This window comes from Lampetra planeri, chromosome 16 (genome assembly GCF_965212315.1).
Source record: "Lampetra planeri chromosome 16, kcLamPlan1.2.h2, whole genome shotgun sequence".
In the NCBI taxonomy this organism is placed as follows: Eukaryota; Metazoa; Chordata; class Hyperoartia; order Petromyzontiformes; family Petromyzontidae; genus Lampetra; species Lampetra planeri.
The window spans coordinates 12,198,565-12,321,057 of NC_136122.1; the positions used below are offsets into that span (position 1 = coordinate 12,198,565).

The following is a 122,493-nucleotide window of genomic DNA, read 5'->3' on the forward strand; positions in this document are numbered from 1 at the left end:
CGTGATAATCACATCTGTAAATGTATGTATGTTTCGATTTAAAGCTTTCTTGACTGCAGGGATCCATCTGCTTGGTTCTTTCGGTAAAGTCACATAGAAGGGAAATAATAAAATAATAAAAATAAAACATAATAAAATAAAAAAAATTCTCACGACGTTTCGGCCACAACACAAGCAGCCGTCCTCAGGTGAAGAAACATATTTAAGCTGTGTCGGAGGAGGAGAGCTTAAATATACGCCGCCAAGCTTGGCGGTGTTCATTGGGACGCTGTCTTTCCGACAGCTCTGTTTCTTCACCTGAGGACGGCTGCTTGTGTTGTGGCCGAAACGTCGTGAGAATTTATTTTATTATGTTTTATGTTCATTATTTTATTATTTCCCTTCTACGTGACTTTACCGAAAGAACCAAGAAGATGTATGTAAGTTGAACTTATTTCGCACCGTACGTAGGTGCGGGGGAAGGACAACAAAGTGAACACAAAAGCAAGATGTACGTACGGTTCGAGAAACCTCATCATGACCGAAACACAAAGAATCCAGAAATGTAGAGAGACGGCGACGATACGGTGGGGGCCTTCATCCAGCAGTGGATTGTTCATGACCGACGTTGAGCATGATGACCCACCACCCTACCGCTCCCCACATTCATCTATACCCCGGACACACACACACAATATACATTGCAGTATAAGGTGGGACAAACCATCTTCTCAATTGCACGTGGCCCCATTATTAGCAGCCTGCAGCTGCCCAATAGCGGGGGCATTACAAACCATACCTCCTACCTCGCCTTACCCTGCACGAGTGCCCTGTCCCCACGGACTCACGCCGGGAGCACACATTACGAGAGAATAACGCTCACAACTCCGCACAGATAGATTCACGAATCCATCTCCTGGCCACCTCGCAGCCCAAACACACACAACCCATGATGTCCCCACCGCCTCCCCCCTCCCAGACGGCACTGGAAGGTAGTCAGAGTTAAAGGGGTGGCCCCGCAATTGCCTCTCTCACGCCACTGCAGGCGGAAGGGCATCAGATTGAGCGAATGACTCGTGAGAGATGTTGCGGCCTCTTTTGGCTACATGGGTCGCGTGATCCCATGATATACAGACATTTCTCCAAGGTGTTTTCACAAACGCCAACGTCGATCTACATACCCCGGACAGCTACACACACACACTAATAAACATTGCACTTTTGGACAAAACCATCTTCTCAATTGCACGTGGCCCCATTATTAGCAACGTGCAGCTGCCGATAGTTAGGGACATTACAAACCCACCTCGCGTTACCCTGCTCATGTGCTCGTCCCCAATGACTGTCTCCCTTCGCACGCAAGAATCCTGATATTTGCTGCCAGGATATACTTGCTTGTGGCGGTGTTGGTGCTGACGAAGATCGCATCCGCGGTCTCGTTTTACACGAGCGGCCCCACGTGGCGGTGAGACACAGGTGCGTGGCTTTCACATTCACAGGGCCAACCCCCAGAGCGGCCTCTCTCTGTGTGCTATGTGGGGATGATGGCTTTGGTTGTCGGTGCAACCCACTGTCCGTTCCGATCATTCGCAGGCAGAATGTCAGATATTCAGAAAGAGGCCACGACTCCTGGCTCACTCACACCAACCTCTCTGCAAGAACGTACAATCGTTGCTGGCGCCCATCTACGGGTCTCTGGGCTAGCATCAGTGGTGATTCATCTGAACCGGTCCTGGGCCTCTCCTAGGTCGACTCGGCCTTAAATGAGTACCATGTGTAAGGTTCTGTTTAGACGCGTATTGCAGAACTGCGAGAGATGGTGACAACTTGAAAATGACTTATACGCTTTGGTTTTATCGGTAAAGTCACGTAGGTAAAAATAAATAAATAAATAAACAACTAAATTAAATCACGACGTTTCGGAGGCAACACAAGCTTCCGTCTTCAGGTGGAACCGTTACAGCCAAATTCACTGTAATAAGTGAGTAACACCGTATAAAAAACTTGTGTTGCCTCCGAAACGTCGTGATTTAATTTAGTTGTTTTTTCACTTATTTATTTTTACCTACGTGACTTTACCGAAAAAACCAAAAAGTATGAATCCATCTTCTTGATTCTTTCGGTAAAGTCACGTAGAAGGTAAATAATAAAATAATACAAATACAACATACAAACACATTTCTCACGACGTTTCGACCACAACACAAGCAGCCGTCCTCAGGTGAAGAAACAGAGCTGTCGGAAAGACAGCGTCCGGTTAGGGTTAGGGGTGTCCTGGACGCTGTCTTTCCAACAGCTCTGTTGCTTCACCTGAGGACGGCTGCTTGTGTTGGACTGCCAACTATGGCTGCAAAGTTTGGCCCTCAATGTTATGTATATCGTTTATTGTTAAATTTGAATCACAGTTCCTATGATCACTGTTACATTGTTTTTATAGCGTTATTTGGGTGATATTCGAAAACGTATGGTGAAGCCATGTTTGTTTGTTGAAGTACGGAGTTAGACTGAAAACGTTATCTAAATTGTCTTATGGTTGTTATTGTTCGACTTGCATCCCATTAGGATTTTTGCACACAGCGTTGACATACGGTGCTTTTTTCTGGAAGATTTTTCTGGTTTATCCTGGATGTTTCTGTTGTGCGTCGTCACATTAAGATGTTACTTGTTCATGTTTTTTTTGTTGCGGTTGCACCCGAGTCAAGAGCCGCATGGCTCACAGGGTTTTACCTAATAAATGAAAACTGAATTAAAAATATTTTCGTTTGCCGACCCCTGTTCTACAAAAAAAAAATTAGCGGGCGAAGTTGGGGGCGGGGTGGGAGAGTGAATGTGACACCCATACCACGCTCGTAACCATAGAGGCGGAATGGAATTGTATATTTTTTTGCCTGGATTTGAGGTGCCTGTCACGGAAGGTCAAGTTGTTGAGTTTCACGGCAACAGGTGCGCGGGCGATGCTACTGTTGCTTCTGCTACTGTTACTGCTGCTGCTACTGTTGCTGCTGCTGCCACTGTTGCTGCACCAGGTGTGAGCGAACGGAGAAGATGGGGTAACCCCCGCGCCTCTGCTTTAAAGTCGATACCCCCGATGGCTCCCGGTCACCTGCTCCGGGTCGCTCATCAGGTATCGGAAGCGCTCAACGCGGGCAGGAAGCAGCCACGTGTGACGTTCAGTTAATTAAAAAAAACTAATTATACACAAAACACACGCGTGCATACAATCCGATCGGTTTTGGTTATTGGCGCGTAAACTTTTAAGCGTGATTTCTTGTTTTAAAACGCGTCCATATATGGCGATTGTTTGACCATACTTCGCCACGTTGGTTGAGTGCAGGTTGTTGAAGCGGTGAGCTCAGGACTGGCTGCTGAATATCACGAAGATGCTGACATTAGCCGTGGCCGCCACTTGAACTTCACGTTGTTGAATTCATAGCACGGTGCGCCAATTACTGCGCCACCGTTCCACCACGCCACGGCCCTCTGCCAATTTACTACTGCTGAATGAAGACATTCCCCACACCGCGAGCCACGCGGGGTTGCTTGACGCTATGGCACCGACCACCGTAATCGCCCAAAAAGAGGGTCCCATCTTTGCGTGAGCCACCAACCCCCGCTCCTGAATTCTTGCATTCTTGACGCGGTATCATCATTGCCAACGCAGTGAACAGAGAGCCAACGTATCCGCCCGGCGCTCGCGAGCATGTGACACCACGAGGTGCGATGCCGACTCGTATAACTTACAACAACATTATCGCTGCTGGTTCCCGGGTTGGCGCAGAGGTTCATTTTGGCTGTGTCAGAGATATTGAGCTGGTAGTGCTGACATCCTGGGTTTATGGTTCAAGCTCGGAGTCTGTGCGCGTCTCAGGAGAATGGTCATGTTAGAGACACTGGGCCAGCAGTGATGAAATGTTGGATTCAAGGTTGAAGTCCTGGACCTGTGTGTGTGTCTCAGGGGCTCATACTGGCTGTGTCAGAGACATTAAACTGACACCACTGAGATCCTTGGTGCACGTTTCGAGCCCTTGGTCCAATTCTCTCTCTCAAGGGGTTCAAAAATTGGCCGTGTCAGACAATGCGCTGGCGCCAATTCAAGGTCCAAGCCGTGCTTGGTCTGGGCCCCTTTCGCTCAGGAGTTCATCATGGACGTTTGAGAAATACCGAGCCAGCACCGCTGAGATGCTGCTGGATTCGAATCTGGATTTCAGCCACCAGTGATAAAAACCAGGTTTTCAAGACGTGAACCTTATGGCGGGACCCCAGGGTCCCATAAGCCCACCCCGGCTCTCGCATAAACTGCGTTGCGACGTCATTTTATGTCTGTTGAAGGGGAATGATACGGCGATCTATTCCTCTCGACGAGCCCTACACGATGCGCTAATTAAAGTTTAAAAGTTTTGCTTATGACTACGGCAATTTTGGCAACGACGGGTGCTTGGTGAAGAACTAGAGGATTGATTTCTGGTGGTTTGCGGCGTTTATGTGCGCGGTGGGACGGAGTCGCCAAAATAAATTAATTGCGATTTTGACTTCCGTTTATTCGAGACCCCGGGGTCCCGCCATAAGGTTCATTAGTGTAGTGAGTTGATGGTCTCAGCCTTGTCACCAGTGACAGTGCACGCAAAAAAACCCATCAGAATTTGGTTTCCAAATGTCCATATGCTACGAGAACTAACAAAGTCGTGACAGATACAGATAAATACAGGAAGACATGTGGGTATGTACTCTGCAGTCCTACACGTGGATATTTGTGGGCAGTGCAGCAAGTGACACCCAGAGGGGGAGATGGGGGGTCACTTTGAGGCCCCCCCCCCCCCCACAAAATGATTTTATGACCCCTTACACCAGGGGTCGGCAACGAAAATAACAAGGGACATGTTTTCCAATTCGGTTAAAAAACAACCTCAATATTTCAAGAGCCACAATGCACGTGAATACGATACGGTGTTGGTGGGGGGGGGTCCTTAATAAACGACGTCACGAAGCGGTTCTTAAAGAGCCACAGGTTGATGACCCCTGGCATTGTAAACATTGTTAAAAAAAGAGAGAAACATGTAATAGATGACGTTTTGGGGAATGGCCCTTCTACATGGCAGAGACGAACAAAAGACACGGCCTTTTGTATTTCCGTTTGACTATTATTGACGAATGTGTTGACTATTTGAATCCCAAAACATCAGTTTTAATGAACTGGCTTAACCCGGAGACGAATGGACTCATCAGCAGGGGGCACTATACATCCCTGTTGCGTACCGTATATGGCACGCATGTTTTCAGTCGCCTGTGGGATTTTTTGTCCGTTGACACTGCACGTGAGCTAACTCAAATTGGATTGGATTGAGACGTGAGTGAGTGTTGGGAGCGAGTGTTGTGAGTGAGTGGTGGGTGTGTGAGCTGGGCAAGTGCGGATGGTGTGTGTCTGTGTTCAGTGCCGGATTATTCTCGCAGCAAGAGTAGCTACGGGCCCCGCACTTTCAAGGGCCCCGCGCTAAATGCTTTCAAGCTATCAATTCCGGTTCAGTGATTATGCACTTGCTCTAATACCATAGCACTATGCCGCCTTCAACTTTTACGAACGACCGGGTGTTTAAGGTTAGCGCGTTGTCGCATTATCTGGCTGTATAGCAAATGAAAAAATACAATTGTACTTTACTATGCGAGTAAAATAATGTGGATTTGAAGTTTTCGTGATTTGAAGTTTCCGGTAAAGTCACGTAGGTAGAAAAATACCGACGTGACTTAAAGAATGTGTTTTAATGTTTTTTTTTTATTTAGGGCCCCTTTATAACATTTGCTACAGTCCCCGCACGAACTTACTCCGGGAACTGTCCGTGTTGTGTGGTGAGTGACGACTTGCGGGGCTTGTTCCTGGCCAGGATAACACGCTGCGCCGTGTCTCCCCCCCATCCACCCCAGCCACGTGTAAACTCCCCTGCAAGCCGCGAGCTCCTGCCGGGTCTCGGCTGCGTCCCTACGTGGCGCTGCTTGCGCGTCTAGCGTTGCGCCCTTCGTGTTCAGTGTGTTGATGTACGTTTCGAACTTCCTTCGCACCGTACGTAGCCGACCGTGCAGCTTTGTAGCCCGCATGGGCCACGAATCCGGCGACCCGAGTTCGATTCCCGCTCACGGCCAACGGCAGTGACGATTATTTGAACCGGTCATGGGCATCGCCTAGGTCGACTCAGCCTCAAATGAGGTGCGATGTATAAACGTCGCCACGAGGGAGACAAAGGTGGCCGGGCGTGGTGCTGACCACCCACCCCCTCGTGCGCCGTGCCCGCCTTCATAGGTGCTCGCTAACAGCACTTGCCCCAGCAGTCTGTTAAGGCTACACGGGGGATCTTTGTTGCAGTGTGGGTGGTGTGGTGGTGTGGGTTTGTGTGTTACTGAGACCACTCATCTCAGTCAACCCATGGCGCCTGGGTCTGATCCCTCACCTCCTGCCAGCGAGACCTCGACACTACACGTGGCCTCCAAGTGCACCTAGCCTGGCACGAGCGCCGTGGTGACGTCACCGTGGCGAACGGCGGTTGCTGTTTGTTGAGCACAGGCACAGAACGTGCTGCGGTCAGCAACAAACAGGACTACGTATTATCGAAGTGTGTGTGTTGGTTTGTGTGTCAGTGTGTGTGTGCGTGTGTGTGAGTGTGTTGGTTGGTGTGTGTATGTGTTGGGTTGTGTGTGTGTTGGTTTGTGTTTGTGTTGGTTTGTGTGTGTGTTGGGTTATATTATGGATGGGTTGAGTGTGTGTCGATGCGTGTGTGTTGTCCAGTTGTGTGTACAGTATCATCTGGAGTGTGTTGCTTGATGTGTATAACTGTGTAGTGGTTTGTGTGGGTTTGAGTGTGCCTGTGTTTGAGTGTGTTTGTATGTATGCGTTGTCAATGCGTGTGAATTGTTAATGTATCATCCAGCAGCATTTGTTTGAGGAAGCAAACTCTGGACAGGGTTTCGACATTTTCGGTTTCATCAGCAGAGGCAGGCCGACTAAGCCCGCTGCCGGATGACCATCTCTTATTGGCAAGGGCACTCCAAAGAGAACAAGCTACATTGGCAGTGATGCACCAGCATAAATCATAACAACACAAACTCAACACATTCGTCAATAACACCGTGGCCTTGATGAGACAATGTCCTGTAATGGGGCGACGTTTCGGCCAACGTCCCTTCTTCATAAGCAAACCGAGCGCGGTGACGACCCCGTTCAACGCGAAACAGAAACGCACTCGAACACGATGTGGAATCTACCCGGATTCACAAACCACTCCACCACCCCCATCCGCTCTCTCTTCCTCTGCCCCCCCCAACCTCCACCCCGCACTCACACACACACACCACCTCCATCTCCCCCCACCAACCATCTCCCCCCCCCTCCCATCCCTCCCTCGACCATTTAGGTTTTTCTTCCCGGAAAGGCTGAACGTCAGTTTATGCAAATCCTTTCCGGAAAGTAAAGCCGCTCTCTGCAGCTCTCTCTCTCTCGCTTCTTCTTCTTTCTACCCTCGTATCCGACAATCATCCCTCCTCCTCGCCTCTCTTTCACCTCCCTCTCCGTCCCCTCTCTCTCTCGTCGCTCGGAAGAAGGAGTTAAAGGAAGATCAGAGTAACGATTTGGGAAGGCGACTGTGGTCGAGGAGGAAACTCGACAGTGGACGTCCGCACGCTGCACAGGCTCGTGATCGTGGCGATAGCGAGCGTCTCCTGGGTTTACATCGTCTTCAAGTTGTCTTCATCATCATCAAACTCATGATCGTCAACTAAAGTTATCATCGTCTTGATCATCATCCTTGCTCAAGATCATCTTTGAACTTACCAATCGCAACTCATCAAACGCATCCATCACCAAACGCAACAATCATCAAATCATCATACCAGTAATTAATCACCAATTAATCGTGACAGCCATCGCCCGTCAATAACATTTCCGTATCATCATCACCATCATCACCGCCGTGGTTGGTGTCTTGTAACGAGAAGACGAAGAAGACGAAGAAGACCCACTCCTCTTCTTGTGCGAAGACTTCCCGTGTTTGTGTTCATGTCCTCGTCCCACTAACGTCACCTGCACAGCCATGAGCGAGATCTCACCTGCCCAGCACATCATCAAGGTGAGCCGCCACTGTGTGTGGTGTGTGTGTGTGGAATGTGTGGTGTGTGTGTGTGTGGTGTGGGGTGTGTGGTGTGTGGTGTGTGATGTGTGTGATGTGAGTGGTGTGTGATGTGTGTGGTGCGTGGTGTGTTTGATGTGTGTGTGGTGTGGTGTGTGTGATGTGTGTGGTGTGGTGGTGTGTGTGTGGTGTGTGTGGTGTGTGTGATGTGTGTGGTGTGTGTGATGTGTGCGTGATGTGTGGGGTGTGTGCGTGATGTGTGGTGTGTGTGATGTGTGTGATGTGTGGGGTGTGTGCGTGATGTGTGGTGTGTGTGATGTGTGTGGTGCATGTGTGGTGCGTGTGTGGTGCGTGTGATGCGTGTGTGGTGTGTGTAATGTGTGTGTGGGTGTGTGATGTGAGATGTGTGTGGTGTGGTGTGTGTGATGTGTATAGTGTGTGTGTGTGTGATGTGTGTGGTGTGCGATGTGTGCGATGTGTGCGGTGTGTGTGGTGGTGTGTGATGTGTGTGTGGTGTGTGTGTGGTGTGTGTGATGTGAGTGGAGTGTGGTGTGTGTGATGTGTGTGGTGTGTGATGTGAGTGGTGTGTGATGTGCGTGGTGTGTGTGATGTGTGTGTTGTGTGTGATGTGTGTGGTGTGTTATGTGTGTGGTGTGTCATGTGTATGTGGTGTGTGTGATGTGTGTGTGATGTGAGTTGTGTGTGTGATGTGCGTGGTGCCTGCCGGTGTGTGTTAGTGGGGAGCGGTGGCGCAGCGGTTAGCGCCGCGAACCCCAGGCCACCCGAGTTCGATTCCACTTCGATTATATCCGAACCGTTTCAGATTCCAAAGAACACAGGATGAGATGTTACTATCCTTTGTGCAAGCACTTCCAAGAGTTCATGAACAGTGAGCCTGGTGAAATTTGGGGAGCGCATCGTCAGTAGTGAACCTTTGGGTCCTAGGGTGTTTCGGCCTTTCATACTATACACCCTCCCCAAAGGCGGCCAGCGACAGGGTGATCAATCCTACGCTTGCGTCCCATTCCCAATTAGTCATAGGAGTTGCCTTGTTGTTGATAGCCAACATCCCATGGGACTATGCATGGCAGGGGCGTCCTCCTCCCTGAGTCAAGCATTGTTGACTGCATACCTCCTGGCCCTCTCACTTTGGGGCCCAGCTGGGGTCTTTCCTCTTCATCCAGAGCCACTGACTGCTGCCTTCTGTCGCCTCCGATACAGCTCTGATTGCCGAACGCTGGCTCTGGCCCTTAATTCCCAGGTCTCTAAGCAGTCTGGTTGTAGATGTTGCCACAAAACCTCTGCAGCCCACCTCCACTGGTCGGACTTCTGTGTTCCAGCCATGATGCCGTGCTTCGGCAGCTAGATCGGCATAGCGCAGATGTTTTCGCTCATAAGCCTCATCTACTGAGTCCTCCCAGGGTACTGTGAGCTCAATGATGAAGACCTTCTTGAGCGAACGGGACCAGAGCACCATGTCAGGTCTTAGGGTGGTGGTTGCGATCTCCGGAGGAAACACAAGTTGCCGGCCAATGTCAGCTAGCATTTTCCAGTCGCGGGTCAAGCGCAAATGGTCTCGCTCTATTGGTGTAGAGCCGCTCTTCGGTGGTTTAGCCCCTTCGCGGACAAAGGTCGTCCGTAAGGGGTGTGATGCTGCTGGGAGTGGTAGGGAGTTGGTGGCAGCTCGCTTGTCCTCCAGGGCGGACGCAAGGTTTTTAAGGACTTGGTTGTGACGCCAAGTGTAGCGTCCTTGGGTGAGGCTTGTTTTACACCCTGTGAGGATGTGCCTGAGGTTGGCTGGCATGGAACAGAGGGCACAGTCCGGATCTTCACCATACCATTGGTGAAGATTAACTGGTGTTGGAAGGACGTCACATGTTGCTCTGATGGAAAAGCTCAAGCGCCTCGCTTCCATGGCCCACAGATCCTTCCAGCTGATCTTCCTCTTCTCCACACTGTCCCATCGAGTCCACTGTCCCTGTTTGGCAAGAGAGACTGCCTTGGCCCACCTTGCAACTTCCTCCTGATGGCGTACTTCCTGCACTACCATCTTCCGCCGCTCTGGTGCAGTGGCCTTACTCCAAGCAGCACGGCTAGTTAGCCCAAGGCCTCCTCTCCCTTGCTGAACATGACCCACAATGTCAGCATGTCTGAGGGCTGCTGTTGCCTCCTGGACTGCTTTTCCTGGCCTCCATTTGCGCCCAGTTGCCAAGGTCGGCGCGTTGTTGCTCACCACTGGGTCTCGAGATTCAATCAGTGTCATCTGGAGCCTGGTTTTTGCACACTTGAATTCCTCGGTTAGACTGGTGAGGGGCAGCTTGAGGACACCATCTCCATAGAGGCCTATGGTGGTAAGGCATCGTGGAACTCCGAGCCACTTCTTTAAGTAGCTCGTGACTCCTCTTCCCATCTTCTCCACTGTTGAGATTGGAACCTCATACACTGCTAGGGGCCACAACACCCGGGGTAGGAGACCAAACTGCAGACACCAGGCCTTTAACTTTCCAGGTAGCTGGGTGTTGTCGATGGACTGTAGGCTACTACTGATGTCTTTGCGCAGCTGTTGCACCTGGTCTTTGTCCTTCAGGCTTGCATCATACCACCTTCCAAGGCTTTTTACCGGCTGCTCAGACACTGTTGGGATTTGGGCCTCCCCGAGGTTGACTCAGCCTCGAGTGAGTACCTGGTGCGGTGTGTGTAGTAAACATCGCCACTCGGGGGGGGGGAGACAAAGGCGGCCGGGCGTGGTTGCTGTCCACCCACACGCCCTCGTGTTGTTGGGGCAAGTTGCTATCGGCGAGCACGTGGTAACAGGCCGAAACGGTGGCCAACACCACACCGGTTATTGCCTTCGTCTCCCTGGTGGCGACGTTTGCACATCGCACCACGGTACGCGTTTGAGGCCGAGTCCACCTAGGGGAGGACTGGATTCGATTACAGTACTGCCTAGGCGCCGGCGCGCTAACCACTGCGCCACCGCTCCACCGCATCTTCTCACAACAACCGACACATGCCACACGCAACTTAGTTCAACACGCACACGCATGTGACACACGCGCACACGCATGTAACACACGTGCAGCCTACACAGTTCTGTCGGGGAAAATGCTGTTGGCGTGCGCCTATGAAGGCCGGAAACGGTGTGGCTGGTGATGTGGTCAACACCACCCCAGCCCCTGTACCCCCCCACCCAATACCCAGGTACACACACATCCACAGGTACACACAGAGACAGACACAGGTACACACAGCCACAGGTACACACACAGCCACAGGTACACACAGAGACAGACACAGGTACAACACAGCCACAGGTACACACACAGCCACAGGTACACACAGAGACACACACAGACACAGGTACAGACACAGACACAGGTACAACACAGCCACAAGTACACACACAGCCACAGGTACACACACACACAGGTACACACACACAGGTACACACACAGCCACAGGTACACACACACAGCCACAGGTACACACACACAGGGTACACACACATAGGTACACACACACAGAGTACACACACAGGTACACACACACACAGGTACACACACAGCCACAGGTACACACACACACAGGTACACACACACACACAGGTACACACACACAGGTACACACACAGGTACACACACACAGGTACACACACAGCCACAGGTACACACAGCCACAGGTACACACACTGTACCTGTACTCTTGGTTCATTCGGTAAAGTCACGTAGAAGGGAAATAATGAAATAAATGTGTTACACTGTACCCATTTGAGGCCGAGTCTACCTATGGGTGAGACTACGACATACGACACGGGCAGCCACTTTCCTGCGTGCTGTGCTGGGCAAGAGGCTGTGATAACAACGCAATGCTGAGAGCAACTCGGATTCAATTTGATATAATCACAACAGTGTACCTATAAGCACACACACAGTCACACACTCGACCACATGTAGCTGAATGCGTGTGCTCTCACGTCCTTCCAGATGCACAAGTGGCGAGCGAGACACACGTCCTGGACGTGACATTATGTTGTACGCGCTGTGTGTATTGCATCCTATTGAAGCGCGCCGGTCGTATAGGTCACGCCGATGTCAACGCCGTGCTGTGGCTATGATCGTCGTATTCCTGGTTCTTCCGGTAAAGTCACGTAGAAGGGAAATAATAGAATAATAAAAATAAGACAATACAATTATTATTATTATTTTAGTATTTCCCTTCTACGTGACTTTACCGAAAGAACCAAGAATATGAATCCCTGCAGTCACTAAAGCTTTAAATCGAAATATAATCGTCGTGTTTAGCATTACGTATCATGGGCTCGCACTGGTGAAGTATCCCGCGACCTGGCACGCAGACGACCCTCATCCGGCAGTGGGCTGTTGCGTCTACTGTACGTGTACATCACATGTATATAACAGGACAACGTTTCGGGCAACATCCCTTCGTAGCATGGAAAGTAGCACAAATGGTGTGCATGTGCTATGAAGAAGGGCTATTGCCCGAAACGTCGTTTATTACAGCACACCTGTCAACAACCCCTTATCGGTGCTCTACCTTATCACGGATCAATTCAGACCGGATTGATCATCCCGTGCCCCTTGAACATCTCAGCGTTCACCCCACAAAGTCCCATCATAAGGGGAGACAAAAACAAATAAGACACAAATATGACACGTTTTGTTGCCCGCATTGAAACGGCTGTACGCCGTATGGACCTGAAAACTCAATTTCCCTGCACAAAAAACACGGGGTGATGAACCGTGTCGGATGTTTGTGGTTCATGCAAACTTGATTTGAAGCTTTCGTGACTGCAGGAATTACTCTGTGGTTCTGTCGGTAAAGTCACGTAGAAAATTTCATGCAGTACTTGATTATTTGCAAAAGGTTCCTGTTTAAACATCTTAACATATTGGCAGAAAGGGTAAAACCTACGCTTATTTTTTTGTCATACTTTGATATTGTCCCATTTTGATTTCACCAGCTCACAACTTTCATTCTTGAGTCAGAACCAGTGCGCGCAGACACTCCATCCCTAGCCCTGCTCTGCTGTGAATAAGGCCCATTGCCCAAAACGTTGGCCAATCCACTACTGTACGAGAGCCTGCCCACTGCGTTGCGAGTCGCCTCTCGTGTCAGTGCGGGTTGGTGATATGAGAAATTGTTAATTGGTAACGACAGGGAGCATAGATAGACCTGTGGGTACTCTACAACAACTGATGTCGCTGCACTGCGCTGTTGCGAGCAGCCTACTGCGTCTGTTATCAGCCCTATCCAGCAGCAGAGAGTGGTGGACGTGGGGCCCTGGTCAGTGGTGTAGTGACTACATTATCAGTGGTGTAGTAACTAAATTATCAGTGGTGTAGTAACTACATTATCAGTGGTGTAGTGACTACACTATCAATGGCGTAGTAATTACATTATCAGTGGTGTAGTAGCTACATTATCAGTGGCTTAGTGACTACATTATCAGTGGTATAGTGACTACATTATCAGTGGTGTAGTAACTACATTATCAGTGGTATAGTAACTACATTATCAGTGGTGTAGTCACTACATTATCAGTGGTATAGTGACTACATTATCAGCTCAGGGGTGCGGCGATCGGTCACGTGGGGGCCCTCAATATTTGATGTGAATTAAAATAAAACGTGGAACGTAAATTAAAGCATCTTCCAAAAAAGAAAATTGAACCGCGTTTTGAATTTTTTTTTGTTCTTTTTACACTTCTTGAAAACAAATCTCAAGGGAGGCCTAACTCGTAGCTTTGGCTACGAGGGGGTGGGGGGGGCAAGGCACCTCCTGCCCGCCCCCTCGCTCGCTCCGCGACTGCTGCCCTGGTGCACGGAGTGCAATGGGGGGTCCACCCCCCTCTCTCTCTCTCCGGCCCCCAATCTGTCACCTCTCGGTAGCACGGCCACCCTCCGGCTCACGCGCCTCCTGCGGTCCATTTGCAGCGCCTGAGCACTCGGCAGCTATCGCACGGCTCCCATCACGGGCAGCATTATTTATTTATTTATTCGTAATCAGGTGACGGCTCTTTCCCTCCCCTCTCATCCCCGGAATCCTCATTCCTTCTCCCCCCACCTCCTCCTCCTCCACTTCCTGCCCTGCGCTCCACCTCCTACTCATCCCGCTGCTCATCTCGAGCCAAGCCCTCCCCTCTGTCCGTCTTGGGGCACTTCCGTCCCGGCATTACCTTCCCTCTGCAGTGCCTTTCTCTTTCTACATTCCCATGCGGCGTGTCACGGGTACGCAGTTTTGCGCGCGTGAAGCATCTTCGCGTGCTTGCCAAATGCCCAACATCACGCTGTTATCCACAAATGCACAACACAATGATAATAAAGGAATAATAATTTCCAGCCCAGTCAGCCCACTGCTGCATGAAGGCTTCTCCTTGCAACTTCGGTCACGGGGCATGTGTTGACCATACCTCACCTCACTGGTCAGTTCAGGACGGTTAAGTTGACAGAGGGGGGGGGTGGCAAGACCGGTTCAGATACCACTGATGTTAGTCTTGGCCGTGGATCGAACTCGGGTCGTCGGGTTCGTAGCAGTGCGCGAACCAATGCGTCACCTCTCCACGAACACACAGAACACGTCGTAAATATGTAACCAGTTTCGGAAAACATAATCACGCTTGAAGTGAATGTTCTAACAACGCCGAGGAACGTGAGCCCTGTGGTGGTGGCGCACAGAGCCACATCCGCTAGAGAAATATGACCACACACCGAGACGTGGGTCACACCTTGCCACGGCGTGGAGAGATAGGTCACTCGTGCAAACGAGTTCTCATCCCGTGAAAAAAAATGCTTGGAAGGTGTGGCACGATAAATTGTCACGATTATGGGGGTTGGCATTAAATTCGAGATCCGATTAGACTTCATTTTTTTGACATTACGGTACAAAAAGTAGTGTGGCTTAAGGTACCACGGGAACTTACGTGCCAGATTTAGGAATCGCAAATAATGAAATCTTACGCGTGCAATTGAAGGTGAGCATCGTGAGCATGAGAATCGATATGAATTAATGAACTGACTTGATGAATCAATACATCGTGATACCGCTAATAAAGACATAGGTGGGCAGGCAGACAATTTAAATGAATATATAAATTGTTGCAATTGTCTGGTATTGTGTGGCTGTTTCCCGGTCACGTAATTAACATTCGTGGCCACGTGAGGAGTGTCTCCGATCTGTATCCTTGCATCTAATTTCATTCATTCCTCTATTTAACCAGCTTACTGTACACTGTCACTGTGTACATCTATCAGGAGGAAAATCTGGCTAATACATTTACGAGGCCCTAAATGCAACTACATCTCGAGGCGCTGCATAGAAACGGTGAGCACGTTTATTTTCACAGAGATGAGCAGAGTACGGAAGGAACACCACGAGAGCCGATACTTGAAACAGGGGCAGGGAGCCACCGGCACGGATGGCTGGAGAAAGAGGGTTTCGGACTACAGAGGAGACACGGTGATCTACCACTGAGCCACACGCGCCCCTCGTGCATGTGTGCGTGCCTGCGTAGTGCTGGCCACCCCGCGAAAGGATGACACGCACATTCGTGAAGCGCTCCATCGTTCGTTTTCGTGGGGGCAGTATAGCAGTTCGTGCGCTGCGCAACGAACTCGGAGACTCAAGTTCGGCCAACGCCAGTGACGATTATCTGAACCAGTCCTGGGCCTCCCCTAGGTCGACTCAGCCTTGAATGAGTACCTGTTGCGGTGCGTAAACATCGCCACTAGGGAGACAAAGGCGGCCGGGCGTGGTGTTGGCCACCTCACCCCCCTTGTGTGCCGTTCCGGCCTTCATAGGTGCTCGCAAACAGCACTTGCCCCAACAGTCTGTTAAGGCTACACGGGGGATCTTTGTGCGTGTGCGAACCCTGTCGGTGAACGCCGTGCTCGCCGGCCGTGCCGAACACGCGGTCCCAACCACAAGCAGCTCCCAGCTCGGAGTCACCAACAAGCGCGCGCTCACCCCGGAACCTCTCGTTGTGCGTTTAGAGAGCGTGCAGTGGGAAGTGAGGCTGGCTGGGTGAATGGCCAGGTGGCTCGCTGCGTGGCTGCATGGGTGAGTGGCTGGATTGCTGGCTGTGTATATTGGCTGTCCAGGTAGGCAATGGTTTGGTGTTCTATGAGGCGGTGGCCATGTGGCTGGCTGGGTGGATGGATTACTTAATGTCTGGCTGGGAAGCTGGGTCAGTGGCTAACTGAAGGGCTGGTTGTCTGGCTGGGTGCCTGGCTGGGTGGCTGGGTGTTTCGCTTGGATGTCTGGCTGGATGTCTGGCCGGGTGTCTGGCTGGGTGTTTGGCTGGATGTCTGGCCGGGTGCCTAGCTGCATGGCTGGGTGTATGCCTGTGTGTCTGTCTGGGTTTCTGGCAGGGGTGTCTGCCTGGGGTGTCTGGCTGGGGTGTCTGGCTGGGTGTCTGCCTGGGTGGTGGGGTGCAGTATTTCAGTCCAAAGTGCAAGAGCAGAGTCCCCCGTGAGCCACGGGCGCAAAAAAAACTGTTCTGCCGTTTCCCGTAATGCATCAGGAAGCTGTGGCCCCGAGCCGTGCGTGATAAACGTGCATGTGAATGTGCGCGTGTGCGTGTGTGTGAGCGAATGTATGTGTGCGTGTGAGCGAGTGTGTATGTGTGCGTGTGAGCGAGTGTATGTGTGCGTGTGAGTGAGTGTGTATGTGTGCGTGTGAGTGAGTGTGTATGTGTGCGTGTGAGCGAGTGTGTATGTGCGCGTGTGAGTGAGTGTGTATGTGTGCGTGTGAGCGAGTGTATGTGTGCGTGTGAGTGAGTGTGTATGTGTGCGTGTGAGCGAGTGTGTATGTGCGCGTGTGAGTGAGTGTGTATGTGTGCGTGTGAGCGAGTGTGTATGTGCGCGTGCGTGCGTGCGCGCGCCTAAGGGAGCGCTGTCGGTGTGGTTTGCTCTCTGGGCTATGATCCCAGTGACCGAGCTTCAATTCCCGGCCAGTGACAACACCGGTGTGGGAAATCGGAATTCGAACCCTGCGGTTGGTCTCCCACTAGGGTAGACTCGGCCTAAATTTATATCGACATTTTTTCACGACGGCAGTGCGCGGTCATGAAAAGTACGACACAAAGGCGGACAGATTTATGCGATGAAGGCCCATCCCACCTGCTTGTGCCACGCCGACCTCAACAATACTAGGCACTAGTGAAGAGTAACCGGCCCCCCATGATGTGCAAGCGGATAAGGTGGCATGTTTGTCGTCAGCTTTGCATGCGGGTCACTTTCCGGCGATGTTTATAACGCTCCGTCAAGAAACAACAACCACCACCACCAGCCCCCACCCCGTGCTGTGACTTATCCGACGTGCCCACATTCCCGGTATCCGCGGGGCATTTTGACATTTTTCAGGAAGCGGAATCTCTCTCCGCCGCTGGCACCCCAGGGGCGGGCGAGACGCCCGTCGCTGTTGTTAGGGGCAGGGGAGGGGCAGGCCGCGGGGGGGGGGGGGAATTGACCCCGACATGAACTCCGATGACAGTGCGCTGCCTATAAATAAACATGTGCCAGTCAGGTGCGCGATCTGGCCCGCCACATTTGAGGCTAAGTCGACCTACGCGAGTTGTACAACAGCAGCAGCCCCCTTTTACCAATAAGTGGCGATTGCTTGTGTCGAGCGGGATTCTCTTTGAGGCCTCATCAAGCGGTGAACGTTCGCTGGGCAAGAGGTCAGGGCACAGACTCAGGTGTTATGAGTTGACCGACTGAGATGACTGGCACCGCCTGTGCCCCCTGCCGTGCCACCTCGCTGTATTTTAGGCGCTCCGCTCGTTGTTGTGAGCGTCGCTCCTCTGCCCTTCATTGTTGCTGGAGGGCGACTGCCTCCAACTGCCCAGTAGCAGCAGCGTCCTTCACGAGCCTCCTCCGCAGAGGCCGATCTTGACACCGCTGATACAGGTCATCGGCAAGGCCAATCAGCTCCACAATTTCCTGTACCGCATCGGCTCCATCTCTTCCTTAGCCCGTGCCGTGCCCCTGTAACCCCCTCTATCAGGCCAAACAGGCTACTTGAGTAAGCGGTGGCCGGGCAGGCAGGCTACATGACCCAGCCAACGCAGCCTTCCTTGCCGGAGGAGCTCACCGATGATGGGATCGTGCCCAAATGTGGACACAGAGACACACACACGCGCGCACACAAATACGTACATACGCATGTGTGCCGCATGCATTACCCAGGTTGTATTTGAACCCCCACCGCTGCTGTTACCTGGGCGTCTTCGCTAAGCAAACCTCGCTCTGCCAACAGCATCAGGTGTGGGTGGCGATACCCAGGCCTGGATAGTTTAGGCTGAGCCATGGTCAGGTGACATTGACCTCAGGTTTACGATGGTTATTGTGCATGCGCGTGTGTTTGTGTGTGAGGAGCAGTTAGCCAACAACAGTGACGATTATCTGAACCGGTCCTGAGCCTCCCCTAGGTCGACTCAGCCTCAAATGAGTACCTGGTGCGGTGTGTAAACATTGCCACTGGGGAGACGAAGGCGGTCGGGCGTGCTGCTGGCCACCCACCCCCTCGTGTACCGTTCCGGCCTTCATAGGTGATCGCTAACAGCACTTGCCCCTATAGTCTGTTAAGGCTATACAGGGGATCTTTGTCTTTTGTGTGTGTGTGTACGAGTGATCAAGGTCACCCCCACACTATCACTAACCCTCACTGCCCTTGGATGCCACAATCAAACCCAAAGCTGTAGCCGGGTGTGGTGGCAAGTGTTGGTGGATCACGCAGAGATTTGCGAAACTCCCAAACCCATTCGGCTGCGAGGTGGTGGCCGCCAGGATGTTGACAGAACGTCAGGAAAGTCCGGGAGCCCGGTCCACGTGGAACTTTGATGGTTATCTGCTTGTACGTGTGCTCACTTCTCTCCGAGTACTCCCATATAATGCACTTGTCATGTCTGCGTTTCCCTGCCTTCAACCCACGCTAACCAGCGTGGCGAAGTATGGTCGCACAACCGCCACGGCACCTGCGCAGACGCGGAGAGACCCTCGCATTTTCACCGACTTCCTCCCGCCCCAAACACGGCTCTCGCTCGATAAAATAACTTGGCCAAAAAATCCCACTGTGGCAGGACCCTCCCGAGAGCGAGTCTTGAGACTCGTTGAAGCTTTCCTGGGTAAATAAATTACATTCCTCAGGATTAAGTAGGAACTGAAGCTCGCACTGTTGGTAACTTATCGGCCAGTGACTCTGTGTGAGAGCTACGGGGCAATAGAGGGCATTGGCTAAACGCGTATCGACGATAACTTTGCGTTGCTAAGCCATTGATCGGTGCCTGTGATCGCGGAGGCGATGATGGTGTCACGTTTTCGGGGCGAATGCTTCGCTCAGACGTGCGCTATTGTATGTACGTTGAACTTTTTTCGCATCGTACGTAGCCAACCGTGCTAATCGGAGGTGTGTGGGAAGGACAACAAACTAAACACATGAAGCAGTTCTAAAGGAGTGATTTTAAATCTAGATTTAAAAGTGCATAGCTCCTGTGCCTTCCAAATATCGGAAGAAAGAGCATTCCAGATGGCCGCAGAAGCGCATCCGAAAACGCGCGATGCAGTGACCATCTTAATTCGATGATGACCAGAGTTCGCGTGATGGCTATTGACCGGCCGGCGAGCAACAAGGCCATAAGTTCGACTCCCGATGGTAATTCCCGCAGAGGGAGCCGGGGGGGGGGAAGTGGTCGAATTTTCCATAGTTCTCATCTACTGGTGTACGTAGCTGCGTCAAAGTGTCCGGGCCTCCTGTCAACGGGCGCTCGCAGAAGAAACGAGAGAGGCCCGTGCACATTGGCGGCGCGTGTCGTTCTGGTCGCAGGCCACACGCCGGCTTTTACCGAGTGCAAACTCATCGCGGCAATGATTGACGAAACCAGAAACTGACGTTGACCGCGGTAGGGGGTGGACGGCGTGGCGGGGACAGAACGTTGGCTCGGCAGAAATGCTGTACGTCCGAAACATTAGGGGGAATAGTTTCTCGGGATGCGGCAGAATTTGGCTGGTTGTTGGGGTCGCGGCGAATACTGTGGTGACCGTCGTGGTGATCGTGGCGGCAGCGTGGTGGTGGACATGATGGTGGAGGTGATGATAGTGTGATGGTGGTCATTAGGGTAGTTGGTGGAGGTGATGGGCAGTAGGGAGGATGATGTTGATTATCGTGGTCATATATAATGTCGTTGTGGTGTTGGCAATGGTAAGAGGCTGGTGATGACGATAGCGATTATGATGGTGGTGTTGGTGACAGCAGAGAATGGTGGTACATTGGTTAGCACACTCCATTATGACCCCAGTGACCCGAGTTCAGTCTCCATCCATGACTAACATTCGTGGAAAGTGGCATTAGAACTCATCCTGAGCCGCCACTTATGTTGACCTGGCCTTACATGAATACCTGGAATGTTCTGTGAACGTGAGCACGAGCAAGACAAAGTCACGTGGGCATGGTGCTAACGACACCACCCATTCGTGTCCTACGCCAGCCTTAATAGGCGCTCACGAACAGCAGTCGGCCCAACACTATGGATACACGGGCAGGGATCTTTGCCTGTGATATTGGTGATATTATTGACAACGATGTTGTATGTATGTTGAACTTCTTTTGGGGGGGAAGGACAGCAAACTAAACACAAAAAGCAGTTCTATGGAATTTCCTTTTCAGTCGTTATGTTAAAGTGCACAGCTCTGGCGGCTTCCTAATACCGGAAGGAAGAGCGTTCCAAACAGCCGCAGGTGCACATCTGAAAGCGCGCGATGCAAGTGACCGGCGGCCAGCCAAAATCCGGTGCTGCGACGATGCCGATTGACAAAGGGCCGTTACATTGCCAACGATTTGCTCATTTTACACGCAAAGTGAACTGTGCAAGCAAGCAATGGGAATTGCAACAATACAAACGGGGTGGTAAAAACTAAACCCAAATATATTTTGTCTTCAATTGTAACCATGAAGTGTAACAATTCATATACCATGGTAGATGTGTGTGTGTGCCAACTAGTCCACTGTCCTATGTGTGCACCAACTAATCAACCATGATATACTGCGGTGTGCAGGCCGAGGGCATCAGCTACACGCCGCCACTGAGTCCGCTGCCGGCGCCGGGCAGCGCACGGACACAGCCCAGCCCCCGGCTCAGCATGGCGCCCAAGGAGGCCGGCCGCATCCCACTCAACCTTGGTGGGGCTCTCTCTCCCTCTCTCCCTCTCTGTGTTGGGCACTCTCTCGTTATCAGCATCACCTCGGGCTCGTGTCAGCTAACGTTCGACCTTGTTCGACCTTGTTCGACCTTGTTCGTTGGTTTGTTTTTAAAACGCGGTCGTCGCTTCCCTCCCACCTCCAAGTGACAGGGAGGAGGACGGGGGCAGGTGGGGAAGTGTCGCTGCAGGGGCACGGCGCTCGTGGTGTCGGGCTATTCCAGGAACTGCCTGGCACGGCTTGCCTCTGTTTGCAGGGGTCGTGGAAAGGCACCATTTTTCTCTCCTCCGGTCGTACTTTTGGTTGAGAAGCCGCTAAGCTACGCGGCAAACGCAACCGCGCGCAACTCGGCTGTCCATCCGGCCCAATTAGTGCCAATTAGATGAGCAAGGGGATGATGGGCGAGTGACATCGCGTGGGGTGGACCCCATGTGACCTTTCGTGCCTTGTTCGTCATTTGCCCACGCTGCGACAAAGCGAAGTGAAGCGCGGAGGTCAGGTTGATCTGTTGACCTATCCCAGGGCTTCCAAAAGAGCTCCGGCCCTGGTTCCCATCAGAGGCCGCCCCTCCGTGCGTACAAATCTCCCGCGTTCCATTGCACAAAGAACCGTTGCTTGAACGACCGCATGCTACGCTCATTAATTGATCAGGCAAGCTAGTTGAGGTCATCATCGACTGCAAACAGAGACCCGGATTCAGCGTGGACCCTACGGCTGTGACTATTTACTCACCCCCGGCGGATTGGTGAATTGTCGCGTTCCAGGACCGCGATTCAATTGACATAATTGAGACTTTTTGTTTGTTTGTCTCATACATTTTGCTGTGGCATTTGTTCAGCTTCGTTGGGTACAACACGTGGGATCTGTGTGGTGTGATAGTGCATAAAACTGGCACAGTATACGGAAATGGCAGTGAAGTCAACGATATAATGTGTGGGGGGGAAAAAAATAGTAAGTGGAATTGAAAGAGAGAAGAATTGTAAATAAGAAGAAACAGTTGGAAAGGGGAACGGAGAAGCGGGACTAAAGGGTCAGGATTGCGCAAAAGGGTAGGGAGGCCGGGACGGAAGTCCCAGAGACGGACAAAGATGAGGGCACGGAATATTTCGATTTAAAGCTTCCGTGACTGCAGGGATTCATCTTCTTGGTTCTTTCGGTGAAGTCACGTAGAAGGGGAAAAAAAAGATAGGAAAAAATCTAAATATTCATTTTATTATGTTTTTTTGCTATTATTTTATTATTTCCCTTCTACGTGACATTACTGAAAGAACCCAGAAGAGGAGGGCACGGCTCAAGATGAGCAGCAAAAAGAGAGGAGCACTGGGCAAGTATCTGCCGGGAAAATAAAACTCTGGTACAAGCGATGACACAAACGCCCGCTGCGTTCCCATGACAGCCGCCCACCCGTTCATGTGGAGCAAAGTGGACGTGGCTCAGTGGCTGCGCTGGGCCGAGGAGGAGTTCTCTCTGCGAGCGGTCGACTCGGGGCAGTTCGAGATGAACGGCAAGGCGTTGTGCCTGCTCACCAAGGACGACTTCCGCTACCGCTCCGCCAGCGCTGGTAAATTGTCGGCGGGGTGAGGGACACGCCGGTGAGCGGGTGGGGTGGGAAGGGCGGCGGCGAGCAACCAGGCGAGCAACGCGACCGCGCGGGTTCTTGCCGTCGAGCTGTACGGCTCTGGGACGGATGCGACTTTGGGGCGTAGCGTGCGTCGTTCGGCACGACGTAAGTCCGACGTTCCGCTTACCCGCGTCCCGGGAGCGACTTTGGGGACTTGTCGTCAAGCCGCTCACGTTCTCCGTCAATCTTGCCGCGGTGTTGCCGGATGCCGAATTCGGTCAAACGTTTCTCTCTTCCCCTTTCTTAACTCGCGCTGCTCCGCTTTGGGAATTCCGCCCCCCTCCTCCCACCCACCGTCTGCTTTCCCACGGTTCTTGGAACAGCTCTCGCTCGACTCGAGAAACGTACCAACTCGTATCGATTGCACCTTCAACAGCCTCGCTGTTTGTTGCCGGCCGCTTGGCGTTTGGGCCCCCGAGGCCGGCGTCCGTGATTCGAAACGATCGGTTCGGCCACTCTGGTCGCAGGCAAAAACGTGATGTACGCAACGTACCTTAAACTTCTTTCGCACCGTACGTGGCGCACCGTACGCGGCGCGCCGCGCTAATCAGAGGTGCGGGGAAAGGGCAACGCGTGGGGCAGCGTTGCAAAAAGTTCGGTCAGCGGGGGAGCGAACGGGGGCCGAACCTTGGCCCCAGGCGGCCGAACGTCCGAGCAGACAGCGCCGTTTTCCCCCGCCTGGGTGAGTGACACCGTGTGGTGCCCTGCAGGTGACGTCCTGTACGAGCTGCTGCAGAGAATACTGACCAAGTCCAAGTGTCAGCCGTGGAGCACCCTGCAGCTCTGCTTTACAGGTGACAAAAAAAAAACAAAGATCCGCCTTCCACCACTCCCGCTTGTAGCCTTTAACAGACACGTGACATTTCAAAGGAATGATCCAGTATTAAACCGTGAACCGATCGCTTTCTGCCAAACGGCATCTTGGCCGGAACGCAGATTCTTCGCCGCAGCCCTCGCAGCGCTTCATCGTCCTCAAGGACTCTCCCGTGGGCACGCCGCGACCTTCTCCGCAGCACCGGGCGGCTTCCAACGGCACCGGCGGCGGAGGAGACGCCGCCGCCGCCACGGGCGCCGGCGGGACGCCGCGCACCAGCCCCGACGACGCCGTCACGCGTGCCCCCCCACAGCCGTCGTCGCACCGAGACGGCAACTGCCGCCCCGTTGCGTTTTCATTGCCGCGGCCCGACCCCCATCCCCTCCAGCTCCACATCCACCAAAACCACCACCAGCAGCAGCTGTACCAGCAGCAGCATCATTACCAGCAGCAACAGCAGCAGCAGCTGCAGCAGCAACGCCTGCTGGGCCCCGTGCACACCGTGCGCTTCGCGGGAGCAGACAGCGAGGAACAGCCGCTCAACCTGTCCCACCAGCCACAGGAGGCCTCCTCGTCCGACCAGCCGATAGGCCGCATTGCAGGTATCGTCTCGACAGCAACGTCACAGCAACGCCACAGCAACGCCACTGAAAGCCCCGTTTAAAACGTGTACACACAGCGCACACACCACAGATACCACAGACAGACCCCCCCACCCCTTCCCGAATCGCCCTCGAAAAACTGTTGGGCAAGTGTTCATGACTTGGTGTCGCCAGGTCGATGGTCCCCTTACCGCTCTACGCCGGCACACACACACGCACGGCGCACACACACACGCACGGCACGCACACACGCACGGCGCACACACACAGCGCACACGTGGCACTACCTTTCAAACGCTCCGCTGACCTCCTCCTCCTCCGCGGCGCGCCAGACTGCCGCCTGCTGTGGGACTACGTGTACCACCTGCTGTCGGACTACCGCTACGAGAGCTACATCCGCTGGGAGGACCGCGAGCTGCGCGTCTTCCGCATTGTGGAGCCCAACGGGCTGGCGAAGCTGTGGGGGATGCACAAGGCAAGAGGGTGGTCCTCGTGCCCGCCGTGGCTTCGGATGAACGCGGGGGGGGGGGAGGGCGGTTTAGGGGGTCTGCGGCCTTGGAGGCCCTCGGATTTTGAGGGCCCCCGAAGGACGGGTACTCCGCCACCACGCAGAACCGCTTTTGTGTTTAGTTTGTTGTCTTCCCCCCCCCACCCCGCACCGCACCTCCGATTATCACGGTTGCCTACGTACGGTGCGAAGGAAGATCAACGTACACACACACACACAAAGCACCGTTGGATAAATGCCTCTCCATGCCGTTGGTCACGGAGGTTTGTCGGACCAGGGCTTTGAAGCGCTCAGTGCGGGTCCGTGCAGGAAGGCCCACGACCAGTTCAGGTATCGCTCACTCGCCGCCGCAGTTAGCCGGGGCTGGATATTGAACTCAGGTCGCTGGGTTCGCAGTGTAGCGCTAACCACTGCGCCATCGCTCCTCCCCATTTAGCATATATATTCCAAAAACATATTAAATGTGTATATATGAACCTTATGGCGGGACCCCGGGGACCCATAAGCCCCCAGCTCTCGCATAAACTGCGTTGCGACGTCATTTTATGTCTGTTGATGGCGAACGACACGGCAGTCTATTCCTCTCGACGAGCACTACACGATGCGCTCATCAAAGTTTCAAAGTTTTGTTTATGACGACGGCATTCGTCCTCGCGCTGCGCTTGGACGACACGACAACAGAACGATCCGCGCCAGGTGGGTCACGGCGTTTATGTGCGCGGTGGGACAGTCACCAAAAACAAATAAATGAATTGCGATTTTGACTCGGGGTCCCACCATAAGGTTCATATCCAACTTTATAGGAGTTGAGCGCCATATTTTTTGCGTGGTAAATCCTAAAGTGCCATTGGGTAATGGATTCCTTCGCGTCGCTTACGTGTTTTACTTCCAGTTAGGTGCCGACATCAAAATAGGTGCGCGATGATAGATCGTATTTAAAAACTGAAGTAACCAAGGTGAATAACAGAGGTGGCGTTTTGGCATTGGGCGTAGATGGTGGTGAAACGGCCGTCACCACCGTCATCACAACTCCGGCTGTCGCCTGATGAGACTGGTTGTTGTAATTACCGCGAAACCGGCGAAACCTCACGGTACTGGAATTGTAAATGTTGTCGTGGGTTTATTCTCCAACACACAAGCGGTGTGCTGAACTCGTCACGAATTTGCACGTTTTGTTTACGTGACAAAGCTCACTGATTGTCTGTGTCGGGTGGTGGCGGGGTTGAACAACACATTGATATTTACGAAAAAAACCTCTTATGGATATTGGTCGTGAAAGCCGACTACGTGTTAAACTGAAAGTCGTCGTCGTCATCATCATCAGCCACGGTCAATCCAACGCACTGCCAAATGCGCGGGTTGGCGACGGGAGAGGCCAGGTAGCACCCGCCACTCACGGCAGCGGACGTCGCCGGGTTCATCGCGCAATTCACGAGCCGCTGAGCCACCACCGCCGCCATCTCCTGCGCTCCGTAATATTAGTTACACTGCACGTACACCGTGCGAGGTTCTACTTCGTAATGGAGGTCACCTCAACGGATTAAAGACGCGCGGGGCGAGTCGCTCTGACAACGGGCCGAGAGCAGGGGAAGTGCGGAGAAAACGTGTCGGGCTGAGCGCTTCGACACGCAAGCGGTCTCGGGCCTTCGTCTGTGCGAGGTGCCTCCCAGTGGGTGCAGCAGTGAGCGCAGATGATACCCCCTGCTGATAAAATGCGACCGCGGTTAACGTGAAGCGAGCGCGATTATACCCAGCAGTTAATTTGCGCTCTTGCTAAGCAGTGGGAATGGATCAGGGCCTGGCTGAGACTAGGCTGAGTGGGCCTTACCTGGTAAAATACAAATAGCTTCGAGTTTTAGTTTATAGATTCCATGCTGCTATGAAAAAAATACTCACATTCGTCAATAACACTGTGGCCTATAAAGAGAAAATATAAATAATAGGTGACATTCTGGGTAATGGGCCATTTTTATAGCACATGTAGGGCTATGAACAATGTTCATTGCACATGTCACCTGTTATATATTTTGTCTTTAAAGGCAGTGTTGACGAAAGTGTGGAGTTTTTTGTTATTTGTGCTTGTGCAGCAGCATCGCCACACAATTAACAATTTGCAATAAAAATACATTAATTCAATATATTTTTTCAAATGTGAAATACCGGATTAAGTGAACAACAAAAAAATCTCCGCGCAGCCCCGTCAAATCGAACCGAAATCTGCGATTTCCATTGCAGCCCACTTTGACATTGCCGCAAAGTCTCTTGGGGCCACCGCTTTGGGTGGGAAAGAGCAAAAGGCGACTCTAAATAGTCTCTCGCTTGGTCTCGATGTTCCTGCAGAACCGGGTGAACATGACGTACGAGAAAATGTCACGAGCGCTGAGACACTACTACAAGCTCAACATCATCAAGAAGGAGCCCGGCCAAAAGATGCTCTTTAGGTACCGGATGCGCACACACACACACACGTGCACACATCCAAAAGACAAAGATCCCCCATATAGCCTAAACAGACTTTTGGCAACTGCTGCTGTTAGAAAGAAGCTTTCGGTGCTTGCCCGCACACACGCTTCAATGTCACTTCAACCACCAGCAAATGAGGAAAAGCCAGAACCATTCACCAAATTGATTTTGAGTTGCACCTCCAGGCAAGATGTGATGTAATCTGTGAATCCAGCAGACACGCAAATAGTATGTACGTTGAACTTCTTTCGCACCGTGCGTAGCCAACCAGAAGGTGCGGGGGAAGGACAACAAACTAAACACATTCCTGCGGAGGAAGCTGGAAGGAACGTTGGGTTGCTCGGTCAATGGCCAGGGTCAACGGCAGCGTGGTGTATTCCGCAAATATGGCCGACTGTGAGGGCGGGCACAAGCCGGCGTGAGTAGGTTAAACGTTGAGTTTTATAAGGGCACCACGGGGTGACCAGCCCCTCCCCACCCAGCCCTACCCCTCCCACCCCCCACCCAGCCCCACCCTCCCACCCCCCACCCAGCCCCACCCTCCCACCCCCCACCCAGCCCCACCCTCCCCACCCTCCCCACCCAGCTTCTCCCCACCCTCCCCTCTCCACCCAGCCCCACCCCTCCCATTTTTGGATACACGACGGACGGACACAATAATCCTCTGTGGGCTGGTGGAACCAGGTGGTTCCTACCAGTAAAAGCAGTTGTGTGGTGAGTGCCCATTGCCTGCGCTGGCTACGAGGTGGATAATTGGCAGTGCAAATCTCTGCACCGATGGATTCTTGAATCTACCTGCTGGTGTGATTGGGTTTCACTTGGTGGTTTGTGTGCCAAATGCATATTAATGGGATTGGCCAAACATCCCAATGCAGGGCCCTCCGGACAAAATGTGGCTTTCCTAGATAAAAGGGCACAACCATAATTACTACTTTTCAATGACTCCCATGGAGATCATCCTTAAATTATCATTTACAGTAATTAACTGTGAATGAGAGTTGGTTGGTCGGAGTAATATATCTTGTGTAGCAATTGGTGAATACATTTACATTGTTCACAGTGATCGTGAAACATCGTCATCGTGAACCTCATCATCTCTTCAGCTTATCTAACTGCCATAAACAACAATTTATTGTGCAACCTCCTGTGTCTCGATTGACAAGTGGTGAATGCATTTCTGTTGTCAGCACCGGCTGTAAACCATCGTCAACCATCGTCTCTTATTCAGCTGTCACTAACTTTAAAACAGGTCGGTCTGTTTTCCCAGGATCGTCCTCTGTTTTGCGATTAGCTGTCCTGGGAATCTGTAAAAGTCTTCCCGGTTAGACTAGAAGTCCCTGTTTTTTGTCAGTTGCATAATCACACTGCTCAAGGCAACGCTTTGACACGTAGCTCTCCCCTTTTCCATGACGATGAGATAATCATCTTGCCGTGACGTGTCCCATTTTGTTTCTGTAGCCAAGAGGTGGTAACCCCCCCACACACATCACAAGCAAACGATCGCTTCTCCACCCAATGCAGCATGAACGACGCCACCGCCTCTGCCCCTCCCAGGTTTCTCAAGAGCCCAGAGGAGATTGTGCAGAGCAAAACCGACAAGCTTGAGCGCATGGAGGCGTGCGAAGCTGATGGCGCCACCTTCAAGGACGAGGGCGACGCCTTCAAGGACGAGGGCGACTGGTGAGGGGGCGACGACTCGGCGGGGGAACGGGCTCATCCACGCGGCGACCGGCAGAGACGGGAAAGGCGGCCGGGCGTTGAACACCAGCTTCTGCAGCCTCTTTGCACCCCTTTTCCATCGGCGCATCCCAGCCGAGCCAGCCGCAGGACCTTTCGACGGCACACGGGTGGGTTTTTTTCCCGCTGGCTATTTGCCGGGCCAAGCCGGAGCCAAACCGTGGCCCCCAGGTGAAAACTCTGGCCTCTTAAAGACATCGCAGTGGGGCTCGGGAACGAGCGGGGCCAGGCGTGACGTTGGTCGGTAACACTGCGAGGATGCAACGTCACCACGTCACCACGTCGTCTCGGACTTGCTCGTTGCGCGGGACCATCTGCGGTGGCGTACGGCTCGGCCTCCGCAGTGGAAAAACGACCTGGTGCCTCCAAAGCTGTGCCAAGTTGGCTCAGCGTGGCACCACCGGCAACGACTCGGTTGTGCAGTGGAAAAAGAGGTGTAGGGTTAGCATTGTGAAAACATATCTCCCTTTTCTATTCCAGTACTCTTATTATTATTTCATCACTTCCACACAGGTGCTGTTGGATGTGCCTTAAGTGCGGTGCTCACTTGGGGAAAACGAGTTTCCGCTGACCTCTGCGCGCCTGGCTCTCTAGGCGGTAACTCTCGCGAAAAAAACTGTTTTTACCGAGAGCTGAAGACAATTCTTCGCAGCCTGCGTTGTGCGACATCCGGAGAGCCCTGGCGGCGGTGGACGTCCGTGCCTATCATCGGCGGGACGAGAAAACCAAACGGGCTCGAGACGCAATGAGCCACCTCACCAGGGCCAGTGCGCCAACGACACTTGTACATCGCGGATTCACGGAGACATACGATTGTGTTGGGAATTTTTAAAAAGCGCTCTTCACCGTTAACCCTCAAACGAACACAAAAAAGACACAAACCACGCACTGACGAAAAATCAGAAGATGCGAAACTTCTGATTAAAACCCCCGTCAAAAGCTTTGAGCTGTTGGGGAAACTGCAGAGTGGATTGGTACGAAGTTAAAAAACAAAAGGACACGGCTGGCGTTTCTGTCGTCACAAACAGTAACAACCATCAAAGTTTCTTGTACAAACGGACTTTAGTTTGTTGAGGAACTGGCTTTAGGTTTTTCTATACACACGTTGGTCAAAATATTGCACAGTTTTTTTTTTTTAATCAGAGTGCACTGTGTATTTGTGCAAATGACATTGAACAGAAAACAACCATTGTGCCTAACTTTATTGCTGTTTGTTTGGGGGTTACGAGTTCGCAAGGTACTGTTATCGCAGGATTAAAATGTACTTGATGTTTCTAGCTTAAGTCAACGTCTTATGATTAAACCGCGGCACGACGAGGGTGTGTAATAATTTTCCTGGTGGCGGGTTTGATTCCGAGAATAGCCGTGCGAAAAGCATTAATAATGAATTACTGCGTGCATTGCAATTGGACGTTTTAAAGGCATTTGGAAGATTCAAAGGGGCGGTTCACAATATTTACACCATTATTATTTTTCTAAAGGCAACAACAAGACGAGGCGCGCACTAACGAACACGACCCAGCCGTGCCGGTTAAGATGCTGTTTGTGCAACGCTGCCCAGTGCAGCGCCGTGCTGAAACTGTGCAAGCACTCGGGCAGCTGCACAAGTCGCTGACAACACACACCGAACGCTTTCCCCCTCTGCTCTTTCTTGCAAGGACAATGATTGTATCGGTGCTGGGCAAGGTGGCTCAGTTTGGGGGTTGAACTATACGTGAACGAGTTCCTGTGTTGTAAATATAGAAACAGTTTTTATCGACTTACGTTTAATTTTTTTGTGCAGACTTTATATTGTTATTTATGTGTTGGTAGCGGATGGGGGTTGTTAAAGAGTTGATTTTTTTCCCAGTTCCTTTTTTTTTGTTCATGTTGTTTCCAAATGATTATATATATAAAAAAAATCCGATGATGACACTGGATCCATTGTAAAGAGTCACTGCGTCCTCCGAGTTTCTCACACTTCCGTGTTACACCGCTCCGCCCCCCTTCCCGTGTCTGCACCCTCACCCCTTGCGCACAGTGAATACGTTCGTGACCAACATCGTTAAAACATTTGAGGCATCAATAGGATTGTTACATTACGAGTGAAAACACAACGACAGTGTCACAAGGCAGTTGATGAACAGGCAGGAAGACTTGAGCTTGGTAGGTTTGTGTTTATTGAGTGTCACTTTGCCTTTGACAACAGAGAAACACTTTTAATATTTGGCTTGAACGTAACTTTCAATACGATTCATTCCACCGATTAATTTCAAGATGAGTGCATAAGTTAAAAGGGAAAATGACTGCAGAACGCCCGTATCTGCGACCGCGCAGGACTTCCGCAGAGGCTGGGATAAAACACGTTTGGGGTTTCCCAGTGCCCGAGTCGAAAGTTCACATCTCCCTGGTTGCTCATTTAGACCCTCGAAAGGGTTTTTTTTTGTGCTCGTACACTGGGGCAAAGTGAACGCGCACACACGATTCTACATTCCCCACTTTGGATGTTTAGGGGCAGCTGCATGGCCCAACCACAATGGCCTAGCAGTAACACTGACCCACCGGCCCAGGTTGCAACAAAGTCACAGGTTGGGATTCCAAGGGTAACAATTTGTAGAATTTTGCGGGGGAGTTTCCAAAGATATATATATGTTTTAATGAGTAGACCATTAAGCAGCGCCGCCAGTGTTGTATAATTAAACCAAAGATTTTTCTGAAAGTGACAAATAACCGCAAAAATAAACAAGCTCACATCGCCACTCCTGTTAATCAGTTTCCCTTTTCACAACAGGCAACAATTTGGCGATGGACTCTCACCTGGGTTAATAAAAGGCCGTTGACTTTACACGAGCAAGCCTCAATTCTTCGCAAAGACCTTACACTTTCATCCGAGAAAACCCATCAGCCAGTGCGATTGTTCAAAAGGCCTGCATGCTACGTATATTTGCTCCTCACCGCGCGCGCTTAACCCACTAACTTCACCTCTGCTCGGGCATTCATTGCGTGTCGCTAAATAAAAGGGGGCTGTCAAAATGCACACTCCCGCGGGCAGCTTTGAAGACACCTGTGGTGTGTGGAGCGGGGGGGCGGACGCCACGGGGTCCACGTCGCACGGGGGTGGTCACGTACGGCGGTGTGCGTGCGTCCTTAGAGGAAGCGGATTCCTGCGCCAAACTGAATCCCGTCGCAAATCCTACACACGACAACGCACGGAGAGACGCGCACGGTTACACGGTTACACGCCGACAGGTACACACGCTTGTGCACAATGCCACATTCCTGTGTCAGAGCGCAGGCTATACTTCAGGCAACCGTCGATGCTTTCCAAACCAAAAGGTGCATCTCAAACTGGGGCTGTGTTGTGTATGGCCTTTTGTTGGATGAGGATCTCCCCAAGGTGTGCAGGTCATAAGGGTCATTTGAATGGACTTAACAACGCTATGCAGAAATTTGAGCTGTTCATTCTTAAATCCATCTGTGCAAAGCCTGGTTATTGTCTCGCATGCGTACGTTTTTTTTTTCATGCCAGATTACTCCGGTGTTGATTGGGGATGCAGGGAGCGTAGACGTGGGCGCATAGAATTACAGTACAACGGATGTTTGCTGGACTGCCCCATGCTCACTGACTACGGTAGCACCATTGAAATAAATATTTACTTTATCCAATTCCTCCCACACGAAGCCAAACATGATTGATGGAAGTGGCTAAACATCCCAATGGAGCAGTGACCCTCTTTGAAAACATGTCTTGAAACTCAGCGACGCTTTCTGGACACATTTAAGGGTATTTCTGGTGTGATTAAGAATGCAACACATTTTTTCATTCCACGGACTGATATGGGTTCAGCGTGAGAAAACACTCCATGACCAAAATCGTCCAGAATTTGCCCAAGCTGGCCTTTAATGTTAAGCAGGCTGAGGCTGTATACAGGGACTCCTCTACTTACGAACATTCTACTTAGGAACTTTCAGAGAAGCGAATAAATATGTCCATATGTCCAGCTACCTGTCTGGATCGAGAGTCGTAAGTTCAACCACCGCGCAATAGATGGCGGGGGTGGCATCTACAGCTGCAGAACATGCAGAACCAGTGGCATCTACATCTACAGGAAATTATACAACTTTTAAAGCCATTCCCAGTGTTTAGTGTACACGCCGTACATCACGTTTGGAATCGACAAGAGTAAAGTTCGACCTACGAACAAATCTACTGGGGAACAGACCACTGGAACTTAACTCGTTTGTAAGTAGAGGCGTCCCTGTATATGGCTTTGCTTGAATGGGCGACCACCGCGTGAAATGGGCTACACTGCGGGCAGCAGCGGAAAGTGCGGCAAAAACCCAACGCGCCGCACTCGCCTCCCACATGTGTGCTGCCCGCCTTCGCCAATCCCGCACTGACCAGTGCACGGTGAAGTTCAGTCAATGTAACGCCCGCGACCCGCGACTTGTGGCACGGTCCTCATCCGGCGTTGGATGCACTCCAATCGGTTTTGTTTTATATTGTTTGTTTTCGTCAACTTTGTGACTCCCGCCCCTACAGGACGTGTGTGTGTGAAAAAGAGCTTAACAGCTCATCGGAATTTCTCCCGGATAAAATAAAGACCCCCGATTCCTACTCTTAGTTCTTTCGGTAAAGTCACGTAGGTAAAAAATGAAATAAAAAGAATAAAAAAATATTATTTTATTAAATAAAATAATTTCATTTTTCTTTTTTATTAATTTTAATTTCATTTTTTACCTACGTGACTTTACCGAAAGAACTAAGAGTATGAATCCTTGCAGTCACGAAAGCTTCAAATCTAGAACCCCTGATTTCGGATCGCCAAAGGGGACCGAAGGAGCGAGCGCGCGTACACTCGCACTACGTGGAGGGAAAACAACAAAGCCATGTGAACGGCAGCAGTGGTCAGGAGTTGGCCAGGGGACAAAATGCCAGGACACAAAGCAAAGTATGACCAAGATAAGCGGGGGGGGGGGGGGTATGAGTGGGGAGGGGGGCGAAAAGGAAGTGGTAGTGAAAACGGTTGAACAAATATACCACAGGGAGGAGCAGCAATGTCGAAACGCCTTCTTTCTTGTCACCACGCTTCTCGAGGTGAACTTTAAAAGCTAAAGTTTAAACAAAGTATTAAGAAAAAGTAGAAGAAAAAAAACTCGAAAGGGAAGCTAAGGGATTAGAAGCACTCCAAGCTCGCCGTTGCGTTATTGCCGCTCACGACACGGACGCACGTCGTGGTCGATGAATGAGAGGGCTCTCTATTTGTTTTCGTCAAAACATTCCACTGTGGCAGTTCTCCGACGTGTTGCCGGGTTGCACTGAGCGTTGGGACGAAACCCCCCCCAGCGAAACGTCGGACGTGATGCTCACGCAGCCCGAGAACGCACGGGAGAGGTACTCGCAGCACAATCGCGAAAAAACTTCAGCGGGCGAGGGATCCGTCGAGGCGACGCTTGTTTTTTTTTCGTTCGTGGCGCAAAAGGCGACGAGTTACGCAAACCGGACCTTTAGCAGCAGGAAAAGCAAGTTGAAGTTTAACTTTTTTTTACTGTGACCTGCAACTCAAGAGGCCACTCGGCACACCCACCCCCCTCCTCTACACTCACAGAGAGCGCGTGCGGAGGAGGAGAGCGGCGGGAGTGGTGGGGTGGGGATGGCGGAGGAGGTGAGATTCGGAGGCGGCGGGGGTTGGGGAGAGGAAAAAATCCACTCTCCTCCCCCGTTCCTCTCCCAGCCACCCCCTCCCACCATCACCACCTCCTGCACCGACCTCCACCCCCCCCCCCCAGAACCGCAGCACAAACAGCCCTTCCCAGAAACGGCACGTCGTGTACAGAGGAGGAAAGGGCAATGGCGTCAAGGCCACTTGTCAGATATGGCCGCGAGCCAAGCTGCCGCCACTGCCAAGTCAGGTCTGGGTGGCACGGCAACGAGTTTAGAAGTCCCCGGATTGGACCGCCAAAGAGGGCCCTGTTTGGCGATCGTTGGTCCCAATAAATCGGGAGGTTTTTAAAAAAGTCGCCGGAGCAACGTGGACGTAGTGCCCACCACGACGGGTGTAGTTCCACGTCGCTTATCCGACTCGCTGGGGACCGAGAGGCATTTAGGCAGGTGGACACGTGAGCATTTACAGGAAATGACAGTCGCACCGAGCACAAATTGCTCTTATCATGGGAAATTGCCTTATTGTATTTTCTAATTAAATGAATGAGCGTGAGATTAAGAACACACCTCATAGTTAAGACTGAACAGTAATATTACATGCTATGGGTCATAGCGACTGCATCTATTACATTATACATTGTAATAATATGAAAGTCAATACCCTTGTCAGCTTCCTCATTCTGTGCCAAGCCCATCTACATCGGTGGAAATGAGCCGGAAGATGGAAATTACACATCCAGCGAAGCCAGGTTTCCTTGTACGACAAACTATAGCTGGCTATCCCTCCACCCCTTCCCGCAATGTGCTTAAGCCTCGTCAAGGAGCGTTCATTTTCAAACTCGGGCGAAACGACCGACGGCTGACCATCAGCCATCAGAGGTCTCACAAGTGCCGCGATGCTGTCCGGGGCAAGGCACACGAAATCAGAGAGATGTTGTTCTCTTCTTCTTTTAAAATGGTGAAAGGGCTCGCTTGGGTAAACACGCATCTGCCAAGAAAATATCTACAACGTATACATGAAGTCATGCTCGCGAGCAAATCATCCGGAATGCGCCCGATCTCACCAGATTCCCGGAAGTAAAGGAGGGTCACGTCTGGATAATGCAGCTTAAGAGGGGGGGGGGGTTGACCACCATGCATAAACTAAACTACTACTTTAGCATGTTTTATTGCTGTGGTTGTTCCACCCAATGAGGATTGCTTGTGGTGCCATGGAAACGTCGTGATTTGTTTTATTTTATTTCTACCTACGTGACTTTACCGAAAGAACCAGAGAGTATAAACTAAACTATTTTTTATTTTACTAGGGAAGGCCAACTGAGCTATACAGCTCTTTTTCAGAAGCGACCTGGCTACAAATGATCGTCCAATGAAGTGGCTTAGCATATGGAAATTTATAGCAGCCAAATGCTCCAACCGCGTGTTTCTAAATGGGGAGGGAAAACCCGGAGGAACCGGAGAAAAATCCACGTGACCACAGGGAGAGAGAGAGAGACATGCAAACTCTAAATATACAGGCGTCAGGGTCGGATTTGAACCCATGACCACCTGCCAACCCGGCGAGGTAGTTAACATCTCGCCATGGTGGAGAGATGTTAACGAACGGGTGCTGTAGGACGCGGGCGGCGTGGTGGACGAGAGGGAGGTGCAGCAACAATCTATTGTTGCACTGTACTTCTGCGTTCCCGCTTATCAGCTCCCCATCTTCACCAACCCGCGCTGACCAGCTTGGTAAAGTATGATCAAAAAAACGCCCGCACAACTCGGCAAGGGGTGGCCCTCGTTCAGGTGTGGATTGCAAAAGGGGCTGTACATGAACATGTGGGAATACGCATGGGCTGTGCATGTACATATATACACATACAAGTGGGAATACAGCACGCCAGCAGTGGTTAGGAGTTTGCCACGAGACAAAACGCCAGGTCACAAAACAAGTACACGGATGAAGCAGACCAACAGATTGCATTTCGACAGGAAACATGACAGGCAGTGCCTGGGTGTTTGGAAAATCCGAGTTGTGCAGGAATGCAAGATAATAAAATAATAAATGTTGAGTTTTAAATCGTGTTGTTAATCAAATTGCATCTCTCATCACCGAGGAAGGAGAGACAAGCTGGATGACAGCCAGATGGAAAGCAGGCACGAACAACTGCCCAAGGTCTGCAGTCCTCTATATAAATGTTTTTAAACCAATTAATGAGTTCTAGATTTGAAGCTTTCGTGACTGCAAGGATTCATACTCTTAGTTCTTTCGGTAAAGTCACGTAGGTAAAAAATGAAATTAAAATTAATAAAAAATAAAACAATAAAATCACGACGTTTCGGAGGCAACACAAGTCTCCGTCATCAGGTGGGACCGTCACAGCCGCGTAGATTTGCTGCAGCAAATTTACGTGACTTTACCGAAAGAACTAAGAGTATCAATTAATGAGTGTTTCTACATATGGAAGCAAACTGGAGCGCCCACATAAAAGTGACGTGTGCGAGGGGAGACACTCCATCCCACACAGAAGGGACAGTATATATTAGCCTGCATTTTTCTGCACTGCTTTTTCCCGGCAAGCCAGGATATGGCTCCTCAGCGCCCACGGGAAGGAAGTTTCCCAACATTTTGTGCGATCCGTCAACCCTCGCCTCCCCTCCACAGCGGCGAATATGCACGACCGCCCGCCACCTGCCACCCGCCATCCTTCTACATCCTCCGTCCTCCCAGCCAACATGCCCTTTCATATTGGCTGCCGGGTAGCTATTTGACCAGTAAAAAAAAAATCCCTCCCCTTTCTCTATTCATTGGTAAGGTATTGGGTTCCATCCGGCTGAAGGGCCCACGCATTTGCTGACTCATGCTGGGTTCCTGCTCAATGGTTGCACTGCTCCGCCGAGGCTATATTCGCAGCACCGCTGGGCACTGAACGCCGAAGGCAAGGCAGACGAGAGGGCTCGGTTTGTGCAAGAAAAAGTTCAAACTTTTCAGCGAATGGCGTTCCACTGCTGAACTAGGGCCTTACCCACACCTGTAGAGGTCGTGAGGGTCACTTGAGCATTCTTCACCACGCTTTGTCAGCGTGGGTTGGGGGAGGTAGAGAAGCGTATACATGCTGGAGCACAGAACTACAGTACAACATTATGTTTTGCTGTACTGCCCTTCCGCTGCCAAAGACGTCGCACCCTAGAGTGCCGTAAACATGCAAATAACCTTAGTTTTTAAGTGTTCTTTCCCAGTAGCAGTCTCAAACTCGGACAAAACCAAATCTACAGGAGTTATTTACACATTTTTTTGCATTATTGCCACAGTCTCATCGTGAAAATCCAACGGGGGCCACGTTGCAGACGGCGCTCTCCCCTGCTCACCCCCTCCCCCCTCCTCCCCCGCCCTCACCCCCAATAGGCAAACAGGATCTGACTGCCCTTAAGCCTCCAACAGACAGGTAGGTTCCACCTGGCTCAGGCATTCCCCAGCGCACGCTACGCTCCACTTGAGAGTAAAACCAGTGGGTCTCTTTAAATGGAGCGTGCTGTGAAAGTGAGGGCAGCCGCAGCGCCCCAATAATAATAAATATCCTCTTTCCCCACAAATATTATCCTGAATGTGCTCTCCACGTCATGTCAGGATTCGAAGAATCCATTCCACAGCGCGGTGTGGTCCTTCGTGTTAAGAGTAGGGCCCACGGAAGTGCATATGGCAGAGCCTACTCGGAGATCGCTTCAAGGGACATCTGGTTCACCTCATAGGGGGCAGCTCATCGCCCATCACCCTGCTTGTGAGAGTAATGATCGTCGCCACCTCGTTAATTCTAACCGTTTGCGCAAATATTTATTGACCGCACAGATTTGGAGGCCCATTTGTATTACATTACGGTTACAGAGAGATTAATCAATTTCATCGTGTAGAATGTACTCTTATGCTCGCACAAAGGATAGTAACATCTCATCCTGTGTTCTTTGGAATCCAATTGTGTGCGTAAGAATCTTTTATTTTTAATTAATATGTATGGTTGGTGAGCGGTGATGCCATTAACTTAGTAGAGGCCTAAGTTCGATACCGAGTTACGGCAAATGTAAGCAGCAGACCATACTTCACCACGCTGCAGACCAGCGTGGTGAAGTATGGTCAAACAACCGTCAATGACTCCGACAGCATGGAGAGGGCTTTTTCATCGGGTAATATATCGATAAAGGGATCTGTAAATTGTTGTATTAATTTTTATCAGTTATTATTAAATATTGTACGCAATCGGTAGTGTGTTTCATTGATTCCATACAGCAGTGACGACAGATATTACAAGCGTCACAAGGGCAAAGAAGAATCTATTCTTGAGTGGAATCGTGAGCCTGAATCGAGACAATTCATCGAACCTTGGAAGGAGTAAATCTTTACAAGGCTACTCTACGGGACAAACGTCTCCCCGGAGCAATGGAATGGATACTCACCTCGCTATAGAGTAAATGCACACGCATGCTCATGCCTACGGTAACGAAATCACGGCACAAGTGCAAGGAACCCAATAATCGCAGAGTTTGACGTCAACATCCCACGATTGGGCCTTCATAGCTTCTAAATGTTCCGGCAAAGCAGGTGTGCGCAAACATAAACGAGCCTATTTCACCGTTGCGTCCAATGCATTTGCGATTCCGACACGTGGAATTTCCCACAATGAGCTCACACTTAAATGGGTGCCCTATGAAAGTATGCACTGTGTATAGCACGTGACTAAGCACCACGCATGTATTCTTGAGCAGTTGAAGCCAAAGCAAAACTTATGCGACGCAAATAAATGTTTTGTTACTTTAAACAAATTAAACCCTTATACATAGAGAGCATTGAGATACATTTTAAATCATTGTAACCGACCAACGGTACAATGCAAGATCCTGTGGATGCACTGTTTGGTTAAACCCATTTTTGCGGCGTGTTTGACCTAATGAACCCCTTGTGAGCGAGAGAGACACCGAGCCATTGAACTTGACTGCACGATCTCAGCGGCGCCAGCGTCTCAAAGACAGCCACCGTGAACTCAATGGCCGAGAACGTTCTATGATGTGCTGGTGCATTAACAGCGTCAGGTAGTAGCCAGGACCTCAGTGGTGCAGGCCCAATTTATTTGGCGGGGCCAATAGCAAAACTCTGATGGTGATACACCCAGCAACTAAGATTGAACTCGAAATCTGTGTGCTGCCAGCTGAGTGTCTCTGACACAGCCATTGCGAACTCCCAGATAGAGAGGGTGAAACACACAGCCTGAGCGATTAAACCCATAATTCTAAGCGGTGCATTCGCAGCCACAGCAAAGCGACCGTTACGAATAAGACGCGACGGCGCCTTCTACGACTTGTGTGCACGCGTGAATGGGGCACTGTTGGTCAGCGCCGGTTCCCCACCTGTCTCCCGGCTGCACGCAGGCAGGGATGCAGTAGTTGAGTTCAAGCCGCGCGATGTTTCCCAGCCGCAGCAGTATGCCGGCGCCGTACGACCAGCGCAGGCCGTCCGCCAGGCGCGCCAGCTGCGAGCGGGGTCCCTCTTCTGCGAGCAGAGAGAGGCAGGGGTCAGGAACCGTCTGGGTCAGGGTCGAGTGTTCGTTAAGTCTTCCACTGCTCGAACGAGCAACGACGTGGTGCTTGTCACCACTGAAGGCCTGTGCCGCCATCATCATCATCATCACCTTCATCATCTCCGTCAGAATCCACAATCACATGGATTAGAAACCTGGTCACTGACAATGACAATTACAAACAAAAGCTGATAGGTGTGCAAAGAAGCACTGGGGGGTGGGTGCTTGGAATTAGAGTGAGAGATGGGAAAGGGAAATGATTGGTTAGAGAACATACGTAAGTTAAAGACATCGTATTGAGAGTTGCGTTTAAGCAGAACACATCGTTCCATTACAAGGGATGATGGGCGTGGTCAGGACTATCGACAGAGCAGCAGCCAAACAATGGATCAGGCCTGAGAGCACATCTACTGCAAAATATGGAACAAAGGAATTGGCTTCAGCGCAGGAGCGACGGATTGTTATGTCGTGGGACCATGAGACGTGGCGATGGCTTGAGGAGGCCTTCATCCAGCAGTGGATGGATAATGCCTGATAATAATGACCACATGTGGTATGTGATCGTTTCACGTAAAACCCCGCAGCTGATAGAGATTCCAAAGCGCACCACGATGGCAAAAACAGCAATCCTTGGATCGAATCACGTCGCCAAATTGTGATCATTTGTGGAAACACAAGGAAAGGGGGGCTGGCAATTGTTAAATGGCTAATGATGATTACGCAAGAGGATCATCATCTTAGGAAGAGTCGCCAGGCAGGCAGCTTTGATTCCGCATGTGTCCGAGAGTCGCACGCTCGGACACAGCGCTGAAGAAATCACGAGGAAAGGGGCGCTGGGGGGACACGGGGAGGCAGCGTGTGGCACGCAGGAAGCAACGCCTCCAGACGGCACAGTGCGGCCGGCGGAAGCAGGGAGGAAGGAGCAGTGCGATGGTGGCGGTGATGGTGGTGGTGACGGGGGAGGGGCAGGGCGAGCAGTGGTGGAAGGGCGAGGGAGTGGGATTTCAAAGGCATGTGTACAAAAGAAAACTGGGCTCCCTATATCAGACCTAAAAAAAAAGTTATGAAGTTGAAAACATGCTTCACGCAAATTTGGCACTCAAACTCATTCATCCATTAAAAACAACAACTAAATTAGCAAACGAACCAGGGATAAAAGGGGGATCGCCGGTACCTCCACCACAAACGGCTGCGCTGGGCGGCTTGGGAAAATTATTATTTTTGTTCCGCCCACATCCCCTGACTCCCAACTCCACACCCACACCAGTCCCCCCCCACTTCCCCTGAAAAGCCCCGGGCTGGGAGGAAACAGTTTCCCACACGCTCTCAGAGGCTTTCCCACAGCTTCCCACCACCACCACTGGCGCTTTACTTCCACGCGCCTACGAACAGGCAGTCTCACGAACCCGCAGGCCAAAATTGTCGGCCCCCTCTAATTCCGCGTCTGTTATGGTTGCTGCGTTTGCTGCTGCCGCTGCAAAGTACTAATCCTGCTGCTGTTGCTTCCTCCTAATGCGGACCGCACTGTGAGTGGTCTAGTAAATGACTGCAACGTGCACAATCAAATAAATGTAATGGCGCCTTTGTCAATCCACTGCTGGATGAAGGGCTTCCCCCCCACCCCCCCATGCCGTGCAGGTCATCGGGGGTTATTCGAGAGCACCTGGCGGGTTTGTCAGCGCGGGCTGTTGAAGGTGGGGAAGCATAAACGGGGGTGAACATGAGTACGGTACGACAACTGATTTTGTTGCACTGCCCTTTCGCTGCCCACTACAGAGCCTCGCAGCATGTTATAGCAACCTTGTTGCACAAGGTGGGTGCCCATCCACACGCTATCCAGGCTCAACCTGCTGAGCCTCTAAGTGTTTACGAATGCACCGGGGAATTTTTTTCAACTTGACCTTCCCATGATGTTTTTTTCCTGTTTTCTGCATCACATTGCTAAGCCAAACACGGCCCTTTCGGAAATTCTGCAGTTATCATCATCAACCATGGTCAATCACTCACGGCTGTGCAAAGTCACGATCCACCTAGCACCTGCAAGCGAGCCAATTCAACACTCCATCTCTCTAAACCGGACGTCCTCTCGGGAGCGCTCCCATCGTTAGTTGACCACTAGCCATGAATTATTTTTACGGTCAAAATGACATCTGAAACCGTCGGTATTTATATTTGAAAAAATCAAGCAAGCAGACGTGGGTTCATCATTTATCTCTTTGCAACTGTCTTCAAGGGAAGTCACATGTTGAACAAGATTTCAAAAGTTCCGCCTCGGCGTCTAGGGGTTTTGTACGACACCGTTTTAGTGTCACGTGCCCTGCAAACTCCAGCAGAGGACAGAGCGTCCCGATGTCGATTCTAAGAATAAAACAAATCCTGGGTAATTCGTGGATTTCACTCATTTTACCAGAAATACTTTTAATGACACGGTTCCCGCACCAGCCCCCACCCGTGCCGCCTCGGCCATGAAACGCTGGGGCAATGTTCGAGAATTCATCACTGGCAAATGTCATCAGCAACGCATTTTCTAAGGGCAACTATGGCAACTCGGTACGGCAATGGCATTGAGTGGTGAAGTCCGTCAAGCCAACGAAAACAGTTTTTTTTTAAGCCTTACTGATGAACAGTGATTAGGTTTCCAAAGCATACAACTTCAGGAAGCCACGTGACCTATGTCTGTAATCCGATTGGAAGCTGCCATTCCAGTTGCTTGTTAAGAGCAGAGGTGGGAAAGCTGCATCAGTCCAATGACTTTACTTCACGAGGCCCCGCGGCAACGTTGAGGCCTACCACTTCAAAATTACACGCAAACGATATTTATCCATCACTGAAAAGCAACTTGGTAACACTACTGGGGTGCTACAATAGGTGACGTTTCAGGCAATGGTCCTTCTTCACAGCAGAGGGATAACTGATGTGTCTCTGTACACCACTGTCAAGGCAGTATCACAAAGACTTAGATTTTTTTTTCGATTTAAAGCTTTCATGACTGCAGGGATTCATATTCTTGGTTCTTTCGGGAAAGTCACGTAGAAAGGAAATAATAAAATATAAATAAAACAATAAAATTATCACGACGTTTCGATTGCAACACAAGCAATCATCATCAGGTGTGAAAACCACAGCAAGACATTTTTTGAAAAAAGTGGCGTTTTTTCAAATTTTCTTGCTGTGGTTTTCACACCTGATGATGATTGCTTATGTTGCAATCGAAACGTCGTGAGAATGTAATAGTTGGATTTTTATTATTTTATTATTCCCCTTCTACGTGAATTTACCGAAAGAAGCAAGAATACAAAGACTTTGGTTAACATTCGTTTACATTTGGTGAAAGATTTTATTTATCATTTAAATGTGAGCGGCAACTATTCACCCCAATGTGTCGTGGGGCTTCAAGAGAGTGCCTCTTATTTACAGCAGCACCGACGAATGGGGTCTCACTCCCCCCTCCGCGAGAGGACTTTGCGATTGGCAATCTCGGCACCAGCAGCGGCACAGGGGGCAGCAAAAAAGAGATTCGAGTGGGGACCCCCCCCCCCCCGACCTCGGGGGACCTGCCCCCCCCATCAATGATCACACGAGTGCCTCTTGCGCTGCACGACTCTCTCTCCAGGCCCCCCCCAGATCCTGAGGCCATCGGCACTGCCGCTGTCACTGCCGCCACAGAGACCAGCCCCGTGTTTGTGGAGCTTCAGACCAAATAAATAAGCAGTGCTCAAAAATACCTCTCTCTGGCTGGACTGACAGCTTGTTAAATTTGGAAGTTGTGCAACGTTGTATTTATGACATATACATAGCAATCCGCAGACGTGGATTTTTTTTAAATTTCCAAAAGTGGAAAAAAATCTGTTTTTTTTGTTCATTTTTGTAAATCTTAGAAAAAACAAAACACCTTTCTATCAGCCAAATCCTATCGTGGTGTAATGGTTAGCACACTGGACTTGCTAAATCTTGAGGTCGCTGGTGAGATTGAATCTCCCCGAGTGTCAGTTGAAAGAATGGGAAAGTTTATTAAACTATCCCCGCCTCTGTCACAGCATAACTGGGTGCACCACAATCAGTTTACTCAGTAGGCTGCTTGTGGTGGGGTAAACCGTGGACGCTCCCGCCTCATCCAGAACGTCTGGCCAGAGTGGAAGTGGAGGCCAAAACTTTCCTCCAGAGGGAGCTCTCTAAAGCTCCCCTCTAGCGGAGGGCCCTTCTGCCAGCAGTGGCGTGAGCAAGACATTGCAGGGTTGCGCATTTACCTTTACACAACAGATTTTAACACGTTCAATGCAATGCACTGAGAGCCGTTTAATCAAGCCATCTGACAACACACTGAAATATAAAGGCTATTTTGCAGAAGACACCTGTATGACTGCAAAGACAAAAACGCCCTGTATAACCTTAACAGACTGTAACTGCAAGGATCCCCCATATAGCCTTCACAGACTGTTGGGGCAAGTGCTGTTACGGAGCACCGATGAAGGCCGGCAGGGTACATAAGCGGGTGGATAGCCAGTACCACGCCCGACCGCCTTTGTCTCCCCAGTGGCGATATTTACACATCGCAAAAGGTACTTATTTGAGGCCGAGTGGACCTAGGAGAGGCCCAGGACAGGTGTCGACTGTGAGCGGGAATCGAACCCGGGTCGCGCGTTTCATAGCTCGGCGTGCTACCCACACGCACACAGTCGCATGCCAGTTGTCGGACAACTCTGGGTTCCTCTTTTCAACCCAACACTTGACATTTCCTGGAAGCTGCAAAACCAGTTGTGTTCCGCAAAGCTTCCAACGAACACCGGCAGGCAGAAGGGAAAAAAAGACTCCTTCGTAAATGAATACACTTCCTGCACAAAGGATCCAGGATGTGGCTTCATGGACCAATTCCTCTGTTGTGCAGGACTTGGTTGTTGTTTTGTGCCATTTTATTGTACCATTTCTCAATTTGTTTATTCATTTTATGAGGGTTTTCATTCACTTGGCGGTTGCTATCAAGAGGCTTTGGCCCTCGCATATAATTAATTTACAGCAGCATTGTGGGATGCAACAAGCATGAATGACACGATATAAAATTAAATAATGATTACATCCAGCGGCATTATCGGTAAATGACGTGGGCCATGTGTTGGTCTCCGCCCGGCTCCGTTAAACAAACTCAGACCCGGCAGAGTGTGGATGTTTCCAAGAGTAAAAAAACAAGTCATACACCGATTTGAATCTCATTTGAATCGGGCGATAACTCACAGGAGAGTAAGGGGTTGGAAATCATAAGGAAATAAAAGTGTGCGTACGTACACAAGATACTTTCGGTATGCACGCGCATACACCGACGACTTCCCTCTATAGAAATGCCCCGTGACCAAACGGCGCGGAATGCACCCTGGTTGTCAGATCTCGGAAGTTAAGCGCAGTTTGAGCCCTGGATCGTGCGTGGACGGGCGACTGGCCACGCTCGCTAGGTTGTCTTCGGGCTATGCTACGCTGTCAGCAGCAGAAAGCAAATTCCAACAAAACTGACTGTGGTACTGTGCAACTAGGCTATTCTACGTTGCACTTCGAACCTGGCGACCCGCGTTCGATTCCCGCTCATCAGTGACGATTATCTGACCCGCTCACGAGCCTCCCCGAGGTCGACTCAGCCTAAAATGAGGACCTGGTGCGGTGTGTAAACATCGCCACTCAGGAGACAAAGGCGGCCAGGGGTGGTGTTGGCCATCCACCCCCTAGTGTGCCATGCCGGCCTTCATAGGTGCTCGCTAACAGCACGCGTCCCAACAGTCTGCTAAGGCTATACGGGGGATCTTTAGCTATGCGACTACATCCACCTACATCAACGCACAATAACCAGCGTAGTGAAGTGTGGTCATATAATCATTCCGCCCGCCCCCTCTCATGAACTGCACGGGCGTACGGAGGCCCTCATCCAGCAGTGGATTGATAAAAACGGGTGTTTTTGTACATAGATGTCGAGATGAGCACACACAGCTACGCACTGCTGCACGTACAGCTACAGGTGATGGCTATGACTCTGGGTAGTGAGTTAAAACCTGTGGGGAGCCTCTGAGAAAATGTGGGGCCTTTTAAAACTTAAGTGGGCCAGCTTCTCGAGTTGGCCAAGGCGCATCGTTCCGGTACGTATGTCGCCCTATCGTTGACGACGGAGTCGCCCGCAAATTTCCGCGAATGGTGAAAAAGAACATTCGTCGAGATGCGAATCTGGCCCAATTTGTGTTTTTTGGGATCAAGCGTTTGAACTCCGACAGCTGCCCTCGTGGGCGCCCATAGTCGCGTTGTTGATGTTATCCAATGAACTGTGAAGTTCAATGTTGAATCCAGAAGCCGCCGCCCCCCCGGGTTATCACCGCAGGTGTAACAACCATCGTAACACTACGCGGCGTGCACTTCACAGTGGAAGGTAAAGAGATCCCGTGATGTAAGTCGCAAAGAGCGGTGTGGAGGTGCGTCAGGGTACATCTTTGCGAAATAAAAAAAAATCACCGCAAATTTACTCAATTGGGATTACATATAGCAATCATCCCATTTGCAGGCCACATGCTGAGTAACCTTGTGCTACACGGGGAAAACTGCCCTTTCAAATGTATGAGATGTCCCAAATAAGACTTTTAACAGAATATTGGCACCACTTACCTCTCTTTTCAGAGTTGTAGGTATATACTTGCATACATGTGCCGAACGCAATATATCGTGTACACACACTGCTACGTAAATGCGTACCATCAAGGAAACGACCGACACCGGAATTGCACCATTAACCCCAACAGCAACCGGTTTCACTGTGCGGCAAAGGAAACCACAGTGCATAACGACCCTCGCGATCGCCGCTTGTTTTTCACCGATGTCAAGACAACCGAGAGAGAGTGAGTTGCTGTGTCGCGGCCGTTAGCCAACGCCAAGACCGCGATAAAAATCGCTCGCTCGCCCGCGCGTCAAAAAAGCCACCGCGAGGGGCGTGTGCGGCAACGTGGACGATAATTGCCTCTGACTCATCTTTCCAGGGTGGGTTTTTGGGTCTCCCGCGCCTCTTACCTTTTTTTTGTGTTTAACCGTTTAGCTATTTGGCGGCAAAAACTGTCGTTGCGATGCTCTCCTTCCCGCCAACAAATATCTGGTGAAGCCAAGCGTGTTGTCCGCCGCTCCCTTTCCTTCTGCCGTGGCTACACACCGATCCAGCTCAGTGGCACTTCCCCCTCAATGGCTTGTGCGTGCGTGTACACGCACAGCCCCTTCTTTTGTCAATCCACTGCTGGATGAGACCCTCCCCACGCCGTGCAGGTCTCGGGGCGGGAGTAGGTAGGGGCGGGGGGGGGGGGAGACATTTTGACCGGGGAGCATAGAAGTACAGTACAACTGACTTTGCTGCACTGCCTTCATCTGTTAGTGAATGGTCGGCAGCCCGATCCAAGCACTGCACAGGCTCAACTTTGCTTATCTTCAGAGATTTGACTGGATCTGGTGCATTGTGGGTAATTTGTCATGGGCGTACACTGTGAGTCAATTGAACGACGGCAGTGAGAACATCTAAAGTGCAGTAGGCTGGTGTCAACATGAGTCTCCCTGTTTAAGTAACGGCACGCAGGAGCGGGCATGCACAGAACTGGCTTTGCATAGTGTGCTCAACTCTTATTGCACACAGCTAACAAGCTTGGTACTTCGGCTGAAAAGGAAACGCAGCTGTGGAGTCATACACATCATCAGGGAAGTGCACTCCTCAATAGTTCACAAAGTGGGAGTGCAGCGATCATTTGATCAACTCCAAAAGTGGTGCCAATGGAACTAACAGTGGTGTAAAGCTTCACTACCCTCACAATGTTATGAAAAGTGGCAAATCAAGATATGGTCATTTATTTCACTTTCCTGGCTCTAAGCAGCAATCCTCGCGCTCGGCTCTCACCGTAGTTGAGGTTGCACAGGTTGCCGGCGTTGAGGAAGAAGTGCGCGTGGAAGAGGTCCCCGAAGCCTCCGTGGCCGGGCCGGAACGGCAGCGGCGTGTACAGGTGCAGGCCGGCCGCCCAGTAGGCCTCACCGCCCAGGTAGTCCCCTGCCGCGCGTACAACACAAGACACAATGGGATTAACCCGCCCGTCAGCATCTCAACGCGGAGATTCATATCGGCCAGCCGACCGCCGTTCGTATCGTGGCACCCAGACTGGGCCTGTGTGCGCGGCTGCAGCTGAGGTGCAGCGTTGACACCACTGGCAGCAGCCACTGTGCCAAGGCATTTAGAAACATGCATTGATGTCATTTACATTATTTTGCTGATTATAAATCTCCACGTGATAAGCCACTTTGCTGAGCTATGATTTGTGGCCAGGTCGCTTCTGAAAAATAAGTTAATACCTCAGTGGGCTTTACCTGGTAAGATAACAAATAATTGAGCTTTATATATTTTAAAAGTGATTTGTTTACCTTTCCTATACTTTGCACTCCTATCGTGTTGTTGTACTGTTGTTGTCACGTTCTTACCCGCCCCCTACTGGACAACTGTTAAAAAGAGCTTCATAGCTCATCGGATTCCTCCAAAATAAATAAATATTCAGATTCTGACTGTGAAGTGCTGGCCGAGGGAGCCGCATTCTGACAGTAAAAAACGTCATTCATTTGCCTACTTTGAAAATGCTTCGCAAATTACCTAATTGTTTAACACCACAGCAACAACACACCCACTGTGAAACCTCTCCAGACTGTAAGCGCGTCTGTGAAACACAGTGCCTTTGTGACAGCCTTGCACTGTAAGAATGGCACAGATGCCAAAAGCACTGGATTTTATTTGAATTTGTTTGATATTATTTGCTGCATGAAGCAGATTTCTGAACTCAGAATCAATTTAAACGTCGGTTTGTGATAATATGAAAATAATATATCAGCTATTTTATCTTAAAAGTAATAACAATGCATTTATTTAACCTGAAAATCCTAGCTTAGTATCAGCACTGCCACATTCTGACTAACTCGCAGCCTCACACTTACAGCACCTGGCTAGCCCTGGTAGTCACCCAATCAAGAACTAAAAAGGCTCAACTCCGCTGAACTTCTGATATCGCATGCAAGTCATATTTTGAGCGTGAATTGATTGCAAGAATTTCACTATAGGCATCTGAAAAAATTAACTTCCCTTGCGATCGATTAAATTTCCATGATTTCAGTTCACAGGATTTGTATTCGAAAATTTATTTTTGCTTTGCCGCAGTTGCGGATGCAAAACCTCGTGAACAAAATAAACATATAATGTTCACTTATCAAATGGCCAATTCACACGGGGACGATTCAACGCATGCATCGTGAGCGTAATAGATGATTATGGTAATGAATCGATGCACCATTACATGCCAAGCATACAGTGATACACGGTCCTAGAACCAATGTGTGTACAACTACACAGGTTAACAATGTAGTCAAGTTTTGCAGTCAATAAAAATACGGAAATTCTAAATGTCAAAAAAAAAACCCCCGTAGAACCAGGAAAGGCCACTGATGACCGACCCTCGTATAAATATGGACTTCGTGGTACTCAAGATTTCGGTGAACTCTGATAGGTTCCATGAAAGATTACTCACTTTGTAGGTTTCACAGTTCCGGCGAGAAAACAATAATTATTGCGTGACAAAACAACAACAACGACGAAAAACCCCATTCCAGGAGCAAAAAAGGAGCAGCAAAGCGTGTTCGCAGTTACCACACCGCGTGTCGAGATGACCGGTAACTCATGTAAATGAGGTGTAAACTCCACTTATCTAAGACAACAACATTTGTGCTCATGACTGCAGCCCATGGAACAACGTTTATTGTTAGTTTTTTTTGCCAAGTGAATCCCCGCTGGCGATGCATGTACCTGCCAACGTCATTCCCGTACTTAAATACATCGCTACGGCACAAACAGCTGAGATCCCGGGTTCAAATCCACGCAGTTGCCTATGATTCTTAAACCGAGTTCTCAAGTCTCGTGAGATGACGGTCTAAGTCAGGTCATTAAGCAACCGCACAGTGAATCAATCAAACTCCATGTTTGTCACTTGTTTTCACTTGCCTCGATCCTGTGCCAACATGCTGAGGCTATGCACATCTCTCTGACACCAATATGATCCAGCCATTCTCCACAGGCTCTTCCCCTTCTTCCAGTTCCCTCCATTATTCCCATCATTACAGTGTTTATTTTCCTGTTGTTCTCCATCCACAAGCTCAGTTTCATTCTCACGCAAAAAATACAACTGCATAAAATTAGTTTTGGCTCTTAACTTAGCTACATTCCAGCTCTTGAGAATTAAAATCTGGGTGCGATTGTAATTGTGAAGAACCTTCCTCTCCATAGCAGGGTGGGTGAATAAGTGCTGCCCCCTACTGTGTGGAGCAGAGGTCAACTACGATCTCAACGGTAGTTCTATACAATCTGCTTCCGAGGACCGTTCTTTAACATGATGGGTTGTGTGCTGCTCTGCGAGACATCCAAATTAATGCTTCATCTGAAGATGTGACACCGATGTTTACCGTTGGCATAAATTTGTGGAAAAATAAAATACAAATACATCGGGGTAGTGACATCACATGGACGCTGCTAACTGTTGTTTTTTTAAGTATTTTTTTTCTGATATACAAAGCTTCACACTTGTGTAGGACGGTCCAGGACAAAATATACAAGGCAGGTAAAGCAGGCAGCCCAGTATGGGTGGAGATTTCACTCTACCCCCCTTCCCTGCTTCCTCCTCGCCCACTCACCTTCACTCTGGGGGCCAATGCTGTACATGCTGAATCCTCGAACGGTGGTGGCGCCTCCCAGGAAATACCTGCAAAGCGCAGACGTAGCAGAAACCGCAAAGAGATTGCGTGCGTGTGCGCGCGTGCACATGTACACACACCGCGCGCGCACATGCACATACGCACCCACCCACACACCCACGCAAATCCTGACCGCGGCTGTTCTCTGTGAGGTGGCGGTGATGTCAGTGACGGTGCGAGCACCGCACCTTGTTAGCAGTATCCAAGCATGCAGAGCCTCGCTCACGCAGAAAAAGATCCCCCGTGTAGACTACAGAGACTGTTTGGGCAAGAGCCGTCAGTGAGCTCCTAAGAAGGCTGGCACCATGCGCAAGCAGGTGGTGTGGTCACAAACACACCCGGCCATCTTTGTCTCCCCAGTGTGTGATCTTAACACACCAACCCAAGTACTTAATTTAAGGTTGCGTCATCCCTGGGAAGGCCCGGGACTGGTTCTGATATCGCTTGACACGGATGTTAGCAGTAGCCAGGAATCAGACTCAGGTCAATGCACTGTATGTATGTTCAACTTCTTTCACACCGTACGTAGCCAACCGTGCTAATCGGAGGTGCTACAATCTACTACACTACCACTTCCCCCCAGATGACACGTGCATACACACATAACGCACGACAACAGCGTTAGTTGGCATTCACTACACAGTGGTGGTGGTGCCACCACCGCACTTGTATGAGATTTGGAGGACTGGGAGCATTGGGGTTGTGAAAATACAAAGAGAGATTTAATAGGCATGTAATGATGCATCGATAGATTTTGTAACATACATTCACAATACATGCATAAAAGAGTGTGAATTAAACAATTTTACATTTTTGAATATGTAATTATTTAGAGCGGTGGTGCAGTGGTTAGCACACTGTACTATAAACCCAGCGATCCGAGTTTGACTTTCAGCTATTGCGAATCTGGTGCGCCGCGTGGGTGAGATGATATTTCTCACATTTGGTATAGAGGAGGTTGTGGGTTTGATCCCGACCCTGATGCCTGTTGTATATTTGGAGTTTGCGTATTCCCCCCGTTGTCGCGTGGAGTTTTCTCCGGGTCCTCCGGTTTTTCCCTCCACGTTTAGAAATACGCATTGACAATATTTGGCCGAGATAAATTTCCACGTGATAAGTCACTTCTCGTTCAGCGATTATTTGTGGCCAGGTCGCTTCTGAAAAAGAGCTACGTAGCTCAGTGGGCTTCACCTGGTCGTTTAGTTTATAGTTTAACGTCAGTGGCAAGTGATATTTGAACTGGTCCGGGGCCTTATCCCCCTTCACCTACACACCAAGAGGTGCATCGCGAAGGCCCAAAAGATCATCGCCGATTACAGTCACCCGGGGCCATGGCCTTTTCATCAGGAAACAACCCAAGAGGAAGCCCGGCTACATCAGCATTGTGGCTACCCACAAACCCCCTCAGGGACACCTCCTATCCCCAGGCCATCCGGATGCTGAGCTGAGCAGAGCCCCGTGCAATATGTGCCCAAGCCCCACCCAACCCCGAATTTGCTTGCCCATACTCCTATTCACACCCCCTCTCTCCCACCCCCACCGACTACACTAGAAATTAACCAAACAAGAACATAATTTATAATTTATAAAGCTCACCCGCAGGGGACCCTATTTCTGGTATGCACATGTCACTTTTATCATCTGCACAGCGATTTGACTTAGTTTTAAAGACATTTAAAAAATATATTTTAATATATTATTGCTGCTATTTACATTGCTGTTGTTAATTTGCACAAGCTGAGAGCGTGACACGGGAACAAAGAATCTCACTGCCATGCACCTCATGTACGCATGGGTACGTGATCAATAAAGCGAACTTGACTTGACCAACCCACACTGACTATCATGGTAAAGTATTGTCAAAACACGTTCCTTCGGAGTGGGCAGGTAGGAACTTGGTTGGACAGCGCATTCATGCACGACAGAAAGCTCGCGGTCACGTGACGCAATTTAACCAATCCGGGAGCGTATATGTTTGGGAGGGGCTATGCACGACAGACAAATAATCCCTGGTGGGCAGTGTGGAACTGTTGTTCCTACCTGTATAAGCCTGACAACTGACAAAGCATGGGGATGCCTTCATCCAGCAGTGGATTGACAAAGGGATGCAGATAATCATCTGCATCCCTTTGTTTAGATGAAGCAACAATCATCATTATTTATAATTGTTATATGAAGCAACAATTATAATTGTTAAATTTCGATTTAAAGCTTTCGTGACTACAGGGATTCATCTTCTTGGTTCTTTCGGTAAAGTCACGTAGAAGGGAAATAATACAACAATAAAAATAAAACATAATAAAATACAAAATAAAACATAATAAAATACAATTGTTATTTATTATGTTTTATTTTGATTATTTTATACAATTGTATTTTATTATGTTTAATTTTTATTATTTTATTATTTCCCTTCTACGTGACTTTACCGAAAGAACCAATAAGAATTATAATTGTTGCTTGATATAAACTCTGCAGTCACCATAAATGCCACACTCACAACAATAGCTAAACAAAATCCATTCTTTAATGGATTCACTACCCCACATCACGACCATTCATCAAAGCACAAAGAGGGACAATTTTTTTTTACATGGGTGAGATATAAAACACACGCGCGTGCAAAAAGTGGGGTATTCAGAGAATGTTACTCAATTCTGTAAGACTGCAAAGGCTTTGAGCTGTGGGTGTGGCATCGAAGAGAGACAATCGGTGGGATGAAGAGAGGAATGCAGAAGTTCTAGAGCAGGCTCAGGAGGAGAGACGTCTAATTAAGACAATCAAAAAAAAGGCTAAAGATGTGGATTGGACACATTCTCAAGAGTCGAATGCTTGATTGAAGGGAATTCTGGAAGGCCCAGAGGGATGTTAGGAAAGAGGCCGAGAGACGGAAAAAATAATATTGCTGCTTGACAACTTGAACAACTGGTAGTGGAACTGGTATTTTTTTTACTAGCTAAGGCCCTAAAAGCTCTTTTTAGAAGCAACCTGGCCACAAATGATAGCTCAACGAAGTGGCTTATCACGTGGAAATTTAAAGCAGCAGCAGCAAAATACTCTAAACCGGAGGACCTGCAGAAAAATCCGCGCAACCACAGGGTAGAGACATGCAAACTCCAAATATACAGGCATCAGGGTCGGGATCGAACCCATAACCTCCTGTGCACCGGGCGAAGTGAAGGGAAGGCGGGAGACCACGCAGGGAAATGAAGAAGAAAGCTCAAGATCGGATAGGACGGCGGACGTTGATGCCAAACACCTCCTAAAGAAGAACACTGCGGTTGGAGCGACGGTTAAAAGTCACCACAGCAGACCCCGACACAAGAGGGGTCTCTTCCTACTGTTAATGCATTCGTTTTATTGTTGGCTATAAAGCGCACGTCCAGGGAGTGACTCGCTGCACGTGCTGGGGTTGTCGGCCCGCGTCAAGATGGAAGTGCAATGTGTAGGACCGCACCTCCGACGAGTACGGTTGGCTACGTAAGGTGCGAAAGAAGTTCAACGTACATACACACATCAAGGGCTTCATCATGCATGAGTTTGGAGCATAGTGCCGATTTTCCTATCGTTACATCAACCCGCTCGTTTTTTTTTTTCACGATGAAGATGCTAGCAAATGAAAATTACATTTGTTTTTGTAAGTGTTATTCATTAGTGAAAATTTTCACCCGGATAAATCTTTGAGATGCAACATATGGGTCGCAAGTGTCCCGGTCGTCAATTGACACTGCTTGGCAAACGAGTAATGATACGTGATATACAAACAATTTAAATCTATAAGTTATATGACTGGGCAAGGCTGTGGAAGCGGAAATAAAGAGCACGGGAGGAACTGTAATGACTGTGGATCCATCAGTGAATCATGCAACGCAATCTCGGGATCGCCGACTTAAGTGGGTTGTCGTTGCTTTTTAACAACTCAGATTAGCAGCAAAATGCATCGGCAAACGGCATAAAAACAACTTCCCAAGAAGCCACCAACTATAATCACAGTGTTTTTGTCTCAATAACGCCAACCCACAAATGTCTTGTCCCAATATAATCTTTTTTCATAAGCCAGCTGTAGGGGGTGAGAATAAACAAAATATAAGCCAAGAAACGACTGGGCGCTCACACACACGCACACCACACGTGCACGCCTAACACACGCCACACGTACACGACACGTACACACACACCACACGTACACACACACCACACACCCCCGCCACACATACACGCCACAAATACACATCACACGTACACGCCACACATACAAACCACACATACACACCACACATACACGCCACACGTACACGCCACACGGACACACCACACGGACACGCCACACGGACACGCCACACATACACGCCACACGTACACACTACACGGACACACCACACATACACGCCACGCACACCACACATACACGCCACACGGACTCTTCTTCCGCTGCCTCGAACGTCAACCGAGGGGTCCCGAGGTGAGGTGGCAGTAATGGCTTTTTTTTATAACATTTTGGCCGCCCTTAGTTCCTGGCCTGGCCTGAGATGAAACGGCAGTGAAAGCCCATTGCCTGCACCCCCCACCACTCATGCCCTCCCGAGCGCCCCCCCCCGCTCCGTTTTCTTCTCCTTGCAGGTCTGCTTGCCAGGTTTTATCTGCCGGCCAGATATATATAAAAAAAAACACTGTTGTCGAAGAAAGCTTTCATCTCCTGCCATGCTTCTACCCCTCAATTCCCTCACTTTTTCCTCTCGTGCCGAGGGTTTTGCAAGATCACAGACGATCTGTAACAGCGGGGGGGAGGTGGGGGGGTAGGCAACTGCTAACGGTTTTTGACATCTCGCGTTGTTGTCACTCGCTTTAGTTTCTCCGTCGACACGCGGAGAGAGAAGAAAACCGAAGGAGGCTGTAGTAACACGGTCGGGGTTGGGATTCGGGATTGGGATTTGCATTTCATTAAGAGTCTAAAAATGTAGCTGCACCTCAGAGCATTTGACAACAGGGGACAAGAACGAGGAGGAGGGCAGTAACGAGCGAACGAACGAGAGGTGCAACACTCACGAGCACAGAGGAAACAGCAGACCACAAAACACGGTCCGAGGGTGTAATCGGAAGTCGGGGAAATCATTTTACGCGTACGAATAACAAAAAAAAACATTTCCCATCATACTAACTGCTTCGTCGACAAATTTACCTAAGAAAGACAAGGGGGTGTGCAAATGTTTGTTTTGGTCTCGAGCGGGTTACGTCTTTTCATTTTCGTCCGTTTGGTTGTAAAGCATCTGAGAAGAAGTCCATCGAGGAAACTGAGCTATTTATTTGCAACCTCAATCATCGAGTGAGTGATTTCATAAATATTTTGTCAGAAAGTAAAACATGCAAGAAAGAAAGGATGACCTGCGGTGATCGCAAGAAAGCGATAACTGCCAAAAACAAACGACACGATTCACCGTGCATAATATCGTCACGTCGCCGTCTCAACGCCCACACCGAGCTCCCCACAAGCCAAGCCCGGTAGCTTCCGAGTTTCAGTGCTGCCTCCAACCCTCGCTTGGCTTGTCACGCAAGTGTTTTGTTGAATGCGGTTTGTTTTCTATGGGGGACGTTCGAAAGTGAACGGTTGGTTACGCTTTCCGCGAACACCTTGAAAACAGTCGGTCGGGATCTGCCCAGATGCACGACTAGACATACGTCCGCCGCCATCATGACCTGCGTGACCTCTGCGTTGCATTATTTCGACGAACGTCTTTCGTCATCTGGAGTTGTAACACGTTGCGGCCGCTATGCGCGCTTCTGTGGCTGGGACGACGCGTCGACTCGTTGATCGATATGGATTCTTAAAAATCACGATAAGTGCACAGAATCGCGTGTGTTAGGATCGACTTGTTATATTTGTATATATGCTGTACGCAACGGGTTCACCTCACCCCTACTACAGCTATTAGAGCCGATTACTTCTCTACAACATATATATAATCGATTCTTTCAACGAATCGTAATCCTAAATTGTGAGAATTCATTAAAATTACCAGAGAGAGTGAATCATTCCACCCCTAGTCTACACACAGTACCTATGTGTGTACATGCGTACAGCCCTTTTAAAATACCCACTGATAGAGGGACTTCCCACGGCGTAAGGGTCATCGGGGTTTATCTGACTAAGTCACCAAGCTACTAATATCAGCGCGAGTTCGTGAAGGCAGGTAACACAGCTAAATATGGAAGCACCACCTATCCCCGCAGCCTATAACAACCTGTTGTGCACGGTGGTTGCCCATCCAAGCATTATCCACAATCTCAACCCTTGCTCAGCTCGAGATCTAACGAGATCGTACTCATCCCACGCGCTTTGTTCAAAAGCAGTTGGGAATGGAATGATGTGATGTGATTAATGCATGTGAATATAAACTGGGCTACGTTAAAAATAATAAAGCATAATTATGGCAAACGTCTTGAGAGGGGCATCTCATTACTTTTATCGACATGGCTTGCACAGTGGCACGTGGGCACGCAAGGCCACGGTGTCACCGCCGCCACTGCGGTTGTGCGTAACAGAGGCCGACCGACCGACCGTCGACGCTAAAACACTTCCGAAGGAGGCCCCGACACGGCCCGTGAATCCACGTCGGATTTGAACGCCGAGAAAAAACCCAGAAGCATTTGGTGGCAATGCGTTGGGCGCGTCCCACCTCTCCCCCCAGTTTTTTTTATCCGAGAGGTAGTCCAAGAAGGCATCCACACAGTGGGGAGGAGGAGGGGGGGGCTCTCATGAACACCGCCTGCAGCTGGGATCACGAAACATCTGAATTCCATTGTCTTTACAGGCATCTTTTGAAGAACGACTGCAATAAAAAATATATGAAGGGGCCAGAGAGATAAACTGTGCCGAAAAGACGACTTCAAGTGACTTAGAGTAGCAAGCGAGAGTACAGAGCGAACCTCAGATGGCACCTGCGTTCAATGCACTCGCACGCCAAAGTCCACCGTTTGATCAAAACGTTTAAACCGCCCAAAACGGGAGTGAGGCAGTCGTATTCCGCACAGGTGCAACTAACCGCGAGGGAGGCGGGATGGGGGGGCCCCCTCGGGAAGTCCCAGAGCCCACACCGCCCAGCCGCACGCTAATGCGGAAACGTGGGCAGGCACACGAGCCAATGGAAGAAGGCCTCGGAGAACCGCGAATCGAAAATGTTTTAACTTTTGCCATTAAAAGGGGCTTGAAAAAGTCTTTCTCGAGATAACAAAAAAGTGAAATGTCACAGCTGAGTAGCGGAGCGAACTTCCCCAAACAGTACCCCCCCCCCCTCTTTCAACAACGCGGATTGCCTCGTTTGCGAAACGCTTACGGCTTGAACGATGCTATCTTGCCAATGGACCTGCGCGCTTTGAAGCGTTAAATTCCAGTCAAGAGACGAATGTTGGGCAATCGCCACATCCCACATCATACACATAGCCTCTTGTGCCATCATCATGCAGGATGTCATATAACCGCAAGCATCTGGTTGGCTAAAACATTCTTACCGAGTGGTGGTGTGTGCGAGCACATAGTTACTTTTATTTCCATTAAAGGACGTTTTTGTTTTAGGTGAGAGATGGAAAGAATACAGGATATGAATAGTTACTTAATCGTAAGATTACTATTTATTGGGGGAAAGATGTATATGTTGTCTTGGACATACAAAATCACTGTTGTACCTTCCTAATTAACACTGCTTTTAAAACAGAAGAAAAAAGTATAATTGTCTAATATTTTCGGCAATAGATAGTCCTTTCTCATCGCAGAATGCCAACAAACACTGACGTATAGCTGGATAACTGGGACACGAGCGGATAAGAGGTCTCAGACAGAGCTGACAAACCGCCTCCTCGCACAGAGCAAGCAAGACGCAAAGAAATTTGTTTTCAACTTCACAGTACATGCACTCGTTAACAAAAAACCCAACCCAGGCACGCTCATTTTCAGTGGCCCCACCGACACCGAAACTGCCCTCGTCGCCAACTTCCTCAACTGTGCACGTTCCGAAAAGGTAATTTTCGAAAGTTAACAACTTCCTCTTTGTCGGAGGCCTGCTGGAGAATGGTGGGTGTCTTTATTTCATTTTCATCACGACGGTACTTTAAAAGAAGAAAAAAACTAAGCCACGAGTGGTGTGACGATCACCCCCCCCCACTGCCGCCCCGAGGGGGGGGGGGGGGCAAGGTGCCTACCCGGGCGCAAACATCAACGGCTTAGCACCATTCCTCTCCGGGGCCAACCCGGATTGATGGGAGCAGGCCATCTGATATCCCTCGCCCCAAATCTCGCAACGCTCGATTTGGCAACCCCCCCGTTCGCCATTACGAAACCACGATGTGTCTTACGCGGAGGGAAATGGCCAAGGGGAGCACCGTCACAGGTAAAGCCACCACCGCCGCCCAGCAAAGTCGCGGCGGTCGAAGCCACAATGCACTGCGGGTTTTCATGACCGCGGTAAAGAAAGAGCCGATCGAACTGCAGCGCCGTCGTTGTCACATTGCTGCCGCTCTTGCCAGTGACGAGTGCCATTTCCATCTCCTCATGCTGTAATGTTCTGCTAATTGCTTTTGCTCTGAGCCATTGGTGGAAATGCCACATTTATATGTTAGGGTGCAGCCTATCCTCCGATTAGCACGGTTGGCTATGTACGGTGCAAAATAAGTTCAACATACATACATCCTTTGGACCACCCCCGATTTTAATAATTTCACGCAGTATTTACTCACTCTCAGAGGGATAGAGGGGATGACTCAGGAGGAGCGACGAACCACAGGCAAGTGGGAAGACAGCCACGCGGCAAGCCGGCCCCAACAATTGCCCAAGCTCTCTATATATTTATACTACATGAATGAAGGTGTTATCGGCCAATTAATTACGAGGAAATGGGAGCACCTGGGGAAAACCCCATGCACGAGGGGGAAACACTATCCCCTAGAGACGCAACAGGTGGAATACACATTTCTGCTGCACTGCATTCTCCTGGCGAGCCACGGTATGACGCCTCAACACCCCCGCGAAGAGCGTTTCACAACATTCACGCGCCCCACCGATCCTCGCCTCCACAGGACCGGATTACGGGCATGCGCTGCCACCACCGCCCGGCTATCAAAAGGTGCATCTCAGCCGAGAATTGTTTTGCTTCGAGCCGTGTGGTAAACCCACTGCTGGATGAGTGCCTCCCCATACCATGCGGGTCGCGGGGGGGTTATTCGACTCTACTTCAAAACACGGGAGACTCGTGTAATAACACATATAATTGCATTCTTGGAAATGCAAAGCCGATCCATAAACTTCTACTGGCGCGGCCTTGCGCAAATACAAAGCTCCTCACAATCATGGAGCCGAGGCATCTGCGCGATAGCAGCAGGCTCTAACACCTGCCAGAAAACGCCGTTCCTTTGCTTTCCCAGACTCGAGCGCCGCGGTCCCGCCTGGGCAGTGACAAGCGGGGAGGGAAATAGCCCGGACACGTGGCCAGCGGGTTTTCCATAGCGTCAATAAATTGAGTAGGTAAATAACCAAATAAATGTCTGGTGCGTCTGCCCTTGCGATGCCCGGCCAGGGTCGTGCTCGCATTCCACCGGCTCGTAGGGAGACTCCTTCCCTTCCCTAACTGCCCTTCTTTCCGCAACCCCCACCCCACCCCGAAGCCAAACTGACAGCCGAACGACAAACGGTGGAATGCCCATCCAGGAAACAAATGTGTGGATGGGGGGGGGGAAAGCCCAATTGCCACCAGTGTAAGCAAAAAGGGGAAAAATATATAATGCAGCACGTCACACGTCGCACGCGCGCTATGGTTGGTTTAGCGTGGGTCGTTATCAACTGAGAGCGACCGTCAAGGTCACACCGTGACAGAGAACGCGCTGGCTCGATCGCTCGTTGTGAAAGGAGCCGAGTGTTGGAGCGCAGTGGAGATAAAGGAGCCGGCGTGCACCCGTTCGCGTGTGTGCGTCCATGCGCACACACGCTTGAGCGAAACGCAAAGGCACGTGCGTCAAACTAATGTGTGCCGCTCTGCGAGAGCTTCTCATGGTCAGGTCATTTGCCACGTTGGCAGCGAGGCCCACGCGTTTTTCAGCGCCCCCGTTGCGTAACTCCGCGGCGCACCTTTATGCGGAGGTGTCATGGAACCTTCCTATTGGCTGCACGGTGCTGCTGGATGCAGTCGGGGAAGGCACAGGGGCAGTTCCCGTTCCAAAGCTCACGCGTTCGCTCATCGTCGGTTTTCAACTGCAACGTTTCAACGCTGCAAGAAAACTTGGCTGAGGCTGCACTTTGCCGTGGGTTAGCGCTTCCGAAGCGCACAGTGGAATCCAATTTACGGGGCAAAGAGTAGCGAGTGGGCGCAAAGTCCTCTCTCCAACAACAACACCACGTTTTTTATGACACCCTTGCTCACCGAGGTGAACGTCAAAAGTTTTTAGAGAATTCATTTCTTTCTTACGCCACTGCTCGAGGGAGCAATAGAGAGCCCCTCAATAGGGTATTTGGGCTGAAGCTTCTAGGATGGCCAGACATCTTGGAAGAAGTTGGAGTACCCACACTTTACCCCACCACATGCGACCAGCCAATCGATCAACTGCGGTGAACCCATTTACACTGCTGAGTGGACAGAGGCGGGGAAATATATGAAACTTGCAGCGTTGTTTTAACCGCCATGCCGGGAAATGAAACAGGCGACCTTTGGGTTGCAAGTTCAGTCGTTGCTAACAATTCATGACACCACAGTGGAACGATGCAGCAGCCAGACGCTTCGAGATCAGGGCACGCTGCGATTACAAAAATTATTGAGATTGCAACAAAAGTCGATGACCACAAGAGTAGGAAAATGCCATAACCGAACCACAAGACGCAGCTTGCGTGTGTTTTTGATCGTGACGAAGCTGCGAGACGATGCCTCCGAGCGCAAGGGACCAAGTGGAAAATTCTTGTACCTGGCGCGTGCCCCTTTGCGCCACAATATGGAAACCTTGCGATGGAAAGTGAGCAGAGGCTCTTTGAGGGCTTGAAGGAAGGTGGGCGGGCGCTTTGGGCGTGTTACGGCTGGGATGAGGGATAATAAAGAGGCTTTTTTTATATAGTGACAGAAAACCGGTTCCGATGCGAAAGTTTCCACTGGTTTTGGCTGGCGAGACAACCCCCAGTATCACGCACTCCCCACCAGACACATTACCCTCCCCTTAATCAAAACAAATCCCAACAATGTTAACTTCCGTACAGTTTAACTCTTTTTCTTGTTGCTTTACATCCACAGGGCCATGCGTCCTGCGCTTTCTGCGTCACTCACAAGTTCTATGCAAACCCTGCACATGACCTCATCACAGAAAGATGTTATTGTGTAATAGAGGCCCACACATCCAGTCTTATGTTTGGCGGATGACTTTAATGCTGTGCTCACACTTCCGGCTGAAAATCGTAAGCCAAACGGCAACGCCAAAATGAACAGTCCCAGACCATTTTAAAAAAATAATCTCATCCATGTCAAACAAATGCGCTTTTTAAATACGGATGGAAACGCATACACTGCAACTGTTTATCCGTGGCACGCCATGGGAAGGGGTGTAGAGCCACGAATATAATGTGTGGAAAAAGGAAAAGGGACGGGAAAGGATGCCAGGACGGAAGTTCCCAAAACGACCAAAGAGGGCACGGCTCAAGATGAGCCGCGGAAAGAAAGGAGTAGCGCCGGGGCAGGCACGGGAGGAGGGAGAGAAGGAATGACCGTGCCAAGATGTCGGGGATGAGAGTGTGAGGATGAGAGGGGAGGGAAGAGAGGAGGGAGGGGGAGAGAGAGGGGAAAGAGCGAACAGAAGTGAGCTGCACAGAGCAGCGTCTGTATTCAAAGGGAGCGGGGAGGGATGAAGATTGGGGGTGGCCACCCAATGAGCCAATTTAGATATATAAAGACCTGTGATAGGACTCACGTAACACCTTAGGTGACATTATTTTCGAGCAACATGTACCACTTCAAATCGCAATTCAACTTAAGGTGTTTTAAGCAAACAGCCAATAATGTTTAACTCCGAAACGTATTAAAAGAACGAATTGATTTGTATTGTAAGAGCAACATCACACGTGAAATGAGTTTGAGTGAAAAATGTCATTAAAACATGGGCTTGGTCTTGCAATCATGCCTCACGTCACGTGACTTCACCACTCTGCGTGAATAATGCACATCGCCTTGTTTTAGACCGCCAACTCAAAATAGTTAAAATTACAGCCCCGGATTGTTTTCGACAGAAGGAGGGCAATGAGAAAACTGTACAGTAGACCAGTTTCATCCTTGTTAAGAATCATCACTACACCTCATGCCGCCTTGTGCCGCAGAGGCTTTACGTGCTCAAAACATTCATCGAATGATAGTTTGAATAATAGACGTATTGATTGCCGTTGTTTTGTATCATGTCAATGGGCCTACACATGGTTCTGAACAAGTTAATTAAAATTGTGTTGACTTATTGATTCACCGACTTTCTGCTTGATAAATCACCAAGCAAGAGATATGATTTCGGCGCATGGAGGGTTTCAAGAGGAAAAGTGGGTACCCTCCACGGGGCAGCAGGGTTCAGGGTTTGAGGGCAGATGTACCTGTCAGCGATGGAAGACGGCCGATCTCCAATCGGCATGAGCATCCCACCCCACAGCGACGCAGACAGCACCTGTGGTGAGACGCACATGCAGCGCGGCGAGACGTTTCCCGCTCGTTCCATTTAAATCATCTGCAGCCAGTCGCAGTTACCGAATGATTCGCCACCCTTGCCTCGCTTGGGAAAGAGACAACAATATAGTGACATAAGATCATTTGGGTGCATGGGGTGAAGCGGTGGAGCAGTGGTTAGTGCACTGTGCTCTGAATCTGATGACCTGAGTTTAATTTTCAGTGGCGGAGTGAAAACCAGTCTTAGGCTTTTCACCCCCCTCCCCCCCTACACCTCAGCAACCTGCACGGATCAGCATGGCGAGGTGTGATCAAAGCAATCCCATGACCGAAAGGTGTTGGGAGGCCGTCATACAGCAGTGGACTGACACGAGGCCGTACGTGTCGATGATTGTGACTATATCTAAACACAGTGCAGAGTTGGGGGCACATCCAAGTGAAAGAGGCGACTTATGATCTTGAAGAAGAGGTGAGCGGAGAGGTAGGAAAATGATGTGGATTTGTAAGTGGGGAATTCACAATCTAAAGCAGGGGGGGGGATCTTAGGGGCGCCAAGCTGGCGAGATGTTATCTACCTCCCCTGGTGAATACGAGGTCATGGGTTCAATCCTAACCCTGACACCTATATATTTGGGTTTTGCATGTTCTCCCCGTGGTCACGTGGATTTTCCTCCGGGTCCTCCGGTTTTTCCTTCCACATTTAGAACCCCACGTGTTTAGAGTATTTGGCTGCTAAAAATGTTCACGTGATAAGAGACCACTTTGTTGAGCTATGAGTTGTGCAAGGTCGCTTCTGAACAAGAGCTAAATGGCCCAGTGAGCCAAGCCTGGTAAAATAAATAATAGCAAAATAGTAAATAGTGAGCCGAAACAACTAAAGAATTATTTAATTATTTTTAGGTGGATTTATTTAAAAACGCATTTTATACTTTCTAAAATAGTTTGTTCTGCATTACTTATTGTGTTTGATGTAATGGTGCGTTGGATGGCAGATCTGTACCAGGAAGGTGTCACAGGGTAATTGAAAATAAAATGGACTTGACGATGAACCTCCAGCTGCAATCATAGGAAGCTTTTACCAACCAAAATGAACTCGAAGGCATTACTAATCACCACAATAACGTATATCTGTTCACTACTTAGGCACCACTCATGGACAGATCAATATTGGAAAGTTGATCTCATTGCTTGTGAAGGTATTTTTCAAACCATGCAGTTCAGCTGGTTGGCCACCGACAAATACGTTCATTATCCGATTGGCGGGCGCGGTACTTTTCAAGGCAGCAGTGTTTGTTTAACACGTAGGCTTTCGCGACCAATATTATTCACACCAAAGGTTTTTATGGGTTGGGATCGCGTAAATAGGTGGCGTTAAGCCACCACTACCACCCGACGCAGCCAATTAGCGAGGTTTGTCCTGTAAACAAAACGTGCTAAATTAGTAGATATTTTTAATTAAAATTTCCAGGCCACATTTCCTGTGCTAGGGCGGCGATGAGACCGGAATGTAGATGTGGTGTATGGTACCGTAGCGCCACCTAGAGGAAAAGACCGGCATCTGTTAATCTGTGTTGGAAGTGGTTTAAATAAGAGCCACTGACAGAAATTTTGCACATCATTTACTCTTCCTTATAACGCAGTGTTATTGACAAATTTGTTGAGATTGTTCTATACATGTATCAGAATCAGAATATTTATTTAGACTGGAGGAATCCTATGCGATATAAAGCTCTTTTTCACAGATGTCCAGGATATAGAGGACGCCCGTCATCCCGATATCAGTGAAGATATTCCATTCTTGGCATTTGAAAAAAAAGCATTTTTCGAATGCTAATCCCTACAAAATACGCACTCGAAATATTATACGAGTGGTGGCCAAACCGCAGCTCACGTGTGCCTCGATAGAGACACGGATAATTGTGTGACCTCTCACACATTACTTTATATGAAATGGGGAGGGAAAAAAACTGTGCAAGCCCCAGACACTTGCCTCTGGCAGTAGAGCAAGATGAGAGAACTTCTGGGGCACTCTCCAAGTGGCTCTCGGCCACATGAAGATGTTGGTACGCAGCTCATCGTGCCAGGAAGTATGCCCCCCCCCCCACCGCCACTTGCTTAAGTTTACGTTAGAGAGGCCAGGATCATCTCATTTGCAAGGGTGACCTGTATGTGTGTAAATGTCGATTTAAAGCTTTCGTGACTGCAGCGATTCATATTCTTGGTTCTTTCGGTAAAGTCACGTAGAAGGGAAATAATAAAATAATAAAAATAAACCAATAAAATAACATTCTCACGACGTTTCGGCCACATCGCAAGCAACCGTCCTCAGGTGAAGAAACAGAGTTGTCGGAAAGAACCAAGAATATGTTTGTATGTTGAACTTCTTTCGCAAAGTATGTAGAAAACCGTGATAATCGGAGGTGCGGGGGAAGAACAAACTAAACACAAAGAGCAGGCCTGGGGCATTCGTCTGTCTTGTGTTAACTTGCTGACCCGTCCCTACTGGACATCTGTGAAAAAGAGCTCCATTGGGACATGGGATGCCGCTGTGATGCTGGTTCCCTTCAGCAGTGCAACCATTGCGCACAGCGAGCGAGCCAGCACAGCGCAGTAATCCAGCGTGGCACAACACGCGGGCGTCCTAACCACGCCGCCCACCCCTCCGCTTACCGAATCCCACAGCAGCTTCTTGTTGAGTTGCAGCTCGAAGTCCTCTTTCAGGAATTTCACATCGCCGCCTGTGTACCCGGCCAGTTCCTGCACGCAGCAGGAAGGACACAAACACGCAGCGCTTGTGATATCACGCACATCGGCAGGCAAGCATGCAAGCAGGCTCATCAGTCACACTCGGCACCTGGCGAGGTGGCTCATGGGGTTAGAGCACTGAGATTCTGGGGTTTGAATACAGGTTGCCATCCACCCATTATTAAACCGGGTTCTCAAGGGTGGTCAAGAGTAAATGGTCTCCACCCAGTCGCCAATGAATAAAACAACCCATGACATTATATTTGCTTCCTCTTTCATGAAGAGAGATAAATTACAACTCTGAGAATAAAATATACTGGTTTGAGTGCCACACAACAATCATATCTCTCGCAGTAGGACTTGTATGTGGGAAGGTTAAAGTAGCTCTATGATATCGGCTTGTGTGGCCCGTTCTCTAACATTGCTCAGCTAGAGTTGCATGCTGATTAACCGGAGGTCATTTGACAAGTGGCAATAACAACTGCGGCAGCAGCAATTCGTGAATGTAAAACATTAAATGAATACGGTTAGTGCTTCAAGTTGTTTTTAAACAGTGATATATTTTGTTAAACACACCGAGTAATTAGGTCACCATTACCTTCAGCAGCTATCTTGTAAGCCTATAGTTTCATTGAATGCTGTATATGGTTCATATTCCCTGTGTGCGTTATTAATGGCTTTCCTGTAAAAGGCGCATTATAAATAAATGAATGAACAATGCCCAAGATGCAGATCGACTCTCTGTAAAGGGAAACCACCGCCCAGTGCCATTAAGGCCAAGCCAGTTGCCACAATATGCAGCTGGCTTGTGTGTAATTTACAGAAGCAAATATTAATTGGCCAAAATAGTTTATTCCACTTACGATGCACATGTATCAGGCCTTTGGTTAATCCACTGCTGGATGAGGGGCTACCCACGCCACGTGAGTCGTGCAGGTTTATGATACTTGACCCACACTGGTCAGCGTGGGTTTGTGAAGGTGGGGAAACACAACCACGGGACCATGGAAGTAGAGTACAACAATGGATTTTGCTGCACTGATTTCTGCTGCTCTGCATTTCGGCCCGCAGCAGCCTTTAGCACCTGTTATGCATAGCGGTCGCCTGTTCAAGCACCGTCTGGACTCAAACCTGCTTGGCTGTCAAGATATAACAAATTCAATATGAAGGTGATTTGGTCAGAGGCTATGCTTCTGATACTTTCTTTGAAAGGTATACAGATGCTGCTTCATGCACCTTATTAAGAGTTAACAATAACAGCACTATAACAGTAAACCACACCTTTATAGCGTTTAATCTGTGATTCATGAAACGAATAGCATGTGCAAGAATCACTGATTTCCGATTCATGCACAAAAGTCTTTGGGTGGCCTTTGTCCAGCAGTGGATTGACCACGGATGAATGGCAATGAGATAAAGTGACTGGGCCATGGAAACCCTGTCGCTCATTTTGGATGCCACATGAATCACAATGACAAAAGACATGAATTGTGACACTGAATCATGGATAAGTCATCAAATGGTAGAAGCAATGCTCATTTGAGCAGGAAACCCCGAACCTTTTTTATGTAAACCTCGACGCCTTTTGGCGTCATCTGGTCCAACACCATGCGAGACTAGGCTCTAAGAAAAGCTGTCTTGGGTGTGGACTAATCCATTTCAAGGACAGTGCATACATTATCAGCGTTGTTTTTTGTTTGCATTCTGACCGCAGGTATTGTGGTCAATGTAAACATGACTCCTTGTAAAAAAGGTGTCAGTTTTGTTGCCAGATAAAAGGGTAAAAAACCAATTATCATATTTTGCTACTGGCAAAGGAGGTTCCAAAGGTGCTCGACGCTCTCATAATACTGCGACACTGCCAGCAGATGGCAGACTTGGAACACATTTACGCGAACCTTCTTGGCCCAACAGCTCATTTTCACACTGAACGTCTGACCATGTCCCATTTTATTGTTGTGCATTTGTATCCTATATTTGTTGTCTTTCCACCCCAATGGTGTGCTTATTTGTGCTATCATTGCACTATCAAGGGACGGAGATATCTATTTGGATATTGCGGAAGCGAACATCACTACCATCTCTGTAAGCGACCTCTGTTCCACAAAGAGGTCACTTTCCCACCCGCTCTGCCAATGAGAGTAATGATCACCACATGACAAGTCAAGGCTATATATATAGATAAAACTCTTACAGCTCAAATGTTACCGAGAGTGCAGAACCAAATTTAATGCGATGGCCTTTTTGGCGCAATTATCGGTGACCGAGCTGAAACCATCGCCTCTATATACTTGAAAAAAACCTATTTTAATCACAGGCGTCTGAAATCCGGACCCAAACCCAGGATCTCAGTGGTACCAGCTCAGCTCAGCGACCTCCGAGCCAACAGGTCCGCTCTGTCGTTTGCCACCGAATCCAGAGGCAGTCGGTGGGGCAGCGGATCACTCCACTCACCTGGTTGACTTTGAGCAGCAACCCTCGCGTGGGAAGGATGGATGCGTTGCGGGTGTCAAACACCATCGTGTGCTGTCGGGGGGACGATGGATGGAAGGGGGTGGAAGGGGGGATATATGTGGGACAAGAAGAATTATCAGCATGCGTATGGGTCCAGCTGTAAGCCTTGTGTTTCAGAGTATAGGAAGGTCTAGATAAATATGCGATAAAAAAACAGATACATTTTCCAAGAGATGTGTGAGCAACGGAGGGCAGTATGGAAAACCCTTTGTGTTGTACGATACTTTTACACTCCCATGTCTTCAGCAACCCACATTGACCCATGGCCAAATAACCCTGACAACCTGGCACCACACTTGTAACAGTACGACAACAAATACGACATTAAATTAACTGTCAGCCACGTCCCCTTTGCTCTCGAGTGATGCAACCTCAGTGATGTGGCAATGTGTACGACAGTCACGTCACTCTCACAACGCCAGAGCCTCGCAGTGTGCACTCATGAAAGTCAATTTCAAGTCTTTTTCTAATCGTGCCAAAATACGTAGAGGACATTTGATTTGTGGCTTTGGTCTTCACACATCTACACATGCGATTTTTCCCATACTCGCAAATAGTAAAAAAGGCGCAGATTCAAGCAAAGGCAAATTCAGTTTTGATGGCGAAAATATGACCTGGTTTGACCAATCCAAAGCACACACAGAAGGCAGTCACCCCACATTAGCAAGTTATTTTTTGCCAAAAGAGAACAATGGGAAACTTAAAACGTGGTCACAAGTTAACTGTTTTCTATTAATAAACATAGAGCAGCAAACACAAAAAAGTCTCCAAAGTCAGCCACCATAACGTAAGTTGCACATTGCAAAATTAATAAGTCAACCCACGCTATTGCCCTCTACTCTGAAGCAAGGTCACCACCTGAAATGTCAGGATGCTGTACATTGTTTGGTTACAAGGCACTGTTAACGATGACTGTGTCCAGTGCGTACAAAGGGATTCGAATCCAGAGACGTCCCTTGGGTACGGCTAATCGGGGGCGATTAGGCGTACCCCAGGCCCCACACTTTGGTTACGGTGTCAGATGTAATACTTCTGGTTTAGTTTGAAGTCGGCAGGGGGGGGCCCACAGGCTGGGATTTGTCCCAGGCCCCGCACCCCCACTACGGACGGCCCTGTTCTTAGCACCCCCTGCAACCTTCACCTCCCCAGCAGACACCATGGCGGGTGGATCCAGAGCTGCTGAGGACTGCGGGGCCGAGGTTTCTGAGGGTTAATTGACCATATTTCACCACGCCAGTCAGTGCGGATTGGTGACGACAGCATATTTTTGTCTCACCTCTCACCAGGTGAACTGACTGGTATGGACCGGGTGTAACCCAGCCACGTGTCTACAAGGCTCGCACAAGCTTCGTCGCCACATCGGGGGGTGTTTTTCGTTTCATCCGTTATGCCAATGGGTTATGCAGGAGACGTAATCCGTGCCAGACATGCCACGATAAAAGGGATGGACAGAAGCCACGAGCTGTCTGCTTACAAATGTCAAGCCGAGCTTGTGTGCAGTGGGCACAGTGACTCGCCCCATGTCACGCACGTCAATAAATTCCGTTAGCGAAGACACAACATCCCTACACCCAACCGCCGCTTCCAAGTAGACTCCGGGGTCATGTGAAACAGCAATCTCACAGGGCCTCCATCACATGGACCGGCGCAGGGACAAACACCAATGGACATCTCTGCGAGCATCCTCTTGGTCTCAGTCTGAATGCAAGGACGTGCCGCCAACTCCTCTGCAGTTTATGAATGTTGGAACAGGCAAACGACTTCGTTGTTGTGATGCTTGCTGCCTAAGGCCACTCTGGTTGACCCATTTAGGTGCTGTAAAAATAGGTAAATCCTTGCTGGAAGCCATTGCAAGTTAACCAATATTAACAGCTTCCAATATGGGTCTGCCAAACAAAACAGTCATGAATTGAGCAATTGTATGCATCGTACACGTGTAAAACTTGTGCAGATACCAATTGATTCCAAATACTGGAATTAAGCAACATAATCATTAACATGCACATCAGCCGGCAGGCAAAATAATACATTTCCAAAAATTTAACCAGCAGACTGTGGATTGTGATACTCTGGTATTTAGCATAAAGTACTGTCACTGCGATTGTAGTGTCATTGGACTGTGAGGGTCACCAATGGCATGGAGGGGGCCTTGGACCCATCCAGCAGTGGATAGGTGATGACGACCATAAAATTATAGACAGTGCACTCTAACCCACTTCTTCAACCGTTGAAAACGGCAGTGGCAATCTCATCGCCACGTAAAATGTAGGGCAGATGCCTGAGGTCGTGCCAACTCGTGCGCGAATCACAGGTCAACAAGGTGTCGTCATATCTACATGCAAACGAAACTTCTCATTCGCCAACTATCAAGGCCGAGTGGCTTCCTCCTACCCGCATCCCGAGGCTGGCGCCTGACCCTTGCTCCACTTGACACGGAAAGGTGCAAATAGCAGCGCGGAAAAACCAGCGCGTGATAAGCCCCGTAGCTGCTCCGCCGAGCGTCACACCCCACGCGATCGCCATATAAATTTAGCGACGGTGACAGGCCGTCGTGGTTTGCCCGCGCCACGTGGACCTCCCGCCGGGAATACCTCTCGCGGGGGGAGGGGGGGTGGTCAGCGTTTTTTCAAATCGGTGCCCACGTTTAAACTTGGGACGTGCGTCACGGGAGGTGTGCGCCGCGCCACATACAACAGCGACATCGCACACACTCGCATTTCATGATGGTTTTAAAATATTTTTTGGCTGGCGTTGGCAGACTTGAGTTCCAGATCGAGATGCCATCGGTGTAGAAAATGTGAGACTGACACAGAACAACTGCAATGGGGAGTGCAGATTGAGATAAGCGGCAGGTACAAAGATGTCTATGTTAGACAATATACTGTGTAGGATGTAACTAAGAGTCTGCGAATGATTAAGCTCGGAACGACAACACATGCAGGAATTAAAATGTTGTTCCGCTGCTTTAGGAAAACATTCCACTTTTGAGTGAGCAGTTGGCAATGAGTGAGTGAAAGGATGTAATTAAAGCAATTTGTAGATATTTAACTAAATGCATGAAAAAATACATCAATGGTATACACTGCGCATGTAACAATTAAGTGATTGATAAGTAAATGAATTATTTTGATGTAGCATAAAACAGCACGTTCTAATTGCTGTTTTATGTAACTCTTTCATGTTATCACTGTAACCACTAGAAATGCTACACTCACGACTTTGTAAAAAAAAATAATAGATTCTTGAATCAAATTAATCAAATCATTATTGGGTAGGTTTATATAACTACAAGCCTAGATATGAGTGTCAAAAAAAACATTTGAATACAAGATGCGTGTCAAATTTGTATCTTTTCTAGGTAGGAATTCCCAAAATGATTCCTCAGGAACCACATGATCAAACATGGTGTCATTTCATGCAACGTTGATGAATATTCCTTTTGATATGATTATTTCCAACACAGACAACAGAGAAATCAAAGCAAACCACCACCAGGTCGATGCGATAGATTTCGGCTGTTTCGCCAACACCTAAATCAGGCACCGTAACGGTTTTCTCAGTTGCCAAAATTTTCGTGATAAGAGTAAAACGGCTTCACCATGAGGGCGGGTGGCCCACGGTGCCGGTGGTGGCGGTGGTGGCGGTGGTGGCGGCGGTGGCTGTGCAGCGACTCCGGAAAACTTTGCAGGACTTTACCGAGACGGACGACTTGAGGGAGTGGCCGCTCTCCTGGCGCACGGCAAACGAAGCGGTGCGCGCCAAGCAGCCCAGCTCACGCCACGCGCCCTCCCACCGCACGCAGTGCCGCGTCCTCCACAGCGGGAACTGCGCAGGACCACGCAAGCGAGTTTACAACCTCAGATTAGTGCGGTTGGCTACGTGAGGTGCGAAAGATGTTCAACGTGCACACATACACATGCATACACAACCGTTGCTCAAGCAACAAGACGTCTACAAAAATAATCGATGACCTCAACATTAAATAATTTTTATTTGTGATATAAACAAATCCCCCCCCCGGCTTTTGGAGATTTTGAAAAGGCATTTCACTCAGCAGAAGATGAAGCGCTAATCAAAGGACTCACAATGCAAGGCCAAAATAAAAAATGCAAAGTCAGCGTTAGGATGGCAAACTAACGCTGAATTTGCATGAAGTAAGACGTTTATTATGTTGCTACGAATAACCATTTATTCGTGAACAAAAATGGACAATACATTAGCCATCTCAGTTTTTGCCGAGGATATCGTATATATCAATCAATAAAAGGGAGGTCGAGGAATTTGATTGACAAAATTAACAAAAGAAGCTGAAATGTTGGGCTTTGCAACAGAAATGGCCAATCATTCCAAAGCAAGAACCTCCTGAAGAAAGTATCTGAGACTCAGTGAGGGCTTCCTGGATAAACGACTGGCATTATATTTGGTACTGGACCTACCAACATTACGAGTGATGACAGAATCACTGTAACTTGTAAAAAAATATCTTTCATAACATCTAATCTCTCCACCTCTAATTAGTCCTTTGAGCCACACAGCCACCACCAGCACAGTTAATAGCTTTAGCTTTAGCTATTACTGTGCTGTGCTATTACTGTGCAGCAGAAACAAGACGACATAGCTACGGACACGACAGAACATTAACCAGTCAGGCAGGATCTTGACACGAAACGTTGTCTTACGTTGAGGTCCAGGGAGACGCCCCTGTCCGTCTGGCGCAGCGAGCTCCAGGGGAACTGCCCCGTGATCTTGTACACGCTGGCCGAGAGGCTGCGTGTGCACATGAGACATACCGAGTCACCGTTCAGGGTTCAATGTTTAAAGATGCAAGTGAAACAAACAACCCTCATCTTGCAAAAATGTAATAGGCTTGGCTGCAAATACACTTTTTTAAAATAATGTTTTGCCATTCCCCCAATTTTCAATATTGCGCTATTGGCATCATGTCGTGAGACAAAGTATGCCGATAAGCACAGTTGGCTACGTACAGTGCGAAAGACGTTCAATATACATACATACATGCATCTCGGACAGAAGTTCAACCATTAGTTGATATCCACTTCAGCCCACTGAAGTGGATATCACGGACCTAACTTGGAGGTCGCTTTGGTGACTTCTGTTTCACACAAATTAATTGGCATGCTGCGTTGGTAGTGTTGCACAAGCACAGCAAACAAACAAAAACGCAACACATTCGTCAGTGCTACAAGCTTTATCGTGCCCTGCCCCTTCCCCTATTAAAGAAAGACAGAACAAATAGACGTTTAACAGGTTTCTAGACAGAAAAGGTGCAGAGATGGCAACGTTGAGACTCCATTTGTTTTGTGATGTAGATGCATGTAAAGTGATGGAAATCATGCCATGTTCCATCCCAAAAGCCCACTATGGCAGCATACATTGTACAATTAGCATATGAAATTCATGAAACAGATTTCAAACTCACTTGGAGACTCAGCCTAGGTATGTTTTTACAATAGCCATTTGGTGTTCTTCGGATGCCTTTGTCTTTATTCATGAGCCAATGCAAATTTACTCGTCAAAATGTATCAAATGGCTAAATGCCAACTGGTAAATATTACAGCCGTGGTGTTTCCAAATAAAAAGCTTCAATACTGACTTGCGCTCAAAGCAGCCGGTCTGTGGCTTGAAGAACGACAGGCCATAAGATGTCTCCTTGGTGCCATAGGAAAACTGGAAGGTCAGCTTCTCCGCTCGGCCAAACAAGTTGGGCAGCCTCAGGCCTAGCACCTGCCCCACACCGGAACACACAAACACGCGCCGACACACACGCCGATGGGCTAGAGGACTCACTGCCAGATTCACAGGAGATTACACACCGGCACAGTTTGTACTGTGTTTACTTTGTGCAGTAAATGTGTCGAGTTGTGTTGTTTTTTCTGTACAGGCCATTAATACATAAATATTAAACAAGTTCATATTGAGAGACGTTTTGTCCGATTATTCTTTATTTGTTCCACAGCACGAGAGTTTTGGTAAACCGATGCACATTACACAAACTACACAGCACAACGCATGGACAATACGAACTATGCCACACCACCCAAGATAAGGCTGTCACTCTGCAGACAATACACAAACTAAGCAGCAAGTCACGGAGAAAACACGCAGCACACACACAGACAACAAGCAGATGATAGACACACAACACATATAACCCCACTAAGGCAACAGACAGCACACTACCCAGATGATAATAGCAATACCAGCTCTGTACAATCTTGATGAATTCTAAGTGTTTCAATACTGCAGAAGTAAAGAAATGAACATTAAGTATTGTTGAGGATGGGTGTCAACACTTGTTCCGAAAATTCACAAAACAAGGTTAATATTGTTTAGACGTATTTCGGTAATGACTGGAGAGAGGAAATAGCGATCCACACTCGAGCACATGTTAAAAGAAGCAGGTGGAGACAAAGAATGGGTTCTTACCGATGTAATACAAGAATGACGTTGAACAAAAAGGTGCAAGTATGACTAAAGCAATAAAGATAACGGAGGAGCGCATGCACAAAAAAGGAGGGCGTTCATTTGGTCCCATAATTGCCCTCGATCTGACGTGGAGGAAAAGAGAGCACAAAAACCAGCCACTCCAAACCGATGAACCAGATAACAGGCAAAAGACTGCATGAGCAGGTGATCAGCACACTGCACTACAAGTGACTAACAGAGTGGGGGTTGTTCACTTACCATGCTGCCCTCATTGTTCCCCACCATGGTGTTGTAACTACCGGTGAGGCGACGCATCTCCACCACCTCGAAGTTAATATCCAGTCCATCGGGTTGGGCCCCGGGACCTGCGGCGAATGCACATCATGAAGGTTTGACAACGACTGTACTTCAGTCACTCCAATGATAGATGTGAGGGCCTCACCAGGCCTGTGTGGATCGTGAGGAATATTTGACCCTACACATATACGAATTGAGAAACATCGATCAATACGTATGTAGTTTGAATTTGTGTATCGTCGGCTTGATAATAAATATTAATATAGGGAAATAATGCATCGTCCCATCCCTTGTTAACAATGTCTCGGGTATTAGGCTGGTATAAAGGAAGGATTATGGCCAGGGTTGAGTATTCGAGTTGAAGCTACTTGTGTGCTGAACTGTAATGGTAAGGATTGAAGTCAAGGTCACTTGGCAGAACGAGGTCTTAATTTCATCTAGATCTCTCCTAATCAGTGACCCGGAAAATATTTCCACATATCTCGCTATGGCTCAGGTCGATTAGCGATCAGGAAAATTATTTGTGAAAAAAACCAAGCTCTGGGCAGGATTCATGCTGACATGAATTTGATGTCGACGCAGGGAAGAATGGTCTCACCCTTGGCGGTGTCGATCAGCACCTCCACGTGACGGAAAATCCCCAGGCGCAGCATCTTCTCCCGAGCCTCGTGCGACTTCTGCATGACCTGCAGCAACGCGGAGGCAGCAGCACATGTCTTACTCTTTGTGCACACTTAAACGTTAACAGTGTACACGTTAGAATATTGCATCCTGTGTGAAATAATACTTTAAACCTTTCCTCAATCCACTGAAAGGTCATGAGGGTTGTGTATAGCCCAGTGCACTGACCACTGCGCCATCTTTCCAATCGACATCTTATATACAAATGTATATGAAGAATAAGTATTGTAACGCATTTTTTGCAAGGGAAAGGAAACATGGAAATGGTGTATTATGTATGCTTTTTAAATATTAGGCATGTAAGAATTTACCCTCTTGGGAATTCAATTGTCACGATACATAAATTATTATTATTCGATTCAAGAATCAACTGTTTATCACTTATTTATCAACGGTCTGTATTATTTTCGTTTGTATGGTGCCATTTGTAGTTGTTTGTTGCATGCATTAGAATTTCACCCCTCCAAGCACAGTTGGCTATGTATGGTGAGAGAGAAGTTCAACATACATACATCTAGCATTATAGAATTCGCATAAAATATTTATATACAGCTTCAATAATGAATTCTTACGAGCACAATTGAATGCGTGTATGAGCTTAAGAGGTTCATCCTTATGAATCGATTAACCACTACATGCTGAGAAAATGTTGACAATGCTCAAAAAGTGCAGTTCTGCTGCATATCCATCTCTTATGCGGCAAGCACGAATGTTCGGAAAGACATTTACTTCAACGAGGCTGGTGGCGTTGAAGACATCAGAGATCTCATGCATGATGTAGTCATCCTTGGTTCTCTCCAGACCCTGGATGCTCACGTTTTGCACAAGGACCTTTGAAAACAACCAACGAGATATCAAGAACCGCAAACGCATTGACGCACGATCAAAGGGGTACACGGTGAGGAAGCGTCCCATGACTGAGCTGACACTCAACCGTGCCGAGACATTGTTGAGTAGTTTACATGCAGGCTTAAGGCTTTCAGCTAAACAAGCAACAAAGTACACCTCTGGATTTGTCCCAGACGATGCACGCAAGTGTATTGAGTTACTGGAAAATGATGATGTTGGCTTCATCAACAGTGAGTTTTCAATCACATGAAGTGCATGGAGCCGCAGAATTATTTTGAAGGCCTGTGGCAAAATGCCAATTGAGGGCCTCATCTGAAACATTTGTTGAAGCTTCCTTGGCCCTTTCTAAGGACCCCTCGGATTCGAGGCCAGGGGCAAACTGCCCCCCGTCCCTCTAAGGCACTGTGAATGCATGCAGAGCATCCAGATTCTCAGCAGAACTAGTCTAACGGAAGCACAGCACTGGTGCATTTGCATACGTTACCTGCCCATGGGACTGAAAAACCGCTTTGACTATCCGCAAACCATACACATAAGCCACCACTGGTTGTATACTTTACAGTACCAAAAGTAAATGAATGTTATAAAGAGATCAAATTTGAAGTGAATTAAAGGAATAATGGACATCACCTGCTTGTTATCCAAGACCTCCTGCTTGGTTTCCACCCCAGGGTCGTCCAGCATGGAGCCCTCATGGAAGGCACTATGATGCTCCGGCCCATCCATCGGGATCGGCTCCAGCGCCTGCAGCAAGGAATACACAAGAGGCGTGGTCAACTGGTGACATGAGCTGCATTGGCGGATGGCTGCGGAGAGGCAACATTGGCAGCAATGCGTTCCTCATTGGGAGTTCATGTGGGCAGAGGCAGGTACTTTGTCATGTTGAGTGTGGTGGAGCTGATACGCATGGTTTAATGATGAGCAGATGGGATGCTCTTAAGGATTGTCAGCTCAACCACAAAAATTGTATAGGAGGTGCAGTCTTCCGGGTGAGGCAACGTGTTGAACATGTCTTCTCTCAAGCTATCGCCACGTACTACGGCAGGCATCTTCAAAATGAAACATCTTCAGGAAGAAACAAGATGCTCGCTTCAGTACATTCGGCATAAACAGGAAGACCACACTTAAATGAGTTGCTGCGAAATCTTGTGTGTGAAATCAACAGAAGAGAATACAGGTCCGAATATATATCATGCCAAGCAAACGGCAGCGATTTCATTTTTGTCTCTAAATGAAAAAATAAATCTGAAGCAAAACCATGTGTAGTGCTGGTGCAAGGCAATTGTTCAGCACTTTGGAAACAAGGATTGGCAGATCACAGATGTGTGAAAAACCGAAAAACCAATTGGGTTGGAAGGTTAACAGATGCCAATAAATAAAATGAATACATGTGTGTGGACCTCTGAGTGTCATCGCCTCGTTAGAGTGGGTTTTTTCCATATACTGACCTCCAGTGTCTTTCCACATGCACATTGATTCAAAGGAATTGGAGATATCGCATTGCAGAACCCTCCTGCCTTCCTCCTGATAAAGGCCTCGATATTCAGTGACACTCTCCGAGACAAATTAAGTACTTGAGAACTGCTCTCGATAGCCTTTCATAAAGTCAATCTTCCCACCCTATCTCTGGTCTAAAGGCAAAGCCATTGCAAAAACTTCAGACTCTGATCGTTCTAAGGCCTTGAAATGTTTTTATGACGGGCAAAAGGGACTGTTATTGGAATTGCTCAGTTGTTGTTCCGTTCAACATCATGGAAATTAAGCCAAGTTACATTCAAGCCATGGACGAGGGCACCACGTTGGAGCCCAAGTGCCTTGAGCGGAACAGGCCACGTGCAGTCCAATATGCAAGGGTTGTAACACCAGCGAGAATTGTATGCCTCCAAATGAGTTTAACACGTAAGCTTTTGCGACCAATATTAGCCATAATGCAGGTTTTTTTGGGTGAGATCGCGTAAATATAAATGTGTCCTTATACCCGCCACCATCTGACACAGCCAATGAGTAAGGTTTGTCACGTAAACAGAAAATGACAATTCGTTACTAGTACAGCACGCCGGTTTTGTTGGAGAGCAAATCCACAGCATTTACAATCAGAGTAGGACGTTTCGCCAGTAATTACACCTAGGATCATCAGGCGTCAGCCAGATTTGCGTAGAAGTCCTCCTATTTCGTTCCGTAGAGGGATAGATGCGATGTCGTCACTTGTGACGTTCCTCCAATGTGCTCTGTCTGACAGTGTCAATGGCCAGTCAAGGACAATAAGTGTACGTTGGGTGGCTTATTAAACAATCAATAACATACTGTGCAAGTGTTTTGTCGCTCAAGATAATCGTGGACCCGCGCTCATCTCTGCTGCTTATTGAATCCAGGTTGCGCATTCCACGTTCCTATGGCGAGGAAGGTCACAACGGTGGCCGATTGGCGAGTTTAAAATTGTTCACGCTCACACGACAGCGAACTATGGAGACATATTAAAGTTTCTTCTCTTTAATCGTCAAGCAAAATATCGCTCGATCCATTGCTAAATGCAACACTAAATGAAACCATGCTGACTTTAACACGCACACACGACATCACTGCAGCCGTGCCCTTGACATTCGCAAACCCCCCACCACAACGCACACGCCGCTCGGGCAATTGTACGTGAAGCATGCACGATGGCATTCGCGTCGAAGCCCGCGCACAAGGATAACGCGGCGAGTGAAGGAGTTTGATATCGCGACGAAACTTTAAAAAAAAACTCCCCACAAATTTAAGACGGAAAAAACGGCGAGAAGCGACCACCTCCACAATGCAAACAACGACGCACCTTGGCATGCACGGAGCCCATGTTGGCTCCTCTGCAATGTCAACTTCGCTACACTCAAGCGGTGATTGCTGTTTTGTTGTGTGTATATTTACTGAGCTTAATTACAACAACAACAACAACAAAATATGACAACAATTCAGAGCGCTCCGCCTCAGGGCCCCGTCTCTATCCTGCCCTAGGCCGCAAACGAAGCGAGCCCGCTCCCCCCACCTCTCTTCTTATTGGTCGCCACGGTGGCGCGGCACGTGATCGCCGTTGGCCAATCGCAGCTCGGGATGGTGGCGGAAGAGAGGGGGCGGAGTGTGAAAACGCCGGTTCCGGTTACTGAACGCACGTGGGTGGAAGGTCACCACGTGGGTTGTGGGTAATCAGCTGTTCGGTGGATTTCTCGCGCGTGGAACATTGTTGTTGTTGGCGAGTTGACAGCAACAGCGGCGCCGCGTCGCTTCGTCGATAACCGCGGTCGTGTCGACTCCGAAGAAGTTGCAAACAAGCGGCGGTGGAAGAAACGCGCAAGGGTGATTCGAAGAAGCGCGGAGAGATGCACGTTTGGTATTATACTTAGACGCCGATAAGAGAAGATATGCCGATCAAAGGCACTATTCGACTGTTCAGAAAAGTAAGCGGGGATTCGGCGGGATATGATGTAGGGTGATGGCCGGTGGGAGAGAGTAACTACGTATAAGTATATTGGGGTCATCCTGGATTCAAAACTGAATTTTGAAGATCACATTGATTATATTGGTAAAAAGACAAAAATAAAATTGGTTTTCTGTATCGACACAAGTACTGCTTCCCCTCCATGTTCCGTTTGGAATTGATAAAAGCTACCATACTGCCTCTACTTGATTACTGTGACATCGTGTATACATCAGCCCCAAGTACTGTACTAAAGAAGCTTGACTCAATTTATCACTCGGCCTTGAGATTTGCATTGAACTGCCCATATAGGACTCACCACTGTGATCTCTACATTGGGTTAAACTTAACATATCTTAATGTTCGACGATGTACTTACAAAAAAAATCCGCAGACTACCTGTTGGGTCTCCTCTCTGTTTCGAAGAACAAATGTGACCTAAGGTCTTCGCTCATTTACCAGCTTCACATTCCCTATTGCCGTACAAATACTGGAGGGAAGGGCCTTTGCTGTTGATGCCCCCAGGGTCTGGAATGCTATTGCCAATAAACTGCAACTTGAATCACTGCCTATTAGATCTTCACTCAAAACTGCTCTAGAGGAGTTTACACCCCTAGCTGCCACTGCAATTCAGTGGCCTAAAATAAAATGTTTCGCTCCGGATGACTGCTGCAAAGTATGATCTTGTGTTTTGATTATAGTGTGCTGATCTTTAAAGGTGCATTGAAATGTTTTTGATACTCCTGGTGTTGTGGAGTGACTCATGCAGCCAGCTATGGGTACAGGGTTTGGTGGTACATGTTGTTTGTCGTTTATTGTGAAATTTCGGTCACAGTTCCTATGATGAGTTACATTGCTTTTATGCCTTTATTTTGGTGATTTAGAAAACGTTTATTGGTTTGGCCATGTTTGTTGTAATACGGAGTTAGACTGATGGCTTTAATCGAAGTTGTCTTGTGGTTGTTGTTTGACTTGCATCCCACTGGGATTTTTGCACACAGCGTTGGTGTACGGTGCTTTTTCTAGAAGATTTTGCAGTTTTTTCCTGGATTTTTCTGTTTGCGCGTAGTCACTTTATGATGTTTTCTTGTTCATGTTTTTGTTTGTTGCGGTAGCACCCGATTCCAGAGCCGAATGGCTCACAGGGCTATACCAAATGAATGAAACTGAACTGCCGAGTGGGACGGAGTAACTAAAACTACGTCCATGGCGAGTGTGACGTGGCAGGATGGGCTCGTGTGTTGGTGGCTGGGTGCAGGTTTGTAACGCGCGATCGTTGACGCTGGGCGGTGACCACGGGAAGGGCTTCATCATAAATTGATCATTGATGATGCTGCTGCATCCCTGCCAACGTTGTCAGCACTTTGCCGCGTTCTGGACAGCAGAGGGCAGTGCGGCAAAATCAATTGTATTGCCCACTTGAGCAATTGTTTCTTGCTGTGGTTGTCCCACCTGATGACGGACGCTTGTGTTGCGCCCGAAACGTCGTGATTTAATTTATTTTATACCTACGTGACTTTACCGAAAGAACCAGTCACGAAAACTTCAGATCAAGATTTTATTGCACTGCGCCTTGCTCCGATGTCTGTGTTCCCTGGGCTTGACCGATCTGCACTGACCAGCGTGGTGAAGTAGGTCAAATAATAACCCCAACGATCCCTGCAGCGTGGGAAGAGCCTCTGCCACCAGTGCCTATACACAGAGGGCGTGTACGTGGAAAAGCTCATGATATTCGAATCTAACTGTGAGTGAGAATATTTTTGTTTCCATTAATCCAAATAATCATATGCGCCACATTCCAGAACCGGATATTGAAGATTAAGATTCATGCGCGACCCAGCAAGCTCGGCTACACGCCGCCGTGAACACGAGTCGCCCGCCCTGTATAGCACGGTCTCAATGTCGTGCCAAAGGAGGGATCCGATGGTTCGCCTTCGTTAGAAATGTAACCTTTGCGACCGCTCTCCTGGCGAATGAGAGCTTCGTTCGAGGGAGGCGGCTGGTGGCACTCTGGTGACACGTCGCCCCATCTTGATGGGCAAACTCAACCAGCAGATCGCGCACTGCAGTCGGAAGTTGGCGGTTGACGTTCTAAGGTGGACTGCGACCCTCATAGGAACGGCGCCATCCTCGCCGATCAAACAAATCACTCGAGGAGCGCCGGTGTGTGGCAGAGAGAGAAGTTCATGTGAATGCTGTCGCAAGAGGTCACACGTTTGGAGCAACGGTCCCTCGCCGACCGTGCGTGATGAATGAGAGTACGTCCACCGCTAAGATTGCGCATTTAAATGTGGGCAACGTGTGAAGGAGCAAGATTTGTTGCGTCGCAAGACCTTGAGAGATGGCCAGGGACTGTTTTGGCTTTCAAAACAGCAGTGGTCTTGTTCATGTATGACGATATGCGCGAAACATTTTGGATTGGAATTTAACAGCAATACAATTTCGATTTAAAGCTTTCGGGACTGCAGGGATTCATATTCTTGGTTCTTTCGGTAAAGTCACGTAGAAGGGAAATAATACAAATAAAACAATACGTGACTTCACCGAAAGGACCAAGAAAATAGCAATACAAAAAAAAATTGCGACCATTTTCTGTTAGCACCTGTCCTTGTAGGCCAGATCACTTTAGTTCATGGTATTGAACTATTACATTTCACTCTGATGTAAATGTCAACACAACTAATGTGTTTTACAATTGTCCAACAATTCTATTTTGCTTGGCAAACTTGTACATCACTTGTTTCAGACATTTCACTAGGTTCTGGACGTCTGGACAGTACAGCAACTCAAGCAGCGGTGATATTACAGTACTAGTGCTATTGAAGGACATCTTCATATGCTGGAAGCACTTGACTGCCAGCTATGGCTGCAAGTTTGGTCGTACGTGTTATGTATATCGTTTATTGTTACATTTGAATCACACTTCCTATGATTACTGTTGTTACATTGTTTTTATAGCTTTATTTTGGTGATTAGAAAACATGGTTAATCTAAATTGTCTTGTGGTTTTCATTGTTGACTTGCACCACATTGGGATTTTTGCACACAGCGTTTTTAATAAAATATTTTCTGGTTTATTCCAGGATGTTTCTGTTATGCGTCGTCGCTTTAAGATGTTGTTCATATTTTGTATTGTTGCGGTTGCACCCGACTTAAGAGCCGCATGGCTCACAGGGCTATACCTAATACATGAAATGACTAATGTACAGTATGTAGAATTGATTTCGTACCGTACGTAGCCAACCATGCTAATCAGAGGCGATGTCGAAATGTTTCTACGGAATTTAAAGGTCCTTTGTGACGACGTTGATGTGCAGCAGTGGCGCAGTTTGTTCATACAAAACGCCGATTCATAATAAAGGTTCCTGCAGTTCGATTCCTGACCGCAGATGACGTCAGCTGAGAGTGATGCACCGTATACAAGTTGGCCCTGGACTTACCCCTTCAACCCGAACTGGTCAGCGTTGCAGTATGGGGGGGGGGGGGGGACACCCCAGATGACCAACAATACACGGGTGGTACATCAGGCCGTGGACTGAAAAAAATGAATCATTGTGAATTAAAATGTTACACCTAAACGGTTCATATTCATTCGTCAATCACGATATTTAATGTGAATTTCCATTACATTGTAGACGATGTAAATGGAACCGATTTTAATTTGCATTGCTTTTCACTTTGTTGTAACGTTCTTACCCGCCCCGCCTGGACATCTGTGAAAAAGAGCTTCATAGCTCTTCAGATTCCTACAGTAAAACATTCAGATTCATTACCTTACCGAGACGTTCACCATAACACCCATTCAATCCACCAAAACAAACAGCAGAGTACCAAACAATAAAATCCACAAACGTCTTGTGTTATACATATTTATTAACGACATTTAATATTATAGTGCACGCATTTACGTGTTCATACGTTAAAGTGAAATCGAAACCAAGGAGGTAACTTACTGAAATGAACGTGAAAATACGAGGTTAAACTTAACAGGAACGTCTTTAAACGAGTATGTGAATAGAACAAAATTGAAAACGGGAGGAATACGCCTGGCAAACGATAACAGTGACACGTGCAGTCAGCTCAACCCCACCACCCCAGGGAACTAACTGAAGGTTGAGCAATTGTTGGGCAGCAATCAAATGAGAAATTAAACATTCAACTCCAAAGTGACACTTAACTGGTTTGCTTCGTGGGAAGCTTATTAAATTCCACACAATGCCCTTATTACGCGATATATCATATAATCGTATTCCTTTAATAGAATGGTCATAGTAATTTAATTACAATTATATTTTAAATCTCGACTTAAAAGCTTTCGTGACTGCAGGAATACATATTCTATGGGTCTTTCGGTGTTGCGATCGAAACGGTCAGGATATTTTGTTTTAATGTGGCTTTACCGAAAGAACCATAGAATATTATATTTTAACCTTGATTAAATAATGTTTTCCAGCAGGGAAAAGACGTAACTTTACTTTTTATGCACTAAAATAGTTTGCATGGTACATAAGTGTGGCACAATCTCATATATAAACACATTTCCTACAGTGGAACAACTGAATGCCATCGAACATTTGTAGATTGGTCTTAAATTATAAGCCACGATTCAACCAAAACATATGCATGAACAAATGAATGCGACGTGCTTAAAATGAGAATGAAATGTTAAACTGTTAAACATTACACTGAGACACGGTAAAGGTCAAGTTTTCTACATTTCAAATCAATGTATAACATGAACAGTTTTCGGATTTTTTTTGTTGCGTTTTCCGAGGCCAGTGTAATGTTTCTGCAAACAGTTAAATTACTGAGATACGGAACTTTGGACTGCACTATATTTGACCCACATGTTCCATTGCCCCATGCTAGCTGTGGTAGTGATCAACTTAAACTCTTAAGATATGTTTGAATTGTGTATTATTCTGAGTTGGTACATTGGCACAGTAGCAAATCAGTGGTGGCCTGATCTTCGAATCCAAATACATCTTGTAGTAGCGAAATGGCCATCAAACATACAACTGCACATACATTACATTTCTTTGGCTAGAGTTTAGCAGCAGAATTATGAAAATGTTTCCATTTATAAGTCGACTTTATGGTACAATTCCAATCTTTTTTTGTCCCAATGATCCATTTGAGAAAACTACATCTGACCACATTGCATGCGCTCATGCACCATTACAAGATTACGCTGCGCTCGCAACATCCCACTGCGCTCGCAACATCCCACAATCGCACGCTCCGTTGAGCCGCAATTTAAAACAGCGTGTGCATAAAGGTTCTCCCCCCCCACCAACGCATGTGATCCTCAAACCTATGCTATATTCATGTACCATGCTGTCATTGCTCAAAGTCTGGTAAATGCCATAAAGAGGAAGAGATACAATTGCCCCCAAGTCAGGGCAATAAAATTCACCCTCTAAATAGCACCGATTATCCAACATGGCTCACAGAACTACTTTGCTGTCCCACAGCTCACAGACCACTGAAAATCAACCAATGCATCCCCGGTGAAAATTACTTGCCAAGATCTGTTTGACACTTGTAATTGACAACTTGAGTGCATGCTTGGCAGTGTACATCTTCAGATGATTTACCCTCCCTTATAACGATGAAAATTTACTTAATTTACAACACGTTCAATTCAACTTCCAAACACCAAGCTTTGACTTAAGTGAAAACACCTTGCAAGGTTGCCATTATAACTTGCGCTATAACCTGAGTCCTTCCCATAGCAGAACCGACTGTTTATTCTGAAAATTCAAAGGGCTGCTAACCAAGCATGTCTCAACGCCACACGAGACGGTGCTCGTTTTACAATGTAATAAATTGTGCGCAGAAAAAAGCCACCAAATGTGATTATCACGTGCATACCTTTGCATGCCACACACGCAAAACACCCCTTTGGCATAATACATTGTGTGTAAACGCTTGTCTGGGAATTCCATACGTAATTAGCAGCATGGTAATGAGTCGAATTATTACACAAACCGAGTATGCACTGCACAGCTGTGCTCAAAGCACATGAGTGCCATCGTGTTTATTTGCATTGATAAACATGTCATAAACGTTCTCCCCATTGACTTGCATTGTTAGGCATGACAAACACAAAACACTGGAGGCCATCCGCAAGGACAAAACTACGACAACTACAGCACTTAATACGCATTAACAGTGATATCATACTTTAAATTAAAATATCTAGGTTGTATAAACATCAGGTTGGATACAAGTTACCAAGTAATTCAACAAAAAAGTTATTGTTCCTCGACGATACGGTCGAGGGACAAGCACATGGCTGCATGGGTGATTCAGGCTCGTAATCTGCACTCGCCCGGCAGTGCTCCATGCCCATAATTTATAGCCCTTGTTCTTTTAAGGGTACACTTCAAAAGGACTGTGTATGATGTATAATTGTTTGCCTACCAGTCAGTGTCTTCCAAACCATAAAATCACAGCCAATAAAGATGAACTAATAATAGGTAGCCTTTCTTAAAACTAAATATTTTTTTCCACATTGAAATTTTAACAATTGTGAATACACTTCACTTATACAGCATAAAGTGTGTTAACTGCAGACACGTACTTTGTCAATGCACATCAGGTTATGCTTATGAGGAAATACTCATTTACTCCACTCGTGGCTCTGCCCCATATCTTATTTTTCCCAAAAAAAATCCAACATCGCATATTCTCCTCCGCACAGCCGACGAGACACAAACTCGCCAACCATCGTCCGTAAAACATAAAAAAAATCCCCACCCCAAAACTTTGTCCAACATTCTAATCATCACGTCAGTTTGCAGTAACGCGTTATCACTTAACGTGCTAACGCGGTCGTGTTAAAGCCCGACACCTATTTTTGAGCATTTGCTTTAATTGACGACTCCTCTCCACCTTGGTCCCAGACATTTTCTAGAAGTTAATTGCACCGTAGTCCATCTCGTCCTCGGAAAATCCATCTATGTCGCTCTCCACCGCCCCTTCCAGGTAAAACTGGCCACGTGCGGTGGCCAATCCGGGGTCCTCCTCTTGCTCAGTCAGGAACGCCAGCGTCCCCACGCTCGCAGACTCGTCCATGGACCGGTGGCGACGGAGCCACTCGCCGTGGCGACCTCCCGCCAAGCGGCCCGGCTGCTTGCCGGCCACCCGCTCCGAGCGTAGTTCAGCCGCCGTCGTCAAGGTGAGCAGCGACGCTGCCGAGGCTGAGCGCGTCACGGCCACAAGGTTGGCCGAGCTGCCGCGCCTACTTTCGCCGCCACAGCAGCAGCTCCCGCAACCGCTGGTGGCGCTATCCTGACGGAAGATCCCGGCGTGGATATTCATGCTGAAGCCGAAATTGGCGCTCTCCTCGTACCAGTGATTGAAGGACGGCTCCGTGGAGAGCCGGCGCAGAGGCATGCGGTGGCCACCGCCGCCGCTAAAGCTGAGGCCATCCCCGCCGGATGCCATCTCCGGTGGATAGATCTCAGACTCGAAGAGCGGCATGTCGTGGTAGAAGGAGTCGGGCAGGGTGAAGCATTTGCGCAGCTCCACGTAACAGCTGAATCTGGAGGCGAAGACACACGGGAGGCACTGTTAGAGCTGGCCAATAACGACGGCCCCAAAAAACACAAGATGCACGTAATCACATACCGAAGAAGTCTGATTTACACCGATTTTTCTCCGAAAACTCCACTCCTCATGTCTTCCTATGGCTCATATTCTTGTTAAACTATTATTTTTGAATGCACAACCCATAAAACAAATAGATCTTATTTTGTAAATATGTACCTAGACCATAATTGCTGCGCTGCTTAAAGCTTAGTTAATGAAAAAACTACTTTTAAGTTATGGACAGATGGGGATTATAACAGCCAAGTAAAACCATTGTCATACATTAATACCTCAATATAGTGACATCAGTAAAGCATTCTGGTCATTTGCCTTAAAGGTCACTTCAAAGTAGTATTCTCATGAAGGAAACTAGAAACTCGTGTGGTACAGCAAAGCACACAGGCATAGTAACCACAATATGAAACAATAACTTGCAGCCCTTTGTCAATCTACTGCTTGAAAAAAGCCTCTAGCCACCTTTCAGTCAATGGAGTTGGTTGACCTTACTTCACCACACTGGGTAGTGCAGGTTGCTGAATGGGGGACCTAGGAATGGTTCGGATATTACAAAGTTAGCTGTGGCCGGGCATCAAACTCAAATGGCCTGGTTCAAGGTGCAGTGCGCACTAACCCAATGCACTACTGGCTCCACCCGAGACTCAAACATGTCTACAAACAGGGACTTAAAATGGTTAACCACGCAGTCAGATAATGAATTTTGTATTCATTTGACATTTCAAACTAATAACATCTACAAGGGCTATTTAATTTGTTGGGTTGAGTATTCATTAAATAGGAAGAGAGGGCAAACAGGTGTGTGCACTGCAGAAGAAAGGTAAAGACTGAAGGCTGAGAACATCAATTACGCATTGCGCCAGTGACGTGGAGGGTTCAACAAAGCATCGGATTATAAAACAAAATGTTATCACACGGGGGTATATCTTGTACACCAATCATTAAGCGAGCCTGAAAATGTGAACAGTTATATTATCATCGGGCGGAATGCATGATATAAATTCTCCACCCCTTCTTTCATAAACGAGCACTGTAGAACAAAAGATAGGTCACAGTTGAATGCAGAGATGACAGCACCACCTTTGAGCAAGAGGTATCCTTGAATAATAGGCATGTAACGATTCCGTACCCAGCAATTCGATGGTTTGTCACGGTTCTGAGTCGTAATTTTAATCAAGTTGATACTTTTTTTGTATAATTTCTGGGGGGTATTTTCATTCACGTAAATGTAGTTTGTAACATAATAAATGCATATAATGTTCATAAATCCCAAATAACCAGTTGTCAAATGTATATATGAACACGTATGTATGGTCAGCATCAGAACCGATTTTAAACCAACGAAATGATGGATCGTTACATGCCTATGAGAAAAAAACACAGCAGAAGGGACAAACACAGGAAAGAATGATTTGAGACAATCCACAAATCAAGATTTCAACCACTCGCTCCAAAATCAACTACCACTACGTCTCGTTTTGAGGAGTTTTGGAAACTGGGTCACGTGACCGCTGTGATCCGTTCATAGAAAACATAAAAACAAAAGGACAGAAAATGGAACTCTCTGGAATCATTACCCATACAGGTGTGGGGGCATCTCCCACCACTGCTGCTGCACTGTGCAGCACCGCCATGCGTTCTGTTAGTCTAAGACATCTTTTTGAACGCGGCAGCCCTGAGCAGCTACTGCAACGTTTCTGAAGGGGGTGGGGAAAAGGGGGGGGGGGGGGTCGGAAAAATAACAACAACAAATGTTTTGTCCATCAGCTGCACCATCGGGAGCCGTACCTCTCATCAGCAAAACCACAGCTGCACGGCTCCGCTGTGACCAGAGAGGTTTTTCGTTCGCCATTTGCTTCTCAAGTTCGCTTCAATTACAACTGAATTGTGCTATTAGTGAAGTCTAGACATTGAGCAAAACTATTTTCCATTCTGGAAATCCAGATAGCAGCCAATCTTCAACGTCACCTCGAGCGGACGACCCATCAATTACACGAGCCTACAACTGACAAATGTCTCACGTCCGTCTTGTCATCTCCCATGCTGCGCTCTTTTGCTCTATGGAGGAGCGAGTGGTTATTTTTTTCCATGAGCATGTCAGAGGATTCCTCAGAGTTTGAGGAATTGCGCAGCAATTAGCCTCCAGAGCCACCCAGCCATCACCAACTTCAATTAACTTCTCAAATTACAAGCAGTTGCCAATGCGGCAACACGATAAGCATCACTGTACAGCATCGCATTAAATACACCTCGACACGATATATTAAATACGGTGGCAACGTCAACAGTTCCCTGGTGGCTGGGGGGCTCATCAGGGGGTTTACCCGCTGGAGGTTAGCAAAGCCTTAAAAAGCAAGCGGATTCCCTTTCTTTACCTGGCAGACATGTGATTGCTGAAGTGGTTGGAGGCGCGGGAGAGGATGTACTGCACCAAGCGTTGAGTCTGCTCTCGCATCCAGCGGAAGTCCTCGGGCACATCCGGAAGCCACTCCATCAGCCTGCGTGGGGGGGGGGGCAGCAAAGGTTCAGCGGTCATTCAGCCCAGCTCAGCAGAGGTGGTCGCAGAAGCTGCCCTCACCATTAAGTGATTAGCACGGTTGGCTACGTACGGTGTGAAAGAAGTTCAACATACATACATACACCCAATGCCGCCACCATCCCCCTACCCCGGCTCCAACTCACTGCCAATTCCTCAAGCGCGGTACTCACGTCAGCACAAATTATGTCTTACGTGCGCCAACACCAGTTGACATCTTTCCAAACCCCAACTTCTAAATTGCCGAAGAGATTTTTCTCATCCAACAGTGCTGAAAATTAGCAGCTGGGCTGATGGAAAGGCTGTAGGGTAAAAACACAAGCCCCCTTGTAGCAAAATACGTTTGCAACTCCCAAGCATTGTATTTTCACCCATTGAAAAAGCTTTCATTTCACAAAGCAGGCAATAGTTTCTAATTTCTCAGGGTATCTCGTTTCAAAAGACATGGAGGTGAGAGGGCATTTTGCCTGCAGAGGGCAACACGACAGATGACGTACCATAAATATTTAATTGCTTTACCACATACGCAGGCAATGCAATACCCAGATTTGCGAGTCATCTCTGAGCTGTGGCGGGCAGGCACAGAAAACTTGTGTGTTGGGACCAACACCTGCGCTGACCAGCACAGTGAAGTATGATCAAATAACCTCCACGACCCCACATGGTCATTGGGGTTAATGGATTGACAGAGCCATTAATTATTAACAGCACTTAGCCGAACAGGCTACAAAGAGAATCGCTGTGTTCTTGTGTATGTGCGTGTGCGCGTGTGGTAGTGTAGTGGTTCACTTTGATCCTGGCCACCAGAGTTCAATTCCCACTCACCGCCTACAGTGATGAACATCGGAACTGGTCCTGGGTATCCCCCTAAGTGGACCTTAAGTGAGTACCTGGCTTGGTGTGTAAACATCGGTACTGGGGGGGGGATGTGTGGTTTTGTCCACCCCGCCCAACCAACCACCTCCACCTCTTGTGGTATGCCGGCCCTTATTAGGTGTTCGGAAACAGCACTTACCCCAACAGTCTATAAGGCTACATGAGGGACAATTGTCTTTGTTTGGGTGCTGAGAGGTTCACCTGACAGCGAAAGAGATGGCGGACTCAAGCGGCAGGATGTAGGGCATCATCATGAGGGAGGCGAGGCGCACAGGGAGCAGGTTGGACAGCGAGGCGAGAAGCCCGCCCTTCTCCGCACAGGCTTCCAGCAGGGCTGCACAGACCAGACAAGCAACCGTCATCAACATCTCACTCCTCCAGTGGATTCTACTTCGTACAAGGCACCATATATGGCGAGCATAGGAGCCTTTTCACCGTTCATCATGATCCTCATGACGTGTTATGTTCCAATCAAGCTCTCTGGTTGGGTGGAAAGATGGCATGACGTGTAATAATTGATTCAGATCACTACGTGCGAGGTCAGTCGTGGTTGTCGTATGGAAACACGGATGTCCAGTACAACAATGAACGAACCAGGCAATGGTGGACTATGTGGTCTACGCTTTGAGCTTGTGATGGAAATCACCCTGGAGGCAATTCTTCATTTCCTACCGGTATAGGAAAAAGCCGCACCTGGCAAGCAATGTTCTGATGCGGCTCAACACAGATAAACGTGACCGGGATATTTTGAAACAGGGAGATTATATTTTAGGCCAGTGTTCTTCACACATTTTCAGAAGTAGGCCACACTTTCGCCAATAAGATATCAGTGCAAGTGCCGCCACACATTTGAATCCACTAGGTTTGACAGCACGATGGGGTGTTTTCACATTTGTGTATTGTCGGGGGCCGCACGTCAGGGGCTGCACCATAGGCCACCAGGGGCCGCCAATGGCCCGCGGGCCTTGCAATAAAGAACACTGTTTTAGGCCGACACCCTCGTCATCGTCCTGGTATTTGAGACGCTGGCGCTCACCCTTGTGGATCTTGGGCGGCAGACTCTCCCAGATGCGGTCCTCCAGCACGCGGCACGACTGCGCGTAGCGCTCCACTGCCAAACGGCGCCGCTCCTCCGCCGGGTTCACCTTCACCTCTACGTCCTCCTCCTCATCGTCTTCGTCGTCCTCGTCGTCCTCATCGTCTTCATCATCTTCGTCGTCATCGTCGTCATATTCTTCCCGGAGACCGTCGACCTCGCTGCCCTCTCCAAGGCCAGCAGAGGGATAAGGGGCTTTCATCAGCAGGTCTGGAGGAGACGGGGAAGACAGTATTAACCTCAGAATGAATGTTATTTACGATTGTAACAGTAATCATCCGCACCTCCGATGAGCAAGGTTGGCTACGTACGGTGCAAAAGAAGTTCAACATACATGCATCATGATTATTAAAGCATCAAATTGCTGTTTTAGTGAACATGTACACAAATTATAATATTGTCTTTTGCACCCAGATAATTTAAGCAGTCCAAGCTAGGTTAAGTTAAATGTCCTTTGTTGTTTCAGCAATCAACCAGAACAAACAAAATCAACTCAGGAATTGTTGATCAGTAAAAGGAATTCACTTAACAGTGGGCCTCACGTAAAATGTGTCTTTCAATTATTGCAATCAACCACCCATAAAGAACGGTTAGAAATCCAAAGTGTCGACAAAAACCAAAGCAATTAAAAACACCATGGCAGCTTATGCACTTAAGTATTCAGCCACAGTCATTGGCTTCATGGGGATTTAGCGAATGTCACGCATCCCAAAGATATTGCAAATGTTACTCACGATTGTCTTTCAGGAACTTCAGTGCATCTCTGTAGCCCTCCTTGCACATTTCTATGAGGATCTGCATGATAAGAACACACCAGCAACATAGGTAAGGCTCCATGGGACGACACGGTTCGAATCTAAATTACTTTTACATGTGCTAACACCATGACGCACATTACTCAGGCTACACTGCACAGCATTATCAAGGAACACCATGGACTCTGACATCATGTGAAAGAACAGGCCAATGTGTGCTGAAGCCCATGTTCGAACTTGAAGAGACACCATCCAGAGCTACAATACGAGATTCACTGCTTTTGAAAGGTGGTTTTAAATGACACAGTTAGCCGTGTTGCCTGATACCCGGGGAGCAAATCGCTTTAAGATGCAGTTGCAAATAGTAACGGAAACAATTTAGGAATATCCACGGGTGCACATGGAGTCTGTAATGCTTCCCCCAACATGCGTTTGTCTTCATAAGTATTTAATTCGCAGGGTGGAAGCCAATAGGTAGCAGTCAGGGAAAAAAATATTTACACATATGACACATAGTAAATTTTGCTCTGGTTTGTCCCTAGGTTTTTGGCAAACCCTTTGATCAATGTGGCCTGCTATCAATCAGGTAAGTCCCTACTGGCAACATTAATTTATACTAAACTTGTCAAGAGCAAGAGGGATCCCCTCCTTTACGAGCGGACTGACGAACAGCGCTAATACATAAACGCTTTTGGATTTAATTGAAAGGCGTTAAAAACACATCATCAAGACAGCAATGGCGTTAGCAACGGCGTTAGCAACGATGACGACGGCGGTGACACGAGGCCGGTGTGTTCTGCGGGCCCCCACCTTAGGCTCGGGTGGGAAGAGTGCTCGCGACAGGCGGTACAGGTTGCCCAGGTTGAACTGGATGCTGGTGTTGGTGACGCGCAGCTCATGAAAGCTGGACGAGGGGTCGCGTGGACAGATGTCGCTCTCGCCAGAGAAAGGCGACACGGTGATGGTGTTCTTGAGCTCGTAAGTCGGAAGGTTATCCGAGATGCCTCCGTCCACGTAACGCTGCAGCGTAACAGGCACACGTGCGCGTGATCGATCAGAAACGTCCGCGTGGACCTCGTATTGACAAATTACAGTTCGACTGTACAGAATTTGCAAAACTGTACTGGCAATCGTCGCGCCCTGGTGTACGACTTGAATGTTGTTTTTTATCGAATGCGAATGCTACCACGGTGAGCACGGGTTGGCTACATACGGTGTGACAGAAGTTCAACATACATACCGAAACACCCAGTGTCTGCAACGTTAAGATTTATACACTATAACTTTGTTTTTGCCCACCAAGGTCCTCTGTGGGTCATTTTTGTAAAACAGTTTACTGCTGAATGTTTATTACCCGCATCAACAAATAAAATACACAACAGTGTTGACTTTTCAAAGTCTACAAAAGCTAGGCATAATGGCATTTGATATTCATTTTATTTTTATAATACGATTGAAAGTAGGCATGAGGTCCACGGTGGATAAAACCTTCATAAATTTTACATAATTATGTAGCACGCTAATATTTTGGACAATTACTTTGCTGCAGAGTAGAGGCCACTACCGAATATGTTACTCTACTTATACGGTGTTCTATTACGAGGGAGTGTTAATAATAATGGTGGCGAGGTGTTTTCATGTGTTGATACAGCTGCCCAAAAATGTGTCATGTGGAAGTGAAAATATGAATATTACCGAGCATAATAGCGGTCTAAAATTACAGGAACATTCTGTAATTGCTAAATAATGGGCAGAGGGCAGCGATAGACAATAATAAATAATTGCTCCTTTTTTTAATCAAAACCTAAAACCGCGCAAACAAGCGACACACGGGTAACCCGAGGAGTGCCCGTTTCCACAAAAATGTACAAAACAGGATCACATGCCCTGTGGGGCAAGAGATATCCTGCATGTCGATTTAACGGACTGTCCAGTAATTAGATCAGGACCGCTTTGTAAAAAAAACTTTCCGTGTTGTATTTTACGCAGATCATAAAATAGTTCCGTTTTTGGGAGGAGTATTTTTGGAACGTTAACAATTACCGAGGTATTTTCAATGTTTTTAGATAATGTATGTTGATGTATGTTGAACTTATTTGGCACCGTACGTAGCCAACCGTGTGATAAATGGATGTGTATCGAATGAGTACAAGCTTTTTTTGAAAATTCTTGATTTATTGTTTGATTTGCACATCTCGTTAATGGAGGCAACCTGCCCATAGCAAAGCAATAATCCGATGAGGGCCTAGCTCAGGCTGTCAATGATACGTGCACAACGAAGGAGGTGTATGTATATGTTGAATCGGAGGAGCTGTCAGCCAATGAGAGCAACTTTACTTCTGCCCAGCAACTGCTGATTTTGTCTAGTAGCTGGGGGCTGAGGCGCAACAGACCCCCACCCACACCACCCACCCACCACTCCCTCCATTATTGCCCTGTTTATGTGTACATGGAATTGCCTATACACTAACACCACACCCTGTTTCGATACAATCTGACTTGCTGCTTCCTTAAAATATGGAATTCGGATTACAGACTTGTTTAATTATGTCTTATAAAAAGTGTTCAAATGACTCAATATGCGCTATCCTGCCAGATCAATGGTCGTTAGACTACTGTGGGGGCAGTGCAGCAAGCTCCATTGTTTTATTGTACTCTTTGCTGCCACGTCTATGCTCCCTACATTCACAAACCCCCTCTGACCAGCAAAGTGAAGTATGGTCAGAAACTGCCCACATCCTGCATGGCATGGCCCTCATCCACCAGTGGCTTTAACAAAAGGGGTGCACATGTATACGTACCAGACACCTATCACCCCTAGTCAAGTACCATTGAACAAGGTTTGTATATTTGTATTACAAACAACTGCATAAAACTGAGCAAAAACTTTTAAAGGCGTTCCTTTCTGGAGACTGCCAAGACTATCTCTGCCACCCCAACTGTGTCCCATGGCGCCTGGCAGGTGGGCATCCACAAAGCTAATTAGTGCACTCAGGGCCAGCAGCCTTTGTTATTATAAACCACCGTGGGTGGGTCGAGTGAGCAGGGGGAGGGGGGGACGAATAGGTCGAAGGCAGCTGTTATGCGTGACCTCTGGACTCTTACCACACCCCACACTCAAGAGAGGTTCAAAAAAACAACCCCAGACTGCACGCCGTGTTCTCTCTGGGCCCTAGGTCACGTTAACCCGAAGCCTAACGACTCAAACGGAATCCCGAGCATCCGCTTCACATCCCCTTTTAATTCTCTACATTTCCCCATATTATTTTTTTCCCCAATCAGACGCATCATGCCCATGGCATTAATTTGGGTTTGTTTGGTTCGTTGAATTTGGTAACGTTCAGGGAGCGCTTATACATTCACGAGTGGTTACATGGTGTTCTGGAAATGCTCTAGCTCATACTAGCTATAGGTTTAAGCAGGAGATAGATTTTAATTAGTGCCCTCCTAAGCCTATCAGGAATGTTCAGACTAACAAGGACTAAAGATTTCAGAGCTGTCGTTGAAACGTCCGACTTGCTTCTTATTCAGAGCCGCCCCACGTGCGTTAATGTGTTTAATTCACGGAATTTAGTGGTAAACACGAATATGGCCTCACCGTCAATCGCGTTTGGCATTTCAATGGTAGGGGCCCAACAATAGTGACGGAGTGGCAGCCGTAGAATGGAGCGTGTCCGAGAGGACGGCCACCAACATCAACTCATGTGCTAGGCAGATCCTTAACTTTGCAGAACCGTGAGAGATGGTGGCTGCTATGGGAAAGCCTTCATCCAGCAGTGTATTGATCAAGGCAGATGCTGATAATGACGGTGGTGACACTAATTTTGGCTTCAGTTCACAATTACTATAATTATGAGCTCTCAGCTAAACCAGACAATTAGTCTACATTTGCCGACGAACAACAAACTTAATCACATCCTGTACTTTAATGGCGTGGGACAGCCTCAATAATGAACAAATATTACTACATACTAGCTGCCGTGTGCATTTTGGGCAGCCAGCGTGGGGGCAATTTACACAATTGTGAAGTAAGAACGCGCTAATTTCCACGCGAGTGAACTCCACTATAAATAGGGAACGGCAACCGACGTTGATTTGCAGTGGCAGCCCAACGCCCGAGCCTTCAGTTCACATGAGCTGCACATGGGTGCACACGGTCGGTCGCCACCCCATGACAGAGACAAACCCCCCCCCACCCAGTTCTTCCACCTGCATCACGCAATTCTGCAAGCTCATCAAAAAGAGCCAACAATAAAAGACACTATTAAACCTGATAGACGAGCATGGCGTGCAGCACAATGGCAATAAAGGTTCATAGGTTCTCTGTGCCTCACTCACAAATTATAAAAAGCCCATGGCTTTTTTTTTTATAGCCGGGGCCATGAGGTGCAGTTCTTTATTTTGTAAATGATCACCAAGAGGCATGCCGGGCTTAAATCACCCTTTTCATCCCACCAATGTGGGATGAAAAGGTGCTCTGTAAATATTGAAGCACCGAGGTGCTGTATAAATATAAAAGTTTATTGAGACAGGAATGTTAGATGTTTAAAAGCGTGTGTGCAAAGGTGTACGTCTGTCTGTGTAGGAGGAGCGGTAGCGTAGCGGCCTAGCGAGCTGCGCTACAAACTCGGCGATCCGAGTTCACTTCCCGCTCATGGTCAACACCAGTGACGATAATTTTAACCGGTCCTGGGCCTCCCCTAGGGCGACTCAACCTCAATTGAGTCACTGGTGCGATTTGTAAATATTCCCACTGCGGGAGAAACGAGATATTGGCCACCCACCCCCTCGTGTTCTGTGCCAGCTTTCAAAGGTGCTCGCTAACAGCACTTGCCCCAACAGTCTGTTAAGGCTATAAGGGAGATCTTTGTCCGTGCAAGGTGCTCGCAAACTGTACTTTCCCTAAAGATCCTGTTAAAAGCTATACAGAGGATCTTTATGTTTGTATGTGGTCAACACATGGCGCTACAAACTCCGTGACCCAAATTCAATTCCTGGCCATGGCTATCAACAGCGACTAATGGTGTCTGAACCTGTCCTGGACAATTCAGCCTCAAACGAGTAACTAGTACGGTGTGTAAACCTCAGCATTGGAAAGACAAAGCCAGCCAGGCACGGCAATAGCCACACCATTCTCTCATGCGCAGTGTTGGTCTTAATAGGTGCTCCCAAACAGCACTTTCCTGCCTAATTTCCAAACTTACCACGCCTTGGAAAGTCGGGGGGATTAATCCACAGTAGATGGGTACAAACGCGCTGCAGATGAGAGCCTGCAAAAATGACAAAACCAACAAACTCAATTAGAGATGCCCAAAGCAAGGATTGGTAAAGTCAAATTATGGCGAGCTCATGAAACAAGTTGAACACTAAATGTAAAACACAATCTATTTGTTTATGCTATTGATTAGGGGTAGGGTGTTTATGTAGTGGATGAAAATCTTTTGGAATTCCAGATGACACGTTGGTGGATGGGGCTCATTCGACACCCATTGCGATTTTAAACATTCTTAGGGTCGTGTCGTATGATGGCCGCAGAAAACCGAAATTAAAAACCACTTAATTACATTCAGAAAATTGAAGAAATGTCTGATGACCCCACTGCTCCTAAGACGGAAAAGAGTGGCCACAGATGTAAACAACTAAATAATTCAATTTGAACAAACATAATATCGAACAAAACAGCCACATGGATGAGTCACAATATCCACAACATCGGTCAATATCCAAGCATTGATTATGGCGTAGGTCATAAGTGGTCAGCTAAAAAGTACCCCCATGTGGGATTATTTTCAAGATGCAAACACATACCTGAATAAATCAATTGAGCTTTTAACGAATTCTTGCTAAAAATTCACACCCCCTACTTTGAGTGTTGACATGTTGCATGTCGAATGTAATTTGCTCGCGTGTGCTCTGCAATCGATTATTGAATCAAGTTGATACAATTAATCAAATCTCAAGGGAAGTGAATCGTTAAATGCATAAACAACAATGATAACAGTTAAGGGAAACACCACAGAGCAATGGACAAACACCTACAGGCGTTCATGCGAAATGTCTCACCTGAAGCCTTGTTGGTTGACACTGATTAACCAATGTCACCAACACACACCAGCATAATTAAGCATGATCAAACAACTCCCATGACCGAACGGCAAGAGAAAATCCTTTATCCAGCAGTGAATCTACAAAGGGCTTAAACGGACTATTGTAAACTCTAGATTTCAAGCTTTTGTTGACTGCAAGGATTCATATTCTTAGGTTTTTTTCAGGTAAAGTCACGTAGGTAAAAAATAATAATAAATGAAAATAACTAAATTAAATCACGACGTTTCGGAGGCAACACAAGTCTCCGTCTTCAGGTGGGACCGTCACAGCCAAATTTACTGCATCAAGTGACTATTGTTACTTTACCTGTATGACATCGTCCTTGGAGTGGAACTGTGACACGAGGACGTTCTCTCCGTCGGAGACGCGTGTCAGCGACACGCACAGTCGCCCCGTGGCGCGAATGTGGGCGTCCTCCGGGAGGTTGCGCACCAGCGACTGGCGCAAGCTCTTAACCAGGTTGAAGGACGGGTGCAGCGGGCCCAGTCGCTGCTTGCGCGCCTCCTTGGCGATCTCGATGTAGTCGGCGCAGCACTTGCCTGCAGAACGCGCCAGAGTGTAAGGAGGAAGAGGATGTGCAGGCAAGGGAAAAAAAGTTATGAAAAAAAATAACACGCATTGATTATGCCACACATTCTAATATTCGCTTCTCTTTGAAAGTATTTCCTTTGGAGTACATAAGCGGACATCAGCTGTCTGGTAAAAAGTGTTTTCATATTGGAGTCATTTTTGCTCAGGATTGTTCCTCCAAAGTTTTTGCCAATCATACTCTTAGTTTTTTCGGTAAAGTCACGTAGGTAAAAAATGAAATAAAAATTAATAAAAATAAAATAATAAAAATCACGACGTTTCGGAGGCAACACAAGTCTCCGTCATCAGGTGGGACCGTCACAGCTAAATTTGCTGTATCAAGTTATTTTATTTTTATAAATTTTAATTTCATTTTTTACCTTCGTGACTTTACCGAAAAAACTAAGAGTATGAATCCTTGCAGTCACGAAAGCTTCAAATCTAGAATTTTTGCCAATCGTTTGATTCATTTGGTCAGTTTTCAAAAGGCTAAGTCCCTAAAAAGAAATGCTAGATTTTGACTCGTATTGAATCATTTCTAGGAGCGTTGTGCTCTCTGTTACAAACGAAAAAGATGGATAGAGCTAATTCATAAACGCTTTCAATAATCTTTGGAAAGCAATACACAAATAATCAAGCGCAAATCTAATACAAAACCATTGAAGTAAAACACATAATTTACCCTCCTCCCACACAGGTGCATGTGCATAATGTTAAGAGTTAATCAAGGTGGCCAGAGGACTGAGCAAATTCCAGTGAAATCCTGAATTTGATTAGGGGCAACCACCCACCCAAAACCAAGTTCTTAAGTCGAATTCATTAAGTAAAAAAACACTACGTGGCGACAATTTTTAACTCTGTTGCGAATAAGGATGCGTGCATTACAACCAATGCAAGACATGACGGGAGGACTGAATGTACGCGAAAGGACAGATAGTGTCTGCTTATTTAGTTTGTTGCTTATATTCTCCACTCAAATATTTGTTATTAGTTGATATCACTGTATAATATTTGCAACAAACTAGGATCAACATCTTAAAATGAAAGCCCTTGCATGTAACATCTGGCAGTTTACCAGAATTTGGTTCAAGCAAGCCTGCCAAACCCAGTCCAGATTTTGCTTTTTTTTACCAATTCTGCTCATTACGCACTCCTAGAAAGCCTTGAGAGTGACGTGCAAATAGCACTTTTCGTTGCTTTAAGTGGAGAGACAGATACATGAAGGAGAACTATTGTCTGCTTAGTGATTATGATACTATGGTCACATTTCTGCCTTGTGCTGTCTAGAAATCACATTTCGCATGTATTATTACGGCATTAACTTTTCCATCTGATGTTTCATATCATTTACAATACTTGCCCACACCCTGGACAGACTACAAGGAAACACACGTACACAACAACAGCATGGTAATGGCAAGCCCAAGAACCTTTAGACAGCAATAAGGTTAGTTGATCTATTGGCTAAATTGTGAGTTATGCAATGCCTGAGGATAGGGCTCAGCAGTGGTGAGATAACTACCTCGCCTGGTAAACAGGTTGGTTGTTGGTTCAATCTCGACGCCTGTATATATGAAGTTTGCATGTTCTTCCCGTGGCCGCGTGTATTTTTCTCCGGGTCGTCTGGTTTTTCCCTCCACATTTGGAAACAAGTTTAGCATATTTGGCAGCTATAAATTTCCACATGAGCCACTTCGTTGAGCTATCAATTAAAGCCAGGTCGTTTCTGAAAAAGCTGTATCGCTCAATGGGACTTACATGGTAAAATAACAACATTGTTATAGTTCGTGGTTTAAGCATGACAAATGAGAGACGGACAATTATGTGCATGACCACTAACAGCTCCTTAGAGCTGACATGAATACATTAAATACTTTACCATTCACGTTGCCAGTGGCAGGTTTAGCACATAGGGAATATGTTCCATTGAACCCGTATTTGGACACGTAACTGCAAGATGGCAATGCCAACCACTAGGGTAAAAGTTAAGCTGGGAGCAGCCAACACCAAACCATAGCTGCTAGATCGCAACTTCATCGTGCTACTCCAGAGTTAGACACACAATTTCGGTATTGAATATTAAACGGTCATATTATAAAACAGCTGCAACAGGTTTGATGTGCTCAAAGTTATCATTACCATGCTAGTTTATTGTTTCACTGCGATAATAATTTGACATAATGGGCCATATAACGAGCGACAGCATACATTGCGAATTCAAGCGAAGTGCAGAGTTTTTATTATGTAAGTATATATCAATGTACGACACTGTCAAGGAAAGTTGTTTCCAACGGTGTGCTGGGGACACAGCTTTAAATTCTTATTGTCACGTGTATATATTTTTTTTCACCACAAAACTAATTGATGCCACGTTTAATGACGGGCCAATGGTCCAACAGTAATACAATAAAAACAAAAGGCCCTTATTTTCATCTCTCATTAAAACTGGATAACGCAAAGCTGAAGAATAGACCATTGGCTCATTAAAATGGCAACACGTCCCCAAATGGCGACTCAACGTAGTTTAAGCCGGTATTCTCTCGGCACATTCCCAACATGTCATGCCAAAAGCGGTTTCTGCATTAGCTGTGAATGCAGAATAGCCGAGGGGTACGACCTTTGTACATACATAAAACTACACCAAACCAACACATCATGGCAGATTATACGGCAATGGAATATTGCTATTAGACTAAAGATTTTACAACTAAGTGTTGTGCAATGGTTTGAACTTGCGCAGGTATTTTCGTAATAAAAGCAATACAGCAAATCAAAGAGTTGTATTAAATCTGCAGGCAAACATTGACACAAATACAAGCCAACCACCAGATGTTGCTTGAAAAGTGCCGAGTGAGAAAGTCAATAGTGTAATACACTGCAATCAGGTGTTGTGAACAAGGTCTCACGAACATCACCTTCTTTGTCCAAAGTCAAATATGGGGGGGGGGGAGCAAGAAATGAAAAAAGCCTAGCGCACTGCATAAAGAGAAAAGTACGGTCGTGCCACATGGACCTAAATGGAGGCAGGTCAGAAACGGAAAAGCTGAGTGTGTTTTTCACTTCTTTACCCAGTCACATAACTATTGTTTGGAGATATAATCCTTGACATTGCCAGTTGTTTTTAAGAAATGTACCTTCAAGTCTTTGTTCCGGTCACCCTTGTCTCTGTTTACCCACCACCCGCTTAACCAGCTGCTGTGACGATGTGCATTCAAGCCAAAAAAAATCATAGCCAGCATAATCTTCAACCTTCCTAGATTTCAAACTTTTCACAGGGCTTTGTGTGGGCCATGTGTGTGGTTATACGCCAAATCCTCTGAATGCGGTCAACATTTTTGTTCTCTGAGTGATGAAATAATGTTCTTTCATTAAGTTCCCCCTTTTTTATTACACAACATTTGAACCTTATTTTCTCAAACGCTAGGGCACTAATAATACAATTTTTACCGTAGAATTCGCAAGATTGTTTAAATATTAATTATGACATCATGTTTTATTGTAATGGTAAATGCATCTATTTTTCCAATTATAAACTTCAGCCTATGATAACATACCATCCAAAATGCAGCCTATCAGATGTCAGAAGCTAGGTAGGGAGTCGAGCCTGGCTAATGCTTGAATGGGTAACCACCATGCACAAACAGATTGTCATAGGGCTGCATAACTACATGGTTGGTAATAAGCGGCAGTGCAGCAAAACCATTGTTGTGCTGTAAATCTATGCTTCACGTCATCACCTAGAGTGATGATTAGAGTGATGAAAAATAGCCAAATAACTCTCGTGATGCCTACGGCATGGGGGAGCCTTCATCCAGCAGTGTTTTGACCAAAGTACTGCACACATTGACTTTCATGGTAAGTTGACTTACCTTTGGCCCAGAAAAACCTCGAGAAAGGCCACGCTGTACAAAGCTGCAGGGAATGTTAGCCCTGGCTTGGGCCACCCTTAAGCATGCGAGCCGGTGTGACCGAGTGTGTCAACAAGTGCTATGTCCTCACATAACCGTGACCTCACCACTGACCCCGGGTGCTTATGTAACTCCCATCGTTTCCATTGGTTACTCTTTTAAGGAAAACAGACCCACCCTGCGGCACTGATGGAGAGAACATTGGTGCTACATGCGGCACTGATAACACGCCATCACCTAGAGCAGGGGTCGGCAACCAAAATAACAAGAAGAGCCATTTCTTTCCAATTCGGTACAAAATTCAGAATTTCAAGAGCCGCAATGCATCTGAGTACATACTGTACATACGTACATATCGTCAAGAAGCAGCCCGTAAAGAGCCGCATGCGGCTCCGGAGCCGTAGGTTGCCGACCCCTGACCTAGAGTGATGATTAGAGTGATGAAAAATAGCCAAATAACTCTCGTGATGCCTACGGCATGGGGGAGCCTTCATCCAGCAGTGTTTTGACCAAAGTACTGCACACATTGACTTTCATGGTAAGTTGACTTACCTTTGGCCCAGAAAAAACCCGAGAAAGGCCACGCTGTACAAAGCTGCAGGGAATGTTAGCCCTGGCTTGGGCCCCCCTTAAGCATGCCAGCCGGTCTGACTGTGTGTGTCAACAAGTGCTATGTCCTCACATAACCGTGACCTCACCACTGACCCCGGGTGCTTATGTAACTCCCATCGTTTCCATTGGCTACTCTTTTAAGGAAAACAGACCCACCCTGCGGCACTGATGGAGAGAACATTGGTGCTACATGCGGCACTGATAACAATCTTCCCTCCATCAACGATGATAAATGTATGAGCGATATAACAGCGTACTTTCAGCTTGGGTGTATTTGGCCTGAGAGAAAAAACATCTGCTGTGTAAATAAGTAATAAGAACACTCCCTACATTTCACGGTTAACACGGACTTATAACAGAAGAAAAATCTATAGTTCACTAACATTTTGGGCAATGATCATTCTTCAGAGTAAATAACCTGACATGTAAGGCTACGATTTATATTAAATTACAAAGCGGTGTTAATGACGAATATGGAGTTGTTTTTTGAACGTGTGTACATCAATTTTAACAGAGTCCCTTAATATGTTACATGCTGTATGGACTAATTTCTAGTCATTTAAATAGTGACAATTGAAAGAAAAGACGATGCAACAGGAAATAACGAGAGCAGAGACTGAGGCCTATGAGAAAGAGGTGATTCGCAGTAATCTACCAGGATATGATGAACTGTGGAATCGATGTTGGAGATGGCCCAGGAGAGGAGTGGTGATCAAGGGTCACAGGAAGGCACACGACGTGCAACAAATGTAGTGTTCCTAAAGCCAAAAAAAATCTGCTTTCTAGGCAGCTCTGCCACTCGACTGCATGCTCTCATGTGACTTGATAAACCATTTGAAACAATACGCATGCCCAGTTGGCCAGCCTGTGTTATTGTTGGCACTCTAACGTTAATTTCCTGTGTTGTGTTATTCACTCGGTTAATATTAACAATCTTAACAACATGTTCGTCCCTTTAAACATCACACAGCTTTTCGTATATGGCCATGTCAGATGGCGGCAGCTTGGACATCTCTTCATCCAACATTAGAAAAACCATGGATGTTGGTAATTATTGTTTATTTAGAGGTCCCGTGTGTTGAAGTTGAATGTATTTTTACAGGGCAACTCCATTCTGCGAGAGAACTCACAACAAGGTGGGGGGCTCCTATTTTTTTGCTTCGTGGAAAGTTAAATATTTACCGAATTACATCAGTGTCCTCACAAAGTAATAGCCTCAAAACCTCAGTGACATCAATATATGCGTGTTCGGTTACACACCAACATATTATGGTAGAGGCCAAGGTATAAGCGTTATCAGTTGAACTATGGACATTGCAAGCTAACTCCTCCTCCCACCCACCCACCCATTGAACCATAACCTCCTCGCTTTACCTATGCACTTAGCTGGCCAAGATTGGAGAGGGGGGGTATCAGCTGCAATCAGTATGAGATAAGCTACTGACCGCTGTTGTCCTGTTCCTGAAGAACAGGAGCAAAGCTTAGACTTGAGGTTAATGACGCAACCAAAATAAAACACCTTATGTTGTATTCAAGCACAACTCCATTCAATGTCTCCACCAAACTAAAATGTGTGTAGTCCATTGCTCTATTGGGCCGACAAACCAGCACACATTCTGCTGCAGTTGTTTTTTAAGCAATTAACCATGCACCGGTTTCAGCCTTCTGGGTCTCATCAGGATACATTCCTAGGTATTGTGTTTTGGGCTGTCCAACGTTCAATCATCATCAATGAGAAAGAATATTTTAAATGTATTGACAGGCAACTATAATATGGCACTCAAGTGATACCGCCGCGAGATTACTGCGGTAGGTTTTGATAATTTCTTGGCAAAGTAACGTCACTGTGACGCCATTATAACATGCCAACGTTAAACGTTTATTTTCTCATTAACGAAGCTTCGAACTTGAGTTGGACGTCAGGACAAAGCCTAGGTGCAGTTGAAAAGTGATATTTGCTTAATGGGTTTTCTTATTCCAAGTCAAAATTGTGCAGCCAGTTCGTCTTAAGATGCAGTGAACGCTATACTGTACAAATCCAAATTGCTTTGTATAGTACTGTACAGTCCTTTTCATACGATCTTTCGTGAGACAATTAGGCATGCTACATGTTCATCATTTTACTATACTATGGCGCAAATACTAACTTATACATTCAGATCATAATGTCCTATAATGCCAAAACAAATTTACCAAGGGCTGAACAAAATTGCTAAGTCACGGAAGAGACATTTCACAATAATTGATAAACTCATCCAAAACCTTTACAGCAGGCTTTAAATAAACCATCAAGTAGACTCAAACATAACGGGTTTCAAAATCTCACAATTCTCGGTAATGTCCTCAGTTGCAGGCTTTGGCTTAAATTCAACAATTGGACAGGACAATTAATGCCCTATTTTCCAGCTTTAGCACTTCCAAGCTACCATATATGCGAAGGGCAAAAATAGGTTAATTAAATATTGACTTAAAGCTTTTGTGACTGCAGGAATTCATATTCTTTGGGTCTTTCGGTAAAGTCACGTAGATAGGTTCAAAGAAAATAGCAAAAAACGACGTTAAAATCGCATCAGGAAAAAAACATTTTTCCTGATGACGACAGCTTGTGTTGCGATCGAAACGTCGTAGTTTTTTTGCTATTTTCTTTGAACCTATGTGACTTTACCGAAAGACACAACGAATAGGTGAATTAAACCTCCTAAGCCCTCCGTAAAGGGAGTCGTGTGAATTAGGCTCCGAGATAAAGGAACAATTTAAAACAATGTTAAACAATTATGCAATGTACTGCTGCATCAAGGCACTGGTCAATGCGAGTTTGTGAAATGGAGGGTCCCAGTAACGATCCAAATATGTCAATCGCCACTGATTTAACCATGGCCAGGAACCAATTTCGGGGTCACCACGTTCAGAACAGTGAGCCAACTATTGCGTCACCACATTCCGCCCAGATAAAGATGAATGGAAACTGGCAGAGAGATATGTCCGTTCCGCCTTAGTTATATATATTTTTATCTACGGTTGACATGAATGGCGTATTACCTTACATTTCTGTACTAAAATAACCCTCGCGATTCCACGGGGCGTGGGGAGACCCTCATCCAGCAGCGGATTGACGAATGGAGATGTACAAGTAGATGTGTTACCGGTATTCTCCACATTATAGGACCCATTTTACTCCATATTTAAAAACAATTTTAGGATTCGCCTTATAAGCCGATGGGGTTGTGAAGACCAGATGTTTGCAACGTTACTGACATCGGGCACACGTTTGGGCTACGTCTTATAATCCGGGAAATGCATGAGGACCCGAGCTTTCTATTTATTGCCAGCCACGTGTCAAAAATATTAGAATCCAGGGTTAAAATTAGCCAACCCTATTCTTAGGTTTTTTCGGTAAAGTCACGTAGGTAAAACATCAAAATTAATGAAAATAAGATAAAAACAAAAATCACGACGTTTCGGAGGCAACACAAGTCTCCGTCATCAGGTGGGACGGTCACAGCCGAATTAGCTGCATCAAGTGATGCATCAAGTGATGCAGCTAATTCGGCTGTGACCGTCCCACCTGATGACGGAGACTTGTGTTGCCTCCGAAACGTCGTGATTTTTGTTTTTATTTTATTTTCATTAATTTTGATGTTTTACCTACGTGACTTTACCGAAAAAACCTAAGAATATGATGCCTTGCAGTCACGAAAGCTTCAAATCTAGAATTAGCCAACCCTGTTCGAAAACCATACAGCGCACAAGCGACGTCACACTCGTCGCTCCATGCGATTGGTCCACGCGCATCACGTGCAGCGACGCCAACCAATCGGTGCGCACCGAAAAGAGCGCGCCGACTTATCCGTAATAAGAAATACAAAATTAATCGCAACCATTTTGTTTACAATAAATAATTAGTCACAGACAGGAACTTTTAACAAGGAAACAAAACAATAATAACAATAATAGACGTATCTGGGAACGGCCCGAAACGTCGCCGACGCATGCATTATTTTAGGGTAGCGGTATTCACGAATTAGTTGGGTTTTTAATTGGACTGTCATTTATAATCCAAAGGAAGGGCCATCACAGAGCTTGAAGCCTGGTAACGGGACTGTTCTGGGGAACTCAAGGGATTGGAGACAGCGTGGTGGGGGAGAGGGAGATGCAAATATATGCAAAGGAGACCAGTTAAGTATGAAAACATATATAGGTTTTACCCTTTCTGGTAATAAAAACAGGTGTTAAAATGTTCAAACACCAAATAGAAACCTTTTTGCAAGGACTCAAGTCCGCATTAACCACACGTACTTGTGCTGAACATACAAACAAACATGCTGATAATTTGATGCATTGTCTTTGAAACTGACAGGTCTACACGAGAAACAGCCTCCTGTAGGGCCGGTTCTCAAGTATGGGAAGAGTTTGTAATACGGGGAAGACTGTGTAATCTGAAGACAGGAGAGCCGACTACCTTCCCAACTAAGCAAGCAGATAAACACCGGCAGAAATGTAGGAGAGGAGACCATCATTGTCTTCTAAGAATCAATTCGCCAGTCGCCCCACGGGAGCCAACACCGACAATTCCGAGACCGATGACACTCAAGTTGACCCAGTCTGGCGAAGACAAATTCTCCTCGGGGAGGACCGGCGGTGTACAGGGGATGGCGAAGGGGTTAGAGCGAGACCAGCGAGCGGTGCTGGGGTGGGTGGCGGTGTGTGTTGGAGGAAGGCTCCCTTCCTTACCCAGGCAGACACCGCACACGATGGAGGCGGCGGCGAGCGCCCCAGCAGAGGAGCCGTAGACGGCGGTGGCGTCGCTGATGAGGGCCGGCGCGTTCTCGGTGAGGCAACTCGCTACACCCATGTGGTAGATCCCCAGGAAGCCGCAGCCGGCGAACGACAGGTTCCAGCTAGAGTCTAGCGGGAACATGGTGCTATAGATTTGACGGTATGCGTGACGTTAGAATGGCAAGTGTGCGATTGTTTAAAGCGCTACAAAGGTCGAACGAACAGCGACGCTTCTTCTTCCACTCTTCTCTGAGTTCCAACCAAGCGCGGTTTGGCCTTAAAGAGATCCGTAACCGCGCGCTGATTGGTCGGCGGGTCGGGGAGGAGCGCTCCCATTGGCTGGACGCGGGGGGCAGCCCCACTTCCACCCCGCCCCGCGTGTTTACTCGAAAGAGGGTCACGCCCACTCCGCCACTCGGCGTTTTAATAATAAACAACAAAGGCAAACATCCCCCGCGTAGCCTGTAAGAGTGTTGGGGCAAGTGCTGTTAGCGGGGAGCAGCACTTATGAAGGTAAGGCACGGCACACGAGGGGGGGGGGGCAGAGGCGTAGCTAGGGGGGGGCAGGGGGGCACATATGTCCCCGGGCGCCAAGGTAAAGGGGCGCCAAAATGAGGCTTACAACGCTACATTATAACGTATTGCGGCGGGCGCGGCAGCCTGAAACTACTGCACAAATCTACACCTCAACCTAAAAGTTTATATATCCCGCCACACACAGCCTACATGTCATGTAATTACATTTTGGTATCTGATTAAACAGGGGGGGCGCCAATTTTATAGTTCGTCCCCGGGCGCAAAATATCCTAGCTACGCCACTGGGGGGGGGGGGGGGGGGTGGCCAGCACCACGCCCGGCCGCCTTTGTCTCCCCAGCGGTTATGCTTACACAACGCCACTGGGTACTCATTTGAGGCTGAGTCGACCCGGTGTTGGCCGTGAGCGGGAATCGAATTTAAGTCGGCGTGTTCGTAGTGCGGTGCGCTAACCGCTACACCACCGCTCCCCATAACAACAACAACAACACGCAGGCCAGCACATGTCAAGGGACATATTGAATCATTGTGTTGGAAAATGTATCATTAATTGTATGGGGGTGTGAACTGAGCACTTCGTCAACAACACTGCCTTAAAATGATCACTGTTTCATTGCTTTTATGGCTTTATTTTGGTGATTTTCGAAAAGTTTTTTGGTTTGGCCATGTTTGTTTGTTGTAGTACAAAGTTAGACTGATGGCCTTAATCTAAGTTGTCTTGTGGTTGTTGTTGTTGTTTGACTTGCAACTTCACTGGGATTTTTGCACAGTGTTGGTGTACGGTGCTTTTTCTGCAATATTTTGCTGTCTTTTCTTGGATTTTCTGTTTGTACATAGTCACTTTAAGATGTTTTCTTGTTCATGTTCTTGTTTGTTGCGGTTGCACCCGATTCAAGAGCCGAATGGCTCACAGGGCTCTACCTAATAAATTAACTTGAACTTGAAAAGGAACAACAAAATATGAGAGGCGACTTTGCAGGCCCTTCTTCAAACAATGTGGGGCGACACTGCCGACGCAGTTTCCACGAGATTTTTTGGAAAATGTTGATTGGGTAAAAACAGTATGAGCAGAAATGTGTTACGTGTCAACACGTACAAATATGTATCATGGAACAGCATCCTATTGGCTTTCCAGACAAATATTGTCACACGGCATTTGTTTAAACAAAGCAAACACTGTAACCGGGTTTGACCTTTGTCAAGCCAAACCCATTGTTGTGTTGTACTGCTATGCTCCCAACCAGCACCGACCATCATGGTGAAGTGTCACGTCATGCATGGGGATGACACTGACATCAAGAGGAACACGTGCATCATTGTGAAAACACAAGTTAGAGACATATTGTGACGTGGTCTTGGACAGGACAAATGACTGGAAGTGAGTACGTATGTTGACCTTCTTTCGCACCGTACGTAGCCAACATTGCTAAGCGGAGGTGCAGGAATTTGAATATAACCATGGGGTGTCAGCTAAAGGAGTGAACCTACCCGAGAGGTCATCCACCACGGAGATGGAGCGATTAAATCAGCTGCACGTGCTAGAGCGAGGTGGATTTCTGTGTTGCGTGACAGAGAAACGGTGATGACTTGGGGAGGTCTCATCAAGCAGTGGACAGACCATGATCGCTAAAAGCGATGGATCATAAAACTCGCCGTCTTCACCATGAACACGGCGTTATAATACCGCATAAACAATAGGATACAGACGAACGTGCTTGAAAGGCAACTGCACGAATGGATTAAAACGTGTAATTATTCAATCACAAATTAAACTCAGCAACATCACTCCAACTGTGTTGCAATATAAATATTAAAAATATGTTAGCTCACAAAAAGAACATTGTCAGTGGGTTATCGGGGCTGATTTAAATTAAATTTACGTGATTGTTTTGGTATTCTAAAACCACCGTGGTCATTAAAACTCATACTACACGAAGTGTTTCAGGCAATGAACGTTCTTCAAAACTGCTTGAACACCTCTATACACACAGGATAGTATGTTTTGTATTTAATTTGTAATTTATGGAATTACTTAGCCACGATACACTCATGAATTATGAGGTGTGTGTTTTGCATATCAATATTTAAGTCGTATTTGGCCGCACATTCCAATGCAAACTCGTCCTGAAATATAGTCCTGAGACTCAGTCAGTCTTTCCTTTTTTATTTGCTTAATTGATCCATTCCTTCTCACTTCACTTGGCACCTGGAAGGTACAATACTTTTTTCTTCTTGGTTCTTTCGCATAATATTAATTTGAAACCCCCCCGCCACCTCCTACGCATTTTCCATATGCTAAATTCCTCTTGATATGCAAATTATTTTGTCTAGGCGCTCTTCTTCCCACCTCCCCCCCTCCAACCCAGCTTAAATATACGCTCCAAGCTTGGTGGTGTTTCATTCTTCACCTGAGGACGGCTGCTTGCGTTGTGGCCGAAACGTCGTGAGAATTATTTTATTATGTTTTATTTTTATTATTTTATTACTTCCCTTCTACGTGACTTTACCGAAAGTACAATACTTTGTTGAGCAAAATAATCTTAACTTTTTGAGACAACACAATTGGTGCTATGTGCATTGTTACATCGCACTGATTGCAGTGCTGTGAGAGATGGTGATGGCTTGAAGGTCTTCATCCAGCAGTGTCTTGATCATAGCTGTTGATGAATGTCCCGTGATCTAGCATTTATCAGCATACCACGAAAACCAGCTAGAAAGTGTAGACATATGTGTCGTGTGTGCCCAATTATGATGTATTGTTTTTTTCAAATCAACAAATGCATTGTACTGCCAGATCTTCTCTGCAGAAACCTGATCGCCGCGCCGTGTTTATTTTCACCCCTCATGCTTCATCAAGTGTCACTGTTGACCTTGTCTGGTTCACGCTCGGGGTGCGTAGGGAGAGCCACGGTTAACAGCGGCAGTGCCAGCAGCAGCAGCAGTCGCAGCAACAATGCGAACGCGTGAAACATTCCCAGGGCAAAGGCGTCCCACGTGTATTGTCATCTACCACACTTCCCTGAAACCCGACAAAAAATTGGTGACACTGTGACCTCATAACCCAATGATCGCGTGGCCATCTGGCCCATTTATAAAGGAAACAACAATTTCACACAAACATGTTGTGTGCTCTCTAAGCGATATTAAATGATGCTTGATAATAATAGTGACTTCCCACTGCTTTGGTCATGGGGATTGGTTGGCCACACTTTGCCATGCTATTTAATGTGAGTTGGTGCAGTGAAGAGCCAGAGGGTTTGGGGGGGTATCACCAGTTCAGATATAACTCACCATTGATGTTAGTGGTGGTCATTAATTGATTTCAGATCGCCAGTTTCATAGCACGGTGTACTGACCACCACGCCACTATTCCTCCATTATTAATACAGTGTGTAACAAAAAAATGTTTGTTCCTAGGTAGTAAGTATTATTTCCTAATTGCTTATTCCTGAAAAGTACAGAAAATAGATATTATTCCTGACAAACTTTGTTTTTGTGACCTGGACAGTGATATTTATAAATGTACATATTTTCAATGAGAAAACTGGCGAATTTGTGTCTTTTCGTTTACATAAAGTCAGAAAAAACAACATATGAATCAAAATTAACATTACTTCTATAATGAGCCAGAATGTCTGTTTGTGTGTAACACGCGTGACGTCACTTCACATGCCGCACCCCCCCCCCCTCATTAATATTCATTAGCGGGTGGATTTTTACACTCACGCAGAAGAAAGTCGAGCGGAAATAAACAAAAAATCGCATATTCGCTTTAAGTTTGACGTTTCTTTATTGAAAGTGGATCTAATAAATAATTCTACGCAGCAACAAAGTGGATGTGTTGTTTAACTGTACTTTGTTGTTTTAAACCCAGGTCTCCCTTGAAAAAGAGATTCCTGGTTTCAGTGCCTTTTTATATCAGCAGCAGATATGTTCTATCAAATGCCAGATGAAGACCTCCCCATCGCTCAATTGCATGTGATCCATAATCCATCTCGCTTCTGCACATGAACTGATCTCATTCTTCTCATCAAAGAGGTAGACAAAACTGATTTGAAAAATTATAGACCCTTTAACCTCTTCCAATGAATATATATTATCTGTTCATAAAGACCAATGACAACCAAGAAATGGGTCATTTTAGAGGCTAACTATGAGAACAAGTTGGTTTTAAAAAAGGGTTTTCTACTATTGACCAAATATATTCGACCATTGAGAACCTAGGAAAGGCAATTGAATACCAATTACCATTATTCCTGGGCTTCATATACAGATACTCCTAGATTTACAAACATTCGACTTACGAACATTTAGACATACGAACAAATCTGTCCGAATGTCCTGTTGCCTGTTCGGACCGAGAATCGTAAGTTAAATCGCTGCACAATAGATGGCGGTGGTGGCATCTACATCTGCAGAGCATGAATAACCAGTGTTATCTACAACTACAGGAGATAATACAACTTTTAAAGCCATTCCTGTGTTTAGTGTACATGCTATGCAACATGTTTGGAATCGACAGGAGTAAAGTTGGACTTACGAACAAATCGACTTACGAACAGACCTCTGGAACCTAACTCGTTAGTAAGTAGAGTCCCTGTACATGCCTTTGACTCTATTAACTTGGTTATAATAAATGTTTACTCTTGTGTTTTCGATGACTGTAGCTTGTGTTAAAGTAAGAATTTTCTATTAGAGAAAAACGTGTTTGAGAAATTGACAGACGAAAACTACGGTCTTCTTCCTAAAAAATAAACATCGCACTCAAGCCTGGGTCATGTGTCTTTGATTTTCTATTTTTCAAGAAAATGTTTTTAGAATGCAGTGAATTAAAATAGCTATTTTGATATTCATTTCTCATAATTGGAAACACAGCGGTAGTCTGTACGACTTACAATACCACACAAACGCAGGATGTTTTTGTAACATACTGATTACGTTTTCTTTCGCATTGCACCAGCGATCATGAAAACAACAACAAAAAAATATCTGTTGGCTGTTGTGTCACCTTTAGTAATGTTGGAAAGCTATACATGTTGAGGCCACTGATCCAGTTATATAACTTTGATTCATTGTTTACCAACAAGACCAATGCACCTACCCAGTTTATATGTCATAAAATAATAGAATGAATGGCCCTTTGTCAATCCACTGCTGGATGAAGCCCTCCCCGCTCTGTGCCAGTCATCGGGGTTGTTTGACCATGCTTTGCCATGGTGAAGTGGGAACAGTTCAGATATTACTCATCACTGATGTTAGCCGTGGCTAACACCATGGTGGCTGGGTTCAGAGCACTGGGCACTTTCTGGTAGCGTGTTCGCTGCTTGTTGCAGAGGTTGATGGTTCGAATCCAGTGGCCTCCCTGATTAATACTACAGGCATTTGAACCGTAAAAATACTCGCCGTCTGTTTCACAGTGGACACTAAAGAGCCAGTGACGTCATTCGCAAGCGTAGGCCATTATTTGCCAGCATCATAGTCCAAATTAACCAAATTTGAAATTACCCGCAAATTACTCTCAGAATATTCATAGCAATCAATGTATGTATGTATCTTGATTTGAAGCTTTCGTGACTGCAGGAATCCATACTCTTTGGTTCTTTCGGTAAAGTCACATAGGTAGAAAAAGAAAATAATATATCACGTAACATACATTAATATTTTATTATTTTATTTTTTTCTACCTACGTGACTTTACCGAAAGAACCAAAGAGTATATATGTATGTTGAACTTATTTCGCACCGTACACAGCCAACCATGCTAATCAGGGGTATGGGGGAAGGACAACAAACTAAACACAAAAGGAGTTCCAAAGAAATGTTCCCTTTTGACAGGACCCTCCTAAGAAAGAGTTAAGAAGCTTATTATTGAGGCTTTCCTATGTAAACTCACGGACTAATAATATAAACGACTGCACCATCACTCCAGTTTACATGTAGAATACTGGAGCCCTGTAAGAGATTATCGGTAAACAGTAAACACTTATACCTTGCGAACCAATAATAGCAATCATAAATAGTAGTATGTATACTGTGTATACATACAACAGTCCTTGTTAAACTCTAGATGAGAAAAATAAACGACCCAGAAAATATATTTCTAGATCCCGTACCCTCCCTTCCCCAGGTTCAACAGACATTCAGCTTTAGTGACAACGAAAGCTTTATTTACGCGATCTCACCCAAAAACCTCTATTATGAAAGCTTTACATTTAGACTCGTGTTTCAACACACCTGTCATGGAAACAACCACATTTATATATCGAGGTAATGGAAAACACAAATTACTGTGACAATATTATTCTCAGTACAGTATTGTAACATGTTTTTAAAAAAATGCACTTCATAAACATGTAATGTATTCATATATGGTAGTGTACTCCTCTCATTAACTGTAAGCACAAGCAGAGGTCACCACCATGCATAATGATCAAAACATCACTCTGTTTACCCATGTTATTAATCTTGCTTGTAACTTTATTATGATGGTCATAAATACGTACACAAGTTAGATTTATCCAATGCCGTAGCCATGGAGTCAACATTGGGGGGGACCAAATATTCCAGAGGGTGTGCCCCCCCCCCTACAGAAAAAGAAAATCTAAATTTGAAACAAATGTCCTGCCTAAAATATAAAAAAATTCACTAACACGTTGGATGGACTTTTTTTTACAATAATGTCTAATAGTGTATTGTATTACATTGCTCTGTTTTTTTCTTTTTTACCTTTTCTTGTTTCATTGTATGTAATGGCAGAGATTAGGGATTAATAAAGTACAATCATAACCACAATCATATAAACATAAATCTATTTTATAGCAATATATTGGGGCGGGCCATTTTGAGCATATTTGAATATATATTTGGGGGAGGGGATGTCTCCCCCAATATATTATAATTACGGCCTTGGATTTATCTATAATCAGGTAAGCGCCTACCGGGGAACGGTGGCACAGTGGTTAGCACACTGCACAGTCTCAACTATCCCAGTTTGATTCCAAGCCACGGCTAACATCAGTGGTGGGTGATACTTTGAAACGGTCCTGGGCCCCCTCATCTCCAACCAGTGCTGACCAGCGCGGGGTGAACTGTGGTCAGTCATAGAGCCAAATGAGACCAAAAGTATATTTTCCAAGGGAGATCTGTTGTTACATAATAATTACATGGCCCACACACTCAGGGGAATGCGTTGCTTGCTTGATATTTTCATTCACGCTACCTGGTGTTGTATTGCCTTTAAGACATTATCCAATGTGGCTAAATGAAGTGTTGTACCAGTGTATATTACCTGCTTTATGATTACGTATGAATCAGACACATGGACATTAACAAATGCCGAAATTGTGAATATGTTTCTAGGAAACAGAAAGAAGCACAGATAATAAAAAAAAAGATAATTTCTACAACGCCATCACATGGCAAACAATTAAAATGGCGCTGAGACGGATTAGGGAGGGAATGCAAGCTAAGGACATCATGTTGACTGTTAAGAACATTTAAGTGAAAAGTGGGATGATGGCCGGTGTCGAGACTAATGGCATAATGGCAGCCAAAGGATGGGACACGCCAGAGAGGATGTCCACTGTGGAGATGAGGCAATGAAATGGGCTTGCTTGCAGGAGGGTGTGAGAGAGATCATGACGACTTGGGAATGTTTTCATCCAGCGGGTCGTGGCTTATGATGATGATGCTGCTGCATCTTTCGACTGATTTGCTGATAAAACTGCTTGCTTAAAACGTACGGTTTCTTAGCCAGCTCGTTGTGATATGCAGGTGAAAGGCGGTATAGAAGTGTAAATTAGTATTATTTCAATGATACATACAGTAATTTTGAGTTAGGAAACGTGATCGTAGTTTTATGCCAAAATTATTGTCATTAACCCGCCATCAGCTGACGAGATTGTCACGTTTAAAAATATATAATTTATATGACATGTCAATGAATTGATCAAATTATGACCAACAGCTCAGCGGTGGATTAATGATAAGAAATTTGGCATAAAACTACCACGTGGTGTAACCCAAGAACGAATACGAACCAACACTGAATCAGAATATGTATCTATTCTTGAGTAATCCGATGAGCTACAAAGCTCTTTTTGCACAGACGTCCAGTAGTTTTCACAGATGTCCAGTAGATATTTCAACAGGTGGCGTGAACAGCCCATCGCTGCAGCTGGACACAATCAAAGGGCTCCCATGCACGACGGTGGTGAGACCACAGCGCCTCTTGTAGGACAAAGTGTACAGAGCACCTCGGGTAAACGATACAGATTGTACGAAACCCAACGCCCATGGTCATACGACACTGAAGCAACACATGTTCTTTATAATTGCAGCAAATATATAAACACACATCATCGTATGTCATCGCAGCTAATGTTCAATATTTTCAATATTGCACATTCACAGTTCGTGCATCATCATCATCATTCCACTGCTGGACGAAAGCCTCCCCAAACTGACACTCTGACGTTAGTCTCGACCACCAGTCATTATCCCTTCTAGTAATATGGTCCATCCGAACCCACTTACCTTTCTTAACGGTTCACGTAATGTCTCAAAATTGGAATTATATCGAGGGACAACAATGAACACGTGTATGTAGGGTACATAAGCAAGACAGAAACATTATCTTGACTCCTGCATCAGCCTATGCCCAACTGAACCAGAAGCTGAGCACGATTCAGCGTGACTGGATTATGGATGGCCGATCACCATCCATGACAGGTGTTTATTGGTTGCGGGGATATGTGGTGGACAGTGCATACATCTCTTATGGCTTGACGACATATAAGAGATTGTGGCACTATTTGGGCATATTGGCACAAGGCAGAGGAAAGTGGAAACAAATGCCAAAATGTGCAGTGGAGACCAACGGGCTATCGACCCATGGATCGTTATGATGATGAGTGCATAAAAATCCACGATTGTACTCTACCTATATGCAGCCTCGTCTATGCTTCTCGCGTTTACCAACCCTCGCTGATGGTAAATTATGGCCGAATAACCCCAACCACCTGCACGGCATGGGAGGACATCCAACAAAAATGTGTTTTTGTATCTTCATCTTCCTTGTTTCCTCCAATGTTCTAACATCAACACCCCCCTCTGCCCATCACCCTCGTAAAACCAAACACACGCATCTCAATGGGCCATTATCTGGTTTAAATAAAGAACTGAACAGTGTCATGCAACCTGGCTGCAATCCTGACAACATGAGTTCATCCCCAGTTTTCGTTGTGCAAGGGGTTCTGAGAAGTCTGGCAAAAAAATAACACGCCACAATGTGCCACAAAAATTTTGCAATAATCACAACCGTCGCAACCTCCACCAAAAAAACATATCTATGCCACAGCCAGTCTCTTGAAGCTCCGTCCATGGGCGCGTTACATTGTCACCTGCCCCGACACCAGCACAAAATGTGATGAACCGATTAACTAAAATCAACGTTTTTAAATTGCATATCGACAGCTGCGATCAATAAGGCTGGACAACAGCAGTGTTAAGGGTCACCAAGCGGTTAAAGAGTAAAGCTTGAAATGCGAGCCCTGAAGGGGACGTTCTGATAATTGTGAATACGCAGAGGAGTGGCACCAACCACAAATCCCCGGCCCCTTTAACGACCCAGGCGTGACCTCGTAGAGGCCATCAGCCAGGGGCCGTGAGTGGCGTGGGCCTTTAGATATTGGCCGAGAGACCCACACGCCACTTTGTCGGCATATTTCTTCCTTCAAACAAGACTACAACCTTAAACGCTTGATTTATGCAGATAACGGTAAATACATGTTAACACAGTAGGCTCGTATATGTTGTGGGTTTACTCTCCAACACGCCGGTGTGATAAACCAGTAGCTAGTTGGCATTGTTTTGGTTTACGTGACAAACATGACTAATTGGATGTGTGTCGGGTGGTGGCGGGTTTAACGACACGTGTTCTAACCCAAAAAACCCTCTATTATGGGCGTTAAATACATAGTGGATCGTGAACAGTCGGCTCAATATTGAGGCAATAGCCAGTGGCTACATGAATTTAATTCAATTCAACTATAAGCACAGTCGTTCACATGAATGAAACACGTGGAACACGGTTATCGGTAGCATTAGAGGGGTGACAACAATGGGAACCATTCCCCAACTGGATACTTTCATCCTTGCCATCAATGCACAGCAGAGCTTTCGTTCTACGTTCACAGCAAGCACTAGATTCACAATCACATCTTTATTTAGACTGGAGAAGTATGTTGAGCTGTAAAGCTCTTTATTTTCTTCAGATTTCTCTTTGGCCATCGCTACCTCTTCCCCTCCAGTTGACGTCACCCATACCAGTAGGATGCTATGTCAAAAACTGTCCTCTTTATAGCAGGGCCGCCAAAGGAGACACATGTCGCCCAATACTCGTTTAGGGCCGTCCATAAATGACGTCACGCACCTAGGGGTGGGGGGGTCAGACATTTGTGACGATGTGTGACGATGTGTGACGAGGGGCGGGGGGGGGGGTTGAGAAATGTGATGTCACATCAAAGTGCGCAACTTTAAATAATTATAGACAACACGTTCTACTTAATTAAATAGACTTTTTTTTTTATAAATGTGTGCAGCGCCACATTAAATACGTACTACAATGACAATAGTTTAAAGCGATTTGAAGCATGTTTTATTTTAAAAATGGAAATATGGTTTGGGGGGGGGGCAGAGCTTTGTGACGTCATATTTAATGGGGGATCTGACTTTTTGTGACGCCGTGTGACGAGGGGGGGGGGGGTCAAAAATTGTCCAAAATCGCGTGACGTCATTTATGGACGGCACCTTTGAGCGGGAAGAAAGTAAAATTTTGTGATCTTCTAAGTATTTAGTTTACCGATGTATGATTTTCTCCCATTTAAATGTAACAATTTTTTATTCTACCAGGTACGGTCCACTGAGCTATACAGCTCTTTGTTAGAAGCGACCTGGCTTTCAAAAATGATAGCTCAACGAAGTGGCTTAACACGTGGAAATCTATCGCAGTCAAATATGCAAACTCCAAATACACAGCAGGTGTCAGGATCGAACCCACGACCTCTTGTATACCAGGCAAGGTTGTTACCATCTCCTAGCCACCAAGGCTATCTGGAGTGAGCCGTGGCACTGTGGTTCGATTATCTGAACTATGAACCCCGTGACCAGAGTCCAAAGTACCGAACCATAGCGTAACAAGCGGCGATATCCAGACCGCTCCTGAAATCAATGTCACCAACCTGCACTGACCAGCGGTCAGCATGGTGAAGTATGGTGAAATAACCCGCACAATCTCTCACTCTTTAACTGATGGACTGGCCGGCTGGCGCTTTGCATCAGAGAACTCGAGTCATTATGAGATCGCAAAGCACAGAGCCCTTGTCCGTGGGTTGACGCACACACCGATCATGCCACATGGGTCGATGAAAGCGAGCATCACTTTGTAGCAAGTCAAAGTGATTGTAACTTGACGACCCGTCTCGGACTGTACATCTGCGAGCTGCATAACTCATCGGATTCCTCCAGGGTAAATAACGATTCTGATTCTGCTTTTCCAATGGACGTACTCCTCTCTGCCATAGGAACGGGCAATTTCCACCACTGTCACAAACAGGCCACTAGCGCCGCCCCATGTTCAAGTTCATGTATTAGGTGTAGCCCTGTGAGCCATTCGGCTCTTGAATCGGGTGCAACCGCAACAAACAAAAAACAAAAACATGAACAAAAAACATCTTAAAGTGAATATGTGACTAAGTGCAAACAGAAAATCCAAGAAAAGACAGCAAAATATTGCAGAAAAAACACCGTACACTAACAATTTGCACGGCGGGGGCGGGGGGGGGCTCTGAGTTCAGTCTCCAGGCTCAACACATTCGTCAATAACACTGCCCCCCCCCCCAAAGCAAAGGCTTTACAGGGACTCCTCTACTTATGAACGAAGAAGGTTCCAGAGGTCTCTTCGGAAGTCGATTTGTTCGTAAGACCAACTTTACTCCTGTCGATTCCAAATGTGTTGTTACGGCATGTACACTAAAACACGGGGAATGGCTTTAAAAGTTGTATAATGTAGAGGCCACTGGTTCTGCAGATGTAGATGACACTGGTTCAATCTTGATTTGAAGCTTTCGTGACTGCAGGAATCCATACTATCTGGTTCTTTCGGTAAAGCCACGTATATAGAAAAAAACAACAGAACGCTATTTATTTTTCTATCTTGGTGACTTTACCGAAATAACCAGAGAGTATGACACTGATTCTTCATGCGGCATCTACATTACATACCGACAGGTTTGTTCGTATCTGTGAAATTCGTAAGTCGAATGTTCTTAAGTAGAGGAGTCCTTGCAAAATGAGGTGACGTTTCGGGCAATAGACCCTTCTTCGTGGCACATGTGCTGTGGGGCGTGGTGCCAACGTCACAGCCGGCGATGAGGTCACGACCACGCCCACA

General features: G+C 47.3%; 3 protein-coding genes across 4 annotated transcripts; 1 reads left to right on the plus strand and 2 right to left on the minus strand.

Annotated features, from left to right (window-relative positions):
- The first annotated feature begins 7,361 nt into the window (after positions 1-7,361).
- On the plus strand, positions 7,362-30,977 carry LOC144723070 (transcription factor ETV6-like). Of its 2 annotated transcripts, XM_078601624.1 has the most exons (8): positions 7,363-8,087; positions 21,158-21,281; positions 22,696-22,860; positions 23,631-23,714; positions 23,857-24,336; positions 24,669-24,811; positions 27,185-27,285; positions 28,862-30,977. In XM_078601624.1, the coding sequence occupies exons 1-8, from the start codon at positions 8,052-8,054 to the stop codon at positions 28,989-28,991; spliced, it is 1,263 nt and encodes a 420-aa protein (XP_078457750.1). In that variant the 5' UTR covers positions 7,363-8,051; the 3' UTR covers positions 28,992-30,977. The 2 variants fall into 2 exon arrangements, with proteins under 2 accessions (XP_078457751.1, XP_078457750.1); XM_078601625.1 differs by lacking the exon at positions 22,696-22,860 and having other exon boundaries at positions 7,362-8,087.
- A 208-nt stretch (positions 30,978-31,185) lies between these two features.
- Positions 31,186-80,233, minus strand: SAMM50 (SAMM50 sorting and assembly machinery component). The gene is made up of 15 exons (XM_078601622.1): positions 80,021-80,233; positions 77,839-77,952; positions 77,089-77,190; positions 76,277-76,364; positions 75,640-75,746; positions 74,549-74,679; positions 73,614-73,701; positions 72,631-72,759; positions 68,875-68,946; positions 66,346-66,432; positions 63,606-63,676; positions 50,954-51,021; positions 48,135-48,281; positions 40,068-40,209; positions 31,186-32,216 (listed from the first exon to the last, which is right to left on the minus strand). The coding sequence occupies exons 1-15, from the start codon at positions 80,039-80,041 to the stop codon at positions 32,171-32,173; spliced, it is 1,413 nt and encodes a 470-aa protein (XP_078457748.1). The 5' UTR covers positions 80,042-80,233; the 3' UTR covers positions 31,186-32,170.
- A 4,281-nt stretch (positions 80,234-84,514) lies between these two features.
- Positions 84,515-109,774, minus strand: LOC144723068 (patatin-like phospholipase domain-containing protein 2). Its single transcript, XM_078601621.1, has 9 exons — positions 109,463-109,774; positions 99,948-100,180; positions 98,738-98,803; positions 94,344-94,553; positions 93,513-93,573; positions 92,719-92,988; positions 91,884-92,016; positions 90,646-90,768; positions 84,515-88,208 (listed from the first exon to the last, which is right to left on the minus strand). Exons 1-9 carry the CDS (start codon positions 109,647-109,649, stop codon positions 87,575-87,577), a joined length of 1,917 nt encoding a protein of 638 aa, XP_078457747.1. The 5' UTR covers positions 109,650-109,774; the 3' UTR covers positions 84,515-87,574.
- Positions 109,775-122,493: the final 12,719 nt, after the last annotated feature.

What these genes read in the sequence shown, in the direction of transcription:
- LOC144723070 (XM_078601624.1), top strand. Translation starts at nt 8,052, where the DNA reads ATGAGCGAGATCTCACCTGCCCAGCACATCATCAAG. An exon ending in CTGCCCAGCACATCATCAAG is followed by an intron (nt 8,088 to 21,157) that starts GTGAGCCGCCAC and finishes TGCGGTGTGCAG; the next exon opens with GCCGAGGGCATCAGCTACAC. An exon ending in CTACCGCTCCGCCAGCGCTG is followed by an intron (nt 22,861 to 23,630) that starts GTAAATTGTCGG and finishes GGTGCCCTGCAG; the next exon opens with GTGACGTCCTGTACGAGCTG.
- SAMM50 (XM_078601622.1), bottom strand. Translation starts at nt 80,041, where the DNA reads ATGGGCTCCGTGCATGCCAAG. An exon ending in AGGTCTTGGATAACAAGCAG is followed by an intron (nt 77,191 to 77,838) that starts GTGATGTCCATT and finishes TTGTTTTCAAAG; the next exon opens with GTCCTTGTGCAAAACGTGAG. An exon ending in CATTGGCCCCCAGAGTGAAG is followed by an intron (nt 48,282 to 50,953) that starts GTGAGTGGGCGA and finishes TACGCGCGGCAG; the next exon opens with GGGACTACCTGGGCGGTGAG.
- LOC144723068 (XM_078601621.1), bottom strand. Translation starts at nt 109,649, where the DNA reads ATGTTCCCGCTAGACTCTAGCTGGAACCTGTCGTTCGCCGGCTGCGGC. An exon ending in CGTGTGCGGTGTCTGCCTGG is followed by an intron (nt 100,181 to 109,462) that starts GTAAGGAAGGGA and finishes CGCGTTCTGCAG; the next exon opens with GCAAGTGCTGCGCCGACTAC. An exon ending in TCTTCCCACCCGAGCCTAAG is followed by an intron (nt 93,574 to 94,343) that starts GTGGGGGCCCGC and finishes CTTATCATGCAG; the next exon opens with ATCCTCATAGAAATGTGCAA.